Source organism: Vipera berus, assembly GCF_964194415.1.
Source record: "Vipera berus genome assembly, chromosome: 17".
In the NCBI taxonomy this organism is placed as follows: domain Eukaryota; kingdom Metazoa; phylum Chordata; class Lepidosauria; order Squamata; family Viperidae; genus Vipera; species Vipera berus.
Genome location: NC_138220.1, coordinates 1365203 through 1503150, shown reverse-complemented (window position 1 = coordinate 1503150; position 137948 = coordinate 1365203). Strand labels below are relative to the sequence as shown.

The 137948-nt window shown below is 48.4% G+C and overlaps 9 protein-coding genes and 2 long non-coding RNA genes across 14 annotated transcripts; 5 read left to right on the top strand and 6 right to left on the bottom strand.

Moving 5' to 3' along the window:
* Nucleotides 1–3553: 3553 nt before the first annotated feature.
* LOC308675858 lies at nucleotides 3554–9598 on the top strand. Of its 2 annotated transcripts, none has more exons than XR_014028220.1 (3): nucleotides 3554–4034; nucleotides 5446–5607; nucleotides 6231–9598. It is a non-coding gene; the product is annotated as an uncharacterized lncRNA (long non-coding RNA). The 2 variants fall into 2 exon arrangements; XR_014028221.1 differs by having other exon boundaries at nucleotides 3591–4030.
* Nucleotides 9599–20486: 10888 nt separating this feature from the next.
* Nucleotides 20487–30183, top strand: WRAP73 (WD repeat containing, antisense to TP73). The gene is made up of 13 exons (XM_081341416.1): nucleotides 20487–20568; nucleotides 21345–21463; nucleotides 22318–22470; nucleotides 22632–22748; nucleotides 23791–23863; nucleotides 25228–25331; nucleotides 25552–25638; nucleotides 26353–26487; nucleotides 26601–26678; nucleotides 27193–27298; nucleotides 27445–27570; nucleotides 27938–28129; nucleotides 28927–30183. The coding sequence occupies exons 2-13, from the start codon at nucleotides 21392–21394 to the stop codon at nucleotides 29040–29042; spliced, it is 1359 nt and encodes a 452-aa protein (XP_081197542.1). The 5' UTR covers nucleotides 20487–20568; nucleotides 21345–21391; the 3' UTR covers nucleotides 29043–30183.
* Nucleotides 30184–31241: 1058 nt separating this feature from the next.
* TPRG1L (tumor protein p63 regulated 1 like) lies at nucleotides 31242–33750 on the bottom strand. Its single transcript, XM_081341443.1, has 5 exons — nucleotides 33499–33750; nucleotides 33004–33095; nucleotides 32691–32867; nucleotides 32085–32238; nucleotides 31242–31485 (listed from the first exon to the last, which is right to left on the bottom strand). The coding sequence occupies exons 1-5, from the start codon at nucleotides 33688–33690 to the stop codon at nucleotides 31291–31293; spliced, it is 810 nt and encodes a 269-aa protein (XP_081197569.1). The 5' UTR covers nucleotides 33691–33750; the 3' UTR covers nucleotides 31242–31290.
* A 298-nt stretch (nucleotides 33751–34048) lies between these two features.
* SLC45A1 (solute carrier family 45 member 1) lies at nucleotides 34049–42325 on the bottom strand. Its single transcript, XM_081341459.1, is given in 8 exon segments — nucleotides 34049–34849; nucleotides 35287–35492; nucleotides 35868–36044; nucleotides 36526–36731; nucleotides 36733–37537; nucleotides 37986–38210; nucleotides 38787–38879; nucleotides 39460–42325. Coding segments are annotated over 8 exon segments (2406 nt in total). The 5' UTR covers nucleotides 39887–42325; the 3' UTR covers nucleotides 34049–34582.
* On the bottom strand, nucleotides 40630–43750 carry LOC308675745 (claudin-16-like; the record flags this gene model as incomplete). Its single annotated transcript, XM_081341267.1, has 6 exons — nucleotides 40630–40827; nucleotides 41800–41882; nucleotides 42048–42242; nucleotides 42347–42511; nucleotides 43104–43206; nucleotides 43637–43750. The coding sequence occupies 6 exons, from the start codon at nucleotides 43748–43750 to the stop codon at nucleotides 40630–40632; spliced, it is 858 nt and encodes a 285-aa protein (XP_081197393.1).
* Nucleotides 43571–49850, bottom strand: CLDN19 (claudin 19; the record flags this gene model as incomplete). The annotated part of the gene is made up of 5 exons (XM_081341460.1): nucleotides 43571–45998; nucleotides 46382–46540; nucleotides 47389–47473; nucleotides 48116–48280; nucleotides 49628–49850. 5 exons carry the CDS (start codon nucleotides 49848–49850, stop codon nucleotides 45965–45967), a joined length of 666 nt encoding a protein of 221 aa, XP_081197586.1. The 3' UTR covers nucleotides 43571–45964.
* On the top strand, nucleotides 46420–53261 carry LOC308675861. The gene is made up of 3 exons (XR_014028224.1): nucleotides 46420–47336; nucleotides 48123–48293; nucleotides 53195–53261. It is a non-coding gene; the product is annotated as an uncharacterized lncRNA (long non-coding RNA).
* On the bottom strand, nucleotides 52926–60779 carry P3H1 (prolyl 3-hydroxylase 1). The gene is made up of 15 exons (XM_081341406.1): nucleotides 60243–60779; nucleotides 59197–59349; nucleotides 58607–58796; nucleotides 58260–58391; nucleotides 57701–57844; nucleotides 57457–57542; nucleotides 57028–57080; nucleotides 56637–56758; nucleotides 56288–56415; nucleotides 55884–55979; nucleotides 55471–55621; nucleotides 55034–55151; nucleotides 54581–54656; nucleotides 54181–54321; nucleotides 52926–53950 (listed from the first exon to the last, which is right to left on the bottom strand). The coding sequence occupies exons 1-15, from the start codon at nucleotides 60666–60668 to the stop codon at nucleotides 53816–53818; spliced, it is 2151 nt and encodes a 716-aa protein (XP_081197532.1). The 5' UTR covers nucleotides 60669–60779; the 3' UTR covers nucleotides 52926–53815.
* A 104-nt stretch (nucleotides 60780–60883) lies between these two features.
* On the top strand, nucleotides 60884–63775 carry LOC308675849 (uncharacterized protein C1orf50 homolog). The gene is made up of 4 exons (XM_081341453.1): nucleotides 60884–61104; nucleotides 61582–61668; nucleotides 61965–62096; nucleotides 62385–63775. Exons 1-4 carry the CDS (start codon nucleotides 60943–60945, stop codon nucleotides 62568–62570), a joined length of 567 nt encoding a protein of 188 aa, XP_081197579.1. The 5' UTR covers nucleotides 60884–60942; the 3' UTR covers nucleotides 62571–63775.
* A 939-nt stretch (nucleotides 63776–64714) lies between these two features.
* CDC42 (cell division cycle 42) lies at nucleotides 64715–79021 on the top strand. Of its 3 annotated transcripts, none has more exons than XM_081341450.1 (6): nucleotides 64715–64810; nucleotides 69691–69832; nucleotides 70544–70616; nucleotides 71915–72024; nucleotides 72296–72493; nucleotides 77533–79021. In XM_081341450.1, exons 2-6 carry the CDS (start codon nucleotides 69728–69730, stop codon nucleotides 77620–77622), a joined length of 576 nt encoding a protein of 191 aa, XP_081197576.1. In that variant the 5' UTR covers nucleotides 64715–64810; nucleotides 69691–69727; the 3' UTR covers nucleotides 77623–79021. The 3 variants fall into 3 exon arrangements, with proteins under 3 accessions (XP_081197576.1, XP_081197578.1, XP_081197577.1); XM_081341452.1 differs by lacking the exon at nucleotides 77533–79021 and adding an exon at nucleotides 75754–76618; XM_081341451.1 differs by lacking the exon at nucleotides 64715–64810 and adding an exon at nucleotides 66768–67008.
* Nucleotides 79022–83118: 4097 nt separating this feature from the next.
* On the bottom strand, nucleotides 83119–96134 carry WNT4 (Wnt family member 4). The gene is made up of 5 exons (XM_081341431.1): nucleotides 96006–96134; nucleotides 87512–87747; nucleotides 85442–85573; nucleotides 84692–84834; nucleotides 83119–84596 (listed from the first exon to the last, which is right to left on the bottom strand). The coding sequence occupies exons 1-5, from the start codon at nucleotides 96080–96082 to the stop codon at nucleotides 84129–84131; spliced, it is 1056 nt and encodes a 351-aa protein (XP_081197557.1). The 5' UTR covers nucleotides 96083–96134; the 3' UTR covers nucleotides 83119–84128.
* Nucleotides 96135–137948: the final 41814 nt, after the last annotated feature.

Below are 137948 nucleotides of genomic sequence, written 5' to 3'. Positions count from 1 at the left end.
TTGTAGTCACTTTCTGACCGCTACACCCAAAATAAACACAGGAGGGCACTCATTCCATGCCCTGTGCTATCTATGGTCTTTGTACTCCCTTTCAGTGCACTGTGCCCAAAATAACCACAGGAGGGCACTCTTTTTATGCCCTGTGCTATAGATGGTCTTTGTAGTCCCTTTCAGGCCACTATGCCCAAAATAACCAGAGGTGGGCACTCTTTTCATGTGCTCTACTATATAGATTTATTATTTATTTATTTATTTATTTTAATCCCATTTATATCCCGCCCTTCTCCGAAGACTCAGGGCAGCTTACAATTTAAGCACAAATCAAATGGTCAGATGGTCTTTGTAGTGCGTTTCAAGCTGTTATGTGTAAAATAACCACAGGGGTGCATCCTTTTCATACCCTATGCTTTATATGGTTTTTGTAGTCCCTTTCAGTCCACTGTGCCCAAAATAACCTCGGTGTCCCGATCCTAGGCAAAACTCCTAGGCCTTTTTAATGACGTTTTTTAAGATTATTATTCTTTATTAATAAAACCTTATTAATATTAGGCCACCTTATTCTGCGCCTGTGTCGCAGCGAAAGGGCCACCCGTCCCCCTATTAATATTAATAAGGCGCTAATAATAAAGGTAGATTATAATAACCTTAAAATGCCATTAAAAAGGATTATTTCTCTCGGCGGCAGCAATTCTCGCTTTGACCACAGGATGGCAGGCTTTCGTGCCATAGCATTAACATTGGGGCCGTTTCGACGGCCTCAATGCCGCTATCGGTAAGGGACCGAAAACAGTGCCCTCCTGTGGTGCAAGCCAGCGTAGCAGCCAACCAAAGAAAAACCTTTTAAATGGCGTTTTAAGATTATTATTCTTTATTAATAAAAGCTTATTAAATATTAGGGCATCTTATCCCGCGCCTGTGTCGCCACCCGTCGCCCTATTGATATTAATAAGGCGCTAATAATAAAGATAAAGAATAATAACGTTAAAATGCGGCGGCCGCAATACCCGGTTTGGCCACAGGATGGCACGTTTCCCCGTCCCATAGCGTTAACATGGGGACCATAGTAGGCCTTTTGCCTAGATAGGGACACCGAGAAGCGAAGCGACAAAGCGCAGAGCGTCCACATTCACAGAGACCTTCTCGATATGGCGGACTTCCTGTCCGTTGAAATTGGCCATCCCCCGGTTTATTTGGAATCGACCCTCCTATTATGGCCGACTTCCTGTCCGTTCTTCTTAGTCTTCCGTGCCAACTTCCTTTCTCAGCGACCTTCTCGCCATGGCGAATTTCCTGTCAGTCAACTAACAGTCGTCCGCCAGTCCCTTTGACAAGGACCTTCCCAGTATGGCCGTCATCAACTTCCTGTCCATTGGCAGCACCGTTCTCTGCTTTTTCCAGGCCTGTTTTCTGCTCTATGGTGCCGTGGCGCGCGTCTACCGGGCAAGGCCGCAAGATGCCCATTCCAGGTGGGGATCCCCCGCTAACTAGGTAATAGACAAACCCGGCATTTTTCTAGAATGACTCGGCTACCGGTAGACGCTTTGTCTGCTCTTTCTCGCTTCGCTTCTCGGTGTCCCGATCTAGGCAAAAGGCCTACTATGGTCCGCATGTTAACGCTATGGGACGGGGAAACGTGCCATCCTGTGGTCAAACCGGGTATTGCGGCCGCCGCATTTTAAGGCTATTATTGTTTATCTTTATTATTAGCGCCTTATTAATATCAATAGGGCGACGGGTGGGGACACAGGCGCGGGATAAGATGCCCTAATATTTAATAAGCTTTTATTAATAAAGAATAATAATCTTAAAACGCCATTTAAAAGGTTTTTCTTTGGTTGGCTGCTACGCCGGCTTGGACCACAGGAGGGCACTGTTTTCGGTCCCTTAGCGATAGCGGCATTGAGGCCGTCGAAAAGGTCTCCGTGCTAATGCTATGGCACGGAAAACTGCCATCCTGTGGTCAAAGCGGGAATTGCGGCCGCCGAGAGAAATAATCCTTTTTAATGGCATTTTAAGGTTATTATTCTCTACCTTTATTATTAGCGCCTTATTAATATTAATAGGGGGACGGGTGGCCCTTTCGCTGCGACACAGGCGCAGAATAAGGTGGCCTAATATTAATAAAGTTTTATTAATAAAGAATAATAATCTTAAAACGTCATTAAAAGGCCTAGGATTTTTGCCTAGGATCGGGACACCGAGGTTATTTTGGGCACAGTGGACTGAAAGGGACTACAAAAACCATATAAAGCATAGGGTATGAAAAGGATGCACCCCTGTGGTTATTTTACACATAACAGCTTGAAACGCACTACAAAGACCATCTATATAGTAGAGCACATGAAAAGAGTGCCCACCTCTGGTTATTTTGGGCATAGTGGCCTGAAAGGGACTACAAAGACCATCTATAGCACAGGGCATAAAAAGAGGGCCCTCCTGTGGTTATTTTGGGCACAGTGCACTGAAAGGGACTACAAAGACCATAGATAGCACAGGGCATGGAATGAGTGCCCTCCTGTGTTTATTTTGGGTGTAGCGGTCAGAAAGTGACTACAAAGACCATGTATATAACAGGGTATTAAAAGAGTGCCCTCCTGTGGTTATTTGGGATGTAGAGTCCTGAAAGGGACTTCAAAGACCATATATTACACAGGACATGAAAAGAGTGCCCTCCTATGGTTATTTTGGGCACAGTGGACTGAAAGGGAATACAAAGACCATATATAGCACAGGGCATAAAAAGAGTGCCCACCTGTGGTGATTTTGGGCATAGAGACCTGTAGGGGACTACAAAGACCATATGTAACAAAAGGCATCCAAAGAGTGCCCTCCTGTGGTTATCTTGGGCGTAGCAGCCACAAAAGGGCTTCTACGACCATATATAGCCCAGGGCATGAAAAGAGTGCCCTCCTGTGGTTGTTTTGGGTGTAGCGACCTGCATGGGACTACGAAGACCATATGTTATTTTGGGCATAGCAGCCACAAAAGGACTTCTAAGACCATATGTAACAAAGGGCATGCAAAGAGTATCCTCCTCTCATTATTTTGGGCATAGTGACCTGTTGGGGACTACAAAGACCATATAAAGCATAGGGTATGAAAAGGATGCACCACTATGGTTATTTTACACATAACAGTCTGAAATGCACTACAAATACCATGTATAGCCCAGGGCATGAAAACAGTGCCCACCTGTGGTTATTTTGGGCATAGCGACCTGTAGGGACTACAAAGACCATATGTAACAAAGGGCATCCAAAGAGTGCCCTCCTGTGGTTATTTTGGGCATAGTGTCATGGAAGTGACTACAAAGACCATGTATAGCCCAGGGCATGAAGAGAGTGCCCTCCTGTGGTTATTTTGGGCATAGTGACCTGAAAGTGACTACAAAGACCATGTATAGCCCAGGGCATGAAGAGAGTGCCCTCCTGTGGTTATTTTGTGCACAGTAGATGAAAGGGACTACAAATAGAGCACTCTTTTTCTGCCTGGGATGGTCTTTGTAGTCCCTTTCGGTCCACTGTGCCCAAAATAACCACAGGAGGGCACTCTTTCTGCCCTGGGCTATAGATGGTCTTTGTAGTCACTTTCAGGCCACTATGCCGAAAATAACCAGAGGAGGGCACTCTTTTCACGTCCTGTGCAATACAGATGGTCTTTGTAGTGCGTTTCAGGCTGTAATGTGTAAAATAACCACGGCGGCGCATCCTTTTCGTGCCGTGCCCCGGGATGAGCGGACGGGCACAAGGACTCGTCTGGAACGAGAAGGGTTTCCTGCTTGGCCAGGGGGTTGGACTAGACGACCTCGCCGGGTCCCTTCCAGCTCCGTTATTCTGTTAGTCCCGCCCTCGCGCTCCAGCCGGAGAGCGACGCCTCCAATCACGGCGGGGAAGCTCACAGCCAATCCGGCCCGGCCACGCCCCCTTCCTCGCTACCCGGAAGCTGCGGAGGGAAGCTGGGCCAGCGTGGCTCCCACCGCCGCCCCCGAAGCTCCGCGGCGCTTGCAAGCCCGGCCGGCCGAGGGCAGGAGGTGAGTCCCGGGCCAAGGGGGGGCGTCCCTTGCAAGAAGGGGGGTTGGGGGGTAGGAGCCCTTCCGGGATTGGGCGGGGGGGACAGCCCCGCAAACTCGTGTGAATGGGGAATTGGGTGAGTTTCCTCCTCGGGTTTACACGCATTCTGCCCCGACTCTTGTTGCAACCCGAGGGGAAAAAAGCGTTGCATTGCAACGCCTGGCACTGCGTTCGTTGGGTGCAGCAACAGGTGGGAAGCCTAGGTGTCCGACCCAACGCGTGTATCGCGTGCTCGTGTGAACGAATGCGCGGCAGACTCTGGGGACGCGGCGTGGCCTGGAACGCAGCGAGCGAACGGTCTTCCTTTGCCCGGTTAATTAATCCAACCCAGGTTATTAAACGTAGCTGGGGGGGGGGGCTCTTCAAACTTGGCTTGTGGACTTCAACTCCCAGAATTCCTCAGCCAGTCACGCTGGCTGAGGAATTCTGGGAGTTGAAGTCTACAATTCAAAAGGGCCAGGTTTGAAGACCAACCTAACTTATCTCATCCTACCTAACCTGCTGACTTGGGAGGGACAGTTAGGGAATGAGCAACACCTGGATAGTTTGATTGACGGCCACAGGTGGAGCTCGGTTTGGAGCAGGCTACCTTTGCAGCAGGCAAATGAATTGTAATTTCTTTAAAAAATAAATAGAATTTTTTAAATATAAAATGGAGGCCGGCAGACTTGGAACATTGGGAGACAATTCCAGGTAAGCCGGAAAGATTCCCCCACATTTTCATGTCATTTTTAGCCGCAGAGACCTGACACCTGGTCCCACTGGATAAAATGGAAGGCTAAACGGCCATTTTCTATATTTTTCCCCTTTTCCTGCTCAGTTTTGAAAGCCCCTGGGTTAAAAATGCAGAAATGAGATTTTTAAAAACCCGTTGTTGTAATTTGTGGACCTGAGAATTTTGAAACGCTTTTGGTGAATTCAGTTTGAGGAGATGTTGGAGAGTCCTGGGTGCGAATCTCTCTTGAGTTATTTCATTTATTTTTATTTGTTTAGTCAGCCCAGTGGCTCTGGCAGTTAAATGGGATTCAGAATTCAGGAGAAGCAAGTGGGTAACAAGGTCGCCTCATAATAAATTGTTAGAAATAATTTATGAATACATAAAGTTATAAATTCTAAAATAATCCAGGATGTCTCTTGAAGGGCTTTTGCCGTTAATTGATTGTCTTGCATTTATGAAATCTATCTAGCTGCCCATTAGGACTTCTGTTCGTACTTTCTAGGAAACAAAACCCGTAATGTTTCTCCTCTGAGCAGATGCCACGATATAGCGCTTTTGAAATCTGTAGGCTTCATTAGCATTTTTTCAAAAAATACTTCCTGGCTGGATATGTAGATATATAAACTTAAATTCGTTAAACTCTTCTCTGTTGTACAGGAAAATAAAGGTCATGGATCTGAGCGTAAAGATCAGCTCTCTCGACTAAAGGAAGGAGATCCCGAATTGTACAAGTTTCTGGGAGAAAATGGGAAGACTTTGCTTAATTTTGATGATTCGGATGAAGAGAAGAACCATCACGTGTTGCCTGAAAAATGAGAGGTAATTGATTTATTTTCAATATAACCGAACATCAGGAATTGCCTGACTGCTGATAATTAGCGCCCTGATGCCAATTAGACTTTACCACAGTGTCAATGAAAATTGTGGAAGGAAGTCGCCCATACCTCTCTCCTTCTTTCTCTCCCTATTTCGCTCATTCTTTTTTTTTCCTTCCTTTCTCCCTTTTCCTTCCTTCCTTCCTTCCAAGGCAGGCTCAGGAATTCTGGGAGTTGAAGTCCTCAGGTCACTAAAGGGCCATTGTTCATTTGGAGAGGGGCCCTTCTCCTCCCCCCCCCCTTATTTCTAGGATGTGGGTTTTGGAAGCCTCCCTCTTTACAGGGTTGTGCCCCCCCATCAAATAAAATAAAGATTTTCTTCTCCTTGATCCTCCCATCTCCATTAGAAAAACCCATCTGCTTTGCTTATTTATTGCTCTATTTATTATTAAAACTTACATTCTGCCCATCTCGCCATTCCCGTCTTGCCCCCTCCTGAGCTCTGCAGACAACCCATTAATTAGCACTGGACATTAATTAGCACCCAGCTGCCCTTTCTGCCCGCCACCCCCACCCCTTGTCCCCAATGAGGTTGGATTGACACCAAGTCTTTCTTTCCTTCTCCAGGAGACGAGAAGGCCGCGCTTCAATGGAGGAAACCTCTGGCAGAGTTGCAACAGCTGGCACAAGGAGGAGAGGACCTGGTGGAAGACTTGGATTTATCCAATGCAGACTGATGGATGGACAGACTGGAGGGTAGGGGGGGCAGGGGTGGGGAAGGGGCTGCATTGTTCCAGCTGGCCCTGAAGCCGGATTTGTGCACTGGAGGGACAGGCCAGAAAATTGGTCAGCCGGCAGGGCAGCCTTAAAAAGCCTGTGCCCCATGGCTGCAAAAACTGCCTCTTTCGAATAATGTGGGTTCTTAAAACCATCTCAAAATAAAACCTTAAAACCATCTCAAAAAAGAAAAAAGAGGCCAGCCTTCAATGCTGCCCCTTCCTCTTCTGGAGACGCAGAGATGAAGATCAACTTCCCACCGCAGTTGCAGCCGGAACACTTTTACAGACCATTTTCTTTTTTAAAGACTTGGCTCTTTTTTGGACCAAACCCAGCAGGAAGAGCTGGACGGGACAGCACAGTGCATGCTTTGAATCCACCACCCCCCAATTCCCCCCAATGTTTATTTCTGTATGGGAAGGGAAGGTTTGCGTTGGTTCTCGGCTTGTAAAAACAGCCTGTTGTCGATTTCTTTCAAACGCCTGGATCTCTTTGCACTGAAACTGCAGCGGGCAAAACGGCTGCATCCCGATGGAGAAACGTTTTGCCCTGCAGCTTTCACTGCATTGCGACCTTTTTTCACCCCACCTGTGGTGCCCACCAGGAACTGAGACCCACACACTTGTTTTTTGAGGTCACCTGACAGAACAGATCTAGGATAAGGAGATAGCATTGGTCGGGAGGGGATTCCCCCAACTTAGCCAGGATATCTCTGTAATTTGCAAGTTAGATGAAGGAGTCTTATGTCTTCAGCTTGGCTAAAGAACCGTGTTTTGTGGTTTACGGAGATATGCTTGAAATGCAAAGTCCCCATAAATCTGGAAACATGGCTGCTCTAGCTTTTTAAACTGGATGGGAGGGCGAAGGCATAACGGCTGTTAGCTTTTGCCTTGGGTAAAGACCATTGATGTCTGGTAGGATTGTGTAGATTCGGGTTGTAGGACAAAGTTGAGGTGTCAGAAGAACTTGGATCAGGGTTTTTTAACCTTAACTTGATGTGTGGACTTCAAATTCCAGAACTCGTGAGTGTTGAAACCCACACATCTTGCTAAGGGGGAGAAACCCTGATCTCCAGGGTCATGTAAACCCACCAGGTAGGTCAAGAACTGAACTCTTGCTTTCAGAAAGCCAAACGGCTCTTGGAAGGCTGGACTTCAGTTCCCAGAAATAGGCAGCTTTTAAAACACACTGGGAGTTGAAGCTTGCCCATTGAAAGATGCAAATTTCAAAGGGATGAGTTTTAGCTCCCGGAAATCTTAGCAATCCTAGGCTAGATAAGTTTTAAGGATTGAGGTCCCCTTCCCACCCACCCGCCCCCCAATTCCCAAGGACACCAGATGGCTGCGACTTAATTTCCAGCTGTCTCCAGCACATGGACTGGACTCTGATCTCCAAGGTCATGTAAACCCACCAGGTATGTCAAGAACTGAACTCTTGCTTTCAGAAAGCCAAACGGCTCTCAGAAGGCTGGACTTCAGTTCCCAGAAATAGGCAGCTTTTAAAACACTTTGGGAGTTAAAGCTTGCCCATTGAAAGATGCAAATTTCAAAGGGATGAGTTTTAACTCCCGGAATTAATTTAATTTAGCTCCTGCGACTTAATCTCCAGGAGTCTCCAGCACATGGACTGGAGAATTCTGGAAACTGAAGTTCGCTAATCTTGGAGACGGATCCATGCTGTCTTGGTGGGGCATCCCAGTTCTGAATTCTAGGACTTGGGGAGTCTGCCAATCTGGGAGACAAATCCCATGAAAGGTAAGTGGTGAGCCTCTAACTTAATTCTGTTAGGAATTCTGGAGCATGCAGTCCCCCAATCCAGGAGACAGGTCAATGTCCTGTGGACGATGGGTCTCCAATTCTTCAGAATTCTGGGTTCAGAATTCTGGGACTTGGGAGTCTTCCATCACAGAGGGCATAGGATACCCTAGTTCCTACAATACCAGGTGGGTGCCATTCAATCTCTGGTGTTCTCCAGCACGCAGACTGGAGAATTCTGGGAATTGAAGTTCAATCTTGGAGGTAGAAGTCCCAGGTCTTCTAGGTGGGCTTCCACAGGATTCTGCTAAAAATTCTTACACCAAGGAAACGCCGCATCTGAATGCGAAACCTTCAATTCCCAGAACTCTGCAACCTTGGGGTGTAGAGTTACGGGGAATGAAGTTAACTTCCCATCCAGATGGGAGGTGAACGGGTGGAACCCAGACTTCTCCAGTTTATGTCTGTATTCTGGGAATTTTAAAGTCCAACATAGAATTTCCGATAGAGCTTTGGACCCCAGAATGCTTGGCAACGTAGCTGGATAATTCTGGGAAATAAGATCATCCATGTTGGGGTGTCATTCTCCATACTTAAAGACGTTTTGGGGCTGAGGTCCACTTATTTGGGATGCGCAGAACTTGGGTTCCTTTGAGCTGTGAGATTGCAAATCCCCACAGCTACAAACGTACAGGAATTGAAGTTCTTTAAGCCATCCCCCCCAGAAATGGGTGCACCTCAGCCCTGAAGCCTTGGGGGTCTCCAGTAGGTCTCAGCCTTGGCAGGCTTAAAGATGGGTGGACTTCAGCCTTAGTTGAAAGTCTACCCAACTTAACACTTGTCAAAGTTGAGAAAAGCTGTTGTAGAATCTCAACCCTGCCCCAATCTCCCCAGCAACTGGGCAGGTGAGCCAGAAAACAGGTGTGTCTTGAGGTAAGTCTGCAGTTCCTCCCTTGGTCTAAGTAGACATGCACAATGTGTCCAAAATAGGGGCCTCTTGGCTCCAAGACCTCGGCACTTAATTTCAATAATACACTTGTGCATGCCTACTTGTAGCAAGGGCTGCACAGAGGGCACAAGCTCTGTGCATGGTGGGTCCTGCCCTGGAAGGCTGGAGGGGGGGTGGAAAAAGGGTCAGGGGCCAGCCCTGGTCCAAGGGGAGGCTGGCGAGGAGGCCCTGGGGAGGTCTGGGGTGTCCAAGCCCCCTGGGGCAGCCTCAGGCATCCCAGGGCCTCTCTTGCCAGCTCCTCTTGCGCCACGGTTGAAGTCGAGGGTCTTGGTGGGGGCTGGGGGAGGGTGAGAGGTCGGGGCAGGGCGGAGGGCGGCTGCCAAGGTCCTTGGCTCTGGGGGGGGCATTTTGCCCACTTCAAGCCAAAGACATTGGCAAGCTGCTCTCTCTGCGCCCCCCCCTCCTGAGCCTCCCTCAGCCCCCACCAATGCCTTTGGCTTCAATCCTGGCCTAGAGGGGGCCTTGGGGGGGAGGGGAGGTCCTGGGAGGGGGGGGAACCTCCCCCCTCCTCCCAGGATCTCCTCTCCCCTGGGCTCCCTCTAAGCCAGGACTGAAGCCAAAGGGGGTAGGGCGGGAGGGGGGGGTTGGGGGGCGGGAGGGGGGTTGGGGGGAGGGTGGGTTGGGGGGGTGGGTGGGGAGGGGGGAGGGTGTGGGTGGGAGGGTGGGGAACCAGAAGGGGGGTGTACTTCTTGTTTTCTTGACCTCTAATAAAGATTGTGAAAAGTGCAGCATCCTGCCTCTTTCTTTCCCCTCCCCCCCGCCCACCCTCCCCCCCCCACCCACCCTCCCCCCCCATTTCCCTCCCTCCTCTTGGTTCCCCTCCCCATCTTTGGCCTCAAGGGGTGCCCGAGGTAGGGAGGGGCAGGCCCTGGGTGCCCCCCCAGGCTTGCCAGGGTGGATGGGGCATCTTCCCAGGGCTCCCCTCCTCTTCCCCTCCCTCCCTCCACCCCAGGAGGGCTGCTGGGGGCTAAGGGGAGGTGGGGAGACCCCTGGAAGGAGGTTGGAGGCTGGGGGGGGGTCTCCTTGCCGAACACCCCATCTCTTTCCCTTCCCAGCTCCCTTGGCGCCATCTGGCAGGGACCCCGTGGGTGGCAAAGACTCAGGAGGGAAAGGGAGGCCGGGGGGGGGGGGGAGAGGAATGGGCAGGCTCTCCCCAACATTTAAAGGGAGGAGTTTGTGCCTGCCAATGCCCCCCCTTCACCCCAGGGCCTCCCATTCCCTCCTTTGCCTGTGCCTGCACCCGTGGCACCAGGGGAGTCAGGAAGGGGAGAGGAAGGGGTGTTGGCAAGGAGCCCTGGCAAGGAGCCACCCCGTCAGCCTCCAACCTCCTTCCAGGGCTCTCCCCACCTCCGCTTAGCCCCCAGCAGCCCTCCTGGGGTGGAGGGAGGGAGGGGAAGAGGAGGGGAGCCCTGGGAAGATGCCCCATCCACCCTGGCAGGCCTGGGGGGGCACCCAGGGCCTGCCCCTCCCTACCTCGGGCACCCCTTGGGGCCAAAGATGGGGGGGCCAAGAGGAGGGAGGGAAATGCAGGTGCTGGGAAGATTGGGAGGGGGCAGGCAGGCCAGGTGGTTGGAGGGCTGAGTCTGCCTCTCTAAGCCCCTGGCCTGCCTGTTCCCCCTCCTCCTTCCCAGCACCTGTACCCTCCACCCCCAACTTACCTGTTCTTACCTGTTCTCCGTGTCCCTTGCCGTCTGGTGGGGTTCCCACAGCCGGTACCATCCCATACTTACCCGCTTTGGTCTAAGCTGGCTCAGACCAAGTAACCTGGGCTGTGTGTACCCACCGCCCTCTCCCCCAATACTTTAATGTTCCCTGTCCCCAGGAATCTAAGTTGTGAAGGACGCACCCCGACCCGTACCTGTTTTTATAAACTGAGTGAACTCTTCATTTTTATTATTTCAATTGGTTTGCTGGAAAGCCTTAATTTTAAAGTGATGGATACTTTGACATGAAGCTAAGGTCCTACTGAGCTATCTTGGCTTAAGTGTGGTTTCTGTTCAAAATGCACTAAGGGAGGGAGAAAAAAAGACTGCAGGGGTGTTTTAAAAGTTTGGCCCCTGCATTCTTTTTTCCACCCAAGTGGCCAAGCACACACACAGAGAGAGAGAGAGAGAGAGAGAGAGAGAGAGAGAGAGAGAGAGAGAGAGAGAGAGAGAGAGAGAGAGAGAGAGAGAGAGAGAGAGAGAGAGAGAGAGAGAGAGAGAGAGAGAGAGAGAGAGAGAGAGAGAGAGAGAGAGGGGTTGAAAGCTGGCAAGGGCTCCATGTTAAATCCTGGGTGTGGATACCAGGGAAAATGTGCAATTCCATATCCTCACCCAGGCTGCCCTGCCTTTAAAAAAAAACAAAGCAAAACCCTGCATTCTTTGTGCACAAAAGCCAATTAAAATGGAGCATAGCTCTGTGTTGTATGCAAACACAGAGAGACACAAACAGGGGAGAATGTAGCTCACAGTGTTGAACTCAAGTCCCTGGTGCTCTCCGAGTTTGGTTTTCTTGCAGACGTTTTGTTATCCAACTAGGTAACGTCATCCATGCACTAATGAGGTTACCGAGTTGGGTAATGAAACGTCTCCAAGGCAGCAACCTCAGAGAGCACCAAGACACAGACACACACACACACACACACACACACACTGAAAGCTGGCAAGGGCTCCATGTTAACTCCTGGGTGTGGATACCAGGGAAAATGTGCAATTCCATATCCTCACCCAGGCTGCCCTGCCTTTTTTAAAAAACAAAGCAAAACCCTGCATTCTTTGTGCACAAAAGCCAATTAAAATGGAGCGTAGCTCTGTGTTGTATGTGCACACACACACACACACACAGAGGAGAATGTAGCTCAGGGTTGAACTCAAGTCGCTGGTGCTCTCCGAGTTTGGTTTTCTTGCAGGCGTTTTGTTATCCAACTAGGCAACGTCATCCATGCACTAAGGAGGTTACCTAGTTGGGTAATGAAACGTCTGCAAGGCAGCAACCTCAGAGGGCACCAAGACACAGACACACACACTCTCTCTCTTTCTTTCATACACACACACACACACACTTTGAAATCTGGCAAGGGCTCCATGTTAAGTCCTGGGTGTGGATACCAGGGAAAATGTGCAGTTCCATATCCTCACCCAGGCTGCCCTGCCTTTTCTAAAACAATCAAACATTGCATTCTTTGTGCACAAAAGCCAGTTAAAATGGAGCATATCTCTGTGTTGTATGTGCACACAGACACACACAGAGAGAATGTAGCTCAGGGTTGAACTCAAGTCCCTGGTGCTCTCCGAGTTTGGTTTTCTTGCAGACGTTTTGTTATCCAACTAGGTAACGTCATCCATGCACTAAGGAGGTTACCGAGTTGGGTAACGAAACATCTCCAAGGCAGTAACCTCAGAGGGCACCAATACACACACTCTCTCTCTCATACACACACACAAATGTTGAAAGCTGGCAAGGACTCCATGTTAACTCCTGGGTGTGGATACCAGGGAAAATGTGCAATTCCATATCCTCACCCAGGCTGCCCTGCCTTTTTTAAAAAAACCAAGCATTGCATTCTTTGTGCACAAAAGCCAATTAAAATGGAGAATATCTCTGTGTTGTATGCGCACACACAAAGACACAGAGGAGAATATAGCTCAGGATTGAAGTCAAGTCCCTGGTGCTCTCCGAGTTTGGTTTTCTTGCAGACGTTTCGTTATCCAACTAGGTAACGTCATCCATGCACTAATGAGGTTACCTAGTTGGGTAATGAAATGTCTCCAAGGCAGCAACCTCAGAGGGCATTAAGAGACACAGTCTCAGTCTCAAACACACACACACACATCCAGAAGGGAAGCACTGGGATCCCCCCAAGTACAATATCCTACCTGTTTGTTTCTGTCTTTTTCCTAACAACTCCCTGGGCAGCTAATCTGCTGCTGATGGACTTCTAAGGAGCAAATGCCTAGAAAGGGCAGGATGGGGACAAGCAATAAAAGCAACACGATGCACACCAAAGATAGAAACAGAAAGTCAAAGAAAAAGGAAGAAGGTAGTCCACAGGACTGGCTGTGTCGTATCATCCAAAAAATAAAAAATAAACATGGAGCGGAGTTCAGACGCTGGATCGCTTCGTCTTTGGTATTACTTCAAAAGCTGCCTTCCGGTGGAGGGTGGGCGAAGCTCCGCGGGAGGCGGGTTGCAATCCGTGGGCCGCACGCCAGGCAGGTGGAGTGGGAAAGCCACCGGGAAGCTGGCCATATACAACACCCGGCCCACCCTCTTGGCTACCTGGAGAAAAAACAGCAAGGAAAGGGGAAATAAGGCACCTGCACAAACAGCAGCAGCAAGAGGCATTAAAAAATGGGTGGATGTTTCGATTTTGACAAGCAAAATGCACGGGCAAGTCAGATTCACTTAAGAACTGTGGCAAGAACAGCGATAAAATGGGGCAAAATTCCCTTAACAAATGTTGAGAACTATCACAAATGTTGAGAGCTATCTCTGTTTACCATAAGGAAAGCTTGTATCCTACCTAGCCTGTTCCAACAGCTGCCTGTCTACGTTCGGGACCTGGCTTTTCTTTCTTTAGAGCCGCACCGGAAAATGGGATTTCTCCCACTTTGCCAGGCCAGCTAAAAGCCCGGAAGCCAAGTTTCCCAGCCTTAAGGCTCCTGCAAACCTGGGCAAGAGATTCCCTCCTCCGCAATGCTAGCCGGGGTTTTAAGCTGCACTTTCTCTGGGCGCCCTTCTCATGTTTGGAAGACTGTCTGGCTGCTTCCTAGTTTTTGCATTCTGTCGGGTTTCATTCGCCAGCGCATGGCCGGAGAAAAGTAAAACAATAAAGAAACCCAAAGAGTTAAACTGGACTGAACTTCGGGGCTCAATAGAAAGAAACCCTAAACTTAGTCTCTTGCCTCGGTTTACGATCCCTGGTTGACGGCTCAGCCCAGGGAGGGCAAAGCAGCCTCTTTCCCCCTTGGCAACTCCGCCTGTGCCGAGGTGGAAGGACACAAACCAGGATTTGAACTCCGAACCCCGCTGAGAAACCCACCAGGGAGCCCCCTCGTCCCCCCGGCAGGAGAGGCGGAGGGAAGCCCGGCTGGCAAAGCTACACGTGTCCGGCTTCCCCTCTCAGGAGCCCCGCCGGCTGCGCTCGCACGACCTGCCCGACCCGGGTCCGGGATTCCCCGCTTCTCGCTCGGCCCCAACGCCCCCCCCTCCGTTGCTAGGGCAGCTCAGGCGGACCAGCACCATGGGGCCGGTAGTCCGGCACTCCGTAACGAAGGGCCTCCCGGACCTCACCTCCTTTGCCGGGCTCGGGTCCCCCGGCAGCTTCTCCCCCCGACACGGCTCCCCGACTGCGGCCTCCGCCACGCCGCAAAATGGCCGCCCAGGCCAGGCCCAACTGGAGAGCGGCTGCCCTGCTCCTCCCACTTCCGGTTCCGGAGGGAGGGAGGGAGGGATGGGCGCTTCCGGGAGGGCTCGCGAAGGCGCTACGCCCAAAATGGCCACTGGAGGGCAGTGTTTCACGCCCTGGGCTATAGATGGTCTTAGAAGCCCCTTTCTGGCCGCTACGCCCAAAAGAACCACAGGAGGGCGCTGTTTCATAGCTGGGCTATGTAAGGCCTTTGTAGCCCCTTTCAGTCCACTGTGCACCCCGGCAGCATAGCGCAGAAAAGAGGACACGACAAAGAAGAGAACCGTGCTGCCAACGGACAGGAAGTTGATGACGGCCATACTGGGAAGGTCGTTGTCAAAGGAACTGGCGGACGACCGTAGCGTAGAGGACTGACAGGAAGTCCGCCATGGCGAGAAGGTCGCTGAGAAAGGAAGTTGGCACGGAAGACTAAGAAGAACGGACAGGAAGTCGGCCATAATAAGAGGGTCGATTCCAAATAAACCGGAGGATGGCCTATTTGAACGGACAGGAAGTCCGCCATATCGAGAAGGTCTCTTTGAATGTGGACGCTCTGCGCTTTGTCGCTTCGCTTCTCTGTGTGTCGATCTAGGCAAAAGGCCTACTATGGTCCCCGTGTTAACTCTATGGGACGGGGAAACGTGCCATCCTGTGGCCAAACCGAATATTGCGGTCGCCGCATTTTAAGGTTATTATTCTCTATCTTTATTATTAGCGCCTTATTAATATTAATAGGGAGACGGGAGGGTCACAGGCGCAGAATAAAATGCCCTAATATTAATAAGCTTTTATTAATAAAGAATAATAATCTTAAAACGCCATTTTAAAAGTTTTTCTTTTGTTGGCTGCTAAACCGGCATGGACCACAGGAGGGCACTGTTTTCGGTCCCTTAGCGATAGCGGCATCGAGGCCGTCGAAAAGTCCTCCGTGCTAATGCTATGGGACGGAAACCTGCCATCCTGTGGTCAAAGCGCGAATTGAGTCCGCCAAAAGAAATAAAGCTTTTTAATAGCGTTTTAAATCTACGGACTCTAACTTGTTGATCGGACGTGAAGTCCGCCGGTCCCAGAACGTCGCCGCGAAAGGAAGTTGGAGGATAACTAAGAAGAACGGACAGGAAGTCGGCCATGACGGAGAGGTCCATGGGAACGGCGGATATCGACGGACAGGAAATTCGCCTGGCCGAGAAGGTCTCTCGGAGATTACACGTGATGAACAAGACGGCAGACATGCGCAGAAGTCCGACGGAAGCGGCTCGTCCCTTTCGGAGAAGCGTAGAGCGGGGACGCTTCGGCGACGCTCTGCGCTTTCGTGCTTCGCTTCTCGGTGTCCCATCCTAGGCAAAAGGCCTACGGGGGAATCAATACTAATGCGATGGGACGGAAAAGCGTGCCCTCCCGTGGTTGAACCGGGTATTGCGACCACCGAAAAGAAATACACCTTTTAAATAGAATATTAAGCTTATTATTCTCCATCTTTATTCTTAGCACCTTATTCTTAAATATGTTAATATTATTTTGTTAATATTAACGCATTATTAATATTAATAGGGCGACAGATGGCCATTTTGCTGAGATGCAGGCGCAGAATTAAATGGCCTAGCATTAAAAAGGGTTTACTAATAAAGAATAATCATCTTAAAATGCCATTTAAAAGATTTATTTCTTTTGGTGGCTGCCGGACCTAGCTTCAATAGATACAGAATAATAATCTTAACATCATATTAAAAGGGTTTCTTTCCTTTTGTGGCTGCGATTCCTTCTTTAAGCGCAGGACTCTCACTGTAGGACTGCTTGCCACAACGCTGGCCTCCCTTCCTGTGTGGCTAGAATAGGAGAACGTCTTTGGCTGCTTGCAGAAGAGTTGGGACGGAAAGATGGCATGTAAAGGAACATCACAAATCAATCACAACTGTCTATTAAGTCTGTAAGCTCACCCGGAATAGGCAAAGTGTAGAATATTCCAAAGCTCTTCCACTGGGTTGTGGCGGTTCACGTTGCTTGCGGAAATTGTGCAGAGGTGTTTTGTGCCTGTTAGAATCCCCTCGGTTGTATCAGGCTGTAATTATAATTCCATATTGGCTAAATTTGCAGCCCTGTTGCCCTTTACTTGCCCCGACCCCAACTTAAAGACGAGACACCTGGGCTGCAGACGCTGTGGCCTCTTACGAGCAGGGATATACGTAGGTTTCATTCAACTTACTTTGGGTTTATGTTAAATTCATTAAAACTGCAGTTTCCTTCCTAGAGGCAACTGCCAAAAAACAGCCACTTTGTTTAGCATTTCTTATCCGAGCCCGCAGATCCCTTTATCTCCTTTTCGGATTCATTCCTGCACTCTATAGGCGGCCAAACTGTTGGGGTGAAGAGATGCAGACTGAAAGCAGGGCTTCAGCAGGAGCAGCTCAAAAGATTGCACGCACAACTCCTGACCCTTTGTGTGTAGCTGGATTGTTTCCCTGCATCCGGGTGCACTGTGCGATGGGAAGAGGCTCTGGGGATCTCTGCACTGCATGTACCCTCCTGTTGCCCCAACCGAGTGCCAGTCGGAGGTAGCCCGATGCTGAACGGGGGTGGTTTGGGTCATCGGGACTTTTTCATCCCCAATTTTGCCTCACTGAAATGACACCCCAAACTTTGCTGGGGCTTGGGCAGCATCTCGTTTGAACAAAATACTGTTACAGGAAAGATGTTTCAGTGTGACAGTTGGATTCATCGCTGGATAGAGAGACTGTCCAGAGGCTCCCAAATGACCCGGTGAACACGCAGAGGGGACTCGGATCCCTCCTGGAAGAACTGCTCTGGAGTTACGGGGTAGCCACCGAATAGGGTGTGAGGGCCAAGAATCAACCAGGGTGTCCTCTGAGGGCTGGCAAAGCCACCTTGAACAGTGGTGGCCACGCTTCAGGAGAGGCCCAACAAAGTGTCTTTAGGGCTGTAGGGCCCACCTCTGGTTGCCGTGGCTTAGAAAGCCCCACCCCCATCCTGGCTATATGTGATGGGCCTGCAACTCCAAAACTCTCACCAGGCCTGAGGCGTTGCCTCCGTTGACAAGCAGATAGGCAGGGAGAAGGCCCCTTACGCTGCAGCCCCACATGTCCTAACTTGGGCTAGGTGGGCTGAACTGAGCGTGCACCGCCTTTGGACAAAGTTCTACAAAGTTAGATGGATGGCAAACAAATTAATAAATTCCGTGAGTTCCAACTACTCTTGTCTCTCCTGTTTTATCCATACTTTCAATGATAAACGTATAAGGCACTGATATGTTATATACATTTTCCAAATAAATTATATTTATTTTTATATCAATTTATATGTGTGTGTGTATTGTTTTTTAATAAAATGTACACAATTTATTTCAATTAGATATTTAATATTCAGTGTATATTAATATAGATATCTCTAAGGAATATCATTTAGAAACATCAAACGTAAACCTAGATGCAAACAAAGTTATTACTAAAAGCCAACATGGGTTTGTCAAAAACATCACGCCAGACAAATCTTATTACATTCTTTGACCGAATGACAAAATTAGTGGACCAGAGGAATGCTGTGGATATAATTTACTTGGACTTCAGTAAAGCATTTGATAAAAATAGACCACAAACTACTACTTGATAAGATAGAAAAATGTGGCTTAGATAGCATCACCACCAGATGGATTCGTAGCAGGTTGACAGGCCGTACTCAGCGTGTGGTCCTCAATGGAACCGCATCTACATGAAAGGAAGTGTGTAGTGGGGTTCCCCAGGGCTCTGTCCTGGGCCCAGTGCTCTTCAACATCTTCATCAACGATTTGGATGAGGGGATAGATGGGGAAACCCATCAAATATGCAGACGACACCAAGCTGGCAGGAATAGCCAACACTCCAGAAGATAGGCTTAAGATAATATATCTCGACAGACTTAAACACTGGGCGCTATCTAACAAAATGAAATTCAATGGTGAAAAAAGTAAGGTTGTACATTTAGGCAGGAAAAACCAAATGCAGAGATACAGTATAGGTGGTACCTTGCTCAACAGTAGTTAGAGACAGATCTTGGAGACCTAGTGCACAATCACTTAAATATGAGCGAGCCGTGTGCTGCAGCCGCCAAAAAAGCCAACACAGCGCTAGGCTGCATTAACAGAGGGACAGAATTAAGATCATGTGAAGTATTAATATCTATTTACAAGGCCTTGGTAAGGCCACACTTGGAATATTGCATCCAGTTTTGGTCACCACGATGTAAAAAAGATGTTGAGACTGTAGAAAGAGTGCGGACTGGAGGCTAAAACGTATAAGGAAAGGTTGCTGGAATTGGGTATGTCCAGTTTAATGAAGAGAAGGATGATGGGTGACGTGATAGCAGCCTTCTAATATCTCAGGGGCTGCCCCAAAGAAGAGGCAGTCAAGCTATTCTCCAAAGCGCCTGAAGGCAGGACGAGAAGCAACGGATGGAAACTGACCAAAGGGGGAAGTAACTTACAACTAAGGAGAAATTTCCTGACAGAACAATTAACCAGTGGAACAGCTTGCCTCCAGAGGTGGTGAATGCTCCAACACTGGAAGTTTTTAAGAAGAGACCTTGCAGCCATTTGTCTGAAATGGTATAGGGTTTCCTGCCTGAGCAGGGGGTTGGACTAGATGACCTCCAAGGTCCCTTCCAACTACTACTACTACTTCATCTTCTTCTTGTTGTTATTCTTATTATTAAATACAAAGGTACATACGTACAATCTCCTTAAGGAAATAGCAGGGCAGGCGGTCAGCTTAGGGGAGAGGACCAAAGGAGGGCCAGGGTGGCGGGAGGGGATCCCCCGCTAACGAGGTAATAGACAAACCCGGTTTTTTTCTGGAACGACTCGGCTTACCTTTCCTTCTTGCGGCCTTGCCGGTAGACTCGCAGCCCGGCAGCAGAGCGCAGAAAAGAGGACGGGAAGAAGCAGAGAACCGTGCTGCCAATGGACAGGAAGTTGAAGACGGCCATACTGGGAAGGTCCTTGTCAAAGGGACTGGCGGACGACCGTAGCGTAGTAGAGGACTGACAGGAAGTCCGCCATGGCGAGAAGGTCGCTGAGAAAGGAAGTTGGCACGGAAGACTAAGAAGAACGGACAGGAAGTCGGCCATAATAGGAGGGTCGATTCCAAATAAACCGGGGGATGGCCAATTTGTACGGACAGGAAGTCCGCCATATCGAGAAGGTCTCTGTGAATGTGGACGCTCTGCGCTTTGTCGCTTCGCTTCTCGGTGTCCCGATCTAGGCAAAAGGCCTACTATGGTCCCCGTGTTAACGCTATGGGACGGGGAAACGTGCCATCCTGTGGCCAAACCGAATATTGCGGCCGCCGCATTTTAAGGTTATTATTCTCTATCTTTATTATTAGCGCCTTATTAATATTAATAGGGCGACGGGTGGGTCACAGGCGCAGAATAAAATGCCCTAATATTAATAAGCTTTTATTAATAAAGAATATTAATCTTAAAACGCCATTTAAAAGGTTTTTCTTTGGTTGGCTGCTACGCCGGCTTGGACCACAGGAGGGCACCGTTTTCGGTCCCTTAGCGATAGCGGCATTGAGGCCGTCGAAAAGGCCTCCGTGCTAATGCTATGGGACGGGAAACTGCCATCCTGTGGTCAAAGCGGGAATTGCGGCCGCCAAAAGAAAGAAAGCTTTTAAATGGCGTTTCAAAGTCGCCAAGTTTGACGAGCCCTGATGCACAGAGTTATATACACCCCTCCAGCGAACGCATCCCGGATATTATAATAATTAATTGGCCTGTCGGTACAAATTGGAAAAAAAAGGCTGATTTTGCAGGAAATCAAAACAAAGAGAACTCCATCGCTTTCTCTAAGCGGCAAACAGGCATCTCCCTGCGCGGACTACATCTCCCGTCGTGCCCCTAGCTTTTTCCTGCCGCCTCCTCCCCCGCCTCTTCCGGCTTGGAAAGAGGCTCCCGATTGGCTGGCGCCTTCGAAGCGGGCCGGAGGCGGTGGCAGGCGGGAGATGCCTCCGCCAAACTGAGGGGGCTCCTCGTCGTCTCCCCTGGGTATTGAAGCCCCGCCCACTTCAGCCCCCTTTTTCTTGCCCAGGCCCCCAATTTACGGGGAGGGGGCTTCCTTTTCCCCCTGCATCTTTCCCTTGTCAGGCTTAAGGGGAAGCTCTGTCCAGCCTGCCTAACTAGGGGGGTCCCTAGTTACAATTGGGGGGGCTCCTCCCTTTTTCCCAGTCCCCCCATTTGAGGGTCTCCCTCCGTTCCCCCCCTAAGTGAGGAACTCTTCCTTCCCCCTTTATTTTAAAGACCCCCTCCCTCGTGTGGGTTGGAAATAATTTGCATTTTTTCCATAATTCAATGCCAGTTAATTGGTTTACATTATAACTATAATTGCTAAGTGCAACTTTCCAACTTCTTGGGAACTTGCAGCAGTCTGAACAGCACCTTTTTAAAAAGGATTTTTTTAAAGGCAGAAAAAATTGGGATGCCCTAATATATATTTTCCCATGATTAGAGGGCAGCAGTTCCTCTTGTTATCGTTTTGCAAAAATTAGAGCTGGGGGGTGCAGAGATCACCATGTTTTCTAATTTGGGGGAAGCTGGGATATTTGAGGGGGTCCTTATAATTATTTTGTCAGCTTCCGTTATCATTTTCTGTTTAATTTTTGGAAGAAAAGCAGCTTGCCTTTTGAATAATACGCTTATTTGTTTAATGGAAGGATATTCTTTCTTTAGGATAGGAAGGTGTCTAATGCGCCTCACTGTAAGTCTTTTTTGTTTTTCCTCTATAAATAAAAGTGGTTTGTTTGTTTTACAACTGTGTATTTCAGTTCCTGCAACAAAAGCCTCTGGGTCTGTTCTTCTGTGAAGTTGAACCATGGTGAATTTTTCTGAACTCTTTAAAGCCTCCAACCACTTGTGCAAATTTTCCCCAGATGGCAAATACGTGGTGAGTAGACATTTGTGGTTTTAAGTTGTGCAGTGTGATTTGGCTGTGTGTCTTTTTCCTTATTATAATTTGCCGGTTTATATTTGGGGGAGGCATTGCATTAAATCCCGGTTTGCTTCATGCTGGTTTGTTGAATAAGCTGGCATTCCTGAGGTTTGTGTAATATGCCAAGTCAAAAATCATGATTTATGCAGGACAGTTGGAAGGGGGCAGAATGCACTTGGGCTAAATGCTGGTTGTGAAGCCAATTTCTCTTACTTTTAACCCATTTTTGGAAAGGTTGGCTTAAAAGGGAAAGCCAAGTTTGCACGTTGTGCTAAATTTTAAAAAAAGTAAACTTGTAATTTAGGATTATGTGTGAATTAGACTAGACACCAGATGATTAACATAAAATAATTCAACCATCAAATAATCTTAAAGGTAATCAAATGAATACAGTATTTCTAATATTGCCGTTTAAAAATATCAAGTAAAATCTAGGGATTTTTTTTGTATATCTCTTACGTATCAATACTGAAATTTCTACCTTCTCTAAATTTAATCCGTTTGTTTATGCTAGGCCAGGGAATAAAAACATTGATGCTTTAAAACATTCTTAACAGTGATAGACCACTGAGCCACGGCTAGCAGAGCGGCATATTTATTTAATAAATTATTCTTAAAATTGGGCAGCGGTGAAGCAAAAGTTTTGGGGCTACAGTGCCGATCGTCTCTCGGTGTCAGGCTTGCCAGTTGAGACTGGAGGAAGCAAAATTCTTAACAGCTTGAGAGTTAATATCTTTGGAATTTTAAGAGACGTCATGCATCTGTATGATAAAAATGATTAAGCTGTGTTTAAAATTATAATTTTTCAGGCATCTGGGGTACAATACCGTTTGGTGATCCGAGATGTCAGCACTCTTCAAATTATGCAACTGTTTACCTGCCTGGATCAAATCCAGCATATTGAGTGGTCTTCTGACTCTCTATTTATCTTCTGCGCTATGTATAAACGTGGAATTGTGCAGGTGTGTACCTTGGCGTTTGCAATGAATCTGCCCCTCATCTGGCCTTTAATTAAATTAAAGCTTGCATTTGGGAGCAGAACCCAAAGGGGGGGGAAATGTTTTAAAAAACAGGTGGAAAAATAAATTTTTCTTGCCACCGTTGTTGTTTTTGCCTTCCTTAGGTCTGGTGCTTGGAACACCCCGACTGGCACTGCAAAATCGACGAAGGCTCGGCCGGATTGGTGGCCTCGTCCTGGAGTCCCGACGGGCGTCACATCCTGAACACCACCGAATTCCACGTGGGTGTGAAATCTGGGTGTGTGTGTGCGTGTCTTCTCCCAAGAGTTCTGAATGCTTCTGTCTGCCTCGAGCCCCTAAATAGCTTGCCGTGTTGTTCTTCTTTTTAAAAAGAGAGAAACAGCTGATGTCTTATCCTGGCTATCTAGCATTAGGGGGTGTGGCTGGTTGTAGGAAAACATTGCCCAAAGTTAGTTAAGCCACCAAATTTGGTCTTAAGGAACCGAGCATCTATCTCCCCTGTTCAAAGACTCCTAATAATGGCAAGGCATCCGGAACCTCTAATTTTTTTTTTTAAAGGAAATTAAAATGAGAAAGGAAAGGATTAAAAGTTCCGGACCTTCTGTTTAGTGCATTTGCATTTTCGGGTGGTGGGTGTTTATTTTAAATTTAAAATTGTTTCGATCTGTACGGGGGGTTTTAAAAAAAACAACCGGCGAAGGATGGAGAGGAGATTCAAATTTGTCTAAATATACTATACGTAGTTCTCAACTGAACAATATTTCGTTTAGTGACTGTTCGGAGTTACGACGGCACTGGAAAAAAGAGCCTTGTGACCGTTTTTCACACGTAAGACCGTTGCAGCAATTCCAGGCTCATGTGATCAAAATTCGGACGCTTGTGCAACTGACTCGTATTTATAATTGGTCTGCGGTCCCAGTAGTTTTCCGCGCTTGGCAGAAAAACGGTCGTAAGTCACTTTTTTCAATGCCGTAATTTCGAATGGTCAGTAAGTCAAGAATTATCTGTATTACACAGGTAATCTGTACATCCTTTTTCTTCTCGGCTGTCTTCTGCCAAGAAAATTCCTGTTCTAAAATCCTTGTGGTTTGTTGGCTCAAGTTTTTTTTTTTTTACAAAAGGTCAAGTTGATTAATGTGGCAGCAATCCTGGCTGATTTTTTTTTAAAAAAAGAATAAAATAAAGACCAATCTAAGAGTAGAATGGAGGTTGGGCCACGAAGGAAAGTCGCTAGGAAATTTCCTCGTTCCATCACATAAGCAAAAACTAAATCGACCCTTTTTTTCCGTCTCCCTTGAACAGCTACGGATCACCGTCTGGTCCCTGTGTACGAAATCGGTGTCCTACATCAAATATCCCAAAACTTGCCAGCAGGGTAAGTGAAGTGGACTAAATTCAGATTTTATTTCAATTTTACTTTTTATTTTATTTCATTTCAATTGAGAAGGTATAGGTTCTCCTGCTTGAGCAAGGGGCTGGACTAGAAGACCTCCAAGGTCCCTTCTGGGATTTTAAAACACCGGTTTACCGGTCGGTTAGCCAATCATTTAAGACGGTTCCACAACTTGTAGGCTGAAGCCCGCGTTCATCACATCTGTCTGCAAATGCTTGAGGGTCTTTTCACATGATTGTGTTGCAGATGGAGAGGAAAACAACACAGCTGTTTTCAGGCTGTGGAAATGCCAGAGCTCCGTAGTAATAGCCAGCCAGGGGGGAAAAAAACAACAATGCAAAACCACAACGACATTTTTGTGTCGTTTCTAACCTGTCTGCAGCCTTTCGCAGGAGCCACGCTAAATATCTGCTCCGTCAGCTGGAGTTCACCTGTCCAGTTTATATAAAATAATATACATATATAGTAAAGGTAAAGGTAAAGGTTCCCCCGCACATGCGTGCTAGTCGTTTCCGACTCTAGGGGCCGGTGCTCATCTCCGTTTCAAAGCCGAGGAGCCAGCGCTTGTCCGAGGACGTCTCCGTGGTCATGTGGCCGGCATGACTAGACGCCAAAGGCGCACGGAATGCTGTTACCTTCCCACCGTAGCGGTCCCTATTTTTCTACTTGCATTTTTACGTGCTTTCGAACTGCTAGGTTGGCAGGAGCTGGGACGAGTATCAGGCGCTCACTCTGTTACGCGGCACTCGGGATTCGACCCGCCAAACTGCCGACCTTCTGATCGACAAGCTCAGCGTCCTAACCCACTGAGCCACCGCGTCCCTTCTACATATATATACACACACATTTATATGTATAAAATGAAATATATACCCGTATTATGTGTGCTGTTTGTGCGTGCTTGTATATGTAAAAAATACGTAACATTACTCCTATCCAAATATTGTTTTTCCCTTGATCCTTTTTGTCACTTTCTTGGTGTTGGCCATTTAATTCCCCATTCCATGAAAAATTATTTTATTGTACTGTATTGTGTATTACAATTTACTTTATTGTTTTATTTTATATTTTAATTTATTATTTTTTATGTTTTTTGTAATTTGTTTTATTTTTATTTATTATTGTATTTATTACTTTTTGTTTTTATTTTATTTCATTCATTGTGTTTTATAATTTATTCTATTTTATATTTTAACATTTATTATTTTATTGCATTGTATTGTATTTTATAATTTATTATTTCATTGTATTGTATTTGTTACTTTTTATGTTTTTATTTTATTTTATAATTTAGTTTTAACATTTTATTTTATTTTTATTTTTAATTTTATTTTATTATTTCGCAGGCCTGGCTTTCACGAAAGACGGGCGCTATCTGGCGCTGGTGGAGCGAAGGGACTGCAAAGATCACGTCAGCCTCTTTGTCTGCAGTGACTGGCAGCTTTTGAGAGTAAGAAATCCCGTTTTTTGGACTTCGCGACCTCTTTGATGATGGTTTGCGGAATTCCCACCATGCTTTGTCCAGTATTTTTCTTCTGGGCTCAGAGGTGGGTTTAGTTGAGAAAGAATTCCATGGTTCAGGGGTCATCTGAGGTTTTTCCCCACACCAGGTAAAAGATTTCTCAGTCCCCGCTTGGTTTTCCTTATTTCCTCGTATTTTGTCTCCCAAGCATTTTGAGACCGAGACCCAGGATGCCGTCGGAATCGATTGGGCCCCCAACGGCTGCGTGTTGGCTGTGTGGGACAGCTGCCTGGAGGTGAGGACACACACACACACACACATACACAGAGAGAGAGAGCTCTAACTTTATGGCAAGGGTGACATTTATTGCAAGTTGTCATAAATACACGCCGGTTGCCAAATTTTGATTCATAGGGATGCTGTTGGCGGTTCGTAGGGGAAAGGGAGAGTTGTAAATCGTTGCAATTTCGAACGGTCACTAAATGGGTGGTTGTGAAGTCAAGCAAGAGACCCTATAGCGTTTCAATAAATCAGAGTAAGAGCTGAAAGGGGCCTTGGAGGTCTTCTAGTCCAGCCCCCTGCTCAAGCAGGAGGCCCTGGACCATTCCAGACAACTGGTTGTCCAGTCTCTTCTTAAAAACCTCCAGTGATGGAGCGCCCACGATTTCTGGTGGCAAGCTGTTCCACTGGTTAATTGTCCTCCCTGTTAGGAAGTTTCTCCTTAATTCCAGGTTGCTTCTCTCCTTGGTTAGTTTCCACCCGTTGTTTCTTATGTTGCCTTCTGATGCTTTGGAGAATAGGCTGACCCCCTCCTCTTCTTTGGGCAGCCCCTCAAACACTGGATTGCTGCTATCATATCCCCCCCCCCCAGTCCCTCTTTTCTCTTCGACTGGCCCAACCCAAATCCTGCAGCCGTTCTTCGTAGGTGTTAGTCTCCAGGGGTTTCCTCGTCTTAGTTGATTATCTTAGTTTATCATCTTAGACAGGTTTTTTGTTTTTTGTTTACCAGTATAAAGTCCTGCTTTATTCTCTCGACGGACGTCTCCTTTCGACCTACAGCGCTTACGAATGGTCCTTGGGGGTGAAATCCCTCACCTGGAGCCCCAGCAGTCAGTTTTTGGCGATTGGCAGCTATGACGGAAAGGTGAGCTTGGCCAAACCTTCCTCAAAAAACTCCCCCTCCCCATTTCCCCGTTGCGCAGGGTCTGAAATTTATCCCAAACGCTAGTCCACATGGGTGCCTTTTCTTTTTACCAGGTCCGGATCTTGAACCACGTGACCTGGACGAAGATTGCCGAATTTGACCATCCCCCCAACGTCACCCATCCCAAAACTGTAAGAATTCCGACGTCGTCCATGGTTTAGGGAGTACGAGAGAGGGAGTCCTCGCCTTAATGACCGCAACAGAGCCCAGAATTTATGCTGCCGATTGAGAAATTGGCTAAAGGGAGTTTGGGCCCCGTTTTATGGCTTTTCTCGCAAAAGGGGATCGCCCTCCCCCCCCCCAGGACACTGTGACCGTCGTCATAAAGGTGAAGCAGTTGTTGAGCCTCTGAGTGTAAATCACATGACCCTGGGGATTTTGCAATGGTTGTAAGTGTAAAAAATGGTCATAAATCACGTCAGTGCCGTTGTTAACTTTGAACGGTCACTAAACAAACGCTTGTAAGTCGAGGACAGCATGTATTAGGCAGGGGAGTGTTGTCAGCATGGGAGGAACAAGACAGAACAATTAACCTGTGGAACAGCTGGCCACCGGGAGCCGTGGGTGCAGGGGGTTGGGCTAGGGGACCTCCAAGGTCGTCGTGCTTTTGGGAAGGACCCCAGCCAGATTGAACTTCCCGTCTAGGTTGTGTACAAGGAAGTAGAGAAAACGCCAGCAGTGGACCTGGAAAAACTGACCTTTCCGCCCAGCAAGAGGATGGCGAGTGCCCTCTTCAGCCAAAAGACGAAATGTAAGTGTGGGGGGTTAAAGGTCAAGTTGCCAAGTTTGGGAAAAGGAAAAAAAAAACTCCTCATGAAAGAAAAGTAGACCAAAGTGAAAGGGGTTAAAACTAGGAGCAAAGGTGAAGTAAATATCTTGTTTTTGTTTGCGTTTCAGACGATGTCGTCCAAGCCCCGCTTTCTTTGCATCACGTCAAACCTCCAACGGATCGGGCGAATCCTAGGATTGGCGTCGCAACCTTAGCTTTCAGTTCGGATAACAATTTCCTAGCAACCAAAAACGGTCAGAATAATAATAATAATAACAACAACAACAGCAACCTGTGTCAACCATCAGCACCAGTCAATTTAAATGTTCAGTTGACCGAGGTTCATGTTTAATGAATAAATAATGATGATGATGCCTGTAGCGTGTTAAAAGTTACATGGAGGCCCCCAAATCCTGCCCCGGGTCAGTTTTCATTCATGGCTATTTTAAGTCAGTTATCTTAAACTTAAGATAAAGCTAGCTAATAAGTTCCCACCAGCTTGTTTAAAGGTAGCTGACTTAAAATCAGCATGAATCCCAACTCAACCTCCTTATCAGTTAGGAATATGTTTGGCTGTAGTCAGGCCGTTATTTCTTAACGGTTCGGTATGTTTTTTAACAGACAATCTCCCAAACACTGTCTGGATCTGGGATGTTCAGAAGATGAAACCCGCGGTGGTCCTGGAGCACTTGGGTCCCGTTCAGCTGTTCCAGTGGGACCCCCATCGATCTCGGCTTGCTCTGTGCACCGGCAACATGAAAGTTTATCTCTGGTCTCCAGCAGGATGCTCATCCGTGCAGATACCCATGGAAGGTAAAGCCGTACATTGTAATAATTCGAGCATTTATTTTGCGCTGGAATTTAAACTGGAGAAGCTTACACGGTGGTGAACGAATACCTGTCACTCGGGGGGAGGATGAGGGTGGAGGTTCGTACTCCGGGCTTGTCGATTGGTTGGTTGCCGAGCATTTCGTTACCAGGCTAGGTAACGCCTTCAGCGGAGTTTAAGGGAGGCCAGCGTCATAGCAATAGCACTTAAGACTTATATACCACTTCACGGTGCTTTACAGCTTTGAGCGCTTTACAAATGTCAGCATATTGCTCTCCCCCCCCCCCCCCCCGTAACAATCTGGTCCTCATTTTATTGATCTTGGAAAGACAGAGTCAACCTTGAGCCGGTCTGGATTGAACATCCTAGCTGTGGGCAGAGTTTTGCCTGCAATCCTGTATTCTAAACACTGCACCACTACGGCTCTTATTTATAAGGGCTTCAGGGGTGGGTGTGTTGAGTGAGTGGGTCTCCTGATGGGTAGGTTACACCAGGGTCATTGGGACCTACAACCAGCCTACAAACCCCTCAGAATCCAAATCAACCGCACAGCCAACCAGACGGCACTTGATCATCAACCATCCCACAGAATCCCCCACTTTCACCGTTGGTTTGCCTCCCAGTGACTCTGACCTGATATAACCCATTAAGGCACTTTTGGCCACTAGATATTATTTTTATTTTCTCTGTTTCAAAGGGCATACCTGAAACGCTGGAAATTATCGCAAAAGAAAAAAGGATGATGATGATTATTTTTTAAAAATTATTGTTTTGTGCGCAGGTGACTTCAAAGTGACTTCGCTTTGCTGGCACCCAAGTGGAGACTTTCTGATTCTTCTGAGCAAGGACAATTTCTGCCTCTGTTACTTAGAAGGAGAAGGAGAAGCTGCAAAGTAGCCGGATCCAAAGCTAAGTGAAAAAAAATTGTCAGTTGTTTTTAACTTTCAATTCTCAAAGAAACAAGTCAAGTCTCGATTTGTTCGTTTGTCTGGTTTTCTAGGCACAAACTTGTAATTTAAATCTGTACATAAAATTGAGTGGGCCAGAGACCCGGTTTTGAATTTGCTTTCCGTGAAAAGGAACTAAGGATGTATATTTTACGGCAGGCAACCTGCATTGTTTCCCCCAATAAAAGTGTTTGTTGTGTAAAGTGCGGTCAAAATGAGAATGCAGCAATTTTGCATTCCATGGAGGGTAAAGCAGAGCAATTTCTACTTTGCTTTTGTTCGACTCTGTGTGTGTGTGTGTGTGTGTGTGTAGGGGGGGCAAACGTGTGACAGCCAGGTCCCTGGATAGGGCGGGAGGGCGAGATGGAAGGGACCGGAGAAGGGAAGGGAAGGAAGGAGAAATAGATGTCTTGGCTAGTATGGAAGTGGCTCCTTGTAGCCGTAAGGTTTCCTAGTGGTCTTCCATCCACATCCTAAATGGCTGTAATCCATCTTGGTGCTTTTGAGGCGCTGTTAAATTTTGCAATCTTCAGACTGGCTTTCAAAGGCAGTACGGACCCAGAAAGCCTTTTTTGCTCATTAAACCACCCAGAACACTAGACCTTGAGTCGTAGCTTATAAAGCAGATAACGGGTTAACGAGGGCACCTCGGTAACCATCTCATCTTTTAAAAAAATGGCATTAAGGAAACGACCGTGCAGAGGAAACCCAGCTCACTGCAAAGCATCTGCCTTGAATTTCTCCCATCGCTACCTTGGTTTGACTGGAAAGCCACTGCGAAGTGTCTGAGCTTGCCTTGCCAACCATTTTGTGAGCGCGCCCACCCGTTGCCCGCAAAACTCCCCGCAGGCCTCTGATCCCCGAGGCCAATCAAAGCATTGAGCGGTCCCCGCTGAAACAAAGCCAGACCGAAAGGATTTATGGATCAATGCTTTCTGCGATTCGTATGGACTTCAGTTTTATTAAGCTTCGGGATACACAACTTATCACACAAACAAGGACACACACTCGGCGTCATCCCAGCAGCCTTTTTTTTTTTTTTTTTGGTCCGCCATGAACGCTGCCGAGAACATGGAATTACAAAGAGGTATCATTGAGGATCTATGTTTGGGAAGCAGAAATTTCACTTCTGGATAGATTTAAGGCGGCGTTTCTCAGCCGGGCCAGGACTTCAACTCCCAGGATTCCTCAGCTAATAGGGCTGACTGGGGCATCCTGGGAGTTGAAAGCCCAGCCATCTTTACAATGGCCTGCTTGAGAAATTTAAGGAATGCAGACATTGGAAACATCGAAAAGTAAATCCGTGCTTCTAAAATGATTGTTCCCCACGCGGCAGTAGACATTCTCCTCCGATATATTTCTCTTCTGAAGACTTTTGGCCTGGATGAACCAGTATCTTTAATTTTCACCTTTTCCTTTTGAGTTTCCACCTCTAGGATTCACCCACGTTAAGCACCGGGTGGATTTGAAAACCGAGAGAGAAAAATCGGACGTTTTGGATTAAAACTACATTCTTGCTTCGATACCGCAGGCTTTGGTAATTTAGTACCCCGCTTTCGGACTGAAAAACTGTCTTTAAAGCTGATCAAAAATTCCCTTTCCCCCCTCCCCTCCTCGATGCGAAAACGTGATTCTGTGTGGCGCAAAATTCCCAGGAAACGAGCACCGTTGTGCAGAATTTCACGGCGTGGGAGAAGTGACTTTTCTCTAGCGTGACTGCGGGGAAGTTGTGTAAAACGCGGGCGCCACTGAACCAGCCCTCTCAACTCGTGCTTTGCTCGCAGGAGAGGAGAAGATGTAGTTGCAACCCGGGAGAGACTGACAAGCCGCCATCCCTTTTAAACCATAGGAAAGAATTAGTGACCCTCAAGCTATCGTGGGAAAGAATTGAGCCATCCCGCAAGAAGGGAACCCAGGATAATGTGGACACGGGGAGGGGAGGACTCCAGAGCATGCGTGAAAACATAGAGTTGTCTTATCCGAGACACACGAAAGGAGTGGAGAAAAGATTGTGGTTCCGGTGTGAACGGCAACTCCTCTCTCTCGTTTTGATCCGTCGGGATTTTTTTTTCTTTCTTTTTTTTACGATCAGCGACATTTTTGACGAGCTGGGGGGAAAAAATCGACGGGCTTTTGTTTTCTTCCCCCCCCCACCCCGTACTCTTCCAGGGGGGCAACGGCGAGCTCTGCTCTGCTTTTCAGAATCCAATCTTTCCTCTGGTCATGGAGTAGCCCAGTTTGGCTTCGTTGTTGATGAAAGACATCAGCCCCACGTAGGTTTCGATGAGAAGCGGTCTTTCCAGGAGCAGCACGCCGTTGGCCCGCCCTGGCAGAGGACATTCCCTGTGGGCCTTCTTGACGGCCTGAACCAGCTGGGTTTTAAAGTTCTCCAGCTGCAGAAGGAAAGGAAAAAAAAGTGTGTGTGGGGAGGAGGGAAGGACACCGAAAGGTTGTGTCATCCCGGCAGAACCTCAGAAATATTCCTTGCAGACAGCCCGGTCATTTGCATCCTTTTAGAGAGCCGTTGAGGCCACCTGGAGGCTTGTCTGTCCATGGGGTCACCTGAGTGGTGCAGATGTGGGGGCTTCTTGGGACTGCTGAAAGGAAGAAAGCTCCAGACCCATTTGCACCAAGCGGCCTCAGCGGCTCTCCAAAAGAAAGCAAATGACCAGCGGTCTGCGAGGAGTATAAATCCTTCCATTCCCCCCACCATCCCGGTCAGAGCTGAAGAAGCTTCTTGGAGGAGAAGAGAAAGGTCTTCAAAACGAAAGCAAGGATGTGCAGCTGCCTCCTAAAATGGAGGGTTGAGAATCTCCGTGGACACAAAAAGCAGACAAAGGAATATTTTTCTCTTCCAGTTTGAAGAAACCAGGTTTTCACAATGCTGGCCAGCCCACTTCCTTCTTCCCACTGCAAGTCATCTAAACTCCTTTAAAACACACACACACACACACACACACAACACACACACACACATGGGATAATATCTGACCTGACAGAGAGAGGCGATCTTCTCATCGGCATCAGCCATGGGGTGTTCGGTAAAGGTGGAGTACGGCACATTGCTGGACCAAGGGTTCCACCGATTGAGGAAGGAAGCCCGGCTCTGTTTGTCCCACTGGATTCGAATCCCGACGCCTTCTCGCCTGGTGAAGGGAGAACGCACACCTTTGCTCACACCACCGTTTCAGCTTAACAAAATGAGCTGGGGAACCTTAGGAGCAAGTCACGAGTGTTTCCCTCGTTAAATGGCCAGTCCAGAGAAAAGAAGGACTAGGGGGGCACGTAATAGCAGTCTTCCAGTATTTGAGGGGCTGCCCCAAAGAAGAGGAGGGGAAGGCAGGACAAGAAGCAACGGGTGGAAACTAACCAAGGAGAGAAGCAACCTGGAATTAAGGAGAAACTTCCCAACCGTGAGGACAATTAACCAGTGGAACGGCTTGCCACCAGAGGTTTTGGGTGCTCCATCACTGGAGGCTTTTAAGAAGAGACTGGACAGCCACCCCTGAAATGGTGTAGGGACTCCTGCTTGAGCAGGGGGTTGGGCTAGATGACCTCCGAGGCCCCTTCTGACGCTTGCTACTCTCTTGGGACGTACTTGTTAAGCGACTTGGGAGGAAACTCAAACTGGCCCGTCGAAATGGTGTCGATGGCGTTAAGTGAGATTCTGGTCACTTGCAGGCACTGTAGGCTGATAAAGTCGTATTTACAGATCAAAAGGGACCGGTCGGTAATCAGGACCAGGCGTTCCTTCTCGTTGTTCCAGTGGTCGATCCTGCAAAAGGGGAGGAAAAGCGAGCAGGCCAGCGTGGCTGAGCATTTCTTCTGAGAAGTTTTGGAAAAAGTTTTTATGTTTATGCCGATCTGCTCTGGTGCCCAGGCAGAAGGCGGCTTGGGGGGCCCTGACTTACTCGGTCAGCAGCCAGACGCTCTGGACCTCCCCGTCCTCCACAGGCATCACCACCACCCGGATCTCGTTGACCGCCTGTTCAATGGTGCCCGGCTGAACGGGGGGGGGGGAGGGGGGGAGAGAGAGAGAGAGAGGTGTTTTGTGATAGGTGCCCATACAAATACAATTTTATCTATTTATCTATCTATATTGAGAGAGCGAGCATATATACATACATATATATATAATATGACTATGTCTAGATTATTAAATAGTTATGTATAGTTTTATATTAATATATTAGAAAAATATGCAATTACTAATATATATTAAACATATAGATGTAATTACATGCTCTTTTATACAGAGAGATCTTTAAACTGCCTGCTTTATAATACTGTCATTTTTGCTTTCCCGGCCCCGTAGAGCCTCCAGAGCTGGGCGCAGCCTCCCCCGGGGGGCGTGGCCTCCTCCTCCTCCTCCTCCCCCCGCCGCGCATGCGCCCCCGCTCGCCCACCCGGAAGACGAAGTACTCTTTCAGGCGCCCTCCGCGGGTGGGGTTGCGGACGGTGAGCGGCCGCAGCGTCTGCCGGGGCGCCCCCAGCGAGGCATCCACGTCTCCCGGCGGCGTGAACGGCACGTCGGCCTCGGCCGCCGGCACCAGCAGCGCCGGCCCGGCGCCCTCCTCCGAGTCCCGCAGCTGCAGCATCGCCGGCGGCGGCCTCTCCCTCCGCCGCCCGGCTAGGCGCCTTCTGCGCAGGCGCCGGCCGCCAACCGCTGCCCGCAGGGGCGGGGCCGGCGCGCGGAGGAGTCTGACTCGTAGACTCACGGCCGAGTCGAGAGGCGCCTCCCCGCGCGCGGGGGCAAGCGCTGGCGGGTTAAGTGCGCGGGAAGTGGTTCAAGCACACACACACACCCCACTCCGTTGTGCTCTTAGTTACGCGTCAGGATGCGTTTCTGCAAGGTGCCTTCACGGAAAGGTGCACCGTGCAAATAAACGCGTGCAAGTTGCGTTCGTGGGAAGGTGCACCGCGCAAATAAACGCGTGCAAGTTGCGTTCGCGGGAAGGTGCACCGTGCAAATAATAAGGGCGTGCAAGTTGCAAGTGGGAATGCTGTTTGGGGAATTCCACGAGTCTTAAAAGTTGCCAAGTTTGAAGACCCTTGGTTTATAGCAGGGATCTTCAAACTCGGCCCTTTTATGACTCGTGGACTTTACCTCCCAGAATCCCCCAGCCTGCCTGCTTTAAAGACTTCTGCTCCCAGAATTCCCTCTGGTGGCATGTCCGGTATGAATCAGGAATTTTGCCCTCCTATTTCCGGAGTCAATAAAGGGAGTAGCCACTCCGTGCAAGCCCTTCCTTGAAATCCAGAGCAGTGGGTTAGGCTAGATGATCTCTGAGACCCCTACCACCTTTGACATTTTGATATTCTTAAAAGGGGGCAAAAAAAACCAGGAGCCAGTTTGGATATTTTTATTTTTATTTTAATTAGATATGCATCTGTGATTATCCTTCCCGCCCCCTCAAAAAAAAAAGTGGGGGTAGCACAGCACACGTCCTGAATTGCTATTTTTATTTATTTATTTATTTTTGCCCTCCTTCATATGCTCAGCATCAGGGGTTGCTGTTCACCAGCCAGTTCCTCCCCTGGGGGGATCTCGTAAAAGACGCAGAGCGAGGAATACAGGCAGCCCACGAAAGAGATCAGGCTGGCAAAGTACATCACCCCGTTGGCACTGCCCACCGCTGCCGTTAAAGGGCCCATGACGACCGAGACCAGAATCTGGGCCAGGAAATACTGACAGCTGAGCAGGGAGATATCCACACCCATGCCTCGCTTCGTCCCGTCTTTGCTGGTGCCGGCGAACTGTTTCCCGAAGGATGAAAGAGGGGGGGGGGGGGGGGGGAAGAAGATTAAAAAGTTTAAAAGGTTGCCAAACTTCCTAGTTTCATGCCTTGCATAACTGCGTGGCAGTAATAATAATAATTATAGAGAAGAAAAAACGCATAGGCAATACTGTAATTATAGAGCAGTGTTTCTCTCATCCTCCCCTGCTTGAAGAGGGGTGGACTTCAATTCCCAGAATTCCCCAACCAGCCATGATTATCCCAGAATTCTGGCAGTGGAAGGCCACCCATCTTCAACACTTCAACACTTTTTACTCCAGTAAAAAGTTAACTCATTTCTAAACATCCTCTAAATGCTTAGAGCGTCCTTTTCTCAGTGACTCCCCTCTGAAAGATGAGGGCCCTCTGTGCGTGCCCAGAGACCCTACAGCTGAGGAATCTGAACAATTGCAATACCTGTTTGCTTTGATAGTAGTCACACAGCAAGGAATAAGGCAGCGTGCAGAGGGTGGAAAACAGCACTCCGTAGGTGGCGCAAAGCGACAGGATCACGTAGGTATTTCGTGTCAAGGTAGCCAGACCGGTGCCGAGGCCAAAAACTAAATATGCTATAAAATACAGCGTGCGGATGCTGAAATATTCTTCCAGTTTCTCAAGGGAGGCTGCCAAAGGAAGGAAAGTCAATTCATGGCCTCAACGTACATATAACCCAGCTCATTCAACTGGGATACTGCAAACTGCAAATGCGTCAATTGCAAATAAATTATTTGAAACAAACCTATCTCTGACATCTTCACTGTGCATTTGTTTTGATTATCCGTGCTTTTTTTTTTAAGGAAAGGGAGGGAGGAAGGAAGGAAAAAGATGAAGGAGGGAAGGAGAGAGAGAGACAAGGAAGAGAGATGGAGGGAAGGAAGGAATGAAAGAAAAGGAAGAGAGGAAGGAAGGTAGGAAAGATGGATTCTCCTGATTTCCCCACCACCACCACCATTGTCATCCACTCTTGCAACGCCCGAGTCGAAAATTCCGCCGATTACCTGAATACAAGGCCGCGCTGAACGCATAAACGCACATGCCCCAGCACCCCATGGTGACGCCGGCATTGTACCTCTGGCGCTCCTCTGAATCCGGGGGGGCTTTGGGGTTCCCTTGGTAGACCACCTCCCCCATGAAGTCAGTGTAGAACAGCAGCATCCCTTCAAACGACAGCCAGCCTGAAAGCGGGGTCAGATAACAAGAAACACGTCGGAAGAAACCGGAGATGGCTAGAAAAGATGGTTTCCCCCCAAGCTACGTTTTTCAAATGAGAATCCTTCCAGGCACACAACAAACCAGGATTTACCAGCCACAATTCTTGGATCGGCACCTAGGGCTAACCCGCATCCAGAAAACCACTTCAGGACTTAGCTTAACCTACCGGTTGGCCTACCTCTCCTGGCTGTTGTGAGGTTAAGCAGGTGAGAAGGAAAAAGGAGAACCACAGAGATCTCTTCGACCTCCTAGAGCTGTGTTTCTCAACCTCCGCCACTTTTAAGAGGCGAGGACTTCAGCTCCCAGAATTCCCCAGCCAGATCTGCTGGCTGGGGAATTCTGGGAGCTGAAATCCTCGCCTCTTAAAGTGGCGGAGGTTGAGAAACTCTGTCCTAGATGAAAAAAAAATCAAACCAATGTTGGAAATAATCTATTTTTTTTTACCTAGGAAGTGGTTGATGCAAAGATTGCGAAGGACTTTTGGCATGTGACAAACGGTGGAACACAAAAGCTTTATCGACAGTGGCTGTTCATAGACTTCGTTTGAGCCGTTTAACTCGCTCTCGTACTTCACCCCATTCAGCAAAATATTTGCTACCTGCATCCAAAAAATCGGTGCTGAATCAATCAAAAGGGGCGCACAGGAACCTCACAAACAACAATGCAGTATGCCTCCAAATTAGAATTACGGGAGGCTCAAGCAAGTGAGCCTGGCTGCTTTTCCAGCTCACCTGTTGGCTGAACGTGACATTCCTTCGCCGAGAGCTTTCTGGAAGGTTCCCGGTGATGATGTCTGGGATGGCCAAAGTCTGCGGCCGTTTCAGGATCCCCGACGAACGGGGTTTGATTGCATCCAAGGACCCCACCCTCAGTTCTTCCCTGCCATTTTCCCGGCTTTCCAACGCAGCATTTTCGGGGCAATTGAACCCCTCTGGAGCTCTGGGCAGGCTGACGCTGACCCCCTGCCCTGGTAAGCTTCCCGGGATGGACAAGTAGCCATCAGTCCCACTGGTGAAGCAGTCAATGAGGACGCTGTCAATATTTGAGGTGCCGAAGGAAGAGGCGAAATCGTTCAGCCCTGTCAGAGAACTGTCCCAGCTGATCAGGCTCCCGTATCGTGGAGTCAGTGGGCTAAGTGGAGACATGGGGCTGGTAAAGTTGGCATACACGCGGACCGGGTTTTGGGACCCCACAGAGCTGTCGGGGGGACACTCCTCGAACAGCAGTGGGGGAGAGGGCGGGAGCGTCAAGCTGGGGCTCTTCATGATCTTCTTCTGCTTGCTGAAAGACAGCAAGGGCTGTTCGGGGATGCTGACCAAAGTCAAGAGGGTGGCCAGCGTCAGGGTGATTGACGTAAAGATGTAGATGACGCGCAGCTGTCCCCCCACGGCCTTCCCGAAGGCGGTGCCATTCCAGTTAATTCCTCCGACGACATAGCCGAAGCCACCGCCGAGTCCTACAAGGAAGGAACCAAAGTCTGGGTCAGGGTTTTTTTTGGATCCTTAGAAAGAGGCAGATCCTTTTTCCAGTAAAGGAAAAAGAGGCAGCTGCTTTGAAGAGTTCCCAACAGATGGGTGCAGCACTGTAAAGCAAATGGATGCAGCTACTTTAAAGAGCCGCAAACAGTTGGATGCAGCTATTTTGAAGAATTTCAAATGAATGGATGCAGCTACTTTAAAGAGCTGCAAATGGGTGCCTGATTCTTTTGCCTTAAATCAAAGCATGACACGACTGTGGTTGTTATTATTGGAGCTGCCAGACTACAATTCCTGTTAAAAAGGGTTCACGTAAGGCTCTGAATTCGAGAAACTGAGTCTCCCCAGTGGGTTTGGCTCGGTTCAGCTTCAGGGCTGCTGGGAAACATCTACCAACAACTCAAGAACCAAACTTTTTGGGGACCTCACCAGCTAAAAGAGCATGAATGTTGAGCGCCCGGTCTTGATCCGACGGGCGACAGACGTCAATCATGTAGGCATGGCTGGGGTTGTCAGCAGAGTCAGCACAGAAATCCATCAAGATGACACCGCAGATGGTCAGCGCGATGCCCCATTTGTGATTGTTGCCTGTGTCGGAGACGGCAGCGCCGATATCCCGGCCGTTTAGCATCAGGGAGAGTCCCATCAATGCCCCTGCAAAGCAGGCAAAAACATCCTCCGGAAGAACCGTACGATCACGCAGTCAACGGGCCATAACACCCACATTCCCACCCATTTCTGCAAAGTGTGTTACTTCTCTCTTCTTCTGATGTCGCTTCTCTCTTTTCCTACCTCCAAATCCCTCTACCTCTCTTTTCTTCCAGAAGTCAGTTTACGCATGCTCCCTGGGTGGATTCACACAACTCAGGGAGGCAAATAACTCCAAGCAGGGCGCCCATCATGCAAAAGTGTACGGCATTTGCCTTCACCCCTTAAAACCCCTTTCTCAGAAGGACCCTTTGACCTGCCCAAGGATTACATCTGCCATAAATACGGAAACATCTTCCACAAATGAGGATCAAAATCAGGCTACAATTAAGCGACACCTTCCCTGCGCTGTGTCCCAGCATAACTGACAGGAAGAAGCACGTTTCCAAACCAGCTAAAAGCAATAAGCCAATTGCATCTCCCCGCAAGCAGAAAGGTAGCATGTCAGTATTTTAACTCAGACTTTCTTAAGTGGGATATAGCTTTCTGAGCGCAGGGAGTCTACCTCTCCCCCACCATTACCGATCGCCAGGACGAGGATGAAAGGTCTTCTCCGACCCATGGGGGAGGTGCACCGGTCACTCCAAGCCCCCAATAAGGGCTGCAGCAAGAAACCTAGGATAACAAAGGAAATTGGAGTCAAGTTAGTAGACGTGTTCTTGATGGTTCCTAAATTAGGCTGTTACTCAGACCAACATTGTCAGGACAAGCCACTAGTATATAAAGAGTGCAGATTCCACTCCCTTTTGGCACTGATGGTGTTACCAAGTTGGGTAATAAAACGTCTGCAAGAAAACCACCATGCTCAGAGAGCACCAAGGACCCCCATAATCCTCCTCCTTCTCCACTCTGCAAACCACACTCCTTTCTAGCACTGATGATGTTCCCTAGTCGGGTCATGAAACGTCTGCAAGGAAACCACCATGCTCAGAGAGCACCCAGGACCCCACAATTCAGCCCTAAGCTGCAAATATTCTCTTCTATCAGATAGAATCTTGGAAGACCAGCCCAGTTTGCCACTTCTCACTCTCCCTCTTTTCCCGGGGCGTAGTCGCTGGCTACTTTCTCCCTAAAAGCTCTTCTTCCCAAGGCTCTCTTGACAAGAGCCGAGACAGGTGGATCAAACGGTCCTACGCAGGAAACCCCACGTCACTTTGGATTTCCAGACCCCCGTCCCCAATTTTAGCTGCCTCACCCAGAATCGGACTGATAAACCACACCATCCCGTACAGCTCATCGGGAAGGCCCATCTGCAGCAGGGCCGGCGTGACATAGGCCGTCTCCATGGCGTAGCTGAACTCGATCCCAAACAAGATGCACCCGTTGAACAGCAGTTTCAAGAAAGATCTCTCCGGGTGGATCTCTACGAAGGGGGCCCAGTCCTTCGGGCAGGGGGTGTTGGGAGGAGGAGGCGGGGAGGGTCCGATTGGTTTCCTCCGCTTCGGATGCCTTTTGAAGTTGTTGGCCCGATGGCTGATGTGCCGGGGGACGGAGGCGGAATAATTCACCACTTGAGTCCTCCAGAGATCCGGAGAAGAGACGGTAGGGAAGAGCAGTTCGCCAGATGGACTCGTGAGGACCGTCGGGCCGCTCATGTTGGACTTGCTGCAAGGAGCAGACATTGGGAGTTAACTTGTAGGTGATGACCTGGCTGGGCCCAAAGGAGGGAGGGGTAAAAGCTGTCAGCAGTCTCGAATCGCTGCGCTCCAGTAAGGGATTTGAGGCCAGCCCTCCTTGTGCCGGAAAGTTAAGCTCATATCCCTGACGTGCTAGATTTCTAAGCACGGGGAGGGCCATCTGCCAAGCCTAAAGCCAAATATTTTGATTTGGGAAGCCGATCGATGGTTCCTAAGGAGATCCGAAGAAAAGTGACTGCCCTAACTAAAGGGACCAATTAAATTTGGGTGGAGCATGCAGCGACATAGGAAACATTTTCTGGCTTATTCTACAAAGCGCCTGAAGGCAGGAAAAGAAGCAAAGGATGGAAACTAATCAAGGAGAGAAGCAATCTAGAAAGGAGGAGGAATTTCCTGGCAGTGAGGACAATTAACCAGTGGAACGGCTTGCCACCTGAAATTGTGAATGCTCCAACATTGGAGGTGTTTAAGAAGAGACTAGACAGACATTTGTCTGAAATGGTCTAGGGTCTCCTGCTTGAGGTCGGGGGGGTTCCAACCCTATTATTTTTTGCTCAATGGCTTGCCACTGAGCGATGAGGAAAGCTTCCCTCTGCTCAGAAATCTAAAATCAAGAGGACTAGAAACTTGGGAAAAAATCAGCACCGGGGAGCAAATGCAGGGCATCTCCCTCCTGGCCTTAACAAGCAGTTTTAATTGGTGGTAGTGGGGAAAGGGACTGAGGGAGATCACGGCCCATCTAGGAATGTGGGAATCTGGATACGGGAACCCCCATCTCTCTCTTTGTCTCCCCCCACCAGCCAAGGGGATGGGGGAGATACAGCAACCGGAAAGATGGACGGACGGACAGACAGAGGCTTGGCTCCTGGATCCTCTGCAGGGCCTGGAGGCGAGGCGGTTGGGTACCAGATGTAGGAAGATCTCACCTGGATCACGAGGGATGAAGGAGCATCCTTGGGAGACGGGAACTGGATTTCAGCACCTCAGCCTGGGTAGATCAGGGGTCCAGCTCCCCTGCTCACTTCACCCGCCCCCTCCCCATAAGGAAAGCTAACGGTTCAGGCTGGGAGGTGATGTCACCAGCCTCCGCCCTCCTCTGCTCTCCCCCCATCAGTTCCGCAGACAGCCGCCCACTTTCTCTCCCCTCCCTCCTCTTCTTAAAGGGACAGGACAGCAGGAAAGCTCAGCCTCTCTGCTTTTAGCTGATGGGGGGGGAATCTGAATGTGATCTATGAAATAAATAAAAATATGTTCTTTTTGCCAGGCTAAGGGGAGTTGTCCAGCTTTGGCTGGGAAAGGAGGCCGTGCAGCATTGTCACCCTGTGGAACTCACCGCCACGATAAAATAAAACAAAAAATAATTAACAAGTAAAATAAATAAATAAATAGAATAATAATAAAATAAAATAAAAATAAATAAAATAAAATAAAAATTATAATGAAATAATAAAATAAAATAATAAAATAAAATAAAATCTTGGAAATAATACCTGTATCCAGGACAATCAGCTACAGTGTGCAAATTTAGACCCACTGATCTTTTCATCCTTCGCAGTTACCCCTCTTCCAGTTTCCAACCAGTAAAATCTCCTTATGAAACTAAGCAACAGATTTCCAATTCATTTTTATTTTCCTTTTAGTCCACTAACATTCCAGAAACCTAGGACGGATTTCTCCTTTAGTGACTGACGCTTGCTTCTTCCATCCTTCACAGCAGACCGGCTCCAGTAGAGAGAGACATGTTTTGCTTAGCAACAAAAATATTGGACTCCGTTGCGGTCGTCAATTGAGGACTGCCCCACCAGGTTCAACATAGGCAAACTGTTGCGGGTTTCTGCCCTCCCCAAAAGCCGGGATGCGAGAGACGGGATCTCCTAACGCCAATTTGTACATCAGACCCGGGAAGCAACTGCATACATTTCGGAAGTTGATCTCTGCAAAGTTGCGGGGGCGCCTTGAGACTTCCTGCCCAGGTCAGCTCCTGTTTAATGACCAGGAAGCAAAAGTGAGATTGCAACGGGATGCAAAGGCAACATCTGGGCTGGCAAGAATAGAATAGAATAGAATAGAATAGAATAGAATAGAATAGAATAGAATAGAATAGAATAGAATGCAGGGACAATGTCTATGTACCCATTTCACTGACCTGTGTAGGAACAATGAAGGCAGCATGACTGGATAAGGCAGGCCACCAAATTTCCCGCCGAGCCAATCAGGCCCAGCCAGCAAGACCACCCAAAGTCCTGGTGGGCATCCAGAAAGACATTGTGAGGCACATGGGCAACCCTCTCCAGGTAGGCGTTGATGGCGTAGCAGAGGGAGCCCACCATCCCCAGCGCACCTGGGCAGGCATGTCAAGAAAAATGACCATTGTTATTAGTCTAGCTTAGAAACAGAAAGTTTGGGCTCCGTTGCGGCGGTGAAACTAGCACGATATATGCTTACCTCCAGTCCCGAGTGCCAATGCAGCCACCGAATTCATCTTCTGTTTTATCTGTGGCTCATCCTGGAAGATTTTGATGCAATCCAGACCTCCCGCCAGGAGCACCAAAGCACAGCCCGAAATCATGTCAGCAGTGATCAACAAAGCTCTCGTCACCACAATTTTCACTGCCAGGGAGCAAAACAGTCAAGTGAACAAAAATAACAGGGCTGGATGGGATCTTGGAGGTCATCCAGTCCAACCCCCTTCTCAAGCAGCAGATTCTAGATCCGTGGTGGCGAACCTATGGCACACGTGCCACAGGTGGCACGCAGAGCCCTCTCTGTTGGCACGCACGTCGTCGCCCCAATCCTAGGCCTTCAGCTGGGTTTTGTAAAACCTTTTTGCTTTAGACCTCCACCACTGTGTGCAAAAATAAAAAATGGTGATGTCCATTTTCCTGTATGAGTCCATGGTGACCTAACCCTACCCCTAAGCGGAATTTTCCTCCAGTAGGCCACACTCACTTGCCCCCCCCCCCCGGTGATACATAAGTGGGTTTTAGGTCGCAGTTTGGGCACTCAGTCCCTGAAAGGTTTGCCATGATTGTTCTAGATCATTTCAATCAATCAGTCAATCAGAATTAGATCTGGAAGGGGACCTTGCAGGTCATCCGAGGAGAAAATATTTGGCTGAATTGCCCCGAAAAATTGTTGTTGTGTCAACTGCATTGTTCTGAATGGGCCGAAGAATTTTGTGGGTTGCGTTAAAACCACTTACTGGGGTGTTCTGCTAAAATGGAATCGAACTGGTCACAGGTCTTAATGCCGTCTTGCAGGTTAGTGACGCACTTCCTCCAGAGCCCTTGGCATTTGTGGCTGACCTAAGAAAGGAAAGGCGATTGGCTTAAGTTACAGGTAGTCCTCGAATTGCGTCCGTTGGAAGATACGACTTTGGGCTTCCCCAAAGTTACATCGTGACTCAGGTTTGCCGACATCCAGACCCTCCTAGTCCATGGTCACATCATGGCTTTTTGGGGTGCTTGGCAAGGCCGCCGGCAGCGTCCTGGGATCATGCGATCCCGATTGATGACGATTTGGGTGGAAACCAATCACCAGGCGACGGGGAGTTCTAGTCCCACCAGCCTCTCTGCCTTCCCCACTCCCCATTTAATCCAGAAAAAAAAATGCTTCTATGGGACTTTTTCAGAGGAAGAAGGAAGAGGAGATAGAGAAGGAAAAAAAAACCAGATTTCTCACACACGCAAAGACACACAGACGCACACACACTGTTGGCGTTCTCCTGACACTGACCTCCAAGCTGTCATCGGCGTTCACAATCCAGCAATCCGACCAGGTGGCTGCTCCCAGGAAGACGGTGGAAAGCAGAGCCACGAAGAAGCACGCCAACTGCAAAGCGGCCGCCATGGGCAGGACTGGTGGGAGGCAAAACAAAGCTTCAAACAGGAGATGGAAGGGACCTGGGAGGTCTTCTAGTCCAACCCCCCTGCCCATCGCGATATGAATAGAAAAGCGTTGCCAACATTGTTGGAGGATAAATTTTAAAAAGCGGGAGGTCATTTAGTCTAACTCTCCACCAAGGAGTATAATTGTTTATTTTGAGCATCGGTAAGCCTGCCCATTGTGTTAAATCATGATCGTGATATAGTCAGCAGATTCGAAGCTTTCTTTCTTTCTTTCTTTCTTTCTTTCTTTCTTTCTTTCTTTCTTTCTTTCTTTCTTTCTTTCTTTCTTTCTTTCTTTCATTCATTTCCTGCCATTTTATTCTTTTTCTTTTTTTGCTGGCATGTTTTTTCCTTCCTTCTTTTCCTTTCCTTCCTTCCCCTCTCCATGTCCTTCCTTCCTTCCTTCCTTCCTTCCTTCCTTCCTTCCTTCCTTCCTTCCTTCCTTCCTTCCTTCCTTCCTTCCTTCCTTCCTTTTTCTATGGCTGAGCAAAAATGCAAAGAAACAAGAAAGAAAGAATTCGTGCTGAAAAACAAGTAAAAAACTTACCTTGACAATGGATGGGCGGTCCAGGAACCAGCTCCGGTTTGTAAAAAGAAAGGCTAACTGGACATCGTGCCCCCCAATTTGGGGTAAATCAATCCAATATTTTTATGAATTAGGAGTAAAGATTTGGGCCAGGGAAACCAGATGAAAAATCAGCCTTCAGAATTTATTTCAGAAATCAAAGTGGTCTTTTCATGTAACGCTGCCCGCTCTCGTGATAGAAATAATTCGAATTGGGGGGTAAAATGTTGCTTTTTATGTCCATCCGGCTTTGGGATTTAAGTGGTGATGGGCTTCCTCGCAATTAAAATGCTTATGGGTCAGGAAGCACCCAGGTGGACGTTGACATCTTCAAAAACTTGGCACAGGAAAAATCAACTCCGCGGTTACTCCATCCGTCATGTTTTTGAAGGCACAAGGAGTGTGCGTGCTGGGTTATTAATAATTCCAATTAATTTGTCTCAAAAAAATAACAATGGGGGTATCTCTTACACGGGAAATGGAAGATTTTGAAGAGCGACTGCGTGGCGGGCTGCAATTTTTTTAAAAAAATAACAATTTTCTTGAAAATTATACTGAAAAAGGAGAGAAGCTCAATCCATACAGGTCCTTGACTTACGCCAGTTTGTTTAGCGACCGAAGTTACGACGGGGCTGAGAAAAGTAACTCAGAAGTAACTTTGGATCACGTGACCCTGGGGATGCTGCAACGGTGAGAAATGGGCATAAGGCACTTTTTTCACTGCCGTTGCAACTTGGAGAGGTCACTACTAGCTACGTCTTGCAAGAGGACGTAAAGGAATCTCTCAACGTGATTTGTCGGCCGACAGAAAATGTTTCCATCCTTCTTTCCGTGAAAAATATCACAGCATGTTGCTGCGCTGCACAATTAGGCTTTGTGGTGCCAAAACAAGAAGTTGAGCTTCACTCTTGCAGAACATTTTTTTTTTCTTTTAGAGAGAAAAGTCTCGACGAGTCCAGCAAAATCCCAGCTGGATGCCGAAAGCTCCAGGAGGAGAAGCTTTGCCGCCTTGCACTCCAGCTGTTTCTTTGCAGCATCCATTTGTGCAGAAAAATTAGATTAATGAGGGTTTCCTGTAAGCGCCCTGGTCCCTCCCCCATTTCTCCCAAATTTTTTTTTTAAAAAAGAAGTTTGGTTGAACAACCAAGTTTGAAGAGCAGCCTGGCTGATTAAGGAGTCTCCGCTACTCAGTAAGAGAATACAGACTAACAAGAGTTGGAAGGGACCTCGGAGGTCTTCTAGTCCAACCCCTTGTTCGAGCAAGAGATCCTGGGCCATTTCAATCAATCAATCAATCAGAATAGATCTTTTAAGAGTTGCCAACGGAAATGTTTTAAGAAGACAAAGTACAAAGTACAGTACAAAGCATCCGAATACAAGAATTTATTTACTTATTTATTTTACAAAAAAAAGTAGAACATGATCGCATCAAATGGGGCACACACAGAGACAAAAACGGCAGTTTCCTTGTCTTCCTTTTGCTTCCCCCCCACACCCCCAAAATAAACACCCTGAATGTTTGGAAAATTGGATTATTGGTGTTTTTTTTTTCTTAAAAATTATTTTAAGATCTTTACTACCGCCTTCTTGGGCTTCACACATCGGAAGGTGTTATACGCACTGGTTGCCCCTTTTGACGGGGGGCCTGAAAAAAGGGGGGGGAAACAGAAAAAAAAGAGGGCTGTTAGTTGCCAAACTATAAATGCAAGGAAAGCTGTGTTTGTGCGTGTGTTTGTGCACACCCACACTGCAGATTTTTGCAAAGCTGGGGAAAAGGGGTGTGTGTGTGTCACTGCTTTCCCAGGCGTGAATTGGGAAGCCTGCCCACCCACCCACCCCCTTCCTGTACGAAAAGCAACCCTGAGACTTGTAAAGGGGAAACACACCCAGAGGCTATCTAGTCTGACCCGCCCTCCTCCCGAATTGAGAACGGCACACATGTTCTACGTGTCCAGCCTCCTCCGGGAAGGTGTCCCCGCCGGGTCACGCAGGAAGAGATCCAGGCGAGGGGCGGGGCCTTAGACGTACTCTCTCGTTGTTGTGGCTGTCGAAGGTTGTGACTGGCGGTAATATTGCTGCCCCCGCCTGTCCTCCGGTTTGGGGCAGGAGCAGGAGAGGAAACTGCCCCCCAGGATGAGCAAACTGCCAGCCAGCCAGCCGACGAACAGAGCGGGTCCGAATTCGTACCTGGAAGAAACCGCCTCTGTTAAGAACAGAACCAGGTTCTAACCGGGATCTGACCAATGCTGGTTTGTTACCCCATGAATTGGATGGCCTGTTTTGACTTCCGGGAAAGCTAATTGGGTTGCAGCGGAGATGAATTAGACTTACCGCTCACTTAGTGACCTTCAAAGTTACAGGGGCACTGCAAAAGGAAGCTGATGACCGTTTTTCACATTTACGGCCGTTGCAGCTGCGTGATTAAAATTCAGACGCTGGGCAACTGACTCGTACTTACAACGGTCGCAGCGTCCCCTTGGGGTCACACGGATCCCCTTTTGTGACCTTCTGACAAGCAAAGTCAATGGGGGAAGCCGGATTCACTTAACAACCGTCTGTCTCACTTAACAACTGCAGGGATTTCACTTGGCAACCGCAGCCAGAAAGGTCATAAAATGGGGTAAACTCAGTGAACCCGTGTTTCACTTAACCACTAAAATTTGGGGCTCTATCGTAGTCGTAAGCCGAGGACTACCTGCGTCGGCTTCCAATTCCTCTGGTTTTTCAGAGCTAACGTGCTCTTGAAAATGGAAGCTCCACTCGGGGGAAGCAAAAGGGCAGAATTTGGGCTGTTTCCCCCCACCCACCCAAACCAGCCTTAATTCCCCTGTCGTTCTGCAGACAGCAGAGGCCTCCGGGAAAGGCATTATGAGAGTTTTTGAGATGGAGAAAATACTTTTTTTTCCACAGCCCTGTTATTTTAAAAAGAAAGAAGAAGAAGAAGAAGAAGAAAAGCTCGGGGCACTGAAATTCCGAATAAGGAGTGGGTAGAAAAGGCAATCCAGACGGAGGGCCCAAATGGCGCCTCTACTCACTTGGCATTCAGCGGGGTGGCAGGGTTGAAGAAATCGTAGGTCACGCGTGACGCGTACCACGAAACAGCCCCGGCTGTGCACAGCCCTGCAAGAGAAAAAAGATAAAAGTGTGTTGGGGGTGGGGGGCAATCCTCCCTTTCTCCCTTTTCTCTCCTTCCTTCCCTCCCTCCCTCCCTCCCTTCTCTCTCTTTCCTTCCTTCCTTCCCTCCCTCCCTTTCTTCACCTTCCTTCCTTCCTTCCTTCCTTCCTTCCTCCTTCCCATCCTTTTCTCTCCTTCCTTCCTTCCCTCCCTCCCTTCTCTCTCTTTTCTCTCTTTCCTTCCTTCCTTCCCTCCCTCCCTCCCTTTTCTCTTACGATCCAGCAGCACAATTCCTTCCAACACTCCCACAAGTGTTGGAAGTGTTCCCTGTTTCACCCCCCACCCCTGACCAGAATGTGGATGTAGGTCCCTCCCTCCTGGAAAGAATTCCATAATATCTTTATTCTGGCCCTCCACCAGCACAGGGTGAAACCTGAGATCGACAGACAATGCCTTTTCCTGTCCTTCCTCACTCCCTTCCCCCCCTCTTCCTTTCCTTCCCTCTTCCTTTTTCTCCTTCCTTCCCTTCCCTTCCCCTCCTTCAGCCTCTTTCTCTCTCTGTCTTTTTGCTTTCCTGTCCTTATTTCTTCCTCCAATTAATTTTCAGGCTAGGTGGTTTTTTTGTTTTTAAATAAAAGTTTCCCTTACCGGCCAGGATGAAAAGGACGCCTCCCAAGACGGCGATCCAGCTTTTCGCCACGGGATTCTGGTCTCCCACTTTGGTACACTTCATGCCGACCACGCTGACCACCGTCCCCACGAAGCCCAGCAGTATGGAGACCACCATCAGGGCCCGAGACGTCTGGATGTGAACTGCCAAGGCAAGGTAGCATTGGGTCACGTGCAGAGTGGAAAAGCAGCGAGAACGTGCGGGGTGGGCGGGAAGGGCAGTCAATGCAGGTGGTCCTTCACTTATGACCACAAGGAAGGGAGCCCCAAAATTTCCGTCGCTTCCAAGCAAGACAGCTGTTAAGGCAGCTTTGCCCCATTTTACAGCCTCCATTGCCGCCGTTGTTAAGTGAATCGCTGCACTTGTTAAGTTAGCCACACGGTCGATAAGCGAATCAGGCTTCCCCCCCTCTTGGCTTTGCTGGTCATGAGGTCGTAAAAGGGGGCATCACATGACCCCGGGACGCTGCAAAACCGTCGTAAACGTGAGTCAGTTGCCGAGCGACTGAATTTGGATCACGTGAGCGATGCTGCGACGGTCGTAAGCATGAATAACGGTCATACGTTATGCATGCCAAGGCGACCAGAAGTTTGGTAAAAAAAATGAAAATGAACAACTAAGGCACATCCCTCCCCAATACAATTTTTCAAAGATTATCCTGGGGAATTTTACGTTCTTAAAGACACCCACGCCTGGGGTTTAATTTGAAAAAAATCCCAAATTTTCCCCAAAGAGTAAGAAGACCACCAGATAATTTTTTTCATCCCGGCAACCCAACCAGGATGGAGAACCCCCCCCCCCCAAACCACTCCAAAACCATCATCACATTTATTTTGGCAAAAAGTGGCAGGGATCCACGCCTGTCTCCCACCCGGGGCACTCCTCCACGCCGCTCCCTCGACCGGCACATCCTCGCCCAACCGAGCAGGACCGAAGTCAAGAGAAAATAAATTCTTCAAGGAAAAAAAGAGAGGGAGAGAGGGAAAGAAAAAAAAATCCAGGTCGGGAAGCCTGGAATCGCAGCCTTTGGAGCTGAGCAGAAAATCCAAATATTCTCACCGTCGCCAAACAAGCAGCGGGAGACAGATTTTGAAGAGGCGAAAGTTTCACGCGCGTCGGAGGTCCGTTCCCACGACCCGGGTTAAAAAAGAAAAACGGGTCGGGAAGCCTGAAAGACTAAAGCCGAGCCCCCAAATCCAAATTTTCCCGCCCCGTCGCCCCGGAAAAGTTTCACGCGTGGCGGAGCTCCGTTTCCCAAGACCCGGGTTTTTTAAAAAAGCAAAAAAAGCAGAAATGCCCCATTCCCGGGAAAGCAAAGCAAAGCGAGAGATCTGCGCCCCCCCACACCCCACATTCCCCTGGCCCTTCCCCAACCACGGGTGCTTTTGGCAGCGCGCGTGATGGTGGGGGGGGGCGGTTCGTTCCCTGCCGGGGCAAGCGCGCCTCTGAGCGCGTCCAGAGCGCCTCCACACATACATCCACGCACGCACCGTCCAGCGAGAGCAGCGACTCGTGCAGCTTGCACTGCACCTGCCCGGTGCTTTGCGCGGCGCAGCTCATCCACAGCCCCTCGAAGAGACCCACGGCCGTGATGATGGCGTCCCCCGCGTACGAGCTCTGCTTCCACTGGGGCAGCGCAGAGGCGCAGATGGCGCCCGCCCAGCCGGCCAGCGCCAAGAAGTAGCCGCTCAGCTGCAGCCCCGCGCTGGCCATCCTCGAGCCCCACTGCCGGCGCCTCGCCTCGCCTGGCCCGGCCGCGGGAGGAGCCCGCCCGCCTCCCTCCCTCCTCGGGGCGGGAGCTGGACGCGCGCCAGCGATGGGGGACCACGGGGAGAGCCGAGGTGAGCGCCGGGCGGCAGCCCGGGGAACGGGAGCGTTTGGATGCGCTCGGGATGTCCCCCGGGAGACTCTCGCCAGGATGGGAGAGCACGGGTGAGCGCCGTGTGTTAACCTTCTATTGTGTGTGTGCATATACTAGATGTATGTATCTGTGTGTGCACATACCATAATAATACTATACTATAATTAATGTGTGTCTATCCACCGTGATCCCCCCCCCCGGACCTCCAAACCTGGGTTTGTTGGCTCACAAATCAAAGCAAACTAGGTTTGCAAGAACAAAAGCCTGGAATCTGGCAGTAAAGATCATCGCCAACACAAGCCGAACATAGCATCCAACGTGGCCCTGGATCGCTGGTGCACGAAGACATCCTGAAGACCTGATCTGCTGGAACACACTCCCCCCCTCCCCGTGCACGCACACACAAACACACCCCTTCGAATTTTTCGGCTCTGCTGGCAGAGAGAACATGAGCAAGCATGCTAATCAGGTTAAAACCTTTGCATTTTGATGCAAGGCGAGCTTTGTGTCCGAAGATTGTGTGGGCTGCTTTGCCATTTCGCCTGGAATCCAAGTGGGTTGCGTTTGTCAACAAAAAAAGGCATTGACACACACCAGGCTGGCGTGTGTCCTGCAAGAATGTGTGCAACCTTTTTGGGTTTGTGTGTGTGTGTGTGTGTGTGTGTGTGTGTGTGTGTGGCATTTTGTAAAAGATGCTTTGAGTTTCTTTAAGAAAATCAGGCATCCTTGTCTGTTTAAATAATTACGAGTGTCCGTTCAATGGAAGCCATCATGGGATATAATCCTCCATTAATTGATAGCTAATCAATTACTATTATTGATTGGTGCTGCAGACCACTGAACAGCTGAAGAATCTTTTTGTCTTTTCCGCTGTTTTTAGTTCTAAATAAAGTCCAGAAAATCCCATTTTTTGGAGAGGGAAAAATGTTCAAACATCTGCAGAGAGAGACTCCTAAAGGGGAACTGAGACGTTAATAATGTATTTTTCCAATTATTGGATGTTTTACAGGTAGTCCTCGACTTGGAATTCATTTAGTGGCAGTTCAAAGTTCAAACAATTCTTTTAGGGACGCTGCCACTGAAAAAAGTGACTTGCATTAAGTTTTTCACACTTAAAAAAGGTAAAGGTAAAGGTTCCCCCGCACATGTGTGCTAGTCGTTTCCGACTCTAGGGGCCGGTGCTCATCTCCGTTTCAAAGCCGAAGAGCCAGCGCTTGTCCGAGGACATCTCCGTGGTCATGTGGCCGGCATGACTAGACGCCAAAGGCGCACGGAACGCTGTTACCTTCCCACCGGAGTGGTCCCTATTTTTCTACTTGCATTTTTACGTGCTTTCAAACTGCTAGGTTGGCAGAAGCTGGGACGAGTAACAGGCGCTCACTCTGTTACGCGGCACTCGGGATTCGACCCGCCAAACTGCCGACCTTCTGATCGACAAGCTCAGCGTCCTAACCCACTGAGCCACTGCGTCCCTTTTCACACTTAACGTGATCCAAATTCAGAAGCTTGGCGACTGACTCGTATTTACGATGGTCGCAATGTGCCCCGGGGTCACGTGATCTCCTTTTGTGACTTTCTGACAATCAAAATCAGCCGAGGTTCGCTTCAAAATTGTGTGACTAACTTAACAAATGCAACGATCTGCTTAACAACAGGGATTCAGGAAAAATTGTAAAACAGGGCCAGAACACACCTAACCGAGGTTTCCCCTTAGCAACATAAATTTTGGGCAAATGTGATTGCTAAGTCAAGGATTACCTACGCTTCATTTAGAAACCGTTCAAAGTTATGAGACTGGAAAAAGTGGTCTTCGTACTTACGGCCGTCACAGCGTCGTCCCCACAGGAACTGGCATGTATTTCCAACAATTGCCGTGTCCTGGGTTCGGGGAATCGCCGTTTGCAAACACACCCACCCACCCCACCCACACGAACCAACAAAGTCAACAGAGGAAGCTGGGTTCGCTTAACGACCACGCCCTGCACTGATTCGCTTAACAACAGCGGCAAAGGGAGTTTATGAAACTCCATCTGACGTTTTGGACAGGAACAGACAGCCTTCAAGGGCCGCCCCAGAAACGCTTCCCTGTGATAGTCTAGGGGAAGGGGGGAGGCGCGTGAATTCCTTTGGAATTCTGGGAACGGTCGTAACCTGAGAAGCAGCTGACCAGCTCACAAGCAGATTTAAGGTGAAATCGAGAAGTTGAGCGTGACCGGATTGTTAATGAGAACGGTTAAATATTTGCAAGTCAGAGATGGGTGACAATTGCGCACGAGGGAAGGAGGAATTGGTCATTCCAGGATTTAGTAATTTTTTTTTCCTCCCTCTCCAACTGGGGCAAATGCCTCCACTAGCCAGCTTCACCCACCCTGGTTTGTTTGAAAAAACAAACACAAGCCAGCATGAACAGGCTAAATGATAAACCACGGTTTGCTAGGCATGGCTATAGGATGTCCTGCCCCACACGATGACAGAGAAACTCCAGTTGAAAAGCGAGACGGTAAAACCAGGCATAGGGCTTAATCAATACCCGCTTGCCGATGGGCAAGAGGCGGGGATGATGGGAGACGTAGTCCAAGGACAGGCAGTAAGTCACCAATTGCTCACTGTTACTTCTGGAGGAGACCAAGCTCTGTCCGATTTGCTGCCAAGGAAAATTGCCAAGTTTGGGGAACTTTTATCATTCTCTTCCGCAAGCCCTGGCCAGGCTGGGAATGATGGGAGCTGGAGTAGTGTCCTAGGTCGGAACATTACAGCCAGTTTTTCTAGAAAAATGAGAATTTTTCCATGATTCTTTTTGCCGTGTTTCCCTCCCTCCTTGACAAGAAAACCTCCTGTCTTGCTAAATCAATTAAATAAAGCCCAATTGTTTCCCTTTTCCATTTTTTTGTGGGTCTGTCTTTTTGTAGGCTGATCACAAAACAGGCTATTTTCTCAAGCATTTTAATCTTCCGATGAAGTGCACGCCTTAAATATACCTTGTCTTTCCTTTCTTTAATTAAATTTTCCTTCTCTCTCCGGTTTCAAATTGTCAAAATATCCTATCAGCATTAAGAGAGTTCAAAGGCAACTCAAGCAAAGAGCGTTGCAAAAAAAAAAAAAGGCATTTACAGTGAGTCCTCGGCTTACGGCTGCGAGGGAGACCGGAATCGAAGTGAGAAATTTCTTAACTGAGTTTTGTACTGTTTTACATCAGTTGTTCAGTGAATCGCTGCGGTTGTTAAATCAGTCACACGGTTGTTAAGTCAATCCGGCTTCCCCCGTGGACTTGGCTTGTCAGAAGGACGCCACCAGGAGACGCTGTGACCGTCATAAGTACGAGTCAGTTGCCAAGCCTCTCAATTTGGATCACGTGATCCCGGGAGTCTGCAATCGTTGTCAATAGGAGCGCTTGACTTCTGATCCTGGCTGCAACGGTCGTAAGTTTGAAACACCGGTCCTAGGTCCAATTTTTTAGTGCCATTGTAACTTTGAACGGTCACTAAGTCGAGGATTACTAAGCGACATGAACAGCCTTGTCTCCCGGAGATGGAAAACTTTTATCCGAAGCAGTATGAGGATTCCTCCCTTGGGGCAGGGGGATGGACTAGAGGACCTCCAAGATCCCCTGTAACTTTGCGAGAATCGTCATTCAAGGAATGAGGAAAGGGGGTACCCCGATATCTCCTGCCTATATTCTGGGAGCTGTTTATAGTCAATTCTCTCTCTCTCTCTCTCTCTCTCTCTCTCTTGCCCCGGAGACCAATAATCCACACGCCAGTGTTTCGGTGCCTCCAAATCATGTTGTTTGAACCAGCTGTGCACCCCAGATGTTGAGCTATAGTTCATCTTTCTTTTCAGCCTCTTTGGGGGGCGTTTCGGCCTCTTCCGGGCTCGGTCCCGTTTCGGGGGGGAACCTGGTTTCTTCCGTTTTGAAGAGCATCCGAACCAAGTCATCGGCTTGTATTCTCTCCTGGGGGGGGGAAGAGAGAAAAAGGGGTGCGTGTTTTGACTAATTACGGCTGGAAAAGGCACTTTGCAACCCCTGGATTTCCGTTCCCAGAATTCCCGAGCCAGCATCCATTTTGACAGCCCTGCGAGGGCTCCAGCCTTTGTAACCGTAAGCAAATTTTTGAGGTGCAGGGATGGCAGCTATTTTGACTTTTTTGACCAGCCCTGGGTCCAAAGAGGCGGCGCACTCACCCGTTCGCTGTGGCGGGGGTCCAGCGTAAACCACAAGGCGATGGCGCAGCGCTGGCCCTTTGTGACGGCTTTCACACCATGAGGGTTTTCTGATCCAGCCGAGAAGCCCACCGCCCGGCCACAGTGGGGTCTCACCTCTGCCTGAAGAGAAAATTGGGGTATGGGGGGGCATGGGGATCCCCAAAGCACTTAAGTGTGTAATCCTCATTTCTCCCCCCTCCCCAAATCCATCACGGCCCCCTTAGTTGCTGGCTCCCAACAGATGCCGTTTAATGACCTTTGAACGGTCATTCAACGAAACGGTCATACGTTGAGGACTAAGTGTCAAAGCGGGATGCAAAGGATAAATAAAAAAACTTAAAGGCTGAACCCCACAACTGGAAACGCAGAACATGCTTACCGTCACTGTGGTGGCATCCAACTCGGTAAAATAAAACTCTCCTCCTTCGAAATTGCCGTTTAAATAAAGGATGGCGCTGGAAAGCGATAAAGAGCTTTTCTTTACTGGGAGATTAAACCCCAAGGAGCAAAAAAAATCAAATTCATCGACCAGATCCTAAAAGGAGAAGCAGCTGTCGCTTCAGAGTGGTCTTCAAGGGTAGCCCCATGTCAAGGGCTCCGAAGTGGTCTATTTTATTTAGTCTCTTCTCTCCCCTCTCTGGATCTGTCAGCCCTTCGAGGTAGGCCAGATCAGGAAAGAGATTCCATGAGAAATATTGCAAATCTGCTGTATTCATCTATAGAAGGGGTGTCCAACCTTGACAATTTAAAACCTGTGGACCTCAAATCCCAGAATTCCCCAGGCTTCTGCAGTAGGGGAGGATGGGCTCTTTAGATGCCCAGTCAAACTCACCTGTAGTCCCGAAAGGTGTACGCGGGGGGCTCCTTGAGGCACACCATGGCCTCGGCGTTGAGGATGCAGTTGTCCACATGCACAGGGTGGCTGGGATCCGTTCGGTCCACCTGCTTATCTAGGGGAGAGACAGGAAGATCCCTTTTGATCTCCCCCCCACAAAAAAAACTGGGCATCCTGGGAGTTACGGATCCAACCCACCTAGCTGGGTTGGGAGGGGGAGTCCAAACTCCTCCCCGTTGGGTTGAAAAACAGAAAGCTGAGATGCTGCAAGTTTCTAGTCCTCAAGGCAAGCTGGAAATTCGTGCTCTGTGAAAGCCAAACGAGGAAAAACTTCGGGGGGTGGGATTCTAACCCCTCCTTTCTACTCTCCCAGCCTTTGTGTCTTTCTGGTCTTCACACACACACACGTACACACACACAGTCTACCTGCTTACCTTCGATGGCCATCCGGCACACCAGGTGAGAATACGAGAAATGCAGAGGCACATCCAAGCGGAAATAGGACTCCATCACGCGACGGACTTTCTCCGTGGCATTGTAGTAGAGGTAGGCGCTCTGCATGGGGACTCGGCCTTCTTGCCCCAGCTGTGGGCGAGACCCGCACCCGGGGTCAGCCCAAATTCAAAACCAGGATCTCCCACCGTCGGGAGCCACGCTCGGATTTAGGCATCAGTTTAAAAATCCCCCGAGGATTTTTTTTTTAAGAAGTTGCCTTCCACAAGCTTGGGACCTGTCTTTCGAAAGGCTGGGGGTCGGACTAGAAGACCTCTGAAGGGCCCTATGTTTCCATGATTTCAGAGAACAGCTGACCAATCCCAGAGGTTTGCTCTCTCGGAGAGTTAGTTACCTTGAGGGCTTTGAGGACCGTCACCCCATAGAAGGTCTCGCTGGGCGTGTGGGGTGAAGTTTTGCCGCTGTAACCGTCCCCCGCCGAAGCCGCTGCCTGCAATTCAAATATCAAATATAACGCAGATAAAATTTGTTCCCACTGGGAAAAGAAAATCCCAGTTCCGCGACCGAAGGAAAACTCCAAACTTTGGCTTGGACCCATTTATTTACAAGATAAAAATGCCAAAAGGAAAAATAAAGGGGAAAAAGGAGGAATTTTTAAGTTCACTTTGGCTCTTTACCCAGGCAGAGAATTGCAACGCTGCCATCTAGTGGCCAAAACAAATCCCCACAGGTAGCACGAAGAAGTCTTAACAACAAGGAGGCTTAAAGGGATTACAAAACCCATGGTGCGTTACTCACATTCGTGAGCCTTTGCAAGGTCTGGCACTCTTCTTCGGAGAGGAGTCCGTCCACCACCACACGCTGGGACCCGTTCAGGACCTTGGAGCTCATGCTCACCTTGAGCCCATCGTACAGCAATGGACCCCCTAAGGATTGGCGGGAAATAAAAATACAAAAATACAAATTTAATTTAATTTAATAATTTAATTTGTATACCGCCCTTCTCCCGAAGGACTCAGGGCGGTGAACAGGGCAAATGAAAAAGCAGCTGAAGTTTGAGGCTCAGCTTTGCTCGTAATGGATTCTCTCCCCCCCCCCCCATTTTTGGCTTCCTGAATCTCCCAAGACCCCAATTTTCGGGCCTCACCTTCCCGTACGAGTTTACTCATGTCAGAAGATTCCTTTGTTTTCCCCTCCACCAGATGTTCGATCTCCTTCATGAGATTACCGATCTCCTCTGAGATCCGAGCCGCCGTCTCGCGTTCAACCCTGCGGAGTTAAGAGTGGAGATTTTGAAAACAGGCATTTGCTTCCAGTTTTAAGGTTAAAAAAAGGCACCCTGGGGGAGCCACGGATTCACTCAGCGACTGCAGTGCTCGCTTAACAAGAAAAAAAAAGAGTGCTATTCTGCCAGGGGCAGATTCATGGAGCTATTGGCGGACACAACTGTGAAAAGATCAGCCATTACGATTACTTCCGGTCAGAAAGCCAGAGGAGAAAAAGGAGAAGCAGAGAAGGGACAACATGTCTTAACTAACTTTTGTTTTTCCTGAAGCCTTCTGGGAATCACTTCTTCTGGGGTCCACGTGTCCTTCAAAACAAGATAAGGACAGTAAAAAAACAGCCACGCCATTCTGGACAAAACATTGGTCCAGTGCAATGTTTCTCAACTTTGGCAGTTTTAAGATGGATAGACTTTAACTCCCAGAATCCCCCAGCCAGCATCCAATGCTGGGAGTTGAAGTCCACCCGTCTGATAGCCTAAATTTGAACCTTGCATTTTCTCAAAATGTTCCTCTTGCCTTTGCATTTCAAGTTCAATCTCGCTGGTCTTAAGTCACTATCAAAAATGGCTATTTTAGAGCCTCAGGGCACTGCATAACAACGCAAACAAAGCAAATGGAGGCAACCCGCTTAAACTTGCTTAACCAATTTTAGATTCCTTGGAAAATATAGCTTTTGCTTACCGGATCGATGAAAGGAATCCCGAAGGTGTCATATGCAAAAAATAGCAATTCCTTCTCTAAAAGACTGCGCCGGCGATAAGTCTGGACTTTCTACAGCAGAAAAAAGCACGAAAAGTAACCGCGTAGTTCAGCGTCAGCCGAGATCTGGAGGATACCCATGGCCATCTCTCTCTTCCATTGGGTGTGGGGGCCCTCCCTTCCTGCTAAAGGCCCCCTTTCAAGCCTGGGGGGCGGGGGAGAAAACCTGCCTCTCTGGGCCCGATGTGCTGGGCCAGGTGCTCCCCCAGCATGGCTGCGTAATAAGCCACGTTTTGCTTCATCACGTCGTCGTTTGGGAAAAAGAGCAGGTAGGTTTTCGCACATTCGACGGCCTTCCCGTAGTTGCCACCTGTGATGGAGAATTAGGGGAAAACTGGAACATTATCAAAATAGCCGGACCATGCATGAACATTACTGCTTTGATTGAGCCAGCATTGATGGTTTAATGAGCGAGGACGGATTTGCTTTTATCCTGAGGCCGGCTTGATTTTCCCCGCTGCATCTGACAGACAACGGCTTTTCAGCTGCAGGAGCTGGGAGTCCACAACCCCATCATCCACGGCCTCTGCTGCCGAAATATTCTCACTTCCCCAGCAGCTTTGGAAACAATTCCAAATATCCCGCTGAAAAACCGCTGCAGAAGAAACCAACATGCCCAGCGAAACTTAGTTTAAAGGCAGCCCCCTTCCCCGAGAGACCCCCTCCCCACCTGAAAGACGAAGTGGGGTGCAATTAACGCCCACCCCCTTTCTCTCCCCACTTACTGTTGTAATATGCAAACTGCAGATAGTTGAAATGAGACGGGAGGAAATCTTCGTGGGGTTTCTCCTGACCGGCTTCCTGCGCCAGCTCATTCACACAGCCTTGCCTGCAGCTCAACACTTGGGCGTAATGATCTGCCATATTAAAATAGGAGGACAAACATATTTCGGGATGTGCTAAAGAGAACCTCCATGTCCAGCAGCAGAATATCTGGTAACCAATTTTCTGAAAATCTTTGCAGGGTTGACCAAGTCGGGCATCCCGGATACACTGTCTTCTTCCACCCACATCCCACTGTTTCCCGCCCAGGCTTATGGGACTTCTTGTCCTCCTTTTTCCCTGTGCTCACCGATAAAGGCTTGATAGAAATCGGCATTGTATTCGAGGTAGTTGTAACCGTCATAGTCGTACGGCTCTTCGCAGAGGGCCCGGCACTCGGCGTCCGCTACCCAGTACTCGTTCAGCGCCTTCTCCAGGTGCAAAATGGCTGCCTGAGGGTTCTCCTCTGTGTAGTAACTTACACCGAGTTGGAAATCTTGCTAGAGAGAGAATCGGAGAAGGCACAGCCGGCTTTAAGCTCCAGGAAAGCAAAACGGGACTGTTTTAGCATCTCCAGCTATTAATTCTGTTATAAATAGTCCTTGAGTACTTGTAATATCACTGGAGGTTTTCAAGCAGAGACTGGACAGCCACTTGTCTGAAACGGCCTAAGGTCTCCTGCTTGAGAAGGGGGCTGGACTAGATGACCTCCGAGGTCCCTTCCAGCTCTATTCTGTGTCCGATTCCTAACAGTATGGTGACATTTAATCATAAATGTAATCAAAACTAAAAACTTAAATTGAATAAAGACATGCCCTCTACGATTCTTTTTCCTCTCTTTTTCTGCAGTTCCGCAGTTCAATTTTTTTTTTAAAAAAAATCAATGCGTTGCGTTCTCACCATGTGGGGCTTAGCCTCCAAATCGACAAAATCCTTGTCTTCGACACCAACCATCATCTGGTAATAAGCCAGGTTCTGCCGCATCTCGGCGTGGTCTGGATTGGCCGAGAAAAAAGTCTGGGCAGCTGCCACGGCCTTGCTCAGCTTGTTGATCTGACGAAGAACAGAAATTCAGATTTTTTTTGGCGGGGGGGCCCTCTGCCCCCCAAAATTTCCAAGAGTGCCACTGCATTCGGCCAATGGCAACAAGAAGGAGCGAGTTATTAAATGAAACAACCGCCCGGCTGGTTGTCTTTTGGGGAGATCAATACTCAGCCATCAGGTTGGGCTCTTTAAAAAGTTACGGATGGCCCCGAGCTTCACAAGTGCTTTACAGCCCCTTTCTAGAGAGTCAGGGAAAAGAGGAAGGAAAGCAGAGCAAGGGAAGAGAATTAAGGAATAAAGGGGAGAGGAGGAGGAGAGAGGAAGGCAGAGGAGAGAAGGATGGAAAATGGAAAAAGAGAGAGTTAGGGAAAAAAGAAAGAAAAGAGAGAAGGGAGGGCGGGAGGAAGGGTATGATGGATGCAAAGGAAAATAAACATGAATGGGAAGAAAGGAAAGAAAAAGAGAAAGTGGAAAGAAAGGGGGGGGGGGTTGACCATGAGTTTTGACCTGAAACTTTCCATCTGGGCATTTACAGCCCCCCCCCACCTCCAACCAGTCAAGGCCCAGAGGACGGGAGCGCAGGGCGGGCGGCGCCGAGACCCTGCGGAGCGGAGGCGGCGGTGCGAGCGGAGAGCGCGCAGCCCCCTCGACCGACGTGGCACCGGGCCCCTCCCACCAGGAGAGCCGAGCAGGCGGCGCCTCCCCCACCCCAAAACGGTTGCCCCCCACCCCCCGTCTCCGATTGCGCGCTTCCTCGCTTCGGATTGGCATCCGAAGGGGCACCGCAGCAGAGGAAAGAGCGGCGGGGAGGGCAGAGGAAAAAGACGCCAAGGAGCTTTCCACGGGGCAGAGGCGGTGCCAACCGGGGGGAGACCCCCCCCGGCCCCCCCCTCCCCGCGCACCTTGAAATAAGCCACTTGCAGGTAGTTGTAGGGGCTGCGCTTGCGGAACTCCAGCTGCACCTCCTCGCCCAGCTGGTAGCGGGACGGGCCGTCCGGCAGGCAGCGGCGGAGGCAGGCTGCGCGGCGGAGCAGCTGCCGGAAGAAGCGCAGGTCGCCCAGCGGACGGCGCGGTGCCTGCGCGGGATCCTCGGCCGAGTGGTTGGCAGCGCAGCCCGAGCGGCAGCCGGCCAGGCGCTCCCGGTGCGCCACCCGCGCCCGCAGCGCCCGCTCCATCTGCAGGATGACCCCGGGCCAGTCCCCGCGGCCGTACGCCTCGGCCCCGGCCGCCAGCAGCTCGTCGGCCGGGCGGAGCTGCTCCGCGGAGCGCGATCCGCCGGCCGGGCTCAGGATCGCCCGCAAAAGCAGCGCAAGCAGCAGCCGCAGCATCTCCGCGGGAGAAGAAGGGCGCGCGACGCCCGGCACGGCTGGAGGCTGGAGCTCCGCCCACTCGGCCACGCCCCGCTCGTCCGCCCCGCCCCCTCTCTCAGCACCACGTGGCCGAGGGAACCTCCGCAGCGGAATTTTTTCCTACTGCGTTTCCCAGAATTCCTCAGCCGGCGCCGTTCTTTCCGCCCCGCCTCTATCGCTACGCCTCCGATCCAGACGCGCGGGCGGGCGTCCAATAGGGAAGCGGAGTGGGCGGGGCTGACGCTGCCGGGTAATGGCGGCCGAGGGAGAAGCGGGTTTCGCCGCCGTCCCGGTTCCTCCGCCGGACAACTCGACGCTGGTCGGAAGGGGCACCACCGAGGCTCTCCAGCTGTCCCGCGCGGCTCGAAAGGCGCAGCCGTCGGATCTGGTGGCCTTGGCCGAGCACGTGGAGAAGGTGAGCGAGAGTGCCTTTGGGCATGTGCAGAGTGCCGAGGGATCTCGGCCCCTGGGGGTGTCCAGAATGAACCAAGGGGAGACCTAGTGGGTTAGGGCGGAGGAATCCCAACGATAAGAGTCTATTACTTGGGGTTAATGGAAAAAAACCACACGCCTAATTTTACAATAGACGACAGGCCCCCCGCCCTCCCTTCTTAGGGGAATTTCTGAGGACCTGGTTCTTCCCCGCCTCAGGCATTAGGGGGCTCTTCCTCTGGGCTTTTTATATTATTAATATTAATATTGATTTAATCTTCAGTTTGATTCACAAATTGGTAGAACCATTGATGTCTTCTTCCATAATCGCTGAGCTTCAATTTGCAAATCGCTTTATTAATATATCATTAATATTTACTGCTGTTATTATTATTATTCATTTTATTTCGTACACCAATCCCGAGTTGCTGTTTCAGAGGCAGGCCTTTTGTTTCCGCAGGCGGATGAATTTGTCCGAGCGAACGCCTGCAGCCGCTTGACCGTCATTGCAGAACAAATCCGATATTTACAAGAACAAGCCAGAAAGGTAAATGCCAGATTAGAATTATCAAGGTCATATTAATCCTGGGGGAATTCTGGGAGTTGCAGTCCACACAGCTTAAAGTTGCCGAGGTTGAGAAACATTGTTGTAATTCCTGTCTCGGTAATTTAATTTTAACAGAAACTGTCTAGGTAATTTAAATTTAACAGGAACTTTTTTCGGTACTGTTATGATTTTAGATGGTCACTACATGGATGGCTGTAAGTTGTACCCCAACATTATAAATCGATGTTTGATTGGCCCATTTTTATGCCCAAAATATGTCCTTGTTTACTTTGTAGGTCCTGGAAGACGCCAAAAGAGACGCTGACCTTCACCATGTGGCCTGTAACTTTGTGAAAAAACCTGGAAATACTTATTACCTGTACAGGAGAGAAACTGGCCAACGTTATTTCTCTTTGCTATCCCCAAAGGTATTTATAAGCTGAAAAATGCTGCCGCGATATAAACCCTGGATGAAAAAATATATATCTTTTTCCCCTTTTTCCACCCTTGGCAACTTCAACTCCCAGAATTGTCCAATCTTTGCAGACCCAGCCCAGCATCTGATGATGATGTTCGTGGCCCACTACAAAGATTTTGGTCATTTTTCCATTTCATTTCAGTCCCATTCCTTTTACAGAAGAATTGGCAAAAGTGGGGTCCGTACACTGTTCCTTGCAGGGATCTCCTTAACGTGCTGTTTTGTCCCTTCCATCTAGGAGTGGGGGGCTAGCTGCCCCAGCGAGTTTCTCGCTGCCTACAAACTGCAGCACGATCTCTCCTGGACGCCTTCGGACGAGGTGGAGAAGCGAGACGCCCAGCTCAACGTCCTGGAGAAGCTGCTGGACCAACAAACCGTTTTGCCCCCCTGCAGCGAACCCACTTTCCGCGGCCTTACAATGTGATGGTGGTTTGTCACCGGTGCCCATGAAAAATTAAGGAGACGTTGGGGCTCCTCTTTGCAAACCACCTTCTCCTGCTTGCCTTTGAGAAACGGAGGGTTCAAAATGACTCGATGACAATTTCCTGTTGGATATCTGGAAACATTTGCTGATTTTTTTTTTTAATTGGGCGGATTCCAGTTCCCCATCCGTGCGGTTTTAGGCATTTAATGATGGGACAGCTGCCTGAATAAAATAATTTAGCGGCTCGAAAAAAGTAGTAATTTAGCCTCGATCCGTGTCACCTCCTGTAAGGAACAGTTCAGATTAAGACCGTCTCTCGTTTTTTTCCAAGATGGGAATCCCCTTGCTCTTCAGCAGAGAAGGTAAGAGGGGGCCTTGGAGGTCATTTAGTCCCACCCAGTTGCCATGGATAAAATCCTCCACGAACATGATTGTGCTCCGTGGGATAACAATGCACCGTTAATTATATTTATGTCTTGCCTTCCCACTGGAGAAGATTATCTATTTATAGAATGAACATATTTGGGGGGTTTTATTTTCATTTTCCCAATAAGCCCCTGTGTGGTACTTTGGACTGAAAGAAAACCAAAGTTGTTTTCTTTGTCTTATTTTTTTTTAATCAGAGGAAGGAAATTTAACTAGGAGATTCGTTTTGCTAGGAATCCCATTGCACTGAGGACAAAATTCTCTTCCTATAAACAGAATTATTAAGAATGTTTTAACATAGGGAATGTTGAATGTCTGGTATGGGACAACAGATCTTGGTCCTAACATTTTGGATATTAAAATTAAAGATCCTAAAAGTGAAGATAAACTAGTTGAAATAGAACAAAGAAAGAGAAGGGGGAAAAAGTAAACACAAAAGTGCAATGAGAAAGAATTTTTAAAAATACAAAGAAGTTTCCGATTTCCTTTGCAGCAAAGATAAATAAAATGATCTTGCTTGATTACAAAAAGTTCCCTTTTCTTCAATTTTCCCCCTATAATCATCAAAACCATGAGTGTATTTTTTCCCCGTTTCATGCGAAATGAAATGACTTTGGGTCAGTCTCTCTTTTTTTTTTCCTTCTCCCAGCCCAACCCACCTCACAGGGCTGTTGTTGCTGGGAAAATAGGAGGCTGAAGGACTGCTGGATAAGGTTGCTGCCTTGAATTATTTATAAAAATAATGGAATAAAAATCTAATAAAAATGAAATGAAATGTCTACGAGGGGTTTCTAGTCATCCCTAAATGTAGATGCCTTTTCTCTGGAATGGTTGCGATGTTTAAATTAGTCACACGTTCGTGAAATGGATCTGGCTTCTTTGCCCTTGACTTAGCTTGTCAGAAGGTCGCAAAAGGGGATCACATGATCCCTGGGCAATACTGCAACCGTTGTAAATACGAGTCAGTTGCCAAGCATCTGAATTTTGATCATGTGACCATGGCAGAGCTTCAAGTGGTCGTAAGCATGAAAAACAGTCGCAAGCCACTTTTTCAGTGGCGTCACTTTGAACAGTCATTAAATGAGGACTTTACCACTAAGTGATACTTTTCAAAGCAGCACAACTCAGGGCCATCTTTCCCCCACAGGTAGCAAAATAGGAATATAACCTGCCTGGGCAGCTAAATGAGGGTGTACAGCATATAAAATACGTATATACTTACGTGCACACATCTAGCATGTAAGTGTGTCCACACACAGGCATGCATGTATACAATGCATACACACTGTATCTAGCACACACAGGGGCATGCATACGCCTGTGCGTTTCTGTGTATGCAATTCATATACCCACACGGACATATCTGTGCATATCCAGTATATACAGGTACTCTGCATCTCGCATTCGTGTATAGGCAAGTGTTTATATGCACACAGAGGCATAGATGCAGATATATACAAACATACATGCAGGTACTGTAGCCTTTGGGGGTGTATACGTATACACATGCATATATGTGTGTGTGTGTGCATATACACACACAAAGGCATACATGCATACACTAGCCTTTGCGCTTACATACACGCGAAGCGCCCCCTGCCGGCCCAGTCCACCCGCCGCAGATGCGGCGCGCAGCGGAGGGAGGGGCCTCCTGGGTAGGCGGGGCCCGCGAGGAGGGGGGCCTTTCCCCTCGCGCCGCCTCAAGCCCCGCCTCTGCAGGGACGCGGTGACGTCAGCGCGCCCGCCCGCCCTTGCTGCCCAGGCGAGGAGACCCCGCAGCGAGCTGCCAACGCCCGGCGGAGCAGCGCTCTGAGGTGAGGCGGCGGCGGCGGGGGGACTCTCGGCCCGGTGGGAGGAGGCGGCCGCCGCGATGCCCCCGGGGCGCTCGGCCTTTGTGGGGGAGGGCAGCTCGGCCCTTTCCCGGGGGGGGAGGGGCGCCACTACCGGAAGGGGGAGGGGGCGCCGGATCGGGCCGGGGGACTACAACGCCCATCCTCCCCGGGGCCTGTCCTCGCGCGGGGAGGACGGGAGGCGGGGTACCGACGGCGGGAAGCGGCAGGGGAGGATGGGCCTTGGAGTTAGGCAGGCAGATCGGGCGGGGAGGGAGGCGCTTTGGAGGGGGCAACCGGGGTGCGTGTGTGTGTGTGTGTGTGTGTGTTTGCAAACACAAGGCAGGCCGAGTGGGGGTCTCCCGTGGGGGGGGGAGGTGCCTTCCTGTATTCTCTCCCCCCTCCCCCCGCTCCAGGAAGGGGCCGAGGAGGAGGCCCGGAAGGCCATAGAGAGCGGGGCCGCGGGAGGGATCGGCCTCTCTTCCGGCGCTGGGGGAGGGAGGATAAGAGGAGGACAGGGGGAGGGGTCCGTCGCGGAGGAGGGGGCGGCTGGGAAGAGAGGCCTGCCTGCCTTCCTTCCATGTCCTTCCCTCCATATCCCTCCCTCCTCCTCCTCCTTTCCTGGCTTGGCAAGATGGGGCTGGTGGGGGGTTTTTCGGAAAGGGGCCCGATTGCAGGTGTGGCAGGGGGGAGGTGGGCAGGTGAGGGGTGGGCCGGCTTCTCTATAGGGCCCTGGCTGGGCAGCAGACAGAGAGGCCAGGAGGCAGCAGGGGATTTCGCCCACTTCTGCTGGGCTGCACCAGGGCCTCCCCCCCCCCCCGAAGGCAGCCCTGCTCGGCCTCCCCATTAACATCTCAACAGGTTTAAACGTGAACAAAGTGCTCTTTTGCATTGTCCACGAATGTCACTCCTGTTTTTTACACTGGGGATAAACTGCCAATTAATTTAGGGTGGAAATAGCCCTTCCTGTACAGTACTGAATGTAATGGCTTGCCTCTGGGGTCTGCAAACTTGGCAACTTAGGTTTTGTGGACTTCAGCTCCTAGAATTCTCAGGCGGCCAAATCCACAAGTCTTAAAAGTTGCTAAATTTGCCTAAATTTGCCCATGGTCTGCCTAATGGGAGATTTACGGCTGGTAAAATATTTGACATATTTTCTTTTGCCTGAATGAGAGCAGGCAAAATGGCAGCATTTCAAGTTTTGCTCCTCTACCACATGCAAATTTGCATCTGTGAGGTCTTCTCATTACTGTAGAGGAGGCTTCTGCAGCTTTTCAACCCCACTGTCTCAAGGATGGGTCTGTAGCCTTGTATTTCGTAGGTTAAAAACAGGATTATACTATGTCATCACTAACTTGAATATCTTGCATGATATTTCTCAAGATCAGAAGTAAAGGGATTGTAATAGCTCTGATTTAAACAGCGCTATTTTCCTTTAATCCTATAGAATTTTTATAGTTTATCCATTTATTTTCTTGATCTAGGATAAAGAATAACTAATGCCTTTAATTTAGAAATAATTTAGGGGACCCAACAGCATAAATACAGATTATACAGTTATATTGGTAACTAGTATTTAAGCAAGCAGTTATAGGAATCATAAAAGTGAATTCTCTTACATAATGACATAGTGAGTTTTGAATTTGAGCATTTTTTAAACAGTTTTCTACATATTCAAATAGATTGGCTCACCAGTAATGTGGAAATGATAGCCCTTTAATGATTGCTCCTTAGAAGTATATAATATTTGTAGAGAGCTAAAACTGAAGTCTCCTTGGTATTCTTTATGAATGAACTTAGTATATAATTTGTCTCGTAATATTTTGTTTAGGTCAATATTTTGAATTCATATTTTGGACATTCTGAAAAAAGTGAAGCTACCTTGCCTTCAATTAAACTATTACTCTTTGTAGATTGAACCTGAAGTAGCTCTCTGTATTTATAACATAAAGTTTGTGTCTTGTTTTTAAGCTGAAAAGTTCTCATATAAGAAAAACCTCTGAATTAGAAAGTCCTCATTTTGTTCCCCATGTCAGGAGAATAAGAAAGAGTTTCTGTGTTGTTCCTTGATATACGATGCACTCCCAATGGGCCACACCGAAGCTTAGGTTTTATTACCCATCCAGATTGGGGTTGTGTGGACCAAATTGTGTGAAGGAAAGAGATAGGGAGAGGTTTTGAAGGTAAGCGTAGCCTGAGATGGCACTGAAGTGAAAGGAGCCCTTAATGTTACCTTGGCTGATTTGAAGTCTGGCCTCCGAGAGGGGGAGGAGTGCAAAAGTTGGTTTCTCTGTCCCAGTCCGGTTGCCAGGCAGGCATAAAGCAGGAGAGCAAGTAACTTGAGGGATTGCAAATCTACTTTTGTTTCTGGTTTGCTTACGTTTTGTTTGCTTGCGTTTGCTCAGAGGGCTGGAAAATTTCTGCCCATTAGTTTGTGTTGGTGAGTGGGAAGGAAGATCAATCAGCGTGTTGATTGGTCCTCCCTCATATTCCTTTGCGTTGATTGGCTTCTCTGATCAGTCGTTTCGACCTGAGTCTTCATACCATTTAGATATTCACCCTGTTTTGGAAAAAATGTGTTCAAACATGTCATGATAAAACCTTTCAGGAGTTGTTCAACTTCTGTGCAGAATATGTAATAAACAGTTTTTTAGTCCCAGCTTAAATGTCAAGAGATGGATAGCAATCATTAAATTTGCTTTGTAATGAATCCTATGATATTTTGCAGTTACTGGAATTGTACATGTGCTAAGAATTAGATATTGCTCAATACTGGATGTAGGCTGTCCAATTTCAACCATAATGTATACTCTCTCTCTCTCTCCTGTACATTTGTGGAGGAAGCAGCCTTATAAGAAGCAAAACGTTGATATGATAGTGTTGCAAAGGCAATTTCAAGATTTCTTTCCCTAACGTGGCTTTTGCAGTTGACTGATGGGAATTTTGTCAGTGCTCATGTGGTGCTCCAGATGTTTTGGGATGGCACCCAAGGCGCCTATTCCTATTGCTACTAACTTTGCTTTCTTTTGCCACAGTTGTTCTACTTCTGTTTGCAGGTATTTATTATTTTACGACTTTCCCCATTTTTTCTCTTCTCCAGACAATGTCCACAATCCAGATTTTTTTTTTCCGTCTTATCCGTAGACGAAAAATCCATCTGGGCTGTTATGCGACAGGTGTTGGTTGTCTGTTTGAATTCTAAAAAGACTTAGAGCACTTTAGCTTCTTCATTTTCTAAGCTGGGTTGGCAAGATCAGAAATGAGGGGGTGATAAGCCGCTTGGGAAAGCCGAGGGTAATCATCAAAACAATTAAAAAACGAAAGTTAGAATATTTCGGACAGGTGGGACATCCAGAAAAATACGGCATGCTCCATTTAATCCTCCAGGGAAAGATGGAAGGGAAACGAGGTCTAGGCAGAAGAAGGACATCGTGGCTTCAAAATCTAAGGGACTGGTTTGGGCAAAACTCAGCAGCACTTTTTTCGTTTGGCTGCTGATAAAAACATGATCGCCAACGTCCGATAACGGATATGGCACAAGAAGAAGATTTTCTATGACTTGTTAAATTTTAAAAGAGGCTTATTTTTAACCTTTTCCGACAGAGTGTAGATCCAGATATTTGTTGTGTGGTGGAGTACTAAGTTACCCATTTTTGTTTACACTCTTACAAAAGAACATTTCCATTTTAAGGTGAAATGTAACAAACTGAGTGAAAAATAATCAGAAGCGTGTAGATGTTGTACCACAATGGAGAGTAAAGTTTGTGTACAAACAAATAGGCCAGGTTTACTGTGGCTGCATAACAGGGCTTCTGCAGAAGAAAATAATCATATACTGGGGAGAGGTGTCTTGATGAGACTCTAATATTAAAGAAGTCTTAGCAAGCTTTTATTATGATTATTATTTACTCCAATTCCCTAAAATGCAATATCAATAGTCCCCAGTACTTTTGCAGCTCTGCTTCCTTGTGGCTGTGCCCGTTGATGTTAAGAAACATGAAAAGAAACCAGTCAAAGTTCAGTGATGTAGAGGGACACTCCCATTAATAGGAGGGGCTGTACAGTATTGTCGTTACTTGCTATAAATCTGCTGTTAACAATAATTCGTCTCTACATTTGCATGACGAATGAGCCAACTTCTAAGAACCTCTGGATGACGTGTAGCAGAATTTTTAAAATGCGCAAGGATTTTGGGGTTGGTAGATTTCAGCATCCTGAAAAAGCATGTTCTTTGGTGTAATGTACAAATGATAGACATAAGCTGGGATGTGATTGTTACCTCTGAGGGCCTACTTGCAAAAACAGGAAGGAAAGTTCTCGTGGTTAAAACCAAATTCTAACTTTGGCATGAATTTTAGAGCTACTACGAAGAATGAAAGTTTTACATTGTACTGCACAATGTGTAATATAACTTACTTGCATTGTACTACATAACCTCTTGTTTCATATTCCTGCTTTATAGAAAAACTTGTACAAGGCTTGTTATGCAAATGCTGGCATTTTCTGTTTGAGGGGGAAAAAGAGAGCTTTCAGCTTCTTGTTGGTCATGAGTTAGAGCCTTTTCATCAATGTTTCTACCGCCCAGGATCCCTTGTGAACAGCAAATTTGTTGTGGGATTTCCTGGAACTTTCCTTGTGAGGGAACAAAGCTAAAGTATAATTTGGAATCTTATAATCAGCTAGATTATGTGGGGAAAATGGTTTTAATCTCCCCTTCATGATCCCGTTCTCTTTGATCTGCTTTTGGGGGGGGGGGTTTCTATCACTGTAGCTGAATATCTTGAGAGGCCTATGAAGAAAATGCAATGCTAAAAAAATATTTTCTATCCTTCACGCAATTACATTACATACTGTTTTTTCCCCAGATTAATTTTGGACCTGTTATAGCAAGAAACGTGAACTATGCAGACAATTAAGTGTGTCGTTGTGGGAGATGGTGCTGTTGGTAAAACATGTCTTCTAATTTCTTATACAACAAATAAATTTCCCTCTGAATATGTACCAACGGTGAGTAAAAAGGTGGTTCTTTCCTTTTTTCTTGTACAAAGCTAAAGAACAGAGAACTATGGCACTGCTAATTAGACATATATGAATACTGACCATAGCACATGGCCGTCTGCTTAGTTTAAATTTTTATTCCTGCCTTTTTTTATACAGAAATCAAGGCAGTAAATATACCTAATGCTTCTGTCTCCTAGTTTCCCCCACAACACCCACCCACCTTATGAAGTGGGTTGGCCTGAGTGAGTGACTGACTGACTAGTTTTCAGGCTTAAGGAAAATCTAGCATTCAATTTCCTGGTATTTAATCTGTAACAACATTGTATTTTAAAATGTCAAATGCCAGAATGTTAGTTTTTCTTAAAAGGCCTTTGATTTGTAGGTGGGAACCTTAAAGTATTGTAATTACATGTTGACTTAATTGTTTGATTAGAAATAATGGTTCCAAGTGGAACAGGTTGGGTCCTGTGGTCACCGTTGTTGTTGTTGCCTGTTGGTTAAGGATACATTTCGCTGAGTAACTTGGTGGTAGCAAGCTTTGAAAGGAGATAATTGCTTTTCCCAACTTGATTGGACGGTTATTGAAACCCATTAGCGATGGATTTCTTAACAGGTTCATATTTCTATATAAATAGTTGATTTGAGTCCCAGGTATGTTTTGTGTTTGGAAGAGAATAATTGGTTCTGAAAGTTGTTTCTTCTCTTTTAACTCTCCAGGTGTTTGATAACTATGCTGTAACAGTGATGATTGGCGGGGAGCCATACACCTTAGGCCTGTTTGATACAGCAGGTAACTGCTTTTTGACTGTTCATCCTTTGATGAAGAAGGTGACCTGCGTTGTAGTTGCTATAGCACAGCTTGATTGACTGTTGATTTTTTTTAATAAACGTCAGTTTATAAGTATGCCAAATATCAGAGTAATGTTATATCTGCCCAAACTAGTATAGTATAAACAATGCTAGTTTGTTTGTTGTCCCTTTCCACCCCCTTGTCCTTATGTGGGACTAAGTTTTAATTAATTTGTAAGCTGTTTTGGAAGCCTCTCTAGCAGAGGGAAGGAATAAAATATTACTTGGTGGATAGTTCTTGCTTCTCTCCTGTATCCTCTTTAAAATCCCTTCCAGCCTCATGAATACAGTGAGTGAATCCACCAGAATTTCTTAGTTGGGAACTGACACATAGGATGACTATAGCTGTCATTTCCTGCATTGCATAGATCTCAGTTTGCAAGTGTGGCAGATCCCCAGATGGTAAGGAAATGTTTAGGGAATGTGCAGCTTTCTCAGAAGTGGAACTCCCTCTGCTTCTATGGGGAATAGGTAGTGATCTGCAACGCTAAATTTATTTACCAAGCGTGGCCTTGATCTCTCCGGAGAAAGTGGAGAATGACAGCATGCCGTGTCTGGCCTTGGAGTAAGCCTTGATTTTTCTGCCCAAGGGCAGATAACTGTGCCATTCTTCCTGTTAAGAAGCAACAATTTGAAAGTGCAACTAAATTTTATTCTGGGAACTGCATCCTGCTAATTTACATGGTATCGTTTGGAATTCTTGAGTCATGGGTGGAAGTGGATGCTTCCCTTTGGCGTAGGCGCCGCTCAAAGTTTGAGTCACCTGAAAGAAGAGAAAGCAATTTTGCTGGAATCTCGTTCAGTAAGAATTCCTTTCTCAGACTGACCTATCAGAGTTCAAATTCGATAGTCCTTGACTTACACCAGTTTCTTTAGTGACCGAAGTTACGACCGCACTGTAAAAAAGTGACTTACGACTATTTTTCACACGACCGTTGCAGCATCTCGCAGGATCAGGTGATCAATACTCAGACGCTTGGCAACTGACTCGTATTTATGACGGTTGCAGTGTCCCGAAGCAATCCACTTAACAACTGTGTGTGCAAGAAAGGTCGTAAAACGGGACAAAAGTCACTTAACAAATTTCTCACTTAGCAACATCAGATTTTTTGGGAGGTCGATTGTCATAAATCTAGGACTACCTGTATACCTAGGTAAAATTTTGTTCTTTGTACCCTTTCCTCCACCCCGTGACCAGGTTTCTAATGTCGGTCTCTTTTATATTTTTTTCCCCCCCAGGACAGGAAGATTATGACAGATTACGGCCCCTCAGCTACCCACAGACAGATGTATTTCTGGTCTGCTTCTCTGTGGTGTCGCCCTCTTCGTTTGAGAACGTTAAGGAAAAGGTGAGGGTGTCCAGCCCGCAAACGTGCAAATGTTTTCAATCCGTGGTGTTCCCTCGGAGGACCTTTCATTACCAAGCTAGGATATTGAACCAGCTTGGTTATGAACCGTCTGCAAGGGAAAGAACCACGATTTGAGACGGACTGCACCGTTCCATCGTGAGCTACAAGTATTCTCTTCCGTCGCGGCTTTTAACCCTCCTGGCCGCAACCCGGCATTTCCTTCGTGTGGTTGATTTTTACATTGTGACCGGTACGTTTGTTTCCTCTTCAGTGGGTCCCTGAGATCACTCACCATTGTCCGAAGACTCCGTTTCTGCTTGTCGGGACGCAGATTGATCTCAGAGACGACCCCTCCACTATTGAGAAGCTTGCCAAGAATAAGCAGAAGCCCATCACTCCGGAGGCGGCGGAGAAACTGGCGCGGGACTTGAAGGCCGTCAAATACGTGGAGTGCTCTGCGCTCACACAAGTAAGCCCCCCCCTCTTTAAATCCATCTGCGTGGCTGTTGTTAGCGGGGGGGAGGGGGGAAGAAAGCTCAGAGGGCGACGGGGCTTGGCAGGTTTGAAATTCCTCTCGGAAGTTTCTCGTCGTCGTCGGCTTTGTGCAGCTTTCAGAAACTGACTGTAGGAATCCGATCACTCGGCAAATCTTTTGGAGCAATTTTTGCAGCCAGTGTAAAAAAAACAACAACAAGACAACAACCTAGCAAACTGGATCGCAGAGAGCAAACGACGAGGGTGGGGTCACCGTCCATTAACCATTACAGCCCCGAAAGCATAAGTTCAACCATTCCTATTTAATTTCCCACTGATTTGAAACCCGATTGCCGGTGGAGCCGGTACCTCAGTATCCTGAGCTCTTTGTAGACAAATCGGATAGTTGCCAAGGCAGGAGGAGGAGGAGGAGGAGGAGGAGGAGGAGGAGGTGGCAGCTTGAAACAAGCGGTTGGGCTTGTCGGACAACCCCGAATCTCTGTCAGCCTCACCCTGCAGGATTTCAACTGGGTGTCTCATTAGGATTGTGGCCTGGGATGCCAATAGAAAGGGCATTTGTCATGAGGTCTAGGTTGTTGCCTGTGCTCTCCTAGTGCAGGGCTCCTAGAGGAAAGGGTCAGCCATGGCAGGAGACAGGGAGGGGCGACGATGGTGATACGGCAGGTGAATTTGGTGGGGTGGAGGAAGGGCGGGCGGGGGCAACTGCCTGAGTTTCAAAGTGTGCCTGATGATTACAAACACAGCCTCACAATTGTGAAACACTGTCGGAAACTGGGCACATGACAGCCAAAGGGTGGTGTTAACCCACAGTTTTGAATTGTAGCCCTCGGAGTACTCATCCGGCATGAAGAGGGCGATGTGGGGAATAAAGGGCAGGTAGTCCTTGACTTAACCAGCGCAATGGAGCCCCAATTTTCCGTGGCTAAGCGAGACGTTTGTTAAGTGGATTTTGCCCCGTTTAAACGAACTTCCTTGCCGCAGTGGTTGAGGGAATCGCTGCATTTGTTCAGTTAAAGTGTGACAAATAGTCACGAGTCCCTTTTTTCCAGGGCCGTTGTAACTTCAAACGGTCGCTAAGTGAACTGCTGTTAAGTCGAGGACTACCTGTAACCGAAGTCTTACCTGGACCACATTATAGTGTCAGCGAGGGAAAGCTTTGGAAGTATTTTCTTTAAGGGGGTGGGGGTGGAGACAGAGAGTGTTTCTCCCGTATTTAGACCTATTTTTGAGAGGGAGCTTGGCCTTTTGGAGTGCAAAGTGTAAAATAAACAGCAGAAATCAAGGTGCGTACAGAGGAACTTAATTCTCGCACTTGGGTAGGAAGGAAAACCTTTGCCGATGTGGTTAGCTTTAAAAGAAAGTTGTTCTTGTTTTAATGCACATAAAGAAGGGGAAATAAGAAGAAGAAGAACAATAGGAAACCAGGCAGAAGTAAAAAGAAACAGAATCGTGTTTGACGCAAGGAGCAATTCAGCCTCGCTTTAAAATAAACTTCCAATTGTCGAACCTTTCTTGATTTCAAGTGTTGTGGCTACATACAGCCTAGAATAAATTGCTTGTTTCATGTCACATTAGCTTCCTAGGAGACGTTAGTTGGTCCTAAAACTCCAAAATTCTCATTTCTCTTGGAAAACGAGCTTTTAGAAAAGCTTTTTCATAAATAGATGCACACCTGATCCATACTTGAAAGCTTTTCTGGAGACAGGTCATAAAAGATTCTCAGCTCATGCCGATAAGATCATTTTGTATCTCACGGTAGATTTAGACGGATGCAGTTTCACAGCTGGCTACGGCAGTGGTGTTTCTTTTCTTAGAAAAACAGCCTGTTTGCTGCAGATCGGGACTTTGCGTGCTGATGTGGCTGTTGCCCACAGACGCAAGGCGTTTTATTTGAACCATTTTTTTTTGTTTTGTTTTGTTTTCTGTCTGTCTTATTACTGGGATGTCTGCAACTGCTGGAGTTGACTGAGAATCCCAGAGGTTGAATTTGCTCGCCCCAGAAAATTGGGAGGGAGCTGTCTAAACAGGAATGTAATTAGTTTCCCCTGGAAGTATGGGTCTCTCGGTAGCAAGTTAACACCTTCGTGGGTAGCAGCGTTCCAGTTGTACGGGAACAGCTGCTGGAAAAACTTTCTCTAATTTTACTTTGCGTGTGGAGGGTTGAAATATTAAAACCAGAGCGCAGATTATTTATTTTATCAATCGTATCTGCATAGATTCCCATCTTACAAGAGAGTAACTCTGAGAGGGGGGGGGTGCTGAGAGTAGTAAGTGAAGAATTGCCCCAAAGAAGAGGGAGTCGAGCAATTCTCCAAAGCACCCAAAGGCAGGACAAGAAGCAACGAATGGAAACTCATCAAGGAGAGAAGCAACCTGGAACTAAGGAGAAACTTCCTGACAGTCAGAACAATTAACCAGTGGAACTCCGTGCCTCCAGATGTTGTGGGTGCTCCAACGCTGGAAGTTTTTAAGAAGAGACTGGACAGCCATTTGTCTGAAATGGTATAGGGTTTCCTGCCTGAGCAGGGGGTTGGACTAGATGACCTCCAAGGTCCCTTCCAACATCATTATTATATTATTATTATTATTATTATTATTATTATTATTATTATTATTATTATTATTATTATTATTATTATTATTATTATTATTATTATTATTAATTATTTGGAAACGGCCACCCTTTGACAGCTGGTTCACCCTATCCAGTAAATTTTGGCAACCCATTGCAGTAGCAAATGTTTTGACACAGAAACCTGGTTGGTTTCTGTCGAGGGAGCTGGTTGGTGGTAAGTGGTGAAGAAACCATTGTGGCTCGTGGGGCTCACGCTAGTGGTATCGTCAAGCGCTTTTGAGTAGAACGAGAGTCCTTTGGGCCTGGACTCCTTTTTTAAGCCTCCAACCACACAAAATCAGGTCGTTTTCCTCCCCTCTGTGGATGTGCTTTAGACTAGAGCCAAGAAGACTATAATGTCACGTTTAAGTAAAGACCTCCGTTTAGAGCAATGGAGGCTGGTGTTCAGGTTGAACGCATGCTAGCCCCTTGTGCTCTGCTTGCCTCCCCTTTCTTCCTCCAGAGATCTACTTTGTGCCCAAAGTAAATCTCCTTCACCTTTTGTTCCTGAATGCTCTTTGAATCTGCTTGCTAGCCTGTGTGCTCGTGTGTGTCTGTCTGTCTCTCTCTAAACCTCTAACCAGGCTGCTATCTTTTTCTCCTTCCCCTCTGTCTTATAGAGAGGTCTGAAGAATGTATTTGATGAGGCTATCCTAGCTGCTCTCGAACCCCCGGAAACTCAACCCAAACGGAAATGCTGTATATTCTAAAACAGTTTCCTCTTTTTTTTCTTCTTCTTCTTCTTCCTTTCCTCCTTTCTTGTCGCCGCTTCCTCTATCCTGCTGTAGAAAGTTGGTTGAAAAAAAACAACAACGCCATCACCGCCAATAAAACCATCCTGAACGAAAGAAGCCGTGTCTTTACTTAATGTCTTAGAGCAAACTCTGTATTAGCTTTGAGGGCTGGGAAGGGATTAGATACTGCTTTTTTAAAAAAATAAAAATAAAAAATGGGTGTGGCTATGAAATATGAAAATAGAACCGTGAAAATGTGCTGGCTCTTTAATAAGCTATACGAGTAGGTCTCGGAGATGCCGTGGTAGCTTTGCTTAGAATAATAAAAAAAAATTGGGAGGAATAATTGAAAAAAATGGTAGGATTTTTATATCTCAATGAAAAAGACTGTACAATCTTATTTCTCTCCCTCCCTCCCTCCTTCCTCTCCTCTTCTCTTTCCCTCTCAACTGTATTTGCATGATGATTGTACCTGACATGCTGACCTGCAAGTAATACTAAAATGATTTTTTTCCCCTCCGTGCAGTGGGTTTTTGCTATACTTTTGGCTGTTTGTGGTGTCGTGCAATGTTTGTTGGGGTCCTGGGTGTATGTGTGTGTGTGTGTCTGGAGCGCACGCTCCTTTGACGAGGGCCGACATCTGTTTTCCAGTGACATGGTGATAATCACTTGGATTCCTTCTTTAAAGCTTGCACTGTAAACATGTAAAGCTTTTCTCTGGGGGGGTGGGGGGGTGGGAAAAAAAAAGAAACGTCACACTTTTTTTGACCTCTGTTGTCCAAACGAAGGAAATGATCTCCAATTGTAGTACCTGAACATTTCAAAATTAAAAAAAAATAGCTGTTTGTATAAATGCCTGATGAAGCATTATTCCTGTCTGTTTCCATTTGCTTCAGTTTTAACACCTTTGCGCTCTCACGCTGGACCGGGTTTGACTATACCATCCACTTCTTTCTGAGTCCTCCTTTGCTGCTTCAGTAACTGCTGATCGGGGTCTTCCAGCAAACCTTTTTTGGGGGGGCGTGGGGGGGAAGGACCCCACGTTCTCACTTGCTTCTGATCTAACCTGGTTGGCACTTTCCCTAGACTCGCTTCTCCTTTCTTTCCAACCCCCCCCCCCCCTCCGCCCCGGGTGTCACACACATTGCTTCTCAAAAGGTGAAGATCGGACACGCTTGCTTTCATTTCTCCACACGCTCCTGTGCAATCAGCGAGTGCCAGCTCCATGCTCGCTCTCTCTCTCTCTCTCTCTCTCTCTCTCTCTCTCTCTCTCTCTCTCTCTCTCTCTCTCTCTCTCTCTCTCTCTCTCTCTCTCTCTCTCTCTCTCTCTCTCTCTCTCTCTCCAAGATTTTCAAATTTGGGGGGTGCTCGGGCTTTACTTCCTTGCCTTTGAAGCATGGGGGGGGGGCCTTCGCATCTTAAAACTTCAAGCTGCTTTTCAGTAACGCCACCTCGGTCCAGGCCGTAATTAAATCCATAAAAGCACACCCGGCTAGGAATATTGCTTCATAGCAGAGTCCCCCCCCCCCCCCCGTTTTCCTCCGAACTTCAGTTTTAATTTTGTCTTTGTTGGGTATTTTTTTTCTTTGTTTGTTTGCTTTAAATTCTGTTTGCTTTGAATAACCCAGACAATGAGACCGCCCCTTTCTCTTTGCCCCTTTTCAGAAAGGACTAAAGAATGTATTTGACGAAGCGATACTGGCTGCTCTGGAGCCCCCGGAACCGAAGAAGAGCCGCAGGTGTGCACTGCTATGAACGTCTTCTTGCCTCTTCACGGCCCCTCCTGCCAAGCCTGGTGTTGATGTCATACTAAAAGCAATGTTGAAATCGAAACTAAAAAAAAAAGAGTCAGATTTTTCCAATATTTTCATTTTTTTAAAAAAAAAATATTTTTTTTTTGCAATAATGACAAAATGCCGCGCGCCCTTTCCCCCATCACGCTCTCTGTGCGAAAGGCGAACCCGTTAGCCTTTTTCTTCTAGTGCCCTTCAGTTAGACTTAATTCTTTTAAAAACCCAACATAGAGTAACGTATCTCGGCACTGATTATTAGTACCAGGGTTTTTTTGTTTTCTTCTTCTTTTTTTGGGGGGTTACTGTTGAATTTGTTTTTGTGTTCTGTTTTTGAGATTCAGGCATGCTTAAATGATTTTTCTTCTTCCTGTAACAGACTAATTCTTAAGTCTCTAGCTTTCGAGACCCTATTCCATCCTGCTAGGCTGGCCGTATTTTTGGAGCCCGTTGTGTTATTTTTGGAGCCAGCTTCCAACTGAAGGGTTGAGCAGGCTTCAGTCCTTGGGGGAGATTCTGCGAGCCGAGAGTGACCGTCCCGAAAATGGTGCTCCTTTTGTCGGGAGGTGTGTGTTCATCTCCTCTGAAGTTGCCTTGGCGCTCTCATTTCCCCTTCTTTCCTCCAAAGCAGTCAGGAACCTCGGCCCTCTCTTTTGGAAGACACAAAATCTCAGTTAGCCCGTCATCATCCGTCCGTTCAGCCAAAAGCTTTTGTGTGTGTCTGTGTGTCTGCGCGCGTTTTGTTCCCACTGGGGGAATCCCACCCGTTTTTGCCAATTGCTGATGCTTTTGAGGTGGGTTTTTTTTTGTTCTTCTTGTTGTCAGTTGAGTTCCGAAAAAACGAAACCAAACCAGCACAGCTGGCAATATATGAGGTGTTTAATGGAAAAGAGAGAAGAGCCTGCTTTTATTAAAGGCCATTTCAAGTTTCTGGGGTTTGTCCCTCCTCCATCCCTTCTCTTGGTAAGCAGAGGCTTCTTGCCATCAGCAATATGACGTGTCTCTGCCTTCAGCTGTGGCAAGAGTGGGAAGCTAGCAAACTCGCTGTGTGGGTTTTGCATCGGAAGAGAGGCGGAGGAGAAGATAATGACAGTAGCGTAGGGTGAAGGCTGGCAGAAGCTGTGATCAAACCAGGCCCCATCCTCGGTCTCCTGATGGGTGGGGATCTCTTAAACTCCAGTGGTCATCGGGATCTTCCCCAAATACACCCTGGCTTAATAACTTCTCAGATCTGCCCAGATTCTAATTCTTCTAGACTCTTTAGTGTTGAACCGATGCTTATTTCCCCTCTCCATGTCTGAGTTCTTTGTATATGCCTTTTTTCCCCCCTCCAGATGTATTAAACATAAAACTTATCTTCACAAGCCCGGCTAAGCATAGTTTCTTTTACCTACCCTTTCCTTCCTTGGCATCTCGGGTTTTTGTCTCTTTAAAATAAGCCCAATATCCACTTAAAAAATGTCTCCAGCTGCTGAAATATTTCCTCCCTCCCCTGGCATTCATTTGGATCTCCCAGTTCATTCGGATCTCTGCTGACTGGGGCTCTTCTTAGCTGACGTCGTCCCGTTTAGAAAACGGTTGAATGAAACTCTGCGTACGTGTGTGGTCAGTCACCACCACGCCGAAGCAAGGCTTGGCTGGGGGATTCTGGATGTTGGAAGTCCGCCCGTCTTTAAAGGAGCTGACACCGGATTAGATAAACCCCGGCACAGTTCTAATAAAGTTTGTCTGCGGAGTGTGCTTTTTTTTTCGAACAGCAAAGTTGGAACTTAAAATTGCGAAGCTCCGCTCTGCACTTTTGGAAAAAAGAACCACTAGGTGGGGGAACTGAGCCGGTTTAGACAGCTCTTTCTCCATTTCTGCCCCCCCCCCAATCCCCAAATTTCTGCTGTGGAATATATAATTTTAGGGGAGGTCTGGCTGAATCCAGAAGCCTCCAAATCTAGTAGTTTATATTTCCAGCAACTTTCCGGAACAGCCTTGGTTGCATCTCAAGGACCGGCTGCCAAGTTGTTTACATCAACAAGAGGTTTTCTGGAAAGACCCACAAAACAGCTGGGCCCGGGTGTGCGGCGGGGGGTGGGGACCAGAGTCTGCCAGGGGAAATTCACCGGGGGGGGGCGAACTGTTCTTGCAGAATCCAGGGTGGCCCTTGAGTTGGCAGGGGCCCCCATCTTACAAAGACATGAGCATACAGGTCGTCCTTGACTTAACGGCCGGAATTGAGCCCAAGATTTCCGTTGCTAAGCCAGACGGTTGTTAAGTGAGCTCTGCCCCCCATTTTACGAACTTCCTTGCCCCCGTTGTTAAGGGGAATCCCTGCAGTTGTTAGAAGTTAGCTACATGGTTGTTAAGCATCCCGGCATCTTGCTTTTCTTCCAAGGTTTTTGCAGCCCCATGGAAGGCCACCAGAACTGAGCAACACACACACACCCCCACACACACACACACCCCTACTCCAAAAATCACATCGGAAGCTTCTAGCATTTTGTTTTCATGGTGACTTGCCCAATTGCCTCTTCGGGAGGGGAGAGAGAAGAACGAGCTCTGCCCTCCTATTGTTGCCTGTCGCAGTTCTCGCCAGCATCCAAAAATAGCTGTGGATTTATCGTCCCCATTTAAAGCCTGCTGATCTGGTTGCCCTCCACACATCCTGAGGCAATGAATTCCACAGGTTAACCAATTAGACACTTGTCAAAAAGTCCTGCTTTTGCTCTGCCTTGGCATTAGATCCCTGGGAGTTTTAGAAAGTTTGCAGCCTGTCCCTCCCTCTTTCTTTCTTTCTTTCTTTCTTTCTTTCTTTCTTTCTTTCTTTCTTTCTTTCTTTCTTTCTCGTTTTCTCCTCTCCCTTTCTCCTCCCTTTCCTCTTTCTCTCCCTTTCTCTCTCTCTTTCCCTTCCTTTCTTTCGCTCTCTTTTCTCTCTACTGCAGCCAGTTGCATAGTATTTTTTATTATTATTTTTAAAAACACGCTGGAGAAAAACGGCTCAAAAATAAAGAGCCGAACGACCACACGGCTTGCAAGAGCAGCCTCTGAAATCTCACACCAACCCACCCTCCTCCGAAGGGAGGTGGAGTTGTGTGAGCCCCGTTGCAAAGGAAACACACAAGGGAAGTGGTCAAGTCTGGCTTGCTTTCTTCCTCCGCTGCCAAAGGAGGAACTCGGCATGACGACAGCCGGAAGCACACACAGAGACACACACAAAAAAGCCACCCGAAGCCGTAGCTTTTTCCACAACAGCCATGATGAGCATAGGGCAGGATTGTGTGGTGCACTAGCTTTGCTGTGAACGTTGGGAAAATTTCTCCACTGAGCGTTGGATGTTTCGGCAACAGCAAAGAGACCCAGGGGGAGACTGACCCCTGGCGCTAAAAGCGAATTTCGTTTCTAGAAGAGTCTGGAGGCCAAATTGTAGGATGTACGGTTGAGGGAGGGAGGTACGTCTACTCTAGAGAAAAGAAGGACTAGGGGTGGCATGATAGCAATATTTGAAGGGCTGCCCCAAAGAAGAGGAGGGGGGTCCCCCTGTTCTCCAAAGCTCCAGAAGGCGGGACAAAAAACAAGGGATGGAAACTTAAGACGAGAAGCAACCTGGAATTAAGGAGAAATTTCCTGACAGTGAGGACAATTAAAACAGTGGAACAGAAGTTGCCTCCAGATGTTAACGGGTGCTCCATCGCTGGAGGTTTTCAAGAAGAGATTGGTCCACGTTTTCTCTGGAATGGTCTAGGGTCTCCTGATTGAGCAGAGGGTTGGACTGGAGGACCTTCAAGTATTCTGTCTGATTGATTGATTGATTGATTGGTCTAGGGCCTCCTGCTTGAGTAGGAGGTTGGGCTAGAAGACCTCCAAGGTCCCTCCTGGCTCTTATTCTCTACACTATCCCAGATACAAGATTGCCCAGTCTTATTTTTGAAGACCTCCAGTGATGGAGCACCCACAACTCCAGCAGGCAAGCTCTTCCATTGATTAATCGTTCCTGCGCGTGCACACACACACACACACACCAGCTGGCTGGGGAATATTTACACTTGGCAGGTGTAAAAATTGTGAAGTTGCTTCCCAAACCAGTCGGCGCGGGTACTGTCCAGCTGCTGAAGTCTGGATTTAACTTGGAAAATCCGGCAGCCAGAACTGCCCACGGTTGCCTTTTTCCTCAAGGAAAATCCCCAGCTCCTTGAGAAAGCTCACTTAGCCACTCTTTCGCTGAGCAAAATGCTCAGGCTTACCTTTACGACGGTCGCAATGTCTCAGGAGTTACGTGAAACACACACCCCCTTTCCCCCCCCCCCAAAGAAGCAAAGTGAACAGAGAAGCCAAACTCACTTAGCAACTCTGTGACTAATTTAACAACTGCAGGGTTTCACTTAAAGGTGGCAAGAAAAGTCACAAAATGGGGCCAAATTCAGATTGACAAATGTTTCCATTAGCAACATAAATTTTGATTCACTTAACAGCTGGGGGAAGCAAGGTCGTAAAATGAGGCAACGCGTGTCTAAATGCGTGTCTCTGCTTAACCACAGACATTTTGGACTGATCACAAGTGGGGGAGTAGCTGTAGAGAATCCCAGGTTTTTTATTTTATTTTTTACTTTTCTACCCGCTTTCTAATGACGAGCATGTATCAAGCTGGGCCACATTAAAATGTGTGGACTTCAACTCCAAAACTCGCCCAGCCGCAGCACAGCAGATCCCCCTTGGGGGTTATCCAGCCCCGTGTGCAGAAAGTGGTCCCGTTCAGGATGGGGGACGAAAAAGAGAAGCTGGTATCCCCTCCCCCCCCCGCCCTGCAAGCCTGATGGGGCAGCACCCCCTCCCCACCCCAGCCTTGAGCGTCCCAAATTGGCGCCTCTTTGACCCGTTGTGTGTGGCTATGGCCTGTAGGAAAGGGGTAAAAAATGTGGCCTTTTGTATGTAGATGTGGGAAAGCCTGGGGGGGGGGGGAAACCCAGAAAAATTGGGAAAAACGGGTTTTCCCCATTTTTTTCCAAACGGCTTTGGGAAAAATTTTTTTTTTTTAAAAATCCTTTTTCTCTCCCCCCCTCACCCCCAATTTTCCCCAGGTTTTTTTCCCCCCAGGCTTTCCCATCTCTATTTGTGTGTGTAATGTGTAGCAAGCAATGAATCTTCGCACAAATTTTGGTCTGCCCCCCCCCTTTTTTGGGGGGGACAAAGAATAGATATTGGCCCCTTCTGGGCACGCAGGTCAGCACTCGCCGTCCAGGAGAAGTTGCCATTGTGTTGTTCAGCAGCCCCCCAAAAAACCTACAGCTGGACCTCATCTGGCGCATCTTCCGGTGAGCCCATGACTCCCCCGTCCCATCGCAGCTGTGGCAGAAATAGGCAGCCTTGGATGCTGGTCCCCCTGCCTGCCTGCCTGCCCGCCTGCCCCCTCCCTCTTTGAGGGAAAGGTGGGGCCCTTCCAGGAGGAGAGAGGCATTGCAAAAAAGGAGCCAGCAATTCGGACAGTCGGGTCTCTTCCGACGTGAAGAACAACGGTTGCAGGAATTGGGTATGTCTAGTCTTAACAAAGAGGAGGATCGGGGTGACATGATAGCCGTCTTCCAATAGCTGAGGGCTCTGCCCCCCGAAAGGGGGGGGGTCCCCCTATCCTCCAAGGCACCTGAAGGCAGGACGAGAAGCAACGGAGGGAAACTAAGCAAGGAGAGAAGCGACCTGGAATTAAGGAGGAATTTCCTGACAGTGAGGACCATTAACCGGTGGAACAACCTGCCTCCAGAAGTTGTGGGTGCTCCAACAGTGGAAGATTTTAAGAAGAGATTGGACCACCATTTGACTGAAATGGTATGGGGTTTCTTGCCGGAGCAGGGGGTTAGACTAGATGACCTCCAAGATCATCTTCCAGCCCTAGGGTTTTATAAGGCAGAAGAAAGAGAGAGGGATGGATGGATACCAGGAAGGAATGAAGGAAAAGCAAGAGAAAAAGGAAGGAAATGAAAGACGAAGGAAGGAAGGAAGGAAGGAAGGAAGGAAGGAAGGAAGGAAACAACAAGAGAAAAAGAAGGAAGGACACCTCCAAAGCACCTGAAGGCAGGACAAGAAGTAAAAGATGGAATCAAGGAGAGAACGAAGGGAGAAAGTTTCCACCTTGGGACCAGCAAAGTCAGTGGGGAAGCCCGATCCACTTAACAACTGTCTCATTAGCTTAACAACCTCAGCGATTCACTTAACAATCCGGGGCAGCCAAGGTCTCGCAAAAGGGGGCAAAACTCAGCGGCAGTTGTGGGTCGACGGCCACTTGTGTACGGTAACCATGCCCTCTCCCAACCCCAAATTACAATCACGATTGGAAACTTTAAATATTTTTCTTCTTTTTCTCTTTCTTTCTTTCTTTTTTTTTTTTTAAAAAAAAGGCTCTCTGTTCCCTCCTTCGCGACCCTTGTCGGTCAGGGAGCTGAAGACCGCGTCCCATAAGTATCCATGGCTGGCTGGCTGGCTTTCCTCTCCCGGTCACCGACACGTGTGCATTTCCACCAGCCGGTGGCACTGTTTACACTTGACAAAGCAGCACCAATGGAACTTGCAGCTGCAGCGCTCTACCACTTGAACTTCGTCCGTGTGGAATCCCCGGCCGCAGCACATGAGCTCACAGCCGTCAATGGCCTTGGAGGTCTTGTTGCAAGACCTCCCCTGGGTGCCCAGCACGCCGTTCTTGAGGTCGTGGTCGCAGAAATCGGGGCTGGCATCCAGATACACCAGGTCCTCGTCCGTGTGCGGCTTGAACTGGGAGTTCTTGGGGACTAGCACCTTGGCCGAGCCGATCTTCCGCTGCTCCACCTCGGTGGCCCCGTCAAACTTCTCCTTCAGCACGTGGCCCACTTTGCGGAAGGGAGGCATGGCTTTCCAGCAGGTCTTGACCTCGCACGAGCCGGACACGCCGTGACACTTGCACTCCACCCTCATGTGGTTCAGGATGGCCTGGGAAAAAGAAGTTGAGGTAGCTGCAACGAGGAGGCCGAGGCTTACCTTGGGAGTAGTTGCTGGAGGGGTAGGCAGGCCCGTGGTGCTGTTACCTTTCGCCCGGCTTCGTTGTTATGGAGGTTCATGAGGGCTCGGCTGGAAGACGCCCCTTTGCTTCTCTCCCGCACGTCCACAAACGACTGGGAGAAAGCAACGCCGTAAGCGATGTTGTCGGAGCAGCCGGACCACTGGAAACCTAGAGGCAGAAACAGAGGAAGAACTTGATGCCAAGAGACGAGAATATTTGTAGCTCAGCGTTGAACTGTGCAGGGTCCCTGATGCTCCCTGAGTGTGGTTTCCTTGCAGACGTTTCAGGACCCAGCTAGGTAATATCGTCAGTGCTAGAAGAGAGTAGGGTGTGTGGAGAAGAGGAGGAGGAGGAGGAGGAGTGTAGGGTCCTCAATGCACTCTTGATATGTTTCATGATCCAACTTGGGAACATCTTCAATACCAGAAATGCAAACCCCACTCCATTCTTCTGCTGATGATGTTCCCTAGTTGGGTGAAATGAAACGTCTGCAAGAAAAGCACCACGTCCAGAGAGCACCCAGGACCTCACAGTCCTCCTCCTCCTCCTCCTCCTCCTCGCACAAAATAATAAAAAGGATTAAAAAAAAACCAAATTGATAAAACAACTGTGTGATAGCACAAGAAAAAAAAGTGTTAGTGGCTTTCAAGGGAGTGTGTGGCGGCGTTTCCTGCGGCTAAACGAAACGGCTCCCACGGTTTTGTAAGACAGGATGCCAACGCCACCGAAGCCCTGCGCCGGGCCCGTTTCTCCACGGGGAGGAGAAGAGCCTTACCCTGAGGGCTGACGCCGTGCACCGTGTGATCACAGCCACACTTCTCCAGCTCTCCACTGCTGCAGGCCCTGGTCACGGCAAAGGCGACGCCAGCGGAGGAGATGGCGTAGACGAAGGCCGCTTCTCGTGTCCCTGGCAGAACAGAAACGAAACAAAAAAAGACCCCGGCGATCACATCTTGCTTATAGCCGTCGTGAAGGTCACTGAATTGCTGGTACGACGAGGATTACCTGCATATGTTTTCTTTTTCCCCTTTCTTTTTCTTTACACCTTTTCAAGGCTTTTTTTTTAACTTTTGACTGTTAGTTTGATGTGTGTGTGTGTTTAAAACTCTTGGTCCAAAAAAAGACCCCTAGATGTGGTCAGTAGCAGCAGGAATGGGAGCCGTTTGGGAGCAGGCTTAGTCAAACAGAAACATGCCTCTTAGATCAACTCGTGGCCGGGGTCCTCCCAAGCTGATGACATAGCGGATGCCGCTAGAAGAGGAGAAGAAGACGAACACAAGGCAACCGGGTTTGTTATTTGAGGGCCTGTCACAGAGAAGAGTGTGTGTGGGGGGGTCAACTTATTCTCCCAAAGCACCAGAAGGCAGGAGGAGAAGCAACGGATGGAAACTGATCAAAGAGAGAAGCAGCCTGGGATTAAGGAGAAACTTCCCAACAGTGGGAACGATTAACCAGTGGAACAGCTTGCCACCAGAAGTCGTGGGCGCTCCATCACTGGAGGTTTTTAAGAAGAGACTGGACAGTCGCTTGTCTGAGATGGTAAAGGTTCTCCTGCTTGAGCATATAAATTAAAGATATTCTGCGTGTGTCCTCGCTTGGTCTCTCGCCGAACTTTCCCGGCCCTGTAAAGGAGATCGCCCTGTTTCCCCCCCCCCATTCCTCTGGAGAAGCTCTAGAAGAAATGGCGGTCTGTGCCCCCCTCCCCTCCCGATGCCGGCGGGTGGGGTGGGGCAGGCCTCTGCAAGCCAGAGGGAATATTGGTTTAGCGGTTCTCCATTAAACCTTGCGACATCCAGTTCCTGCCGATGGTGGTTAGAGGCAGGACAGAGGCTTCTGTCTCGACCCTTTCGCTGCCCTCCCTCCCTCGGCCACTCTCCTCCCCAAACGGAGCAAAGGAATGGGCAGAAATGCCCTCTTTCGGGCGAGAGGCTTTCAAAGCCCAAACCTGGCCAATCTGGGCAGCTTTGGCTCCGGGAAGAGAGTGCGTGTGTGGGGGAAACGGGACACCTCCATCTGGAGAAGCAACTGCACGACCTTTGAATTAATTGTGGTTAATGACAGGCTGAAGCTAGCTGGTCTCGCTCTGCGGCCGCTGGGAAGAGAGCGAGCTTCATTCCTTGGTATTTTTGGTATGTCCAGGGCACAGAGCAGCCCCCCCCCGCCTTTCCCCTCCCTGAAGACAAGCAAGGGAAAGTTAAATTAGAAGGCAAGGGGGCTTTTAAAAAGGAGGAGGCTCGCTGCCTCAAAGGGAGGCCAGATGCAAATCCAGCGATTAACAGATGGAGGAGAAGAAGAAGCAAGCGCTTAGGAGAAGCGTTTCCACCCAATCTCGCCCCTTTTTCTGGCTTTGGCTTTTTTTTTTCTCCCCCCCCCCCGCCCACCTCTGCTGCAGATTCCCTGGAAACCTGTCAGTAAGGTGCAAAAAAACCCAACAACATTTGATCGTCAGAGCCCTAAAAGCAAGGGGGGGGGAAAGCAATCTATGTCTCCACCAGGTTTGGCAGCTCTGGGCTGAAAGCTCTTGTTCCTCGCCGCTACATTTCATTGCAGGCTTTGGTGACCGACTAGGAAGGCCGACTTGTTAAAGGAAAGCTGTGCAGAGGAGGAGGAGAAGGAAGGTGGGAAGACGGAGAAGAGGGTGGAGGAGGAGAGGAAGGGGAAGGAGAGATGGAGAGATGGAAGGTTGGAAAGAAGATGGAGAAGGAGAATTGAGAGCCGTTTAAATGCAGTGTTTCTCAACCATGGTGACTTGAAAATGCACGGACTTCAGCTCCCAGAATTCCCCACACCCTCCTCCTCTGCCGCCTTGCCCTCTCCCCACCGGCCCCCTGCGGGACCGCCGTACCTTGCGTGACCACCTTGCCAAAGACCGGCAGGCTCTCCAAGGTGGAGCAGTTCCATCGGCGGTTACGGAACTGGAACTGGCACTCCTCAATGGCCAGCTGCGCCCCCCGGCGCACCGAGTCCATGACCTCCAAGTTCCTCTTGCACATCTGGACTTGGCGCTGGATCAGCCCCTTCAGCTTCTCACACGTCTCCTCCTCGGAGATGCTGCCCACCGAAGAGAGCTTGGCCAAGTACCTGCCGGGGGGGGGACACGTCGGGGATTAAACTCGTCCAACTTTTTTTTTCTTTTTCTTCCCTCGTAGCTCGTATTTTTCCTCTCCCCCCTTCCTTTCTTTCTTTCTTTCTTCTTCCCCTAATTTCCTATTTTCATTTTGTATATGTATACGTACATATGTATATGTATATAATTGTCCTCAGCGTTAGACAGTTTCTCCTTAGTTCTAGGTTGCTTCTCTCCTTGATTAGTTCCCATCCGTTGTTTCTTGTCCTGCCTTCGGGTGCTTTGGAGAACAAGGTGACCCCCACTTCTTTGGGGAAGCCCCTCAAATACTGGAAGGCTGCTGTCCTGTCACCCCCCAGTCCTTCTTTTCATTCAATTAGACACCCCCAATTTTTGCAACGGCCGGAGACTCTTCTCAAGCTTCCTGGCTGTGAGCTGGAGATTCCCAGCCTGCTTGTTCCCACCTAAGCCAGGTTTTTGCCTGTTTTAGGGTGCTGACTGATTGATTGATTGATTGATCTGGGATTATAGGTTATAGAATAACAGAGTTGGAAAGGACCTTGGGGGTCTTCCAGTCCAACCCCCCCAGGCTGTGCCCCTTCCCCAAACCTGTCCTGCATCCTGTGGCTTCTCCAGCTCAACAGCTGTCCTTTGTCTCCCCCCAAAACGGAAGTGGACAGGGCCGGCCCTGTCAGGCCTGAGGAGACTCACTGTGTCCCAGGGCCGTCCGGCCAAGATCAGCAGAACGAGGACAGGGGCTGCCAGGAACCTCCCTCGGCCTGGGCAGCGCTGTGATCCAGCGGAGGCTCCCTCCAAACCGCTTCCCCCTCCCGAAGGCCAGGCTGGGCCTTTTTTTTTTTTCCTGGCTGCTCCGCGCTGCACGAGGTCAGCAAACCCTGCAGGCTGCAGCTGCAGCGGCTGAAAAGCTGCTGGGGACCAGCACATCCTCGCTGAACTCAAAGGAGTCATGGCATCGTCGGGCCGGAAGGGACTTTGAGAAGTCGGAAGGGCCCCGAGAGGCCATCTAGTCCAACCCCCTGTCCAAGCAGGGGAACCTACACCGTTCCTAATTAGGATTCCTAAGCAGTCCTGAGATAGGCTGCTCTCCAACCCCCCTCCCTCTTCTATTTATTTATTTATTATTATTTATTATTTGGATTTATATACCGCCCCTCTCCCGAAGGACTCGGGGGGGGGGGCGGTGTACAGGGCAATTAAAACACTATATACAACACGTAATATATGCCTGATCCTACCCGTTGTCACGCACCCTTTGCAAGGCATAACCAGATGGCCAGGACAGGAGCATAGGAGGTTGCCATTTTGGCAGCGCAAGCCGGTCAAACCATATTCTTCCCCCCACACACTTGTCCCCCCCCTCCACGTCCCCCGGGAGAGTTCCCAGAGTTTTTCCAGCCGATGGCAGCATCAAAGCAGAGGCAGAGGCGTCTCCAGAACTCCTCTTTCAAATCCTTCCAAACAGATGCTCCAGATAAGAGCTTTCCCAAACAAATGCTTATTACTGCTACGGGGAGGATGAAAATGAAGATTAACGCCTGTTGTTTCAGCGATAAAGGCTGCTGTCCTCCAGGCTCAAGAGTGGGGGGGGGGGAAACGAAGGAAAAAACAGTCTGCCAGATGTCATGTCTTGTGGCTCAGCAAAGCTTCGTGAAAAGGGGGCTCACTGGAGGTTTTTAAGGCCTCATTGATTGATTGAGATGGTCTAGGGTCTGCTGCCTGAGCAGGGGGTTGGACTAGAAGACCTCCAAGGTCCCTTCCTTCCCACGCTGTCATTCTTTGATTGGCATGACCTCCCAGTTTAACCCCCAGCCACAAAAGTTCTTTTCTAGCGATTCTGCACCTTTGCGCATATCCTGCCTTTTATGTACTGGTGTCGCCTAGTAGGAAAGTTTCCTAACAAGCTGCCAATTCAATAAAGACGTGTCTTCATGCAGGCAGCAGCAGGAAGATAAGAGGTGGGAAGGAGAACTAGGTTTTACACACACACACACCACCCAGCGATTTCTTTCTTTCGGGGTTGAGCTGGGAGCACACCCAAGGATCTGCACCTCTGGCTTCGATTCACGCAAGGCAATTTGCAAAGGATGCCAGTCCCAACACGTCTTGCGAGCCTCCGAGCCCTTTTTCAACATTTTTGACAGATCCTCCTTCGTTTTTCTACACACCGACAAAAAAAGGAACACAAATCAACGCAGGGCAGGATCAGCCGGGGAGAGGGGGGGGGTGGTTTCCAGGGTGTAGGAAAAGGCCGCTTGGTGGACATATGCCTGGCCAAAGGGGGCACAAGATGCTCTTTGTTGCAGGGGCCGATGCCCACCACACGCACAGAACATAGAATCATAAGGTTGGAAGGGACCTTGGAGGTCATCTAGTCCAACCCCCTGCTCAGGCAGGAAACCCTGTACCATTTCAGACAAATGGCGGTCCAGTCTCTTCTTAAAAACTCCCAGTGTTGGAGCATTCACCGCTTCTGGAGGCGGGTTGTTCCACTGGTTAATTGTCCTCACTGTCAGGAAATTTCTCCTTAGTTCTAGGTTGCTTCTCTCCTTGATTTAATTTCCATCCATTGCTTCTTCTCCTGCCTTCTGGTGCTTTGGATGATAGCTGGGCCCTTTCCCCCCCCCACCGCCCCCTTTGTGGCAGCCCCTCAAACACTGGAACCCCGCTATCATGCTACCCCTAGTCCTTTTCCTGGCTGAGGAATTCTGGGAGTTGAAGTCCACCAGCCATCCAAGGGCCAAGGTTGAAGACCCCTGCTCTAAAGTCTCGCCGTCTCTTTCTCTTTCGTAAGCGCTTCTCCTTGCTCTTCTCTCTCTTCCTCCCACCCACCAATATCCTGCCTTTCCTCCCAGGAGTTTGAGGAAGCCCACTGACCCACCACAAGCACAGCCTTGGGAGGGTGGTCAGGACGAGGCTTTGCCGCAGATCCCAGGGGCCACATCGTTCGAATGCCGGGCCCTGCTCCAACACCGGCCCCACCAGCCGGGGTCTTTGCCTCCAGGAGCCATCTTTAACCTTTCGGCTACATCGCACAATGTGTGGCTCACAGCCCTGACGTTTCGACTGACCGGAGAGAGTGCTTGGGGCCCTCTTCACAGCCCTTGAAAGGTTGACACGGACATTTACACGTTATCCCAAGATAGTCCTCGTATGGCGGTGTTTCCGGAGAGCCACTTCGACACGCTTGGATTACTCCTTACAAAAAGCGATCCCAGCCTGGGCGCCCGTGCGCTACGGCCAGTCCTCGGCTTAACACAGTTCGGTTAGCGACCTGTTCAAAGTTAACGACGGCGCTGAAAAAAAATGTGACTCAGGACCGTTATTCGCACTTTGCACAGGAAGGATGGCGAGGCGATTTCCAGCAACGTCTTCTCTCTAGAAACTCTTTTAGGGTGATAGAGCGGGAAGGGACCTTGGAGGTCTTCTAGTCTAGCCCCCTGCCTAAGGGAGGAGTCCTTACACCATCCCAGACAAATGGCGGTCCTATCTTTTCTTGAAAAGATAATATTTTCGTATAATATTTATGTATACGAACTAAACACTCTCTTGTTTTATTGCGAAACGCGCTGGGAGAGCTTAACCGCTAATCCGGGCAGGGTTTCTGTGAAAATATGTCCGTCTCCCATCAACTGCCTAAAGGAAAAAAGAATAAGTTCCTCGCCAGGGTAAGAAATGGCTGGGATGGCTCCCACACCCGGGTACACACAGGCCCGAGACGACACACACATACACGCTTGCCACAGACCCCCTTTATCCCCCCCCCCTCTTCAGATGCACGTTAGGTAGTGACACACACACACACACACACCAAAAAAAATTAAAATCAGCAAAGCCCAAGAAGATTTCTCCCCCTTTCCAAAAAGGAAGAAAAATTCTACAGGACAAGACACATCCCAGTGTGGAACTGCTCCAAGTATTTAATATCTCTTGAAAAATCATCGCATTTTCCTCCTCCGTCTCTCCACCCCCCCCACCCCAGTTCCTCATCTCAAGGTCAAAAGAAGCTAAATGGGAAGCTGGGAAAATGCAACTATCCCGCACGGGCAATCTTAAGAAAACGGCCCCCACCGCTGAAAGTCTCATTTGTCCAACTTCTGGGTCGCCGTCGCGGTCCAAGATGAACCCCTGGCATCTTGAGGGCAAACAGGAAGGATGACAAGACCGGGCCTGAGACCTCAAAAACCACCCAAAGTTGGAAGAAATACGGTTCAGCCCGGTTCAAACCCCATAATCGCAGCAGAAGGATTGTCTTTCAGCCAAAGCAGCTGGATTTGCACAATATGCAACAAGAATGGGGGGTGGCGAAACCCCACTTGCATTTTATTCATCGTCGCTTTTTCTCTAAGGCGGGGGGGGTGGTCTCCGAACTTGGTCACTTTTAAGACTTGCGGACTTCAACTCTCAGAATTAAGACTTGGGGGTCTGAAGCGTGGGGGGAAAAATTCTCCCCTTCCTCATTTTGCAAAATGACAGCACCTGCTTTCCCAAACCGCTCAACAACGCGAAAGGCCACTCCGTTTGCACCCCACTTGCCCTCCCCCTCTTTCTCTCATTAGCGCCCCCCCCTTTCCCAGTTTTTTTCATTCCAAAATCCAGAAATGTGTTAAAACTCCACGTTGTAGCAGAATAACCAAGTTGGAAGGGACCTCGGAGGTCATCTAGTCCAACCCCCAGGGCTCAAGCAGGAGACCCTAGACCAGGGGTAGGCAACCTCGGCTCTTTTACGACTCGTGGACTTCAACTCCCAGAATTCCTGAGCCAGCCAAGCTGGCTCAGGAATTCTGGGAGTTGAAGTCCACGAGTCATAAAAGAGCCGAGGTTGCCTACCCCTGCCCTAGACCATTTCAGACAAATGGTTGTCCACTCTCTTGTTATAAACCTCCAGTGACGGAGCGGCCACAATTTCTGGTGGCAAGTTGCTCCACTGGTTAATTGTTCCAACTGTCAGGAAGTTTCTCCTTACTTCCAGGTTGCTCCTCTCCTTGATTAGTTTCCATCCGTTGCTTTTTGTCCTGCCTTCAGGGGCTTTGGAGAATAGCTGGACCCCCTCCTCTTCTTTGGGGCAGCCCCTCAAATATTGGAAGACGGCTGTCCCCACTAGCCCTTCTTTTCCTTAAACCAGACATACCCAATTCCTGCAACCGTCCTTCATAGGTTTTAACCTTGTTTCCTTAATCGCCCGGCCTTTCCCTTCCTGGCACCCCTCTAGAATAGAATAGAGCTGGAAGGGACCTTGGAGATCTTCTAGTCCAGCCCCCTGCTCAGGCTCTACCCTTAATGCAAGCTGTATCCCTGCAAAACCCAGATTGGCGGAGAAGAACAGGCCGAACATTCGACGTGGCCGGATAAATAAGGATTTTTTTTCCTCCACTCCTGCAGAGAAGGACGCCTCAAGGCTGCCCCGCGCACCCACACTTTGGGGCACCTCAAACTGGGGTTGTCCTCGGACCGAGAGCCAGCCGGGCCAGCGAGGCCGGGCCCCAGTTTCCCTTGAACCAGTCCCAGCTCCGCATCCGGGTCTCAATTTAAGCCGCAAATATTTGCCTTCGTCTTTATGATACTGTTAATCGCACTTGTTGTTGAACTGGAGGAAGAAAAATCAAGGCGGGCTGCAAATTTGGCCGGTGCCAAAAGCGGATGAAAGAAAGGCTGGGGAAGGGGTGGGAGAGAGGGAGAGGGGGAGGGAGACCGCTTGAGCCCCTGCGGCCGATGGCCGATGCCCACTCGCAGCCTGAAGCTGCGGAGCCACTGAGATTTTTATAGCTAGCTCTGCAATATATGAACCGGCTTTCAGGGTTGAAAGGCAAATAGTCTTTGACTTAGGACCACAGCGGGACCCAAAGTTTTATGTTGCTAAACGACCTTCCTTAAGCGAATCACTGCAGACGTTAAGCTAGTAAGACGCTTGTTAAGCGATTTCTGGCTCTCCCCCCCCCTTGACTCGGCTTGCCAGAAGGTGGCCAAATGGGATCATGTGACCGTCATAAATATGAATTATTTGCCAAGCCCCTGAGTTTGGGGCATGTGACCGCAGGGGTGCTGCGACCGTCGTAAGTGCAAGACCGGCCGTAAGTCGCTTTCTTCCTGCTGGCTGGGGAATTCTGGGAGCTGATGTCCTCACATCTTAAAGCTGTCACGGCTGAGAAACACTGAGTTAAATAAATAATAATAATAACAGGATAATAGCGCTGGAAGGGACCCTGGAGGTCGTCTAGTCTATACCATTTTCAGACAAATGGCTGTCCAGTCTCTTCCTGAAAACCTCCAGTTTTCTGGAGGCAAGCAAGATTGTGAGGGGTGACAGCTCCACACGCACAAAGAAACCGGGGTTCTCATAGGCATACCAGAAAAAGACCAAGACAGAAAATTTAAAGCTACTTTCCCAACTACTTGCATTAGAAAGAAAACCGTATGTTTAGAAGGATGAGTAGGTAGGTAATCAAGAGAAATCTAAACGGACCCACTGTAGAGGGAGAGTAACCAGCAGCAATCTCATCAATCCCTGTCCGAAGAGGTCTTCCTATAAATTCTAGTTTTCCATCCCCGTTTAAAGCAATAATTGCCTTACTCGTGTATCTTATTTCAGCCTCGCGAGAGACCAAAGAAGCAGAGTTCGACCATCAAAAGCATCCATTTAAAGCAAGGGAAGAGGCAGGTAAGTCTGATCTAACTACTTTGTTTCCTCTCACCCTCTTGAAACGAAGGGGAGGGTGGGAAGCTGGGCAGGTTGCAGAATTATTCTGCATAATAACATCCACAAAACGGGGACACAGAGCAGGCGAACCCCCGAGCTTTTTCAATCCGAGCCCTCGGTTACCGGCCTCAGGGCCTGCAAAACCAGCCTTAGCATCCTGTTCTCCAGTTCTTGGTCAGCCGTGAGAGAAAGGGGGGGAGGAATAAAAAAAAGGCATGAACCCGCACATTTTGACAAAATCGTCCCTTCGGTTGGCTTTAAAGTGGAGGCTGGTCATTTCAAGTCTTATCGTCCAACCGCGGCGGCAATCGTGTAAGGGATGATAACTGGCTAAAAGTGGGTTTATTGTTTGCCCAAGAATGAAAGGTTTACCCAGAGAAGTTGGATTACAAGCCTTTAAACGGGGAACCGCGAAGATAAGTTGGGTCAACATTCAAATTGTGGCAGTAACCTGGGAACTAGCATTCATTCCTCCGTCTGGCTTCATCCTGGCTTTGTGCTCCCTTAGGTTTCCATGTACCAAAATCTCTCTCTCATATCTATCCATCCATCATTTATGTCTAATTTATTATCTCTATCTATCATCTCTCTAATCTCTCTCTCTCTCTCTCTATTATTCTCTCTCTCTCTCTCTCTCTCTCTCTCTCTCTCTCTCTCTCTCTCTCTCTCTCTCTCTCTCTCTCTCTCTCTCATCTATCATCCCTGAAGGTTTTAAAGAAGAGACTAGACAGTCACTTGTCTGAAATGATATAGGTCCTCCTGCTTGAGCAGGGGGCTGGACTAGAAGACCTCCAAGGTCCCTTCCATCTTCTATTCTATTCTATTCTATTCTATTCTATTCTATTCTATTCTATTCTATTCTATTCTATTCTATTCTATTCTATTCTATTCTATTCTATTCTATTCTATTCTATTTCTACTCTATTCTAATTCTATTCTTCTATTCTATTCTATTCTATTCTATTCTATTCTATTCTATTCTATTCTATTCTATTCTATTCTATTCTATTCTATTCTTCATTCCTCCTATTATTCTATTCTATTCTATTCTATTCTATTCTATTCTATTCTATTCTATTCTATTCTATTCTATTCTATTCTATTCTATTCTATTCTATTCTATTCTATTCTATTATTTCTTCTCAACGATTCTGCTAGCCAGGCCTACCGAGGGCCGGTTTTACGCTTTTATTTTTTGTTTTATTTGTAAAACGGATCGTCCGGCCGCCTTTCCCCCAAGGTAACTCCCAGCGGCTTCCCAGGCTAAAAGATAGAAACGACCCCCACCCACCCACCCTCCAAATAAGCAAACCTCCCTTTTTGCCAGCCCGTCGTCCCTTCCTCCTTCGGGGGTCCCCCAAAGTCCCCAAAGTCCCCAGCGCGGTGGGGAGGCGGAGGAGCCCCGGGGGCTGCCCTTCCCCGCCCGCTGCGGCTCCCCCGGCGACCCCCGCCCGCCTCCCCGGACGCCCCTCCCGCCCTCTTCGCCCGCCAGGTGAGAAGGCGAGCCGGGCCCGGCGCACCTGCCCGCCCTCCCGCCCGCCCGCCCGCCCGACTCACAGCCAGTTGCTGGCGTTGGCCGAGGAGGCGGCCAGGATGAGCAGCGGCAGGGAGCGCAGGAGGCAGCGCGGGCTCATCCTGCTCCGCCCGCCCGGGGGCTCCGGGGCCGCCGCCGCCGCCGCCGCCCGCCCGCCCGCTCGGCCCGCCCGCCCGCCGGCCGGCCCGGGCAGCAGCAGCAGCAGCAGCAGCAAGAGCAGCGGCGGCGGCAGGAGCGGAGCCGGACTGTCAGCGCGGCCGGGCGCTGCCGGGATGCGGCGGGCGGGCGGGCGGGGCGCGGCCCCAGGGGGCGGCTCTCGGGGCGGGACGGGGACACCCCCGAGGCGGAGCGCCCGGCCGCCCAGACGCGCCGCCCAGCCCGGCCGGGCTCCGTCCCGGGAAGAGCCGGAGGGCACCTGGGAGGTCTTCTAGTCCGACCCCCGGCTCCAGCAGGAGACCCTGGGCCGTTTCCATCAATCGATCCATCAGAAGAGAGCCGGAAAGGGACCTCGGAGGTCGTCTAGTCTGTGCCATGCCAGACAAATGCCTGTCCAGTCTCTTCTCGAAAGCCTCCAGCGTTGGGGCACCCACAACTTCTGGAGGCCAGCACAACTGGCTGGGGGATTCTGGGAGTCGAAGCACACACACCCCGCACCCCCCAATCTACCCGTGGCCAGGCTTGGGAAACTCTGCTTGTTAGGAATCCATGCATTCTGCCGAAATGTCAATAGGAGAGAAGGGCCACGATGAGTAAGAAAGTGGCTTTGAAAGAGGGTGAGTAATGGCAGAGGCAGGCGTGGTTCCAGAGTCTCTGGAATTAGCGGGTGCCATCTAAGCCGGGCAGAGCCGAAAGCCGAGCGCGACAGGAACCGCAGACAGGCCTTGGCCTGTTCCGGCTCTTTCTCTCCTCCTCCGGGATTTGCCCTCACCGCGGCTGCCTGGGCTTTCGAGACGGTTTCGATCCGCGGGCAGAAGAGCCTGCGCTGCGTCTGATCCCCAAAGTCTGCCCTGCCTCGCCCTGAAAGGAGAGTTGTGGCTTGGCTGCATTGTGTGCCTTTGTGATGGTTGCTGAGAAGGCTTCTCCTCTCCTCGCCTCTCCTCGCTCTTCTTCCTTCCCTTCCCCTCCACAATTAATCAGCGGAATCTCTTCCCTCCAGAAGATGTGGGTGCTCCATCACTGGAGGTTTTCAAGAAGACACTGGACAGCCATTTGTCTGGAATGGTATAGTTTTTCCTTCCCCGAGCAGGGGGTTGGGCTAGAAGACCTCCAAGGTCCCTTCCAACTACTGTTATTCTGTCTTCTCTTTGCCTCTTTCATGCCCCCCCCCCTGCTCAACCTTCCACCCAGCCTCTCCCAGGCTATTCTGGGAACCCTGGTCTAACTGCAGTTTGTTAATGAAACACAATTGACAGCCCAGCCGGCCGAACCGAGAGCAAAGTCGCATTTGTTCTTCCCCCGATTTTGCAGAGGTGTGGCGCGGGCGTTGCGTGTGGCTGTGTTTTCGGACGCGAGTAATTGGTTTATTCCTGAGGTAACTGTATAAATAGCAGAGGGGAAACGCTTCCTGTTCCAAAGCAAATAGTGGACTGCCAGCCGGTTGGCTTCTGGCCACCGAAACGGCAAAAGGACACCGTGCTTCAGTGTGCAGCAATGCGCAGCCAGCCTCCTCCATGCGCGCTCTCCGGCTGGCTGAAATAACTTCACCCTCTCCCTGCAGCCCTCTGCTCAAATAATGGCCCATCGTTCCTTCGCAAAAACACTGGGCACCCTTGTCCTCCCCACGTGGATGGGCAGCGCCCCGGCATGGCTTTGGCAAACGGCGATGGGTTCGTTTAATGTCACAGGTGGCTTGAACCAGCGTGCAAAATATAGAGGCCTCCAAAAGAAGAAGGTGAAGGAAGAAGAAAGACACCCCCCCCACACACACACACTCAAATAATGCACCTCCTCTAAAGCAGATTTGGTCAGCCTTGGGAGCCTGAAGATGGGTGGACTTCAACTCCCAGGACTGAGGGAGAATTAAGGCTGGCTGGGGGATTCTGGGAGTTGAAATCCACTCCTCTTCAAGCTGCGTGGATGGGAAAGACAGACTTAAAGGATTCATCAACCTGCAGAGGTTTTTTTTGGCCAGAATATGGAGGAGAATGGTTGTCGCCTTCTTCAGGGAGGGTACCTGGCCTGCCTTCCTTCCTTCCTTGCTTCCTTCCTTCCTTGCTTCCTTCCTTCCTTCCTTGCTTCCTTCCTTCCTTCCTTCCTTCCTCCCTCCCTCTCTCCCTCCCTCCAGTCCGTGGGAAAACCTCTCTCCACGGAACCGGTCCCTGGTGCTCCAAAGTTTGCGGACCTCTGCTCTAGGATATCCAGCTTGAGCAAGGGTTGGACTAGAAGACCTCTAAGGTTCCCTCCAGCCCGGTGATTCTGTTTCCATCAGTCCCCTCTCCTCCTTCTGCAAGAGACACTGGCCTCTCCCCCATTTTTCCCCATTAACTCCAGTTCCCCCTCGCAGAATTTTTCACTCAGCCCTTGGTCCTCCCCTCCCGGAATCCTTTCCATGAAGTCCAGTGGAGTCTCTCAGGTCTTCCACATGCCAGGAGCCCTCTTGGTTTGGGAATGAATGTTTTTTTCTCTTCCTGAGCAAGCTGGGAACTTTTCACCCTCATCAACAATCATTAACCGGGACACGAAAAGATCTGGGCTGCGGCCGGCATCATAAGCCCACATTCCCCTGCTTGATGTCCCGTCAGCTTTTCTCATTTTTTGAACATTGGCAAAGGGTTTTTTTTCCTTCTTCGTTTCTGGGAATGCCTCCCCTTCTCTGAAATCTTTCTTCTCATAAAGTGGGCAGAAATGTTTTGAATCTATCTCGACGGACGTTTGCTCCGGATTTTTTAATTATTATTATTTGCGACTTCAGCCTAGCCCTAGCCTACACAATTTTTTTTTCTGTAAGCATTTTTTCTCTCTCTCTAACACAACACACTTTAGTTTAGTCTTTCCCAGAACGCAAACATCCTTGTACCGACTTTCCCCCTCCACCACCCCTGATATCAATTTTTAACATTATCCACGTTGCAAGATTGTGCATGTTGTACGATAACAAAAACTTCCCCCGATGCAGGATTGTTTACATCGAGCGCAGGCAAAATATTTATTTAAAGAGGGCCAAATGCTTATATTCCTCCTTCCCCCCCCCCACGTTCTCTCCTTTTTCTTTGCCTCGTCTCCTCAGCTCCAGCTTAGCAGAGAGAATTTTCCAAGGAAATTTCTGAATTGGAAGATGGTTTTTATCTGCTTGCATTGTATTTTGTACTCTGCTGAACTAGTAAAAAAAAAGTACAAGTAAAACTGAACAAGTTTTTAAAAAACAGGCAAAAGTTTTGTGCTGGGATTGGTGTCTTTCCCAGACATGGTAAAAGTGAGATAGATAGATAGATAGATAGATAGATAGATAGGGATGGATGGATGGATGGATAGATAGATAGATAGATAGATAGATAGATAGATAGATAGATAGATGATAGATAGATAGATAGATAGATAGATAGATAGATAGATAGATGATAGATAGATAGATAGATAGATAGATAGATAGATAGATAGATAGATGATAGATAGATGATAGATAGATAGATAGATGATAGATAGATAGATAGATAGATAGATAGATAGATAGATAGATAGATAAAGATGATAGATAGATAGATAGATAGATAGATAGATAGATAGATAGATAGATAGATAGATAGATAAAGATGATAGATAGATAGATAGATTTATTTTTATTTATTTTTATTTTAATTCCATTTATATCCCGCCCTTCTCCGAAGACTCAGGGCGGCTTACAAGCTTAGCAGTTAGATAGATAGATGATAGATAGATAGATGATAGATAGATAGATAGATAGATAGATAGATAGATAGATAGATGATAGATAGATAGATAGATAGATAGATGATAGATAGATAGATAGATAGATAGATAGATAGATAGATAGATAGGTAGGTAGATAGATAGATAGATAGATAGATAGATAGATAGATAGATAGATAGATAGATAGCTCTTGATTTTTATTCTGCTGGAAGTGCCTAGAGCCATGTTAATTGCTAGTCAGTTGCATGCTGGATAATTGCATGTTGGTCTGTCAACTGCAACTTGGTCAATTTCATCTTTAACTCAGCCTGGAGTTTCTGGCTAGAATTAGGCATGGTGGTTTGTGCTGAGGGCCGGGCCCCGATTCCCACATTAGAGGCCACACTGATGTACCAGACTCCTTCCCTGAGAAGGGAGCTGGACTAGATGACCTCTAAAGACTTCTCCATTCTACGATGCTCCGCCTTTGTTCTTTGTTCCGACCTTGCCTGTCTGCATGTGGAAGAGAGTCAAGGACCGGATTCACAATACGTCAATCCTCGTTGGTTTAACCAGGTGGTAGTCCCTCCTCCCTGAACCGTGGTTTAGAAATCATCATAGCTGGGGGTTCCCCACAAAACATGGCCTTCCCACAAATGTGTGAATGTAGCCTTCTATTTCTTACCCAGGTTCAATCCGCCTGCTCCATCCCGGGGCACAAAAATGAAGTGCCTGCTGTCATTTTTGCCTCTCTGCAGGGAAAAATAAGGGAGAAAGACCAAGACAAACATATTTGTGCCGAAAAACAAGCAAGCTTTTGCACAGACGCAGGCTCCCCGCGGCCGGCTGTTGATGTCAAACAAATTGCAAACACAAACACATTTTGCTAATTCGGATCCCGCTCTCCCCCTTGTGGACTGGGCCACGAGCCACGTTCGGGAAACGTCCCGGCAAGCTGAAAATTCAGCAGTTTGGTGGGATCCGCCATAGGTTTCTGGGATTCTGGGACCGGCAAAACTCATTTACCAATCCATGGTTTATTCAAATGAAGGGATCCTTCCAGATATAGCCTGCCTTAGGCTTGTGAAACTGTAGGCCTAACTGTTCTACCCTCCTTCCGTTGTTTGCACACACCCCCCACAAGATTCTTGCCAGTTTCATATCCAGAGGTAGACTGCCTTTAACCTGTGGAGGTTCTCTAATCATGCGCCACTTGGTTTCCTTGCCAAGGCGCTAAGCAACTGAGGCTGTGAATAGCACTCAACAAAATGGGGTCCATTAAATCAGCGTTTCTCAACCCTGGCCGCTCGAAGAGAGGAGGACTTCAACACCCAGAATTCCCCAGCCGCATGCTAGCTAGAGAATTCTGGGAGTTGAAGTCCTCCCATTCTGGCTGGCGAATTCTGGGACATAAGATCCACGCACACTGGCTGGGGAATATTCTGATTGATTGATCGATCGATTGAAATGGCCTAGGGTCTCCTGCTTGAACAGGGGGGCTGGACTAGAAGACCTCCAAGGGCCCTTCCAGCTCCATTCTGGTTGAATTGGCTATTTGGTAGCATCGCCCTACGGCGATGCAGCTGGTCTCCCCCTCCCCCCTTGAACTGATCAAGCCGGATTCAGCTCCAGTTGTGTCTTTCCAACGCAGTTTGGAACCCGGGGCCTGGGACCCCAGAGGGGAAGCCCGGGTGTCCCCCCCCTCCGGGCCGTCCCGTCTCCCCAGCCTCCCTGTCGGATTAATCTGGATCCCTTCTCACAACTGCAGGGGTGAAACAGGAACTAGAGAGTTTGCCAGACACAAACATCTATTTTGGTCGCGCTGCGTAAAACCTTCCCCGCTGGAAAAAATTTTGACACGTGCCGATCCCTTTTGTATCGGCTCCCCCGGCCCAAACCCTAATTACGGCCCCGGTTGTAATCAAGACCCCCGGCCGTCCATTAATAAAAGAATAATTATGGAGGGGGATTAAGCAGCTTTATCAGAAACAGGTGGCGGGCAGAATGTGTGTCTGCTCCGCCGGGCAGCCGAAGCCGGGCCCGAGTTCCCTCCGTGCCTGGCCCCGAGGGCTAATCCGTCGGACGGACGGACGAGGGGTCCTGCCCTTTGTCGCCCACCCCCCTCTACCCCCCACCCCGTCTGCGCCGTGCCCTTCCTTCGCTGGCTTGACTTTGTAGGAGTGCAACTGCAGTAAGCAGCCCTCTTTCCTTTTTCTGCAAGAGAGTGCAAAAAAAACCCAAAACGAAACCCACAATCCCCCGACGGTCGCAGCGTCCCGACGGGCTCACGCCATCCCCTTTTGCGACCGTCCGACAAACCGAGTCAACAGGGATGCCGCCCTTCACTTAACCGGGGTGGCGAGTAAGGCCGTCAAAAGGGGGCAAAACTCACGACTGTCTCACTTAGCAAGGGAAACTTTGCAGATAACTCGCTTAACAAGCAAGAGAAATTGTGGGCACAGCGGCCGTCGTAAGTTGAGGACCGCTTGCAGACAACAGCTGTGTGTGCTCTACCACAGAGACCCCCAACCTTTCGGGCACCGGGGACCAGTTCCGTGGAGAGAGGTTTTTCCGCGGTCCGGAGGGCGCGTGGTTTTGTCTGCTGCCTGCATCCCATGGATGGGGCTTTGCTTGTTTGTGCGGACCGGTTGCTGGCATGCCGCGGCCCAGTACCGGTCCACAGCCCGGGGGTGGGAGACCCCTGCTTTATTCCCCCCCTTCACTAGCTCGAGTCAAACACATTCCCACAATGCACTGATTTCACGGGGAGGACTTCTTGTTCCCTTTTTGCACATCCGCGTACTTGCACAATCTGAGATTGTCCGGCGAGTTAGCGGTCTCCTGGTTTAATGCCAGCTCCGGAAACGGGTTAATGCCGTACCGGCGTGCCAACCAGGTCAGGAAAGTCGCCTTGGGTTACCGCACAAATAGTGTAATTCTATCTACCTGGAATGTCGTCTTTCCAGCTTTGGAGCTGCGTTGAGGAGTTTTGCACAGGATTTTATACCCCGAGTGTCCAGGGAGGACGGCGGGTTTGCGGGGAAAGAAAAAAGAACACAAGGATGCTATGGGTGGGCAAGCCCCGCCCCTTCTCTTTCTGGCTCTGCCCACTGACGCCGGGGACACTGCGACCGTCATAAATGCGAGTCAGTTGGCAAGTGTCTGAATGTCGATCACGCCACCCTGAGGTCGTAAGTGTGATAAATGGTCATAAGTCCCTTTCCCCCCCCCCCCCACTGCTGTTGTAACTTCGAACAGTCACTGAATGAGTTTTATTTATTTGTAAATAAAATTCCCTTTTACTTTGAAGGAGCCAGCGTCTCAACAGATGCGCTGGCTTTTAAAAACGATTTTGATTTATACACAAATCTGGCAGCATCTGCATATCCTGGACAAACAGCCTTCCTTGTTCCAGGAATTTTATTTTATTTTTTCTCCCCAAGCAGGCCCTTTTTTGGTGCCAATCTGCCTTAAAACGACCCTGTCCCTTTCTCTTTTCCCCCCCTAAAATCCTTCCTCTTTCCCCAAAGAAAGGAGGGCAAAAGTTAATTGCCCAAGCCGTTCATTTTCATTTAAGGCCCAATGTTTGCTAACGGTCTGTTCTTCTTCATCAAATAGCTTCGCGATTGAGCCCTGCGATAACTGGGATTTTTTTTAAAAAAAATTAAAACACACACACACACACACACACAAACACAAAACATTGCTTCTTTCGAGACATAACTTTTCTCCTGCCGTCGTGATAACGCCGATTAAGAAAAGAAAGGGGGAAAAATAAAAAGCTTTTGATGCCCCCCCCCGAAGAAAATCCAGCCTTTTATTTTTCAATTATTATTTTTGTTTTTTGCAGACAAAACTAAATTTGCAGCCCCAACTTTCCCCCTTTTCAAACGGTTTGCGCCCTCCCACCACTGTGCCTTGATCTCTCTGCCAAAGGAAGCAACAGAAACAGCTGGCTGTCAGCGAGCAGCCTTGGGTTGCGATGAGTCAAATGTTGTTGCGGAGAAAGGCGGCCAGGGTGATGCTCACCGGGGTGTGGAAACAGCCGTCGCCCCTCGGCTGGGAGCAAGGTGGGGCAGAGCCGCAGAGAAGAAGCGTGGCATCCCGGGGCTGGGAGGGAGGGACCCTGGAGGTCTTCTAGTCCAACCCCCTGCCCAAGCCAGGAGTCCTGATAGCATCCCAGTCGAATGGCTGTTGAGGCTTCCACCCACTGCTTCTTCTCCTGCCCTTAGGTGCTTTGGAAGAAGGGAAGGAAGGAAGGAAGGAAGGAAGGAAGGAAGGAAGGAAGGAAGGAAGGAAGGAAGGAAGGAAGGAAGGAAGGAAGGGGATGGATGCTGGATCCGACCGGATCCTCCTTCCCTTCAATTATGGGATGTCGTGCCTCCTCAACCAGAGACGCCACCCTGGCTCTGCCTTGCCCCGAAGAGCGGCCAGGATGATGGGCTCCTCTGGGACTGGCCAGGACGATGGGCTCGCCCAGATCCTTCCCTCCGGCCCTTCTCTCCCTCTCTCTCTCTCTCTCTCTCCCTCCCTCTCTCTCTCTCCCTCTCTCCTCCGTCTTCAAAAGGGCCTCCCAGCCTTTCGCTTCGCTCCTGCAGGGGACACTTTCTCCCCGCCGAGTCCCGTCTTCCGGAATGCGAAGGCCGAGGAGAGCTTTTCAAGTTCAGCCAAAAATCACAGTCGGCGGAGGTCAGCCGGGCCGACCCCCGGCTTCGGGGAGAAGAAATACGGCGGGCCGGGTCCCTCCCTCTGCTGGCCGATGCCTTTGAGGGAGCATCAAAGAGCCGGACGGACGGACGGGGGCACCGAGGCCACCACCGGCCCCTCCTCTCCTTTCCCCCTTTCCTCCCTTCTCCTCTCCTCAAAGTTCACCTCACAGCTGTCTTGCTTTGCAAGCCCTGGGCCCAGTTGTGGCTGGAAGTCGAGAATTGCCTTGCACACCTCTGAAAACACAAGTGTGGCTGTGTTTTTTTCCTTAATGGCCTAACGTCTTCTGGCTTGGCCGGAGGGGCGGGGGGGGGGGTTCGACTAGAAGACCTCCAGGATCCCTTCCAGCCCTTCTATCTTTGTTTCTAACTCCACCTTCCTTCCTTCCTTCCTTCCTTCCTTCCTTCCTTCCTTCCTTCCTTCCTTCCTTCCTTCCTTCCTTCCTTCCTTTCTTTCTTTCTTTCTTTCTTTCTTTCTTTCTTTCTTTCTTTCTTTCTGCACCTTGGCAAGAAGATGACTTTGTGAGCAATATTGCTTTTCAGGACCTAGATTCAAGATTTGGGTATCCCGGGCCCCTTTCCTCCAGCCGTTCCCCTGTCCTTCAGAAGCCAGCCGAGATTATCTTGGCGGGCTCTCCTCACACACACACACCCCGCCTTACCTGTTCCAGGTAAGTCCCTTTCTCGGCCCCGCTTTCTCCCCACACCCTGGGCCTCACCCTTTGTATTGCCAGGCCTCCCTTGCCGTGACTTGCTCAGGTGAACACCGCAGAAATGCTTCAGGGAACATTCCTGGCCACAAATATTTGGGTAATGTAGCTGCCGACGGAGAATGGGGAGGTGTGTGTTGTGTGTGTGTGTGTGTTTGTGTGTGTGTGTGTGTGTGTGTGTGTGTGTGTGAAATCTCCCTGACTCAGGTTGTACAGGTAGCTTAATATGCTAAGGAATGCTGCTATGGGGGTGAGCCGGCCGAGGGGGGAATGCCTGCCCCACGGAGGAGAGGGTCTCAACAGCAAGGAGGCATCTGAAGAGCGTTGAAGGCCCCCCACGGACACCCCCAACCTTGAAGATGGAAAAGCAAGGGGTCCCTTCAGCGTTTCTCCAGCTTCGCCCCTTGAAAATGGATCTTCTGCCTTGAGCAGGCGGTTAGACTAGAAGACCTCCAAGGTCCCTTTCATCTCCCGGAATGGGTGAACTTCAACTCCCAGAATCCTTGCTGGCTGGGGAAGTCTGGGCGTTGAAGTCCACACACACACACACACACCTGCAAAGGGACGAAAGCTTGAGAACCCTGTGGCAGACCTTCAACCACGGATGGTCCCATCTCCAGAACCACCGGCTGTTGACTGGTGGCTGACCCTCCGATGCTGCAATCTTGCACACACACACACACACACACACACACACACATCCTAACATGGGTCCAGACCCCACCCCAAGGCCTTCTGGGACATGGATGCCAAACTATAGCCTAACGGGAGGAGGTTGGGGGAAGGGGATGTCTTCAAGCCCAGAGGAACCATCCCGGTTGAGGTTCCTCAAGGGCCAGGTGCAGGCTTCGCCACCCGGTGCCCAGCTTCCCAAGGTGTCTGGCAGATCCTTAAGCTGCCGGATGGATAACCAGCCGGGGTTGAAATGCCAGGAAGCCGGGGCGTTTAGAAACACAGGCGCTCATTCACGGGTGCCGTAACCAGAGAAGCAGCCCCGAGGCCGGTTGGGATTAGCAAAAGTCATTAGTCCCCCACCTCCTCGTCTTGCTCAGCTCCCAGAAGGATGTGAAATGTCCTGAACTCTGCTGGCTGGTCAAGCGCCCCCCCCCCAGCTGAGAGGATGGCACCAGGTCTGGCTGGATTCTGGTCCCCAGCTGAAGGAGGGGCTTTTTTGAGGGGGGCGCTTCTTTTGTTTTTCAAATTTACCTTCAGCCCAGCGGTGTTTTGAGATTCTGTGCATTGGGACCTTGTCTTTCCTTCCTTCCTTCCTTCCTTCCTTCCTTCCTTCCTTCCTTCCTTCCTTCCTTCCTTCCTTCCTTCCCAGGCCAAACCCTTTCCGGAGATTAATTAATTCAGTACAATTAAACCGGAGGGGGGAGAGTAGGGACAGCAACAGGTGCCAAGAGAGCCAAGGAACTAATTGCAGTTTTGGGGAGCAGGAGCCCGATTTGAGGGTGGGTCTGCTCAGAGGAGTGGGCTTGGCTGCATTTCCCCCTAAGTGACAGGTGACTGGGTCCCCTCCGCACACCACCATTCCAGCCCCGGAGCGAGACGCCGGAGGAATCCAAAGCTGGAATACCGCTCGTAGCCCAGTCCATACCAAGGAGAGATTCCTCCCCGGGGAAAAAGCAATGAGAAATTCTCGCAGGGTTCTGCCAGCCGGGCGGGGAAGGATGCGGATTGGGGGGGGAGCAGGAGGGGGTCAAAACCCCAGGAAGCCACCCAGATGGGTTTCTATCTATCTATCTATCTATCTATCTATCTATCTATCTATCTATCTATCTATCTATCTATCTATCTATCACTTTCCTCCTTCTTTATTCTTTCTTTTTTCTCCCTTCCCTTCCCTTCTCTCTCTCCTTCCTTCCTTCCTTCGATCATGTGATCAAAATTCGGGCACCTGGCCACGGACTCATAGTTATGGCAGTTAGTGTCCTCCACGGTCCCTTCCAACTCTTGTTATTCTGGGAAAAGAAATAAAATCTTCTCAGGAATCTAGAATTTTCATTCAAAGTCAGCCGACTTGTGTGAGCACAACCCCTCTTTTAAGCCAACCCGTCTGGGCTGGGATATCTCCGTTTCTTACCCAACCGTCGTTTTTGTCAAGGGCCGCCGTCTACAGGTCATTGTTGCAGCTCCTGTGTCGCGTTTCCTTCCTGTTTCTCCCCTTAATCTCTCCCGCTCACCTGAATTAACGGTTATATCGATACTCAACAGTTAATACTCGTATCTGATCAAACAGATTTGCAGTCCGGGACAGCTTCTGCCCTACAGACTGTGCTAACTCCCAGGGACAGTTTCTCGTTCTCATTATTTAAGATTTAATCTTCAGTTCGATTCACAGTCTGGGGCTGGTAAAAATCTAACAGTTCCTCCTCCTCCTCCTCCTCCTCATCATCATCATCATTATCATTACTATTACTTATTAATTATTATCTGCAAGAAAGAAACTCAGCCATCCTCTGGAAGCCGATCCGCCCGGGCCCTGGGTGGGGTTATTTCTCTTGGTTTCATCAAGAGGATGTTAAGATGTCTCAAGCAGAGCTGCGCCATTGAGTGCCACAGGCTTAAGGGCTTAGCTAGATGCGGAGAGGCTGGTGGAAATTCAATCCCTGGGGGATTCTGATATCAGGTGTACCAGATCTGAAGCCCCCCCCCCCACCTCATGCGTAGGGGGGAACCGAGTTATCTGATGGAGATTTGGACCAGGGATCAAAATGCAGTTTGGAAAGAGCAGATTTGTAGAGAGGCCTGGCTGTATTTACTTGCAAAGAAGCTTAGATCTCTCTCTCAAGATAGATAGATAAGAAAGAAAGAAAGAAAGAAAGAAAGAAAGAAGAAAGAAAGAAAGAAAGAAAGAAAGAAAGAAAGAAAGAAAGAAAGAAAGAAAGAAAGAAAGAAAGAAAGAAAAAAGATGGAGAGAAAGAGAACAGATTCCGAGTCTACGACCAGAGACTGCATAGTACATGGAATGATCGGGCCGGAAGGTACCTCTGAGGTCATCTAGTCCAGCCCCACTGCTCAAGGCAGGAGGGACCTTACAGAATACCCGGCCGAACCCAGTCTGTTTTTTGCAAACCTCCGGTGACTGTCGGGCACAGCGCCCAGTTGTCTTCGCGAAACGCCTCTTTGGCCTGCTGTTTATTTATCGAGGGTAAAAAAACTACAAAGTCCATGTGGCGCGGCCTTCAGGGGCTCTCGCTTGGCTAATCACCCCTTCCCTCCCACAGATGAGGCGCCGTACCCCAAAGCAGCCCTTCCCTTGGGCTTGAAAACAAGCTGGTGCCCCTCTCCTTGATTTGGGGACACTACCCCCTTCCCCTCCGTCTGCTGTCCCGGCAGCCCTTGGCAAGTCCATCAATCAGGCTGCAATCAACAGCCCCCAGCCGGCCAGCGGTCAGTTTTCCAGGCCGGAGCAGCTGGTGGGATTCGACGGCTCGATCACCTTGTTCCCTGCTTGCTGCCACTGTAAGAGAAGACTCTCTCCGGAACCTGATCCCCACCCCCCACCCCGACGGAGGGGGGACACGCTCGAAAGTCAGCCAGGCCCGCTAGGTGCCCGCCAAGTTGGGGGCTCAGGTTACGATGGCTGGACTTTGCAGATGGGGGGGACGAAAATAGCTCTCCAGCCACCCCTCCTGCAGCCTCTTGAAATTGGGGCATGGGCACTCCTGCTCCTCCCCCCCCCCAAATCCTATCTAGCAGGACCCGGATTTCTCCGGCTTACAGAACTGCAGAGTTGGAAGGGACCTTGGCGGTCTTCTAGTCTGACCCCCCTGCTCAAGCAGGAGATCCTATACCATTTCAGAAGAAGAAGAAGAAGAAGAAGAAGAAGAAGAAGAAGAAGAAGAAGAAGAAGAAGAAGAAGAAGAAGAAGAAGAAGAAGAAGAAGAAGAAGAAGAAGAAGTATTTAGCAAGAAACATGCAAAGAAAGCATCGTTTTGGGGCGAAAATCCTTGCAAAAATAAAGGGGAAGGTAAGAACGACGCCTCCCGTTGCAACTCATGCAGAAAAAAAAGGCCCTGATTTTTAACAGCGCAAAACAGGGCCGCAGAAGAAACATCTGTCTCCAAAAGCAGGATCTCCCCCTCAACTGGGCCAAGCAAACCAAGCCGGAAGGATGAGAAAGAGTCGTCGTGGAAACAGGGCAGGTTGCAATGGAGCATCTTACAACACGGAAGGACCGGCTACACCACCCCAAACTCCACCATATAGCTGGAGATCGGTTGCTTCTTCGCCCAGTTCTTCCCCACCCCCCAAAGGTGCCCAAGATTTACAAGAGGGTGGAGACCCTCGGAGTGCCAATTCACCCACTGCCTATTTGTTATGCTTGGGATAAAGCAGGAGGAGGCTGCTTCTCTGCTTATCGGGGGAGGCCGGGAGAGGCAAGGCCTGCAGGATGGAGACGCTTTAATCACACCGGATGTCAGAGCGGGCTGGGAAGATGGCTGTGCTGGGCAGGACAGATCCTGGTGCTGCTCCGGTCGGCTCCGCAGGGTGTGGTGGGCGAGGAAGTCGCCCGGGCGTTGTGAGAAAGCGACGGGAGGGATTGCCAGGCGGGCAGACGTCATCCCAACTTGGGGGGGGGAAACCACACGGCGGCACCTTTGGACCGAAAGTTCAGGAAACTTGGAAAGGGGCTTGCAAAAAGCTCAACCTTTTGTAGTGAAGCAAAGTTGGTTTGAAAGGGGCTTGCAGAAGCTCAGCCTTTGGCATTGAACGAACCCAGTTTGATTGCAGGTCTTTCTGATTCCATTTGGTGATTCCTGGGGTTTCCAGCCCAGGTCTGGAGCCTCGTTTCTCCTCCGCTTCCCGGCCTTGGTCCTTTGCTATCAGCTGCGATGATAACACAGGCTTCCTGAGCGGGAAGGCTGGTGGTGGTGGTGTTTTTTTTTAAAAAAAAATGTTTTTATTATTATTTTAATCATCATTTCATCATCTGTGAAAAGAGATTTGGGAGAAAATGGAACGGAGGGCAGCTTTCTGCTTGGCTCAGCACCCCCCCCACCCTCCCAAAGTTCTGGGTCTTCTCCCTTGCCCCTCGGCTGGCCTGGAAGAGCGAGTGGGGAAAGGGCGAGGGAGGGGGTTTGAGTGGATCCGCTTGATCCAGTGGGTTTCCTTGAGACCCACCTGGACGCTTCCATCCTTCCTGCTCTGAACCCTTCGCCTCTGTCCAGCCCTTTTGCCAGGGGGCGAACGGATCCCTTTGCCCTGTCAGTCACGGCCCGGAACAGGTGTGGTCCTGCCAAACCTGCTCCCTCGGGCCGACCCACCCCGGGGTTTGTTTGCCGCCCGTTGCCCGGTTGCAACCGTCTTCCCTGGGCGCTTCTCCGCTCTTCCCTTCCCTTCCTCCCTGCCATGTGAGTCACTGGCGTGACAGGCCGAGCGCCCGGGCACGGATTGGCAAGGTGGTAGTGGGGTGGGTGGGTGGAAGGTCCTCGCTCATGCACAGATGCAAAGCCAGGCATTGAAGAAGAGAAGAAGAGAGCTGGAAGGGGCCTCCGAGGTCTTCTAGCCCAACCCCGTGCTCGAGCAGGAGAGCCCAGGTCTACACCATTCCGGACAAATGGCTGCCCAGCGTCTTCTTGAAAACGTCCACCGATGAAACTCATGCAGCCATGGAGCAAATAAACGCTTCCTTCAGATCCCAGCAGAATCTAACCTTGGGTGAATTATTATATATATATATATATATATATATATATATATATATATATATATATATATATATATATATATATATATATATATATATATATTATAAAATCCTGCAATAAGGACCTGGGCTACTTGCTAGATGAAGGGAGAAACCTCTGCACAGCTGGATGGGAGAGATCTGTATCTCGCAGGCTGGAGGAGGAGGAGGAGCCCAATTTATAGCCTTGCGTCTTTTGATCTCGCTTCTCTTGTCTCGTAAGCAACCCAGGAGGTTGCATTTCAGAGCTTGTTAAATTTCCGAGCAGCACGGGCTGTTTCCCGATTCTCCCGGTTTGAAGTGCCTCCCCATTTCCAATGGTCCTTTGATGCAGGTCAAGCATTCTGGGCCTCCCATCCTACCCTTCCTTGTGGTGGTGGGACTCAGGAGGAGCCCTGCAAAGGAAGAGGGGGGTCTGCTTCCCCCCAAGGCTTCCAGCATCCAGACAGGTTTTGCACTGTTAAAAACAACAAGAAAATAAACAGAACTGGGAGGGACCTTGGAGGTCTTCTAGTCCAACCCCCTGCTCAAACCGGAGATCCTAGACCATTTCAATCAATCAGTGAGTCCTTAAAAAACTCCAGTGACGCATCACCCACAATTTCTGCTGGCCGGCTTTTTCCACTGGTTCGTTGTTCTCAGCGTTAGGAAATTCCTCCTTAGTTCCAGGTTGCTTCTCTCCTTGGATCAACGCGGACTTCAACTCCCAGAATCCCTCAGTTAGCATGCTTGCGTGTGTGTGTGTGGGGAAGCTGGCTGGGGAATTATGGAAATTGAAGTTAACAAACTGCAGCGATCCCCTGTGGCCAGACAAGTCGTAAAATGGGAGCAAGGCTTGCTTAGCAAATGTCTCAGCAACAGAAATGTTCGGCTCAGATATGCTACCTGCAAAAGGCAGGAAAGAAAATAAAAAATAAAAAAAACACCAGTCCTCATTTTTTTACTCTCTGCATTTTTTTCTGCACATCGCACCCTGGATGCGCTTTCTGAAGCGACTTGTCTTAACTTGAGTTTTTTTCCCTTTCTTTTAAATAATAATAATAATAATAATAAAAGGAATTATTTTGTTCATGCATAGCCCTCGGCACACTGTCAGGCTCTCTGGCTTTTCTGCAGATGCTTTGAGTTCAATTTGGGGGGAAGATTGATAGATAGATAGATAGATAGATAGATAGTAGATAGATAGTAGATAGATAGATAGATAGATAGATAGATAGATAGATAGATAGATAGATAGATAGATAGATAGATAGATAGATAGATAGATAGATAGATAGATAGATAGATAGATAGATAGATAGTAGATAGATAGATAGATGAATAGATGGTAGGTAGACAGATAGATAAAGATATATAGATATGGATTAAACTGATTAACTATATAGGTAAAGGTTTTTTACCTTTACCTATATAGTTAATCAGTTTTTATTAAATATATCTTTTTTATTAAATATATCTTTTTATTATATTTTATTGATTTTTTTTACATTAACAATCCCTAGTGCTTAGGAAAGAGTGTGTTGTCTGGGTTCATTTAAAAGCTAGCAATAATAATTAATTTCTAGAATTAATCAATATGTTAGTCCATGCTATATTTCCTTGATCTTCTCTTCTTCCTGTAGTAGTCTCCTTTTGTCTGCATTTAACAAATATAACTCTTAATATTTTCGATACGTTACAAGACTTGAGTATAAACATTTTTCTAGTATTTGTACAACTAACAGTAACACCAACGCATAGCAGCTTTTTAAAATCAGCTTATATTTCAATTGTATTTATAAAGGTCATCTTATTACGTCAGGATGCGTTCTGTTTTCAAGATTCCTCTGTGTGTGTGTGTGTGTGTGTGTGTGTGTGTACGTGTGTATCTATGTTGCTAAGTGAGACACATGCTAAGTGGATTTCGACCCATTTTATGACTTTCCTTGCCACATTTGTTAACTGAATCCCTTGCCGTTGTTTAGTCACATGGTCGTTAAATGAATCCTGCTTCCCATTGATGTTAAGTCGAGGACTAATTGAAATACTTGTTGAATCAGGATAAGAAAAAAAAGATATTTTCTGCCCGGAAATGCCCATTTTATGGAAGGAAACGACAAGGTCACCGCTCTGGTTTCCCACAGGCTGCAAGAAGGAAGACTGGGCAGGGGGATGCAAAACCCCCCCACCCCACTAAACACGGCAACATCCCTGATTTATTGGGTTGGTGGAGGCTCTAAATAGAGTATTAAGTGCAATAAATGTAGATCGTTTTCCTAAATATTCCGTGATTTATGCCTTTAGGGTCCCGTCCCAGCGACAGAGTTTATATATCTTTGCTGTAGAGCTGTGGTGGGATTATAGCGGTTAGGCAGGGGACAGGAGAAGCAACACACCAGGCAGACAAATCAGTTGTGTAACAGGATGGGAGGGGGGGGTGGGGTTAGGGTTTTTTTCTTCCTCCCTCCCTCCCTCCCTCCCTCCCTTCCTTTCTCCATCCATCATCTATCTATCTATCTATCTATCTATCTATCTATCTATCTATCTATCTATCTATCTATCTATCTATCTATCTATCTCTATTTATCTATCTATCTATCTCTGTGTGTGTGTGTGTCACATGTGTATATGTGTGTATATGTGAGAAAATTTGGGGAGTGTAAAAGAACTGGCTTTATTCTCTTCTATTAAAAAAAAGAAAGAAAAGAAGGAAAGTAATAAATTGGAGAAAAAAAACTCAACAACATTCTTACAGGTGTTTCTACCTGAGAAAGGAGCCTCCATATTTCACATTTTTGAACATTAGATTTTTGCCCCGGGGCACAAAAATTCCACCTCAGTTTAAATGAACCGAAGCCGCTTGCAAGGCCCTACTTTGTGAGTGTTTAAAACATGAAAATTTCATTATTATTTTTCTGCACACCATATACACCTATTCTATTCTATTCTATTCTATTCTATTCTATTCTATTCTATTCTATTCTATTCTATTCTATTCTATTCTATTCTATTCTATTCTATTCTATTCTATTCTATTCTATTCTCGCTACAGAGCAACTTTCTCGATTCTGGCTTTTCTATCATAGATAGGAATAGGAGGAGTCTGAATGGGGAATTCTGGGTATTGTAGTCCACCCAACTTCAAATGGCCAAGATTGAGAAACAACCTCCAATCTCAAACCGCCCTTTCTCCCCCCCCACTGGAAACGTTTTCAAACAAGCGCCATTCTAAAGCATCTTTGCAGCTAGTGAGGTTTCTTGGGCCGTTTCCAGATGTTTGCGGATGGTGCTCCGGACGAAATCCAACCGAAATTAACAGAATATAAATTAGTCATTGCAACTGAGCGTGATTTTTTTTCTTTTTTCTTTTTCAGCTTTGTGTTTTGTGAGTTCACTCCCTCGGAATGCAACCGCAGAATAAACAACCGTGAAGAATTCGAAGCACAGCAACAACCTATGAATAACCATCACCTCGGAAGGAATTTTAACCCTGAACTGGCTAAATCAATGTTATTTTTATTTTGAACCAGGCCAGAAACAAGAAAAAAAAGTTTTGGTTTTTTTTCCTTCAAAATCCAAAACAGGTCCTTGTAGTGTAGGATTTTTCTCTTTCTGAACACGAACCTTCGATTTTGGGACGCAGGCAGTCCTCGGCTCACGAGCACAATTGGGAGCAGAATTTCCGTGGCTAAGCAAGGTGAGTTGTGCCTGATTTTACCCTGGTCGCTAAGTGGATCGCTACAGCTACCCAATGAGCCATGTGCTCATTAAGCCAATCCGAGAGGTTACGGTTGTTAAGCCAGTCACATGGTCGTTAAATGAATCTGGTTTCCCCCGTTGACTTTGGTTGCAAAAGAAGATCACCTTTTTTTTCAGATCTAGGGTTACGGCAAGGGGGTGCCCCACAATGCAGCGATACCCCTCCCAAAAAAGGAGGGGAGGCTGTGATTAAAATGGGCAGAACCCCATGATAACCATTGGGCCTTGTGAACTGCTTTTTAAATTTATATCATAGATAGATAGATAGATAGATAGATAGATAGATAGATAGATAGATAGATAGATAGATAGATAGATATTTTAACATCTTATAAAGACCCTCCCTGTGGGAAGTGACGGGAAGGATCCCCAACCTGGTTTAGGGGAAGATCACGGGGGGGGGGATCCACAGGGACTGGGTGGACCTGCGAATGGCTCTTTGTTGGCCAACTTTTCCATTCTCTAGCCAGCTTTGCTGGGAAGTTACAACAATTCCTGGCTGGTTTAAATGAGCTGAGATGGCTTTCCTGGACATCTTGGTTAAATTAGCACCCATTTCTACAGCTTGCTTTTTAAAAAAAAAATATTAAAAAAATCATGTTCTGGTTTTTGTCTTCAGGCGCCTTAACTTGTTCCGAACTTGCATAAGACACGCAGGGTTTCTCAAACTCGGCCACTTTATGATGGGTAGACTGCTCCTGCTTAAGGAGGTACCAATTCTGGTCTACAATCTCGGATCAATCTATCTCCCAGGATGTACAGTAGCTCTTATTCCCTCCCCCCCTAATCTCTTATCACTGTGAATAGAACATTCTTGGCTAATTATCTCCTGAGATCGTTGGGGAGAAAAGCCATGATTACGGACCTCCCAGTTAGCTGTAGTTAATTGAATTTTCGTTTCATTTCATCTTTATTTAATTGTCTGTCTTGGGATTGTATTAAATGTTGGAAAAACAGGAAAAATATTTCACCTTTCTCCCTTATCTAGGCTGCCTGCTGTTTTAGCGGTTAGCCATTTTTATACCTCAGCCCACCGGATTTTAAGAACATCTTAATAATTGTCAATAATAATTAAAAAATAATAACAACAACGGCAAGACGGGGGGGGGGGCGGCTTCAAGGCGTGTTTTCATCCCCAAACTGCTCTAATTTAGACTTTTAATTAGGATTCCTGCCCCAACACTGTGATCCTGCAAGAGTAATAATAGCAATAACAGCAACGAGGATGATGGGGTAGGAGAAGCAAAGGGCCGGCTGCAAACTGTACCCCTGGTTTTTAGGAAAAGCAGTGTGGTGTAGCGGTTAGAGCACAGGGATAGGAATGCGTTCTCGGTTTTTCAACTGCTTTTCGCTTCTTTCCCCTTAACTGACATGGTCTGTATCCCCTAAAAGTTGTGTAACAGAGATTTGCACCCCCTGAATTTTGAATTCTTGACTATTTTAGAGCAAGGTGGGTGTTTTCACCAGAATTTAAACTTCTGAGCAATTTTTTTTTCCATTGTAAAATTCACTGGTATTGTGCTGCCCCCTGGTGGTGAAAGGAGTATACTGACTTTGCCTCTGCATTCTGCTTTCTCCCCCTCCATCTCCACCTGCAAACAAAACGCCCCATTTATGATAGGACATTTCACCCTTCCACTGCTGTGGTCCTCCATGTTCGTTCCTTCCTCTCCCCCCGCCCCAAACTTTGTGGGTTGCGTCATTTGCAAGAGGGATCACACACACACACACACAAAAAGCTTGACAAGCTTTTGACCTCTTGGCCTGCAAAAGCGATTTGTGAAGTTTTGTCGGCAGGGGGAGCCAAAGTCTTCGTGTTTTCCCTTCCAGCTTTTTTTTTTCCCCTCCCTTTTTTTCGGATTCTGTATCAGAACTAGAACTCACCTCCTCCTGGTGATTGACCCAAAGGCACTCAGCCAGCTTTCGTGGCTAAGACAGAACTAGAACTCACCGTCTCCTGGTGATCCAGAAGCCCTTGGAGAAGATGCTCAGATGTTGTGAGGTGCCTACACCTGCAAAGATCACAGCTGGGCAAGCCATGGTCTTCCCTGCGGCCTGCAAAAGGTGAACTTTGAAGGAGCAGAAGAGGTAGAACGTCGATGCCTTCGAAGGTGGCTGTTGGAGCAGAGCCTTGAGAAGACCACGGACGGCCAAGAAAGCCTAAATCCTTGAATAAATCAATGTAAACCGGAGTTCACACAAGACCGGGCTTCAAAGGAATCCTATTTTGGACCCCTGAAGATCTGGAGAAGGTTGGGAAAGGCGGAAGGAACGAGAAGAAGAGGACCACCCAAAAGTGGAAGAACCATCGAAAGATCTGAAAGGCCAGCCTTTAGGGGTAGACCGGGGGTCTTCAAACTTGGCCCTTTGATGACTTGTGGACTTCAACTCCCAGAATTCTGGCAGTTGAAGTCCACAAGTCATCAAAGGGCCAAGTTTGAAGAACCCCTGAGGTGGACCATCCAATTTATGTGATGATGAAAAGCCGGCATAGACTTTGTGGCACGTCAACCATCAGTCCAAATTGCCAGAAGAAGGTGGAGGTGACCAGCTTGGGCACCGCTCCTCCTGGAGACCATCCATCTGGGTCATTGCCAAACGCCGAAAACAGCGAAAATAGCAGAAAAAAACCGGGCAGAGAAATACTTCAAGGGGGCCACCACGGCGTTGCCAGCCTTTGTTCCCCTGGCAGTCAGAACCATCTCAGGGTGAGATCTAAGCCAACATCAAGCCAGCTTCGGATTCAGGGGACGCAACCCTGCTTTGCAATTCTCTTTAAAGCATGAAAGAGAAAGCCCTGGGTTAGGGTTAGGCGGGCCAAGGACAGGGACGCTGATTGATGAGAAGGAAAACAAATAATAATAATAATAATCAAAAAGAATTCCCTTTCTCCTTTTTTTCTGGCTGGGGTGGGGGGGGGAAAGAGAGACCCTCTTTAGCTGCCTCCCCCCCCTCCCCCCACCCCCGTGCAGAGCAAGGACGCAGAAGAGCTTTAGAAGAAGGGAAGGAACTCTCAGGGGTGGCTTGATGAACCTCTCATGGATAAATGGAGGCCAATTTCAAAGGAGGAGGGGAACAAGAGAGACAGACACGCAAAAACACACCTCCCTCAGCCTCTTGGGGACAAAATTCCTTCCTTCCTTCCTTCTTTCCTTCCTTCCTCCCTCCCTCCCTCCCTCCTTCCCTCACTTCTATCTTTCTAGAATATCTTTTTTCCTTCCTCCCTCCCTCCCTCTCTTTCTCCCTCCCTCCCTCCCTTTCTATCTAGAATATTTTTTCCTTCCTTCCTTCCTTCCTTCCTTCCTTCCTTCCTTCCTTCCTTCCCTCCCTCCCTCCCTCCCTCCCTCCCTTCTATCTTTCTAGAATATCTTTTTTCCTTCCTTCCTTCCTCCCTCCTTCTCTTTTTCCCTCCCTTTCTATCTAGAATATCTTTCTTTCTTCCTTCCTTCCTTCCTTCCTTCCTTCCTTCCTTCCTTCCTTCCTTCCTTCCTTCCTTCCTTCCTTCCTTCCTGTTGCAAATGCTTAGCAGCACAAAAATCTGGGGCTCCTAATTGTGGCCTGCGATTAGCTTTTTGGGTTCAAAGCTGGCTCGTTTCTTTACCACCTCCCCCCCCCCCGTGCTCTGATCCCTGGGTTTATTTTGTATTTTTGCATTTTATTTTTGGGAGCAGAGAGGCGTCCACGCACACATGCACGAAACACGCCACCCTCTCCAAAATAACCAGCATAGGAAGAATTGCCGGTTGTGCAGTTTGAAGCTTTTTTCCTCTCTTCCGCTCAATTACATTCCTAATCTCTGGCCAAGTCTTGGCTGATACGGGGAGAAAGTTGCCCTATTTACAGAGGATGCTTCGATGGCCCCGCTCCTATTTTCCCAGCAGGAGCCGGCCACAACCTCGGGAAGAGCGGCTTGTTTCCGTGCACGACAGCAAACCACCATCGGCCTCCTCCTCAAAATTGCCTCCATTGGCTGGCGTTCGCTCTACTTCCAAGCAAAGAATCCATTTTCGACACCAATTCGTTTCTCATTGTTTGGGGGGGGCAGGGGGAGGGAATATATATATATATATATATATATATATATATATATATATATATATATATATATATATATATATATATATATATATATATATGGATGTTTGTTTGTTTGTTCCCGGCAAATCAAGCTCTGGAAAATAAAGAGGGACGCCAAATGATGCGTTAGCGGCCCAGCGTAGCTTGAGGAGTTGTGGTCACGCTGCAATTTGGGTTGATGGGTTTCGCGGGTTGGCGTAAGATGGCAAAAAAAAAGAAGAAAAAGAAAATTAAAATAAAGGAAATTACTGCCGTAATTAGAGAGAAGGGAATGACGCGAGGGCAGCGGCGTTTAGCGTGCAGCAAACTCGGCAGGGGTCAAACTTGCAAGAGGAGAAAAGAGAAGAGAAGAGAAGATCAAGGATTAGAATGAGTTGGTTGCAAAGAGAAGAGATGAGGAGAGAAGAGATGAGATGGAAGGGACCTTGAAGGTCATCTAGTCCAACCCTCCCTGGCTCAGGCAGGAGACCCTACACCATTCCAGACAAATGGCTGTCCAGTCTCTTCTTAAAAGCCTCCAGTGATGAAGCACCTACAACTTCTGGTGGCAAGCCATTCCACTGGTTAATTGTCCTCAATGTCAGGAAGTTTCTCCTTAATTCCAGGTTGCTTCTCTCCTTGATGAGTTTCCATCCATCGTTTCTTGTCCTGCCCTCTGGAACAAGGTTTTGTGCAGCGATGAATTCATAATTTCTGGTTGTGATCGGGGCAGCACAGATTTATGCCTGTTTCAGTGGCAACAAGGCTGCTGAGGGAGCAATAAGGGTTAATTCTCCGACCAGAAGCCTGTAAAATTAAAGGGATAAAAAGGAAGGTGTACCATTTATAGTATTTATAAACTTCTCTTCCTACAAGCAGCTAAAAATAAGTCTAAAAGCTCAAATGTTCCCAAATTAGCCAGGAAGCTGTTCTGGACAATTAATTTCTTATTTCTTGGGGAGGGGGGTTATCTGTAGCAACTTAGGAACTAAACTTGGTTTATGCTTTGAGCTGCTGGCAATCAAGGTCAGGAAACAGGCTGAGATTCAGGAGGGGGGGAAAACAGAAATAACAACAACAACAGTAATAGTAATAATAGTAATAATGGTAATAATAGCTGAAAAGGGAAAGAAATTGACATTATTTGCAGGCAGAATTTGAGTCCATTTGAATAGTATAGAGCAGGGGTCTTCAAACTTGGCCCTTTTATGACTTGTGGACTTCAACTCCCAAACGGCTGGCTGGGGAATTCTGGGAGTTGAAGTCCACAAGTCTTCAAGTTGACAGATTTGGAGACCCCTGGCACAGGGGGTTGGACTAGAAGACCTCCAAGGTCCCTTCCAATGCTATGATTCTATATTTCTACGAATCGGGGACCTGTGTGACCTGGATCCCTTTAAGAATTGGGGGGGGGGGGAAACTGAACAGATCCCCTTCTGGGAAAAATATGTTTAAATGCATCCCAGAAAAGCCACCGCAATGACAACTCTTTATGAAATAAGCCTTCGCAACGTTTAAAGGATAATCAAATCCATAAATATAGATTCTCTTGCAAGGGAAAGCGATTCGGGCTCAGCGGCGGTTATCAAGAGATTAAAAAAAAGATAACACATCTGTAATCAAGTAATTTCCCCAGCTTCTTTATTTAGCCATGGCATCAATACCGCCACAAGCCGTTTCGGTTTGAGGTCAGTGAGAATAAAGTTGTGATTTTTTTTTTCTTTACGAAAAAAGAAATGTATCAATTCACAGATCCTTCTGAAATTTAAACAGGGACGTGCAAGAAAGTCATCCTAAATTTGTGGGTTTTGATTGTGCTAGGAATTTGCACGGAGGTCAAAAAGTTCAGTTTTGGGTTTCATTAAAAACAAAAGTTGCAAATATTGCGTTCTATGGGTGTTTTTAATTAGTTGCGAATATTCCTTTCTATGGGTGTTCTCCCCAATCCCATTCAGCATGCACTAAAAGGCCAAAAAAAAAATCCTTATTTTTCTAACAAGATTTGCCCAATGTTATTATTTTGCAGATTCGGCTGCCTAAGGATAAGCCATTTCGAAATAAAAATCTGGATTGTGCAACTGAGAGGAGAAAACCATCGGACAGACTGCTGGGCAGACGAAGGTAGGATATCAATTACACCAAAATAAATAAACGAATCGAATAAAGATGAATTAATAAATTAAACATGAGTGAATGGATGAATAAGAGTAAGCGGTTGAACAAAAAAAAAATAAGCAAACGGATTAATACAATAAAAATAAACGAAGAAAATAAAATACGGTAGCATAAAAATCAACGAATAAAATAAAAATGAATAAAAACAAAGAAATAAAAATCAATGAATGAATAACCTGAAAACAAACGGAAGAATAAAGCCTCCCACAGCCAGTCTAGGTGAAATTAATTTTAAGAAATGCAAAACATAATCAACGAATGAATAACATAAAAACGAAAGAACGAGCAAATGAATGAACGAATGAATAAAACCAGTCAGAGCCCCTCTTTGTGAAATTAATTTTAAGAAATAAAACATAAATACAAGTAAAAAAGATACAAATAAAAAGAAATGAATAAATAAACACATAAGATAAAAAGGAATGGATGGATGGGTGAATGAATGAAAAATTAAACGAATGAACGAAAGGGAAGCCGACTGTTAAAATTCAAGGCAGGGTTGAAATAAAAAATGAACGAGCGAATAGAAAGAAAAATGAATGATTGAAACAAAAAATAAAAAAAAATAATAAATGACCAATGGAGGAAAAAAATAATAATAATGTAAAAGATAAAATAATAGCCGTCTTTTCAACCAGAGATCCCGTTCCGGCTTTGCAAACTAAGTTGGCTTGATCCCAGGCAGAGGTCAGAGGTCAGAGAAGGCATTCAATCCCTCTATTCCCACAGAAATGGGACAGAAAAACATTATTATTATTATTATTATTATTATTATTATTATTATTATTATTATTATTATTATTATTATTATTATTATTATTATTATTATTATTATTATCATTTGGACCTTAGGCCGGTGCAGAAAAAATTCTTGCACGAGGCTTGATCTGCTCCACCAGAACCAACTCCAGCGGGCTCAACATCTGGACACCCTGCCTTCTCTTTGCAGATCCGTGGCTTCCTTCCAAATTTGGGGCACCCTCTCCCCCAAAATTCCCCCCCCCATTTAACACTTGAACTAAGGTCAAAGTCAACCCTCTCTCCTTCCCGAGGCTTCAATGGCTGTTCTTTTGTCCGTCAACGGCCGGTTCCTTCAGCTTGACCGGCCTTACCTTGCAATTCCTCCCGTCCTTCTTGGGCAGAATCGCTCCGGACCGGCATGATTGCAAAAAAAAGGCGGCGGGTGGGGGAGAAGGGAATTGATTTTTACACACTGCCAAAGCCCGAGCCTTCGAACCAATTATTTTAGGATTATCCCTGATGAGTTACGAGCAAGAAGGGCTCAACTCATCTAGCCCAACTGGAAAGGCAGCGGGAGGCACTTTCGCCGCAACCCTCCTGTTTAAAGGTAATTTGGTCTAATAGGCCATTTACACGGATCAGGGAGACACAGTCCCAGGCTGTGTGTGTGTGTGTGTGTGTGTGTGTGTGTGTGTGTGTTGGGGGGCTGTTATCCTTTAGCATGGAATCTGGGTATTTTTTTAAAAAAAACAACAACATATTTGTATATTTAGATCCTGGAATTTTTTTAAAACTTTTAAAGGATCTTTGGGGAGGCGTCAGCTTGGAAAATGCATTTTGAAATGTGACGACTGCTTCTCAATTTTAGCAACTTTCAGAGGGGAGGACTTCAGCTCCCAGAATCCACCAGCCGGCCTGCTTTAAGATCATTTAGACTTGTTTTTTTGCTGAGACGGGCCGCTACAGAAATCAAACCAACGCATAAATAGATTCATTTTCGTTTATTTATGTTTCATTCAATTCATTGGCTGCCCTCTCACCGCCAGGGGGCCAATAAATCGAATAAATCATAAATTAAAACATTTATCATGGGTTAGGAGCATTTATTTGCTCCAAAGGTGGGGCTGAGCCCAGAATATGAAGGCTTGAGAGGGACCTCAGAGGTCATTTAGCTCAACCCCAGCCTGGCATAGCACACCATCCTTCCCGCTGGCTATCCAGCCTTGGTTTCCTCTCCGAAGCAAAGCTAGATGTTTACCATGGAGCCCCAAATCAAAAGCCTGTCCCTTCGAAAGAGCTATTCTCGTTTTTTCTCCCCCGTTCGACATGGCTCTTTTGCCCCAGCTGGATGGGACATTGATCTATCATTACAAGCCCCCTAAGGCTGAGCCTCTGATTCTAAACATTTTGGCTGAGCATTTTGGGTGGGTGGGGGGTCAGATGGAAAGAACGAGGGGGGGGGGAAACCAACAACCTCTCTTTCCTTTGACCGATCAATTTGGTGATTTGCTCCGCCACCAGTCCGGTTTCAGATGCTCCCTGGCTTGGGAGGAGGTGTGCAAGGCTTGTATGCCTTGAGCAACGTGTCATGCTGAGTTGTGCACAAATGCAGGAGGAAACAGGCAGCCCTCGCTGCTTCCCACCTCCACAGATCCATCAGTACAGTAGATCAATCAGAACAGAAGCTGGAAGGGACCTTGGAGGTCTTCTAGTCCAACCCCCTTGCTCAGGCAGGGGACCTTATACCATTTCAGACAAGTGACTGCCTCCAAGGTGGAGCACCCACAACTTCTGGTGGCAAGCTGTTCCACTGTTCGTTCCTCCGAGGGAAATAGAAGCGCCACACACACACACACACACCCCGAATTCGAATCTAACCATCCCCACAACCAGAGAAAGCGAGAGGAACCAAACCTTCTCTGCAAAGCCAGGGACCTCGTTTTTCTGGAATTCCTCCCATCGTGACGTCTCGGGCTTTTCCGGCTGTAAAATTTTCCAAAAGAATCGACCCTCAAAACAAATCCTCCTCTGATCGGAGACCGGTTGGGTAGAGAAAAGTCCCCCTAGAATATGCTTTTTTTTTTCTTTCTTTCTTTCTCCCCACAAAGTGAAGCGATCCCTCTTCGACGCCTCCTCCTCCTCCTCCTCCTCCTCCTCCTCCTCCTCCTCCTCCTCCTCCTCCTCCTCCTCCTCGGCCTTCCCAAATTAATATTCCAGCTACAAACTCAGTGCTTCACAGCTTAATCTGCCTGCCGTTGACAGCTCCTTTGGTGGTTTTCCTCCGTGTCCCCCACATTAGCTCAATGAATGCCACTTTCTGCAAAATCTGCTTTTTCCCTCCTTTGGGTTCCATTCTCTCTCTCTCTCCCTCCCTCTCTCTCTCTCTCTCTCTCTCTCTCTTTTGGCTTGGGGGCCTGTTTGAGGCAATCTGCTCTCTGACTTCCAGGCTAGGGAAGAAATCCTTTGCAACCCCCCCCCCCCCCCGTGCAAAATGCAAAGCATGCATTTCCTAGACAGCTGATTTTCACCCGGAATCCTTCCCTCTCTGCGGATCCCAAATGGAGCCACATCCATTTCTAGAGCATCACAGAAAGCGATTTGGGGCAAATTATAAAAAAATACACACAGACAACGCTGCTTTTTTTCCAAAGCACACGTTGAAAAGATTTTGATCCTGTTTTTCTGTTGCTTTGGAAAAACAAAGCAAAAGAAAGTCCCTCAAAGAAGCTAATGAAAAAAAAATAGATATTTAAAATCAATATTCATAATGAAGATGAGAGCCTCGGATTGGGGGGGAGGGCTAGGGTAGACTATCTGTCTGTCTGTCTGTCTGTCTGTCTGTCTGTCTGTCTGTCTGTCTGTCTGTCTGTCTGTCTATCTATCTATCTATCTATCTATCTATCTATCTATCTATCTATCCGAAATGCATCCAAAAGAGGTTTGCAATTTGGGAGAACCAGTTGTGATTTTACATTCTGGTGTGAACGTGGCCTTTGCACCCCCCCTCCCCCCCAAAATGTTCATGTTTTGTCATCTTCGACTTCATTTCCTGCAATATATCAAATATAGCATTAACTATATTTTAATCTGTCAACTCTGGGCTGGGGAGAAACATGAGGAAGACGGGGTTTTATTCTCTCTAAATACAAAATTGCTCGGCTCTCCCGGAGAATAATGGGATAAAGTGGTCTCTCCCTTGTAGCTGTCAATAATTGTTTATGCCGAATGGCCGGGATTCCAGTTTGCTCAGCGCTTTTGCTGCAGCCCTTGATGTCCTTTGGCTAAGTGGTTCTGACTTCACTTCGCTTGCACTCCCGTGTGAATGTGGTTCTCCGGCAAATGGGAGTCAGGGAAGGGAGTGCTCAGCTGCAAAGAGTCGGCCACACCACTGGCCATACAGAAGAGGGGAAAAAAATTAAATACAATTTGGCCAATCGATTCCAGCCGAATATGTTATTAATTTAGTCCCATGCTGTACGGCTGGAGTATTTAATAACTGGGGCTTCTGAGCACGTAACCTTTGGAATATTTATATTTAATAAAATACAAGATGGAGGGAGGTTAACCGTGATCTTTGCTTAGCACCGAAGCGGGAAGTCAGGTAGAGTTCAGGTTATTTCTTCCTACGGGTTCCCTGCTTTGTTCGACAAAGATTAGGATCTTAATTAAGATTGGATCCTGGGGGGATCAATTAACCCTCTCTCCCAACTCTAGACCTCTGACTGGGTGATTAAAACACACCCTGCTCTAAACCCATTGCCGGTTCAATTATGATGGCTGCATGACACATTCATTCTGCCAGTGACCGATTCCAAATAGCATAGAGTCCTGGAGGGCCCTTGGAGGTCTTCTAGTCCACCCCCCTGCTCAGGCAGGAGACCCTAGACCATTTCAATCAATCAATCAATCAATCAATCAGTCAGAACAAGGCTGGAAGGGACCTTGGAGGTCTTAAACACCTCCAGTGATGAAGTACCCGTAGCTTCTGGTGGCCGGCTGTTCCCCTGGCTAATTGTCCTCACTGTCAGGAATTTTCTCCTTAATTCCAGGTTGCTTCTCTCTCTTTCTTTTTTTCCTTCCTTTCTTCCTCCCTCCCTCTCTCTCTGTCCTTTTCTTTCGCTCTCTCTCTCTCTCCTTCCTTCCTTCCTTCCTTCCTTCCTTCCTTCCTTCCCTCCCTCCCTCCCTCCCTCCCTCCCTCCCTCCCTCCCTCCCTCTCTCTCTCTCTCCCTCCCTCCCTCTCTCTCTCTTGCTATTTTTTTAAAAAAAAGTTGGGTGGGGGGACATTTTTCCCCATCTCAAACCCTCTGGTATGCTAATGTTCCAGTTCCCTGGGTTTTCATTTTCAACAGGGACTAATTTGAAAGAAATGGCCAGTCTCCCAGCAGACTTCAAAGCAAAAAGCATTTGATGAGTTTTAGCAGTTTCTAGCAAGCTCTCATTTGAATTTCAGAGTGTTTCTCTGCAATTTTCCTGGTGACATTCAAGAGGAGTGATAGGCCGAGCTTTATCTGCCGGTAAAACTGGGGTTTCTTCCCCCCCCCCTTGCTGCGTGCTACAGATTTACTACAGCGGAAAAGAAGAGGGTGCGTGTAGAAAGGAGACCTCTAAATTGTGAGGACACGAGAACCACTTTAAGAAAGGATGGAGTGTGCAAATAAGTGAGAGGAGGGGGGTATCTGCCTCTCCGTGTGAAATAGAGGTCACAGCGAACATCACCCAAGCGTTGCTATCAAATCTGGAACTTCTTCAGGGGAAGGGGCTGTTCATCAATATCTCTGCTTTTCATTGAAAAGTCAGTTTGCAACAAGTGTGTGTGCGTGCGCACGTGCGCGTTTCAAGCCCAGGTTGCAATCAAGTTTGTCCAGGAGCATTACAGAGAGAGGGGGGGGGAAGAAAGAGAGGAAGAAAAAGAGAGAAGGAGAGAGAGAGAAAGAGAGAAGGGGAAAGAAAGAGAGAGAGAGACAAGGAGAAAGAGGGGGGAAAGAAAGAGAAAGAAAAGAGAGAGAGACAGAAAGAAGGAGAAAGAGAGAGAAAGAGAGAGAGAGAGAGAGAGACGAGAGAGAAAGGCAGGGGGATTCTGGGAGTCGAAGTCCTCCCGTCCTAAAGTTGCCAAGGTTGAGGAAGCCTGCCTTGCCTACTCGGAGAGTAACTTGTTAGTTGGTATCCGTGATTTCAGATTGACAGTTTGATTGTCCAAAGAGTGGAGGGCCTCTATTCCTCACCATTTTAGGCGATAAGGTCTCTTGCCTTGAGCAGGGGGCTGGACTAGAAGACCTCAGAGGTCCCTTCCAGCCCCAGGCTTCTAGGTTCTGTTTATTTAGCATTAAAACTTTGGGAAATTAAAACCCTTGAGAGGGTGTCGCTCTCTAATCCTGTGGCACGGTTGCCACTTCCTAAACAGGCCTTCAGAAAATTAACCAGCATCCATGGCTATTCTCTGGTTAGCCTCCACTTCGCTTGAATTCTGTTTAAAGTCGCCCGAGTTTTACACTCGTGTCTCCCTTCTCCAGCGTGCCCCTTCGAGCAGCGAGAAAGCCACAAGTGGTCGCGACACCTTGTTCCTTGTTGCCGAATTACTATCCGGGTTCGCACATGAGTTTAAACCCCGACCTGCAAAATTTCTGCTGGGTTCCCTTGATGTTGAATTTCAACATCAAACTACATTAGACCATCCCCATTAAGCCCCAGCGGGGGTTGTTTTGCCTGGCCGCGGGTCCCGTGTCAAGGGAACTGGGATCGGGTGATCCCTACAATGTATAGGAGCCCTGAACAGCACGCTTCACAAGGCCGGGCTGGGTCCAGCCATCCTGGTTGGCTGAGTTTGCACATTATCCCGCCAGTAGCTGGTTTTGCACGACAATAATTGTGGGTACCTGGTCCGTGGCGTTAACGTTGGCAGCCCTGGTGCCTTGGGGACCCCTGCTAAGTCAGGCAGAAGGGCCGAGATAACTGCAGGTCAATCTTTGTGAATTAAGGATATTCTCCTAGCTAGTTGGAAATGTGGCGTTTTTTCCCCACTGCAAACCTGAATTCTTTTCTAAATATCAAACTGCTGAAAGCAGGCAAAATTCACCTGCTCAGGAGGAAGAGGAATTAAATGCCTAGCGCAAGGCAGTCCTCGACTTCCCGGCATTCATTTAGCAACCGTCCCAAGTTACGACAGTACTGAAAAATTAGTGACTGACAACCGGCACTCGCCTTGACGGCCATCGCAGCAAAATGATCAAAATTCACGTTAACTTTGGAACTAGTTAATGACGGCTGCGGCCTCCTGCGTTCGCGTGACCAGCGTTCGCCAGCTTTCCGACGAGGAAAGCCAACAGATTCGCTTAACGACCCTGCGGTTCACTTAACAACCGGGGCAATTTGCTTACAAAAAGGGGTCAGGCTGGCTCGCTCAGCTGCTTTGCTCAGTGGTGAAAATTCCAGCCGTACATCGAGGACTTCCTTTGAATCCTGGTCAGTCTACGTGAACGGAATGACTTGAAGGGATGTGGGGAGAAAACCCTCTTTGGAAAGAGAGGGGCAGCTCTGGGGGGGGCAGCTGGGGAATATCTGAGACCACCCCCCCCAGACCCCAGGGGTCCAAGAAAGAACTCCCCTCCACACTCTATTAGGGATGTCAGTCTCTGCAGCTTTGGGGACAATCTAGCTTTCGGAGTGAAACCGCTGACGTGCAGTGGCCATGTTGCATTTAACGCCTTGCACCGCTGTCACCGACAATTTCACGCCTTCCTGTACATCTTTAACTCGTCGGCCGTTGACAGCTTCTCATCCCAGCTGCCCGAGTGCTTCGAAGGACAAAGGAGACGGAGGCCGCTCGTTAGCAAAAACCGGCCCTGGGATCCACCGCTCAGGAACGCCTTGACACGGCCTTCCCCCCCCCCCCACCCAACACACACAGCTCCCCAAACCTTGCCACAAAAATGAAAAATAAGTAAATAAAACCAGACATCTGCACAGAGAGTCCCTGGAATCTTCTCTACCTCTCGAGTGTGCTGAGCGGAATGAGAAGTAGGCCAGAGATCCCAGCCGCGGGTACCCTCGGGGGTCCGAGGAGGCCGCCATAGTGACAGAGAGATTGACAAAGCAGTCCAATTTTATTTATATATACGTATACGTATACGTATACATATACGTATACGTATACATACATACATACATACATACATACATACATACATATATATATATATATATATATATATATATATATATATATATATATATATATATATATATATATACACACACACACACACACACACACATTTATATATATATGCCTATCGTGCGCCACACCGCACGTGAGCATCTCAATGAAGGCAGGAAAATCTCGATGGAAGCAGATGGAGGATCTCGTCACCTTTCTTTCAAATCGTCGACATGGCGTGGCTCGTAGCGAGAGCCAGGATGGCTTCCCAAGCGTGCAGGGCTCTAAATCCATTCTCTTCTGACATGGCCTCCTTGGCAGAAGGAGGAGGAGGAGGAGAGGAAGCGGAGAGTCCGGGAAAATGCATAAAAGAGGAGCATCGGTTGGGTTTTTCAGCACCACGGACAGCTCTGGGCCAAGAGACACGTTCGGAGGAGCATTTTTGATTAGGAGAGACTTGTTAGCCCTTTTCCGATCCTTGAAGGGCCCTCACGGAGAAGGGGTCGAGTTATTCTCCATAGCGCCCGAGGGCAGGACATCAATCAATCAGAATACAGCTGGAAGGGACCTTGGAGGTCTTCTAGTCCAACCCCCTGCTCAAGCAGAAGACAATTTCAGACAAATGACTGTCCAGTCTCTTCTTAAAAACTTCCAGTGATGGAGCATCCACAAGTTCTGTTCCACTGTTTAATTGTCCTCACTGTCAGAAAGTTTCTCCTTAATTCCAGTTTGCTTCTCTCCTTGATTAGTTTCCATCCATTGTTCCTTGTCCTGCTTTCAGGTGCTTTGGAGAATAGCTTGACCCCCTCCTCTTTGTGGCAGCCCCTGAGATAGTGGAAGACTGCTACTATGTCACCCCTGGTCCTTCTTTTCTCTAGGGTGGCCATGCTCAAATCCTGCAACTGTTCTTTGTATATTTTAGTCTCCAGGCCTTTAATCATCCTAGTTCCTCTTCTCTCCGCTTTTCTCAACTTGTGGGGACCAAATCTGGATGCTGGATTCCAGGTGTGGCCTTACTAAGGCTTTATAAAGCGGAAGTAACACTGCAAGTGATTTTGATTCTATGCCTCTGTTTATACAACCAAGGATTGTGTTGGCTTTTTTGGTGGCTGCTGCACACGCCGCCATCCCCTCCCGCCTCCAGCGGTCCTCAAAGCTGGAAATGTTGGGAAAGTCTGGAGCAGAAGGGCTGCAATTGGTTTTAGGATTGGATGCAAATCTGCTCAGGGTGCCTCATCTCGCCAAGATGCGGGAAGGATGACCGAGCGAGGACCTTCACTCTCGCTCGGTAGAGACCTGGGATCTGCCAGCGGTCCTGACCAGGATGTAGACAATCTGTCCTGTGTCTAGAGGCCGCGGTCTCCTCCTAATCCCATACTGATGGTGTCCATGGCTTTTCAGCAGCGAAAAGCCCAAGTCCTCGGCTATCAGCGGCTCACAATGAAATCTAGCTGACAAAGCCCCTTCTCCTAATAAAGCTGTCACTGCAAGGCTATTATTTCCAGTCTCATAAACGAGCTTGCCCTCCGTTTCACCAGATAATCTGCCTATTTAAGAATCGCTTTTCTGCCAGCCTGGTAAAAGCTCTCAGCCACTTGTAACCAATGCACTCTACGGGGGGGGGGGGGAAATAGGAAGAATAGAAAAAAGGACCAGCGTTTTGCGGAGAAAGGCTACCGTGCCCGGCAGGATTCAATTCCACGCTCTTTCCTCAAGCCTTTGGGAAGGGTCACGCTGGCGTCCCGGTCTTGGGTGACCGTCCCATAAAACCGTTATGGGGAGGCCAACTCGATGCAAGAAAAATTAAATTAAATTGAGAGCCAGCATGTTTGAGTCTTTGATAGGGCCCAGTTTGTGGTTCAAGCTCAGGTGAGAAAGGCTTGGTTTAAACCTCATGTTAATCGGTTTGCATAATCATTATTTATTGGAGAAACCAGACTGGGTTTGGTTCAGGGCATAAATTCTGGTTTGCAGAGACTGGGATAGCCGGCTTGGCCGAGCCCGCAAGCCAAATTAGTTAAGACTTTGTAGCTTCGCTTTCGGTGCGAAGTGACACCTTCGCCAGCTGTTCTCTGCGCTTCCGGGCAGATGTTTCCAATAAAATGAGGGAAATTGGAAAACTGGCAAGGATGCGCTGGAGCAGAGCCTGTGAAATCCCCTGCAAGCCACGCTCAATGGGAAATCCAGAACAACAAAAACACAATTGCACAGGAAGCTTCCAAACAAATGGACAACGCTATAGGGAATGTTGTATACAGCTGTTCCTTGACTTACAACAGGGACAAGAGCGCTGGAAGAAGGGACTTAGGACTGTTTCTCACACTTACGACCGTCGCAGCATCCCTCGTGGTCATGTGATCGAAATTCAGACGCTTGGCAACTGACTCGTATTTATGATGGTCGCAGCATTCCCGGAGGGTCAGGTGATCCCATTTTGCGACCTTCTGACCAGCAAAGAAAGGAAAACAGATGAAAGAGAGAAAGTAAAAAGAAAAGAGATGAAAGAAAGAAAGAGAAAGAAAGAAAAAGAAAGAGAAAGAAAGAAAAGTGGTAAATCAGAAAGAAATAAAAGGGGGGGGAGACCGAAAAAGAATATGAAAGAAAAATAAATATATAAAGGTCTGGCTTCTGATCTTCTTTTAGCCATAAATACATTATATTTTACCTTCTCTCTCTTTAAGATTACATCATATTTGCCTTCTCTCCCTAATCTACCTTTTTTCTAATCCTCAAACTCATATATCACAACTACGTTTTCACCCCCCTCTTCTCAGCAGAAAGTCCCTAAAGGGACTTTCCAGTCACTAACAAATGTAGTTATTGTCTTTTCTCTAATTAAACAAGCCAATTTTGCCATCTCGGCTAATTCTGTCAACTTCCCCAGGCGTTCCTCTGTGCTGGATATTTTAGAGTCCTTCCATCAAATAAGCATCTCTCTGCATCCAAAAATCTTTTCTAGTTCCTTGTCCGTTAGCAGGGGGGGGAAATTGAATATTGGTCTTTAAAAATTCTTTCCATTACTCTATATATTTAAATCCAGAATCTTCTGGATTTTTTTTTTACAGGTCCACCAGGCAAAAACGACCCTTTTAATCTTCTATCCACATTAACTATGCAGACTTGACGTCCCTTTTCTCCATTCATTGTTCTAGGCTCTTGTACGAGCTGTCAATCATTTTATTAAAAATTCTCTTTTGGGTTCAATCTTAACGTAAATTTCAGTCCTTCCAGCAGGATATATTAATAATAGATCCACAGAGATGGGCATTATCAAACGCTGGCATTGTCTGCCACCATGGAAAATTGCAAACCTGCAGCACTGCATGCACTGTGGCATATTTTTGCAGGCCAAAGTTGCACAAGGGAGCTTCCGTGGAGGCAACACACAGCTGTGAGGTCCTGGCGGCCGGACAGGAGAAGCCCACGAGGCATTGCGGGTTCAAGGTGAATAAAAATATGGGGGGGGGGGGAAAGGCTACCGAGAGATTGTACGGAAAAGAGGCCACAATTGTCAGCAGCTTGAAAGCGTTTTCGGCAAATAAGGAACAGGGTGGTGTGTAGGAGGTGTTGAGAGGCAAGTGAAAAATAGAAAAACCCTGTGAAGCAATTCGGGTTGAGACAGTGAGAGAAGTAAAAAGTGACAAAATCCTCTCTCTAAAAGAGGGGAAAAAGGCCTTTGAGGTCAGTCTGAAGGAAAACGGTTCCTTAGATGCAACAATTTTAAAAAAAATCACACCGGGCAGACATTCACATAATCAGTAGTCCTCAGGTTACGACGGTAAGGGAGCTTGTCCATCGCGGTTATAACTTAGGATGGCCGTGAAACCGGTCGGACTGGATTTTATTACTTTTTGGGGGGGGTGGTTGTTAAGAGAATGAATGATCGATCTGGCCGAAAATTGGAAGTAAATGCCACATTTGGCAAAACCATTTATTTTCTTCTTAAAAGCCACCAGTGATGGAGCACCCACAACTTCTGGTGGCAAGCCGTTCCACTGGTTAATTGTCCTCAATGTCAGGAAGTTCCTCCTTAGTGCCAGGTTGCTTCTCTCCTTGATGAGTTTCCATCCGTCGCTCCTTGTCCTGCCTTCAGGGGCTCTGGAGAATAGGTTGACACCCCTCCCCTCTTTTTGGCAGCCCCTCGAATCCTGGAAGATGGCTATCCTTTTACCCCCATTAAACTAGACATCCCCAAACCCTGCAGCCGTTCTTCATATGTTTTTAGTCTCCAGGCCTTGGATCACCTTAGTTGCTCTTCTCACCAATTTTTTCCAAAGTTTCAACATCTTTTTTTGTAACGTGGTGACCAAAAGTGGGTGCAGTATTCTAGGTGTGGCCTTACTAAGGCTTTATAAAGCGGCACTAACACTTCTCGTGACCTTGATTCTACGCCTCTGTTTATACAACCCAGGATTGTGTTAGCTTTTTTGGCTGCTGCCGCACACGGCTGGCTCACGTTTAAGGGATCATCCACTGGGACTCCGAGGTCACGGTGACTGTTTTTCAACCAGGTTTCGCCTAATGTAGACTTGTACCTTTGGTATGTTTTCCTGCCCAGGTGTCAAGCCTTGCTTTTCTCCACATTAACTTTCACGAATTGATCCTGATTGACACAAGGAGGGGAGACCACCTGGAAAGTCGAAACCTGCAGGCTGGCCCGGGAAAGGTATGAAAATCACAGAAGCAGAGGATGGCAAAATATCACCATTACGGGCACTTACTCCTAAAGGATCTCGGGAATTGTATCTGTAAACAGGTGTGACTCTTTCCAGGTAGTCCTCAGCTTACGACCGGCTTAGTTCTGTCACTAAGCGGTCATCAAGTGAGCTGCGGCCATTGTTTTTTTTTTGTTTTTTTTTTTACCTTTTGGTGTCTCTCTTCCCCTCTCCCCCATTTTGCAACATAGATTTTCAGGTTTTGATGCTCTGAGTAGGTCTCCATGTTTCTCGCCTGCAGAGATGCAAATTGACAACCGTCCACTCTGAGGTTTCTCTTTTACCCCTAAATCTTTTGTGTTTTCAACCTGGGGAACGGCATCTGTCTCCCAGCAGATCTTATTCCGGCCAGGAGTGTGGTGGTGGGGGCGGGGGGGGGGGAAGAACAGGGGTTAGAAATAAAACCCAACCTGTATTAAATATGCTCATATTTTATCACTGTATTTAAATATTAAACCCATTCAATAGAATGCAGAGCATAGGAAAAAGCAGGGCTCGCCTTGATTTTTCCACCAAAGCTAAAAAAAAAAATACCCGTTGAACAAGAAATCAGATCTAAAAAAAAAACAAACCCAAAAAACTCATCAGAACTGCAAAAGGGCAATTTTCTTTGAAAGACAGGTGGAGAAGACTTTGGGGGATTTAAAAAAAACCAAAAACTCCCCAAAGATGCCAGCCTCTTAAAATGTGGATTTTTTCCCCTCATTTTTGTTTTGTTGTGCAGTTGAAATTTAGCCCCTCTCCTTTGCTTCCAACCCAGGCAGGACAGCTCTGAGCTTTGGAGAGACCCCACCCCACCCCACCCGCCCCCAGGACCTCCCCCTCTGCCCGGCTAGGTTTCTCCCCATCCTCCCTTCCCATCCCAGCTGGGGGGGTGGGGGGGTGCCCTGCTTGAAAGTTTGGGTTTCCTAGCAACGGGGAAACAATCTGATGTGCCTCCTCCGGGGTGCGTCGGGTGCCCGTTGTGTGTGTCTGTCTCTGTGTGCGCGCACGCACACACACACACACACGCACACACACACACACACACACACACACACACACACACGCTTTCCCCTGGCAGCCCTTGGCACAAAGCGCGCCCCCTCCCACTTTTCTCTGGCTTGCATGTCAGGAAAGGCTCCCCGACAAAGGCAGAGGGGAGGGGTCCTGGGCCGAGGGGGTGCCTCCAATTGGCTCGGGCAGCGTGACAGGCAGCTGCCCCCCCCTCCCCCCATCCTTTGCCTTCCCTCCCTCCCTCCCTCCCACCGGCTGTGGGGTGGGGGGGAGGGATGCGATCCAATGTGGAGAAAAGTCCATTAAGCCGAGCTGGCGCAAAGCAGCAGGACGTTGGCCGGCTCCAGCTGGCCGGCTGCTTCCCACGCAGGATGACCGGGTCCCCCGGGGAAGTCGCCTCCGCCACCCCGGCTGTCCTCTTGGCCGCGCTGGCCACCTGCCTCTCGGCCACCACCAGCGAAGGTAGGAGCCCGGGGAGGGGGGGGCGCAGGGAAGAGGAGGAGGAGGGTGTGGGGTGCCTGGCAATCTGGCGCAGCGTCCTCTCCAGCTGACATGAGCATCCAAGCTGGCTCGGTTCCCTTGGCAACCTGAATTTGGGGGCACCCCCCCCGGCTAAGGGGGAGACATCCCGGGATAGATCCTTTTGTCCATCCCCCCCCTCAGTCTCTCTGATGCTGGACCCTCCGTTGGTCAGCTCGACTAACAAAGCACAGCAGCATGGGAGGGCTGGAGGGGACCTCGGAGGTCTTCTAGTCCAACCCCCTGCCCCAGCAAATGGCAGTTGGCAGGGGGGGCGTTAGATCCGTAGCGTTGTGCCCCATAGGATTGGGTTGCTCAGACTCCTGGTCGTTTTTGGACTCGGGACCCCCTAATCTCTTCTCCGTCCCCCCAAATGGACTTTCCTTCTGTCTCTGAATTCCAGGCTGCCCTTGCTTTGCCGTGACCTCTGCCCCTGTGCGCCCCCCTCCCCAGGACCAGTCGGGGTCATGGCGCAACCCTTTGCCCTCTTCAGGCAATGCCCCTAATTTGCCCACATTCGTTTGTGGGTCAGTTTGTCTCTCTCTCTCTCTCCCTCCCTCATAATTTTATATTTTCCTTCCTTCCTTCCTTCCTTCCTTCCTTCCTTCCTTCCTTCCTTCCTTCCTTCCTTCCTTCCTTCCTCTCCTTCCCTTTCTTCCTTCCTTCCTTCCTTCCTTCCCTCCTCTCTCCTTTCTTTCTTTATTTTCTTTCTTGTTTTCTTTCTTTCTCTCTTTCTTTCTCTTTCTCTCTCTGCTCCCCCCTTCTGCTGTTGCAACGTGTCCTTTTATTCTCTCTTTGGCACCGTCCACTCTCTTCTCCTCCTCCAGACCGTTCCTGTCCATCTCCAACCTCCTCACCTCCCTTCTTTGTGCCTTCCATCATACCCCGCTAACTTTTCTCCCAGGGGTGGCATCCCGCCGTTCCGTTTTCTGTCCCAAATAGCGCGGAGAAGAAGTCACACTGAGTCAAGAGAGAGAGAGAGAGAGAGAACAAGCTGGTCCGAAGTCCTCAGAGGACCCCCCCACCCCCCGAATTCTGAGCAGCTTCTTGGAAGACGGAAGCCACCTGCCTGGCTTGAATCTTAACGGGTTTGAGACACCCACATCTCGCCCAAACCAAGTTTATTTAGGTGCGGCACATCCCACGAACCCAGGAACCGGGGCCGTTGTAGGAAGCCATCAACCTGGCTTGGCAGAATAACAAAGTTGGAAGGGACCTCGGAGGTCATCTAGCCCAACCCCCTGCTCAAGCAGGAGATCCTGGACCGTTTCAGACAAATTGGCTGTCCAGTCTCTTCTTTAAAATCTCCCCGGTGTTGGAGCCATTCACCGCTTCTGTTCTACTGGTTAATTGTCCACACTGTCAGGAAATTTATCCTTAATTCCAGGTTGCTATCCTGTCACCACCCTTAGTCCTCCTTTTCATTAAACTAGACATTCCCAGTTCCTGCAACCGTCCTTCGTATGTTTTAGCCTCCTGGCCTTTAATCACCTCAGTTGCTCTTCTCTGCACTTTTTCCAAAATCTCAACATCTTTTTTTTTACATCGTGGCGACCAAAACTGGATGGAGTATTTATAGAGAAAGCTTTATAGAGAAAGCGTTTCATCTTTAAAGGCTTGATCTTCTGCCTTTCTCCAGGTGCTCGTAAACAAGGCTGCACCCTGATTCTGCCTCCTCTCTCTCTCTCTCTCTCTCTCTGTGTGTGTGTGTGTGTGTGTGTGTGTGTGTGTGTCTCTCTCATCGTGGCCTAGTTTAAGCCTCCCTCAACACGGTTCCTTTCGAACCGTCATCTGGGGCGGAAGCATCCAGGCAACGCAGCTTAACCCTGCACCTCAAGAGCCATCCCACCTTGAGGTTCCTCCAGTATGCTCCAACCTGGGCCAACTTCCTCGCCTCCCAGTAACCAGCAATCTTGGTTTGTTCATCCTGCTGCCGGATGGAGGGGGAGGCCGGCGGCGACGTCCTGCATGGACTTTGATTCTGCAATTAGCCCCCCCCCAATTGTCAACCTCACTCTTTCCCCCCCCCCCTCTCTCCGTGATCCTAATTAGATGACGGTCTGTTCTGGGATCTCCCGGGCTGTCTGATCTGGGATCTGCTGGTTTTTCGTCCTTTCATTTAGCCGCAATTGCGTTTCCAGGCAGCTGTTCTCCCAGCGTGAACTGAAGAGTGGCAGGGGTGTGTGTGTGTGTGTGTGTGTGTGTATGTGTGTGTTTTTTAAAATTTGCTTTTTAGCAGCCTGAACAAATCAAGGAAAGCCTCGGTGGGGGCCCATCTGGTTAATTTCGGTTGGGGTCCTGATCGGAGTTCCATCTGGCGAGATCTCCCAGAATTTGGCGGCGGTTAGACCTGGCAATCAAGAGAAGGGATCCAGAGGGATCTTCCTTAGCTGTAAAGCTTATCTTCTCTAGCCGTACATTTATCCTCAGCTTAGCTAGCTATACATTTATTTATTTTTCTTCCCACCCAGTAATATCCCCAGTTGCCCTCTGGGTCTAATAATTCTTTCTGAGATCTGTACTCAACCAAACCGGGCCGCGTTTTGCTCCAAAGGCTAAGCCAGGATGTCAACAGGCCAGGATTCACCCGAAGCAAGTTTTAGCATCCTTTCCAAAGGCTGTCTTGACCTGTTTCAAAAGATGGGCTTGCTGCAGTCTTGAAGAGCAGCCCCTGAAGCGGTTAAAATATAAAGGCTGTAACTGTTGGAAGGGATGTGAAGATCATCTAGCCTAACCCCCCCCCAGTAATTCTTTGCAATGGCCAAATCAAAATCTCCTTCCTTCCTTCCTTCCTTCCTTCCTTCCTTCCTTCCTTCCTTCCTTCCTTTCTTTCTTTCTTTCTTTCTTTCTTTCTTTCTTTCTTTCTTTCTTTCTTTCTTTCTTTCTTTCTTTCTTTCTTTCTTTCTTTCTTTCTT

Bases quoted from the DNA above. Each gene is read 5' to 3' on its own strand.
- WRAP73 (XM_081341416.1), top strand. From the start codon at position 21,392: ATGGTGAATTTTTCTGAACTCTTTAAAGCCTCCAACCACTTGTGCAAA. The intron at 25,639-26,352 runs GTGAGGACACAC...TTTGTTTACCAG, and splicing joins TGTGGGACAGCTGCCTGGAG to TATAAAGTCCTGCTTTATTC. The intron at 26,488-26,600 runs GTGAGCTTGGCC...TCTTTTTACCAG, and splicing joins TTGGCAGCTATGACGGAAAG to GTCCGGATCTTGAACCACGT.
- TPRG1L (XM_081341443.1), bottom strand. From the start codon at position 33,690: ATGCTGCAGCTGCGGGACTCGGAGGAGGGCGCCGGGCCGGCGCTGCTG. The intron at 32,868-33,003 runs GTAAGTCAGGGC...CCCCTTTTGCAG, and splicing joins AGCGTCTGGCTGCTGACCGA to GATCGACCACTGGAACAACG. The intron at 32,239-32,690 runs GTACGTCCCAAG...TCCCTTCACCAG, and splicing joins CCTCCCAAGTCGCTTAACAA to GCGAGAAGGCGTCGGGATTC.
- P3H1 (XM_081341406.1), bottom strand. From the start codon at position 60,668: ATGCTGCGGCTGCTGCTTGCGCTGCTTTTGCGGGCGATCCTGAGCCCG. The intron at 58,392-58,606 runs GTGAGCACAGGG...TTAATATGGCAG, and splicing joins TTTCTATCAAGCCTTTATCG to ATCATTACGCCCAAGTGTTG. The intron at 55,980-56,287 runs GTGAGTAACGCA...TTTGAATTGCAG, and splicing joins CCTTGCAAAGGCTCACGAAT to GCAGCGGCTTCGGCGGGGGA.
- LOC308675849 (XM_081341453.1), top strand. From the start codon at position 60,943: ATGGCGGCCGAGGGAGAAGCGGGTTTCGCCGCCGTCCCGGTTCCTCCG. The intron at 61,105-61,581 runs GTGAGCGAGAGT...TTGTTTCCGCAG, and splicing joins TGGCCGAGCACGTGGAGAAG to GCGGATGAATTTGTCCGAGC. The intron at 62,097-62,384 runs GTATTTATAAGC...CCTTCCATCTAG, and splicing joins TCTCTTTGCTATCCCCAAAG to GAGTGGGGGGCTAGCTGCCC.
- CDC42 (XM_081341450.1), top strand. From the start codon at position 69,728: ATGCAGACAATTAAGTGTGTCGTTGTGGGAGATGGTGCTGTTGGTAAA. The intron at 70,617-71,914 runs GTAACTGCTTTT...TTTCCCCCCCAG, and splicing joins AGGCCTGTTTGATACAGCAG to GACAGGAAGATTATGACAGA. The intron at 72,494-77,532 runs GTAAGCCCCCCC...GCCCCTTTTCAG, and splicing joins AGTGCTCTGCGCTCACACAA to AAAGGACTAAAGAATGTATT.
- WNT4 (XM_081341431.1), bottom strand. From the start codon at position 96,082: ATGAGCCCGCGCTGCCTCCTGCGCTCCCTGCCGCTGCTCATCCTGGCC. The intron at 85,574-87,511 runs GTACGGCGGTCC...CTGTTCTGCCAG, and splicing joins TGGCAAGGTGGTCACGCAAG to GGACACGAGAAGCGGCCTTC. The intron at 84,835-85,441 runs GTAAGGCTCTTC...TTCTGCCTCTAG, and splicing joins GCACGGCGTCAGCCCTCAGG to GTTTCCAGTGGTCCGGCTGC.